Source organism: Leguminivora glycinivorella, chromosome 15, assembly GCF_023078275.1.
Source record: "Leguminivora glycinivorella isolate SPB_JAAS2020 chromosome 15, LegGlyc_1.1, whole genome shotgun sequence".
Classification (NCBI taxonomy): domain Eukaryota; kingdom Metazoa; phylum Arthropoda; class Insecta; order Lepidoptera; family Tortricidae; genus Leguminivora; species Leguminivora glycinivorella.
The window spans coordinates 15,578,726-15,694,236 of record NC_062985.1 but is presented as its reverse complement, the minus strand read 5'-3'; the positions used below and the strand labels follow the sequence as shown (position 1 = coordinate 15,694,236).

The 115,511-nt window shown below is 38.0% G+C and overlaps 5 protein-coding genes and 1 long non-coding RNA gene across 7 annotated transcripts; 3 read left to right on the top strand and 3 right to left on the bottom strand.

Moving 5' to 3' along the window:
• Positions 1–636: 636 nt before the first annotated feature.
• Positions 637–7,302, top strand: LOC125233841 (protein pygopus). The gene is made up of 3 exons (XM_048139979.1): positions 637–989; positions 1,245–2,721; positions 4,116–7,302. Exons 2-3 carry the CDS (start codon positions 1,379–1,381, stop codon positions 4,234–4,236), a joined length of 1,464 nt encoding a protein of 487 aa, XP_047995936.1. The 5' UTR covers positions 637–989; positions 1,245–1,378; the 3' UTR covers positions 4,237–7,302.
• A 4,320-nt stretch (positions 7,303–11,622) lies between these two features.
• Positions 11,623–13,891, bottom strand: LOC125233843. Its single transcript, XM_048139981.1, has 2 exons — positions 13,056–13,891; positions 11,623–12,421 (listed from the first exon to the last, which is right to left on the bottom strand). Exons 1-2 carry the CDS (start codon positions 13,581–13,583, stop codon positions 11,786–11,788), a joined length of 1,164 nt encoding a protein of 387 aa, XP_047995938.1. The 5' UTR covers positions 13,584–13,891; the 3' UTR covers positions 11,623–11,785.
• A 2,667-nt stretch (positions 13,892–16,558) lies between these two features.
• Positions 16,559–43,236, top strand: LOC125233847. The gene is made up of 5 exons (XM_048139984.1): positions 16,559–16,674; positions 18,219–18,393; positions 19,722–19,840; positions 41,413–41,590; positions 42,294–43,236. The coding sequence occupies exons 1-5, from the start codon at positions 16,570–16,572 to the stop codon at positions 42,431–42,433; spliced, it is 717 nt and encodes a 238-aa protein (XP_047995941.1). The 5' UTR covers positions 16,559–16,569; the 3' UTR covers positions 42,434–43,236.
• A 1,266-nt stretch (positions 43,237–44,502) lies between these two features.
• LOC125233836 (titin-like) lies at positions 44,503–64,079 on the top strand. The gene is made up of 5 exons (XM_048139970.1): positions 44,503–45,023; positions 45,710–45,786; positions 48,567–48,740; positions 56,625–56,695; positions 58,050–64,079. The coding sequence occupies exons 1-5, from the start codon at positions 44,851–44,853 to the stop codon at positions 63,405–63,407; spliced, it is 5,853 nt and encodes a 1,950-aa protein (XP_047995927.1). The 5' UTR covers positions 44,503–44,850; the 3' UTR covers positions 63,408–64,079.
• Positions 50,566–51,600, bottom strand: LOC125233848. Its single transcript, XR_007177898.1, has 2 exons — positions 51,216–51,600; positions 50,566–50,804 (listed from the first exon to the last, which is right to left on the bottom strand). It is a non-coding gene; the product is annotated as an uncharacterized LOC125233848 (long non-coding RNA).
• Positions 64,080–65,055: 976 nt separating the features above from the next.
• On the bottom strand, positions 65,056–115,249 carry LOC125233839 (synaptic vesicle glycoprotein 2B). 2 transcript variants are annotated; one of them, XM_048139975.1, is made up of 12 exons: positions 115,121–115,249; positions 81,223–81,344; positions 79,720–79,779; positions 78,544–78,639; positions 75,837–75,970; positions 74,462–74,652; positions 69,219–69,367; positions 68,572–68,980; positions 68,368–68,461; positions 67,954–68,122; positions 67,348–67,507; positions 65,056–66,383 (listed from the first exon to the last, which is right to left on the bottom strand). In XM_048139975.1, the coding sequence occupies exons 2-12, from the start codon at positions 81,254–81,256 to the stop codon at positions 66,200–66,202; spliced, it is 1,680 nt and encodes a 559-aa protein (XP_047995932.1). In that variant the 5' UTR covers positions 81,257–81,344; positions 115,121–115,249; the 3' UTR covers positions 65,056–66,199. The 2 variants fall into 2 exon arrangements, with proteins under 2 accessions (XP_047995932.1, XP_047995933.1); XM_048139976.1 differs by lacking the exon at positions 115,121–115,249 and adding an exon at positions 102,928–103,189.
• Between the last annotated feature and the right edge of the window lie 262 nt (positions 115,250–115,511).

The window sequence follows — 115,511 nt, the reverse complement described above, 5'->3', positions numbered from 1 at the left end:
TACAGACTTACAGACTATCGCAAGCTTGTGCGGTACGATAGTCGGTTACAGCTATTAAAAACAAATAAACGCTGGAGACTTTGGCAAAGTAAGTGAGAGCAGAAATGAAATGTCTTGTTCTCTCTTTTGGGATGACCTAGGCACGGCCTGATAGTGTGTTAGGGTCTTAAAAAAAATTGTTGTAGCGCTTGCACACGACGCCCCAATTAAGGTAAGCGCAAGTTCGTTAAATTACTTGCACAATATGATTTAATTAAGTTTTGTCTGCCCTTTCGTCATCTTGATCATTATATGATTTATTCACTATGAACTGGTGTCTTACGCTTCGCGCACACGGATGCAACAGTTGCTCGGCGACATTTTTTATCTCTGTCGTGCGTCTAAGGAGTGACGACAGAGACAAAAAATGTCGCCGTGCAACTGTTGCATCCGTGTGCGCGGGCCCTTAAAAAAGGCATGTGGCGTGGCCCATATGCAAGCACCGTGGAGATTTCATCACGAAAAAGTAAATATTGATAACGAAACTCCAATTTCTAATTTTCATATCTAAAGATAATCTAGAGGCTAAATTTAAAATACTAAAAAGAAGAAATAATCAAAAAATATTTATTCTTTGAAATATTTTGTCGACCACCCCGCAGTAATGAACGCATTCACAAAAACTCTTTATTTCTGAACGCTACCGTTACGTAACTACGCCCTCTGGCGGCAATTTTCTGGTAAAAATACTTCGTGAATGTGGCGTGTGTTGTTTGGATTATTGAGAGTCGTAAATAAAAAAGCAATCAATGGTTTATTAATATTTGTTATAAGTATACTATAGGTGTCTTTAGACAACACTATTCCAAGGGACAATAAGTGGAAACGAATATCTTCATGGGAGACGTGGTCTAAATTTGGTATTTTGTCATATGTTGCACGCCTGCCTTGGGGTCTCTGAAGAGGACAAAAAAAATAATCAGTAAATCCGATGCTAAATTGATAATGCCGTAAGTTATTTGTTCTATTTTTAATTCATCATGACCTGTGATGACCGTATGCTTGTCATTCTTTCTATAATGTGCATTTTGCATGTGTAATTACGTAGGTTACAGATAGATGTAGCTCATGCTTCAATTCTTGCCCATCTGAGGTATTTGAGCTAATAAATGACGGTTTTAGCATCAGTTTTAGGTGTTTTCATTCAAAAATTGTCTCCATTTGACATTTTTATGGTTATTAACCATTGGTCTTTTTGATTACAGAAATAGACACATTCAGTCTCCTGGCACGTTACAGCGCTTTCTCGTGACAATGCGAAGTCTTTATGTGTGAACGTGTATTTCGCGTGAGCTATATTCATGATGGTTATTAGAGTGGACACTGAATAAGAGTCAGCATGAGTCACAACTTGGCTGGGATGCCCGGCGCCTATAGGCTGCCCGGGCCGGGCCTGGGCCCGCCGGACTTCAAGCCGCCCATGGAGACACCCACGCCTTCTGCGCCAGCACCAAGTAATCCTAAAAAGAGGAGAAAAACATCAAATGCTAATAATGCCCTTGCACCACAACCACCACCCACCGCACAAGACCTGCTGCCTCCACCATTAACGGGATATGGAGACACCATAGTTGCATCAAATCCCTTTGATGATTCTCCATCTACTATTTCTCACAATGGCCCTATGATGAGCCAGAATGGCCCAATGATGAGTCAAAATGGTCCCATGGGTATGATGGGACCGATGCACAGTATGGGCGGACCCCCAATGAGGCACATGAGCCCTTTACCCCATAGTATGAGTCCAATGAATCAGCAAATGCCTCCTCGAGGTATCAGTCCTATGGGTAACATGAGTCCGATGGGTCATATGGGTGGAATGTCACCGATGGGAGGCCCAAATATGGGAATGAGCAATCACAGTATGGGTCCAGGCATGGGGCCTGCGTCAAGGTCAATGGGCAGTCCCATGAGCCCTATGAATTCTATGCCAATGGGATCACCAATGTCTTCCGGGCCGATGGGAAGCCCTATGAATATGGGGTCAATGGCAGGCAGCCACATGAGCAACAGTCCAATGGGGCCACCCATGCACAGTCCTTTAGGAGGAGGGTCCATGAATGGGCCAATGAATGGCCCTATGGGTGGTGGTGGACCTGGTATGAATGTGCCTCGAATGAATGGCCCTATGGGTCCCAGTTGTTCTAATGGTTCTATGGGCCCAAGCAGTTCTATAATGTCATCAAACTCAATGCAAAGTGGAGGAATGGGACCAGGTCACTGTGGTCCCATAAGACATGGTAGTCCAATGGGCTCTGGAATGGGAGGAGGGCCCATGGGAGGGAATGGTCCAATGTCATCAATGGGCCCGGGTCCACCATACTCGAGCAGCCACATGGGACACGGTGGTCCCATGGGGATGGGAGGCAGTGGTAATATGGGGATGGGTCCGGGCCCTGGTAATATGGGTAATTGTGGGCCTCTGGCAGGCATGAGTGGCATGGCAATGGGCGGTCCTGGAGGGCAAGGAGTGGGCCCGATGGGACAAGGAATGGGAATGTTTGGGCCAAAGCCAATGCCTGTTAGTGCTGGGAAAGTGTATCCTCCAGATCAACCAATGGTGTTTAACCCACAGAACCCAAATGCTCCTCCCATCTACCCTTGTGGAGTATGTCACAAAGAAGTACATGATAATGACCAAGCCATTCTCTGTGAATCTGGATGTAACTTCTGGTTCCACAGGTAAGACACATTTATTATTTTTTACCTACTTTCTCTCTAAACAAATTCATTTCCTTGTAATACCTACTACCTGAATGCCTTTATTTTAACTCAGTTTTCTACTAATCAATTTCCTCACTGTTTTATTAATGAATGTGTGTAATGTTAGCCTTATTTGTACCTATGTAGAAAATTCTTAATTTATTTTCTTTCCTCTTTTTATTTTTTCCACATTCCCAGACTTTGACATGTTGTGTCTAAGTCATGCTTCATAATCATAAATTTAATTTAATATCATAATCATTAATTTAATTTCATAATCATTAATTTAATTTTTACTAGATAAAATACATTAGATTTAAATTACAATTTTGGTTTTAGAAAAATCACATCAGACTATAATTTGTATAAGTTATTAAGGTTCGGTTGTATGTACGAGGGACGTTCAAAAAGTAATGAGAATGGATATGTTCCTGTATCTTGATTTAATTTTTCTTAACTTGTCCATGTAGCAGTACTCATTAAAGTGAAATTGCATAATTCAAATTTTTACTACTTTCATTTGTTTTTCTTTGATATGTAAATAATTGACACAAGGTGGGGGATGAAAATTTTCAGTAAAATAAGAGCATTTTTTCATGAATATTTGACATGTCGCGAGTTCATTTCTGACATGAATATCAAAAATAATCATACTTTAAATTAAAGCTGGGTTTATCCTTTGTTAGTAACAGCAATAAAAAAAGTTCGTATAGATACATTTTCAAACGGTATGGTATCCAAAAAAAATATAGGTGCTGTTTTTGGTCATGTTCACGATTTTTACAGATTATCACGAAAATTGAGAATATAGATTGGAAATAAAATTACGTTAGTATTAAAGAAGAACATACAATCATTTTATTATTAAAAAAATGATTAGTTACAATAAGAACATTTTAAACAAACAAATAATAATGTTTTTGGCCTTCAAAATAACAGTCGACAGGGCCGAACCCTCAAATTGCCGAGGGTGCTGCTCAAGTTAGTGTATTTAAAGCTACAAGTGACATACCTAATATTGAAGGCAATATAAGGATCATTAATATTTTATACCCGACCTTTAAATAAAATTGTAATATAATCGCTACTCTGAAGTATAATGAAGTGAAGTGCTTACTGACATGGTATTTAGACTATCGTTAAGATTTTAATTTTTAAAGGGGGCAAAAAAATAATAATTGAAAAAATTAAATATGTAAATGAATCACCAAAGAGTTACTTTTAATTATAAAAATATAAGGATACTTACATTCTTATGTTTTAATACTCATTATCATTACTTATTGAACGCCCCTCGTAATGTCAGGGAATTTGAATACTGAAGGTCAAACTCAACTATCCACCGATTTAACCAATCACAATCTCCATTCCAGAGGCTGCACAGGCCTAACGGAGCCGGCCTTCCAGCTCCTCACCGCAGAAGTGTATGCTGAGTGGGTGTGTGACAAGTGCTTGCACACTAAGAACATCCCATTGGTTAAATTCAAGCCCTAGCGCGAGGTGCGCGCCGCATCACAAGTATTTATTCCACTAAATGGACTCTGTGATTCACTCTCTTAATTTATTCACGCATGGAGGTTGTGACATGAAAGCTAGGGATATACCAACCTATTTGCGCTCCGATTGGAACTTATTTTGCTGCCTTGAGGACTGAAATGACATTGTAAAGTTCTCTGAGCCTATTTTACTCCAAGTTATGTATATTTTAAAGCTGCCCAAAGTTATATTTGATTTGAATTAACAACTGAGCTAAACCTATTATTTTAGGTTTAGCTTTTAATCTTAAACCATGCCTCTTGACAATATGACTAGATTTGAGTAGATGTCACACTAAGTTTCATAGAAACTCATGCAGCAATTATCAATCTGATAGGAGAGTTAATGTTACTTGTTGCTTTCATGTCGCACAAAAATGTCTGCCTCTTTGACTGTAGTCTGTATAAGATCGATCTCGGAATTTGGTGTAAGGAGGGTCAAATCATCTATTGTCGACATCCATTAATGCCACTTTTTTTACAGAAGTGCTAAAAATGTCAACCAATAGATGATTTACCTTCATTGAATGGAAGATGCGTTGTGTCGTAATGGAAGGTTACTTTTCGTGCTATATTATTGAGTGTGAATGACGAATGCAGACGATCCTACTATGTCTAGTCTGTTGTCATTAAGACTAGTTTTAATCTAATGCTAAGATGTGGAGACGAATGCAAGCTGCCGGAGTGATCGCATTAGGCATATCCAATAAAGCAATTGAATGTTTTTCGGAAACGCAGTTTTGGCAGCACAATTTAGGTAGAGGAATTTTTGTTTATTTCTTTCTATGCCGTGTTTGTGTTGCTTGAGTCTATGTGTATATTGTAAATATCGTTTATTAATAATGAATTAATCTAATTCTATTTCCGCCTTCAAAGTTTTGTGAGCTATAGGTGTACGGATTGTATGTTATATACGGTACACATGAACTGTAGCCACGGCGCGAGTAGGCCTCCACTTGCGATTAAATAGTCGAACGACTGCCGGCGACAGTCGCGATTGTCGCAAGCGCCCTCTGTACATTTCGCTATTATAGTAATAAGTAATAATGAATTAATGAAGCCGTTGTACTTACTATGTCGAGCCTATGATTTGCATGTAACTTAAGCGCATTACGTACGTGTAAATACGACATACGACGAATCCATACTTACGCTTTGATAAGGATAAGAGTGTTAAAATGTGTTTGTCAATTTTTAACTTTTTGGAGATTTTTTTAATAATAGCATTATTAGCGTTATTGTGTTTTTTATCGAATGTATATACATATATTGTATAGGTTGTAACGGACTGAGATTAAGAAATATTTCGGCCCCCGGTTGTGACCGCCGAGTGACTCCGCGCGGCTACAATATATTTATTTCATTTACACAAGTTACACCTATGTTGTTCCCAGCAAGAGGTACCGTGTCAGTTGATAATAAGACTATTAATAATTAATGTATAATTAGAAATGGTCCTTATTAACAATTAAATGGGTTGGTACCTTTTGTCTGAGAATGTATGTCAGCATAGTTATTTTCTGACTACATTTATTGTAACTCCATAAGTGTAAGTAGAGTTTTGTCTTCTAGTAGATTACCCAGTGACGATGTTAATCTTGCCTGGACGGGGCCCGGCCGTCTTCTTTAGTGCCTGTTAGCCGTAAGATCGTAGGTAAATTCAGAGCAAATGTATCTATTTGTCACTTTCTCAAAAGGTAGCATTTGGTCGTTTAACAAGAAGGATCCTTATTGCACATTTTAGGTTGGTGCCGACTTACTGTGGTGCGGCTAAATGATACCTTTGCCCTATGAATAACTTAATTAAAACACCTTTAATGTTTTTCAAGCAATCGAAACATTTGAATTTAAGTTTTTAAAAGAAAACATGAATTAAAATAGAACCTATTTATTTCCATGTGACTCTTTAAGAAATTTCGTTGGATCACACATTTCTTACACAACTAAGAACGTGAGTCGCTTAATTTCAATTTCTTATAAATCCCTCAATCAGACTGCGTTTTTAGTATTAAGAAAAGATCATGGATACTTCCTAAGGCCCACTTGCACCAACCACTTAACAGGGTAAGAGGGCTGTCATTTGTCAAATTCCATATAAAATGGTGGGTTAACCTCAGGATTAACCCACCATTTTCGTTGGTGCAAGTGGCCCTAAAAGGGTCAAACGCCTGGACGGGCCAATTTGTCAGAGTTTGAAGTTAAACGACAATTGTACGCGCTTGTTGTTCCAGAGCTTTAATTTATCAAAGTATGTATTCCTATGTAATCCAGTCTTTGATCTAACATTTCTTGACAACAGACCTTATTCGAATTATAAATCTAAAATACCTATATTATGAACATTTTTTTTATGTATGTTTTTTTTATTTTTAAGGTCCAAAGTAAAGCACAATTACGTCATTGGGAAAATCAATGATAATAAGATTAATAGGACTACCGAAACACAGGTACTTTTATTTACATCATGTACTTATACTCCGAAAACCATTTTATGTGGCAAAGGTTTAGGTAAATAATAACTATTTAATATTATTTATGCACTTTGTTTTACGAAAATAAAATCATAACACAATGCCGTTTAATTTATGTAGTTTATCCATCAATTCAAGACTAGTGTATAATAAATATTGTTAAAATGGCGTAAGTAGGTACTAAAAGGTGACATGACAACCTCGGATATTTAAAAAATGTGAATGGTTGTGAAGCGACACGACTGAGGTACTTTTATGAAGTAAATATTTTCGAAATCAACCATTATATAATTTCTCGGTAAGGTCAATACGGTTAAGTGTGTGAAACGGGGAAGTGTACCTGGCCTTCACATTTGGTCTGTTTACTCTGTTTAAACGACGATCAGTGTTTATTGAGAGTTCATACCTTTACCAGTAGTACTGAGTAGCAAGTAAAAGTATGAAAAGTATTCGTAAAAGCACCTGTGACAATGAGTAAAAAAAACCGGCCAAGAGCGTGTCGGGCCACGCTCAGTGTAGGGTTCCGTAGTTTTCCGTATTTTTCTCAAAAACTACTGAACCTATCAAGTTCAAAACAATTTTCCTAGAAAGTGTTTATAAAGTTCTACTTTTGTGATTTTTTTCATATTTTTTAAACATATGGTTCAAAAGTTAGAGGGGGGGGGACGCACTTTTTTTCCTTTAGGAGCGATTATTTCCAAAAATATTAATATTAAAACCGAAATAAATTACACATATGACCTGGGTGGCCGAGCGGATTAAGAGGCATTTCCCGCGATTGGAAAGTACGCTGGTTCGATTCCAGCCTCAGGCACCAGAGGACTTGGTCACTTTTTCTTTCATATGTGTAATTTATTTCGGTTTTAATTTATATACATAGTAGTGTGACTACTTTAAGACAGCACAAGTTGAAATATTTTCAATAGATTATAATTTAACTTGTGTTCATTAGAATATTAATATTATCAAAAAACCATCTTAGTAAACCCTTAATCATTTTTAAATACCTATCCAACAATATATCACACGTTGGGGTTGGAATGAAAAAAAATATCAGCCCTCACTTTACATGTAGGGGGGGTACCCTAATAAAACATTTTTTTCCATTTTTTATTTTTGCACTTTGTTGGCGTGATTGATATACATATTTGTACCAAATTTCAGCTTTCTAGTGCTAACGGTTACTGAGATTATCCGCGGACGGACGGACGGACGGACAGACAGACATGGCGCAACTATAAGGGTTCCTAGTTGACTACGGAACCCTAAAAAGGCCGCATACTTATCCCCGTATGGCACACTTACCCTTATTTACCTTATCTAAACTTTATCATGTGCTAGCAACACAATGTTGTTTGCAAAAAGGCAATGCAAGGGCATAACACTGATGTTCTGTTTAAACAAGGAGATTCAACTTGTATTTATCTATTAACGATAGAATTAATTGATAATTTCGAAACAACATAGTTAATCTGAAAACAATTAGAAATATTATGAAATGATCTGTAAATATATTGCGTTTCAATAATATTGTTTTCTGAATAAGAAATGTACAGTTACTTATAACTAGCGGTAGCATAAGGTTTCGGTCATGATTATTGTGCTAATTATTTATCGCCGTGAACATCACAACCATAATACAAGTGAATAATAAAGACTAGTAAACTTCACAGTTTATTATATGCAATGTCAAAGCCGTCACAACACTGATTGGCCATTTTGATTGTCTCACGCCATCTTGTGAGCCCACTGAAAGACTAAAACATATTACTTGTCTTTACTATTTAGTTGTCTCGGACATAACAGACTCGCGGTGACTGCCACCACCTTTGTATATTATTTTCATGTAAAATACGTGTTACTTGCAAAAGCTGTTAAAATAATATTTTGAAAAGTCTATAGAACGACATCAATGGTCAACTTGTGCATAGTTTATTTTGTATTATGTGAATAATAATAACAAGCAATAATAAAATTGTTATTGAGAAATTGGATTTTTAATTGAGCCGATAATCTTATACTTTTAAACGAGCAATTCTTGTATATTTATTTATATATATATATATATATATATTTACACTGACGATCTCGGAAAACTTATCCTTAGGTCCCGGAAAACGCGAATTTTCGAGTTTTCATGCGTTTTTCTTCGCGCGCCATCTCGTGTGCAGTAGTTGTACTGTTAAGACAGAATTCTTTCAGTCGATGTAAGTACTATTTATTGCAAACACTAGATGGCGACACAGGTCAAGGCTTAAACGAATAGAAAATACACTATTTGAGTTTTTGTCACGTTTTTGTGGCGAAATGCGCGCCATCTCGTGTGGAGTAGTTGTGTTGTTAAGGCTGAGAATTCTTTCGCTCGATGTAGGTACTATTCATTTTTGAACTAGATGGCGACACATGTCAAGGATACGAAACAGAACCGAGCGAAGCTCGGTTGCCCAGATATTAATATAAGAAAATGACAAACTCATAGATCGAAATATTGATTTAAACTAACACGATCTTCACTCATATTATTAAATTAAAACGGGACTTAATCGCGTAAAACTTACGTTTTATATTATATTTAACCCGACGTTTCGGACATGACATTACGTCCGTGGTCTAGCGTAAAAGTGACTGATGACAATCAAGTGCGGGTAGTTCGAAAAACTCGTACAGCTAGAAGATGTTGATACAACTCAACAAAATTCTAGTTTCAAAACTTATGAATGGGTAATTAAAAAAAAGTAAGTCTCATAAAAATTCTTGAGTATCATTTATTGACTTCACTGTCAGTATGGCATACATTTTTTACTAAAACTATATTACAGAAGTGTTTATACATTAACTTCTTTCATAAATGGTTGTAGGCATACTCACTAGAAAAAATAAAATATATCAATTAAAATATTATGTAAGATAACTTGCATAAAAAGCACAAACTCTAGCTGTAAGTTCCGACAGAACCTTGTACCAGTACACTCGGCAACAAAAAAAGACAATCATAATAATTTCCAAATTATCCAGTAATCAGATACACTACCAGTCAAATGAATTGATATGATTTAATACATTTGTAACCTTTGTACTTTGATATTAACAGTTAATAACTATTCACAATTGAAAAATGCAACAGTAGTCTTTTAAACGTGTACTTAGATGAACTTACTGAGAAACTTATTTCTAGCTCTATCAAATCTATCATTAACACTTAGTACAGCATTACAACTGCGTTAACATAATATTATTTTCCCCTCACTAGCTCGGAAACACGTGTTTTGTCCTTTAATACCAGCGGGTAAAAACGCATTTTATCCACTAGTGGGTAAAGTAATTTGACCTTGAATAAAGTCAAATTAACTGCTTTAAAATTGATAAAAGTAGGTGAATCTAGTAATAAAGATGATTTACCACCTGTGGAACTACTGGAAGCAGTGATAAACGCATTTTTTGCGTTGTAGTTTCCTCGCGCTGTAGTGGGGGGAAAAGTTTTGTGTTACACTCGGGTGCGAATGTATTTTACTTCTCGTGTGTTAAAAAACTCGCAAGTTCAGGATTCTATTCTCGAACCACTCGCTTCGCTCGTGGTTCAACTATAGAATCCTTTCACTTGCTCGTTTTTCAATTCCACACTCAGCGTTAAAATACAACTTTGCCCCCTTGTATAACAAATAACTATTTTAAATTTTACAGAAATAGAAAGCAACATTTTTCTCTCCCACGAAGGTGAGGCAATAATATGTAATACAATGCAATGGGTGTTAACTGTTAAGTCACCATCCACAAATTAATTTTGATTTCTTGTCCATTAGACCTGCGATCAGGCCTGTAGCTTGCACTACTGCCGCCGCTACAGCGGCGTACAAAATGATTGGCATGCAAATATTTTGTATGTGGCTGGCATTACAGGCATAAATGTATCACTGGTTTTAATGTAGGTATATCATCCATAGTGACGCGCAGATTTGTCAAATCTAACCTTTATTACAATGAGATTACGAGTCAAGGCGCGCGTCTGCGGTACGAAGGTACGATCTAATAGAATATGATCATTTGATTATGTTTCATTAAAGCGCAGTATTTTTGGTTTTACTATTACAAAAAGAGAAATGGATTAAGTTGATAAAATGTGTATTTATGAACTTGGCTGTACAACTGTATGATAGACTCGTCAGTCTAGCAATTAAAAGGCCGTATGATACAATGAAAAAGGCAACAAAAATAATGAGCCCCAGTTATTTAATACTGCTATTTAGAAATAGAAAAAGTAATATGACAGAAGCAAATATTTATTGATCCAGAACCAGATATATTTGTAGAAATATATGATTGAGAAGGTATGAAGTCATGTCAGTAATTTTAACTTGTACACTGCCAACACTTTAGGGCCACTCTCATAGCTAATCCTGGGAAGGATTTGAACAGAGAATGCCTACTCAATGTGTTGTAATTAATAGTTATTTGTTATACAAGGGGGCAAAGTTGTATTTTAACGTCGAGTGTGGAATTGAAAAACGAGCAAGTGAAAGGATTCCATAGTTGAACCACGAGCGAAGCGAGTGGTTCGAGAATAGAATCCTGAACTTGCGAGTTTTTTAACACACGAGAAGTAAAATACATTTGCACCCGAGTGTAACACAAAACTTTTCCCCTCACTATAGCGAGGAAACTAGAACGCAAAAAATGCGTTTATTACTGCTTCCAGTAGTTCCACACGTGGTAAATCATCTTTATTACTAGATTCACCTACTTTTATCAATTTTAAAGCAGTTAATTTGACTTTATTCAAGGTCAAATTACTTTACCCACTAGTGGATAAAATGCGTTTTTACCCGCTGGTATTAAAGGACAAAACACGTGTTTCCGAGCCAGTGAGGGGAAAAAATAATTACGTCTTTACAATAATGTGGTAATCTCATAAATATCGCTACTGTCATTTTACTCTTCTAAGTTGGAGACGATTTCTTCAATTTAAAGTGATTATTTATATACAATATTTTTGTCATTTATGATGCTTGCATGTGACATTTTGAATCAAACAAGTTTTGTTTAACCATAATCAGATCCAAAAGAAGTCAGTCCTTTGTTTTGTATCGCAAAAGAAACTGCAGCATCTAGGAAGTCATAGTGACTTGTCATGATATCAGCACCACTAGAGTTCATATTTTCACTCCCGTCATAGTCGATACTGGATGGCTGAAGCTGCTCCGACTCAGTGAAGTATTGATATGATGAAGTGGAAGACTCAGGGAAGAATGAAAATTGTGTTTCACTATTTACATTTCTTTTGTCATCACTGTACCAAGACAGATCTAGTTCATTTGAGGCACCATCATCACTCTGTTTTAGTTTTATGGGTTCACTTCTAATTCCATCGTCTGAGCGTATAGGACTGCTGGGAGGTGAAGGGAATGCGTCATCTTTGACACTCATGTAACTGCAGGCTTGCTCGTCATTCTGACTGTCCTCGTTGCTACTCGAGCTAGAAGTATTCTGTAAGCCGTGTGCTGATATGGCCATGAGGATGCCTTCGTTTTCAATGCTGTTGTCACTAGGCATGTTGTTGATGAACTCTGCAACATCCAGGGCCAGGAACCGATTGTTGTCCATGTCCGTGGGCAGGGGGGCTACCATCCATGAATCCAACACGCGGTTTATTGTGTTGTCCACAAATCCTTTGGCCATCTGAAAAGAATTTAATATACATATAATTTATAATTAAGAAATCAAATCATGAGTGAACAGGCATCTTTTCGGCGAGCTCACTCCATCATAGCCCAGGGGCTCATTCAAGCTATAAGTTACAATTTACAAGTGGTAGTCAATGTCTAATATGACAAATTGAAAAGGGACTTCCGCTTGTAACTTGTAATTTTTAGCTTTGAGAAATGGGCCTCAGGTCTTTGCCTTTGGCTAGTCTGTGTACGTGGCCAATGGTAATCCCATTTATAATTAAAAAAAAATTGTTTAGTAGTCTTCTTTCATATTTAGGTGTCACAACTTTACACTGCCATATAATTCGACTTGTATTACAAAAACAATATTGCTATGTATGTTGTTTGGAAATGAGTGTGGAAAATTTATTGAATAGGAGCAGCTGTTTAGTGATGGGGGTGTGTGACTGTTATCAGATTAACTGTCAAGGATCTACTTGTGAGGTTCACTTTTAAAAAAAAAACTTGGAACCGAAAGAGTTAAGAGCTAAACAGCTACTAACTTTTAATAAATGTTCAAGATACTTTAATAAAATTGGTAATACTACAGAGTAAAATATGACAAATTCTAATAAGTACAGAAAAGCATAAAATCATCTACATACCTGTCTGGCCTGCCACCGCGCTATACACTGGTCCTCACTGTAGGATGCAGACACGACCATGGACATGGGAATAGATCTGTTCTCATGACTGTTTGCACTAGAGGACATACTATTGTTAGAGCTACTGTTGTCAAATGAGCTCACGTATCTAGGATAAGGCAGTTTCTCGGATGATAAACTTGTGCTGGGCTTCAATAGAGAGTTCTCAGAGTCAGTGATAACTGAGTCAAGAGTATTAAAATCCTGCTTCAGTAAGTAATCGCCTAATCTTTCCAAATTTTGTTCCGTGTTGCCAACTGCGTCAATACATTCGTTTTCGTTATCCGAAGACGAGCTAGCCCTGTCTAACTCGTTCGAAATAACATTTGAGGGTTTTCCAGGGTCGGAAGCACCATTTTTCAAGTGATATTTTCCTTTAACTTGCCACGCGAAACGAGCCTTTTTAAGTGGGCGATCAGAACCTGCTGATGCGTCGCCATTTTCTTGTCGTTTACACGATGACTCTCCAGTCGATTCCGGAATATTCATAACGAAATCTTGAAAAATAACAAGATTTTCACAGAAACTGTCATTAGTAAACAAACACTGACATCACTAATTACTAACATATGATTGTCTGACAAGTAGTTTTAATTAGATTTTTTATTCAAGTTTACAACGCGATTACGACACATTTTATGTAATAAAGTAAATATAGCGCTTTGATAGTCTTATTAAGTTCACATTACAAATGATTATTAGTAAAACAAGAGCAATACGACGAGCAATAAATCAATTTTTTGATAGTCTCCGCCATTCAAGTATTAAAAAATAAAAGCAGGGCAACAACAACTTGAAACATTTTTTGCCAAAAAGTTAAACAATCGCAATCAAAACTAGACCTTGTTAAAAAGCACTAAGAAATATATTCCGACTTATTGGTATACTCTATGCTGGCATTACTCATAGATATTAATATTTCAAATGGCAACATTATTCAAAAAGTTTATTGATGTGTAGGAATTTCAATTACTTACTGGAGCGATTTTACCATGATCTCAAACAGTGCCATTTTATAATTTTTCTTCGCGGGCTTTTTGAATTTATGCCTTCAACTCTGTTGTAGTGAAAATCTTAGTTTCAAAGTTTAAAAACATAAGTTACGGAGTGAAAATAAAGGCAAGTTAAGAGGTGAATAAAGGAGGCATAATTACTAATGAGACTAACACAAAAAGATGTCCGATATTCGAAAATCGGTTTTCAGAGTTACTGCGTTTTCACATTATCCGATCCGATATCGGAAGGATTTCAAATGCAAAAATCAAAGATGGCGGCTTCAATTATGGGATATCGGTCCTACATCCGATATCGGATCGGATAATGTGAAAAAGCACTTACGCCACAGAATATATAATAGTACAAGCTTACGCTTACCTATCACGACAGTTATTAACCATGAAATAAAACTATTCAATATTAATAATATTATGTATTACCAGAAAGATTCCATTTATTTATAAAACACTTGTCAAAGCATTCCTATGGTGACGAAGAGGTTCTTTTTCACTGATATATGATAGTATTTAATGCTCTGAGGACTTTTTTCCTTGAAAGCGACACTTATGTTATGTACATATAGTCTAGTCAGCCAGCCAGCAGTTCTTAGGGCCCGCGCAGACGGAGGCAACAGTTGCTCGGCGACTTTTTTGTCTCTGTCGTCACTCCTTGCGACAATTTCCAAGGTGCGCACACGGGGACGACAGCGACGCAACCACAGACTACTAAGAAGATATTACTATAAAGAAGATATTATTATAAACGATAAAATATCAATGTCGTCTTCAACAATCTGCATTTAAAATTATATTTTTTTCGACTAATAACATACGTTCGCCCAGGCCAGGCCAGTGATAACTGTCAAAATGACAACCGACCGGCGACTGTTTTGTCGCCGTGTGCGCACATGCATTGAAACCAATAGGGAAGGAGACATCTCGAATCTAGAACAGAGCCCAACTGGGGTAGTACCTCCGCCTTACAGAAGACCGCAGCCAAATAGCACTAGACCCTACTCATAGTGTTGTGTTCCTGTCGGTGAGTAAGGCTGCCAGAGCTCAACGAGGGTGCGGTGTGCTGATGACGGGAGGACTTACGGAACTAAATTGTTCCGTTTATTGTCCTTTGAGTCGTCGGCAACCCGAACCCTCCTTAGAACTTGTACACTCCTTTTTACTGTGTACTTAACACAGCAAAAGGGAATGTACAAGTTTCTAATGGGGTGGCAACGCGCATGTGACACTGTTTGAGTTGCAGGCGTCCATAGGTTACGGTGACCGCTTTACATCAGGCGGGCCGTATACTTGTTTGCCACCGAAGTAGTATAAAAAAAAAAAAAAAGACAGTTGCGTCGCAGGCTTGTCGCCGAACCCTGCGACAAAAAAGTTGCGTCGCAACGTGTGCGCACTTTCATACTAGCCCATAGACCGAACGACGGAGACAAAAAAGTTGCGTCGCCCGTCTGCGCGGGCCCTTAGCTACCTGTCTGTCCCACCGCGCACATAGTCTGGAGCGGGCTTAACACAAACGTGTACAATGTATAATTATTTTAATATAGATTTTAACCACAACTTTTTTTAGTACTTTTGTAAGTTAAAGAAATTAGTAGTCACTTTAGTAAGTAGATACCAAAAAATATTGCGTGCAAAAGCTAGTTTATTTATGTTATAATATAAGATTGTAAGTGAGAAGCAGATCAATCGAGTTGTTATCCAATCGAAGGTTAAATGGCATTGGCATATAACCTCAGGTCGCGTGTTTGTACATAATTATACCAATTAAATATATCCCATATAATTTATATTCTTATTCTTATAATAGTTATAATGCTCTAATACAATGTCATGTTAATAATATAATAATTTTAAAATGGGGCATTTGAACCACCAAAAAGCAAATTTTTCTGTCACTTGGTAGCATTTCGGCTAAGGAAGTTTCTGATCACTACACGCAAAAAGTTAATCATTAATATATAACCCTCAAAATGAGAATCTTATATGCTGCTTCCAAAAAATCTAAGCATCTTGGGCATTTGACAACAAAGTACAGCAACAGTAGGTCGGTATACTCGGTATTAATGACTTCGAGTACAGTCGAGTTCATTAATATGTGGACATTTTTTCACTTTATTGCAACGAGTTCAGGTGAAGAAATGTACACATATGTATTTATGAACTCAACTGTACCTACGGTCCTTTCACAGAAAAATGTATCACCAAACAATCCGCCTCCAATTCGAAGAAAGCTTTACCGTTTCCAACTATGATTCCCAAAACCCGTTCCCCAAACTCATTACCGACTCCCGCGCATTCAAAATGCCCAGATTATCAGATTAAGTTTCTGGGAAAAGTAAAAATTCATTACGCATATCCCCTTTCTTTCAAGCGACTTTAAACATTAAATCTTAGATGATTCGGTTTGAATAGATGTGTCTCGAAATTCATAGCTCCTTATCATTAAGCAGCCCTCGACCTAATCTATGGACATAGAGGGGAGGACGGCTAATACAATGATTGTGGGTGCTCAGTCGGTCGTTTACCGTCGTCTAAACCGGGAACCTGCCAGTTCGGGACTTACGATGCAGGTTAGTGATTGTATCATTATTTTATTAGGCGTTTTATTTGAATCCGGCCGTGGGATACACGTGGGTCACTAGTGTAGGTGTGCTGTGATTGGTGTAGGTATGGACTAGAGTCCTCGTTGATTGGAGTACTTCAACGAGTTTTCGTTAAAACTATGGATATTACCTGCGTTACGATATTAGGTTAGAACATTTAGAATTGAACCAAATGTTCTAATATTTTTAGCTATTAAGAGAAAATTCCTTATTTTTAAAGTACATTTTGAATATGTTTGTGATGTCTTTTATAGTTTGAAGTCCTTCGAAAAATAGCAATTCAATTTTTTTATATTTAATTTTTTTAAGGCCCCGTCAGCCCCGTGGCTTCAAGTTCGTCGCAACGTGAGTAGACAATTACGAAATACACATTGAAAGTGCGGTTTTCTGAAAATTAATTATGCAGTTAATTTAAACAACTATGATTTGCGCTGACAAACAATTGCTAATGGATCATATTATTATCAGTTTTAATAAATAAAATAAAACACACTGTCTACTGGATCCTATTTGATATTAGGTTGGTTTAAATTGAGCTGGCAAATAACTTGAAATAAGGTATTTTTATTGTGGGTTTGCCTTGTACTGTGTTAGGCCTTGTATTTATAGGACTAATTAGATAGGTTTAATACCTACCGTCCTAGAAATACAAGATACATTCGGTGAGTGGTCAAACCCGATAAGATGGATAAGTTGAGCAAACTTTTTGAAATCTGAATGTCCTCACCTTCCGTATCGTGTATCTATCTTTGCCTCATTTATTTTCAAATACATCCTAAACCCCGCCTGTTGGCCTAGTGTAGTGTAAACTGTAAGGTAAACCTAACTTCGCCTAGTTTTGTTAAAGCTTAATTTAGCCCCTAGTTCTTAGTGCAGGACTTGGCTATTTTTAAGATTTTGTAAAATTGAGTAAATTTGGTATTATTAGTTTTTAAAAATCTAGGCGAAGTTAGGTATACCTACCGCTTTGACGTTGTTTCAACTTACCTCTGTTTAAAGTGTTCCAACTCGCGTTTCTATAAACTCTACTTGTATTGATAAAGATTTTAAAGATAAATACATATATTAGGTACTTATGTCCTGTGTCATTGGCATAATATGAACAATGAAATCATTGTTTTTATTAGCCTGTGATAACGTTGTAGGTCATTCTTCCTTTAGGGGGCATTAATGTCATTAAGTTATCATCAAAATTGATATGTTAATTAACTGTAGGTTTTAATTTTGCATGTCTTACTTTCTATGCTTCTTCTATTCACTGAAGTTGTTAAGACTATTAGTCTCTATTTTGGCGAGGAGAAAAAAAAAGGCTGCTAGCAGAGGTACTTAATAGGCCTGATACGGCCAACTTAACGGTAAGCAGTCACCATAGCCTATGGACGCCTCTAACTGCCGATACTGTTACATGTGTGTTGCTTACCTCACCCTCGCTTCGTTGAGCTCTGGCAACCTTACCACGAATGAAACGATACTCTGTTTATGGTCTAGTAACCCTTATCCCTGTTCCTCAGGTCACGCTAGTCCTCCTGAGTATATTCGCGTGCGCGTACGTCACCGCGTACCCTGCGCCGGAGTTGACGGACGCGCAACTGGATCAGATCCTGTACAATCCGACCACAGTCAAAATGTACATCAAGTGCGCTACGGGCGAGGGCATTTGCGATGGCGTTGGGAAGCGGATGAGAAGTAAGTGTTTAGTTATATTAGTTTACCAGGTATGATGACATATTAGATTACCAGACAGGGTAGTTTACCAGGGAGGATGGCGCTAAATTATTTCACGCAGTTAACGCTGTTAAGATTTTTCTACAATTCCTTACAGCAGATTTCCCAAGGAGAAAAAAAAATGTCCCAAGATTTCCATACATTTTGCAAACCTTCGTCCATTCCGTTACCGCCATACAAAATGTATGAAAAAATGGTAAAGGAATGGAAAAGGAACAATTATTTTTTTCTCCTATTAGGATTGAAAGAGTTCGCGATTTTGAGTGCAAATGGAAACCACATAAAAAAAAATCCAAAAAAAGTGGCGTGGACAACTGTGAAAGAAATGGCCCTAATAATACAGTCATAAACAAATGGCAATTTTTAGAAAAAGTACAATCTAGTATCGTTCCTTTCAAATCAATCTATGTAAGAAAAACGGAGGACACTACGATATTGGTATTTATAAGTAATTTCTACTCCAATTTGCCAGGCTTTACGATAAGACGTTAGCAACATCCGCGTGTACCGATTATGGCACAATTTACACACCCATTCACAAAAACGTACACGCAATGTAGACGATATTCGCGCAAAACTTTTATGTAACACAATATTTTGTTAAGACATTTTCCTTGTATGTTTGCAATGTTGTTACTTCGTCGCTAAGGTAAACATTCGAGAATCAATTACGAGAACTAAGTTTAGGGTGTACCTACCAACAACGAAATTGTCTTTCCTTGTTATTGAAAAGCTCTACCTACTCACATACATATCTGACAGGCTTATAATATACTATATTATGCTATTTATGTTGTAGAAAACTTACTAATTCTAGCAATGTTGCTAGATTGATTGTATTTGTACTTTTACTATAAAGAACAGAATAAATATAATACATACAATACAATCAATCTTCAGTCCAAGTTTTCAGCTAGACATGGAAAACTTCGAGAGAATAAAAGCACAACACTTAAAGTGTCGAATCAAATTACACATATAGTAAACGTCAATGTGACTTCTATGGCAAATTAAGCACTGTAAATAAGACAGGGTTTTTGAGTGGCCTAGGATCCAATTTGGTCTTTGACCGACCTTAATTAAGAGAGACGCCGCTCAGGCCATACAAGCGTCTTTTGAGTGTCGGTATCGATTCAGCTAATGGAAAAACAGATTGCCCCAACGTTGCATCGAGTAGCAGCAGAGCTCTGCGGTTGGGAAGACTGTAGGGGACACTTCTTTTTTTATGAGTTAAGTTAGGAGGCAAACGAGCAGACAGGTCGTTTTTTAGCCTTTCTGTATTGTTACAGCGCTCGCTCCGTTGGTGCTCCGCGGCGCATGCCCACAGTGCTCAGCTCGGGAGACCCGCCAGATCCGCCGCACGCTTGCCTTCATCCAGAGAAACTATCCGTGGGAGTGGGCAAAGATCGTACGCCGCGTCGGTTGAATTTGACCATCAACATCTGTACTTTATACCTACCTAGAGTCATCACGTAAAAGTTTCAGAGCGACCCCAGCCCCACACTACCGTCTTTTGAGAGTTGGCGTCAAAGTTGAGCCAACATCCCGTCGAGTAGACGCCGATGCTCGGAAGACCCTAGTGTGGGGACTCTCTTAAATCAATTCAGCGATTTTGACGCACTTTTTGCTTAGACAGTTCGGCTAAAATAAAATGTATAGCCATTTTTAAACTTTAAAAGCGACTGCGGTAGGCCGCGTACCTATAAAAGTCTCAATCTGCAAATTGTGGCTATAGTGTGTCCTGTAATTTTATCACCATTACCAGCTATGAACATCATTCCACAGAGCCTTATTTTGTACTTGATTTTTCTGACGTTTTTGTAGATTTTTTCTAATGTTTATATGTTGAAACTAACCCCGCTGGAATAATTATAAAACTCACGTTCTACGTGTTATGGTATGAATGGCTATGATGTGGATGTTATGTTTTATTTCTGTTATAGGTACTATTATTTATATTTTATATATTGCTTAGAAATTAAATAATATTAGTATTAGTATCATTTAAGTAATTTAATGAAAACCGCTTTTTAATTTGTGCAAGTCTATACACTATTTCTTTCGTTAGCAATTAACAATAGACACATCTACAATTATAACATGTGAAGTATCATTAAAGATTTAAAAGTTATCCTTGAATTTTAAAAAAAGCTCTATCTGCCTTCTAGAATGTTTATAATTTATTATTATTTTCTTTACGTTAGATAGGGCGATACGATACGATAGATAATTCAATATCACTAATTTTATTGGGTCACAACACCGTACATATATTATATTTTATGACTGATAACAAATTATACGATTAAAATTTGTTAAACATGACCCAAAATTGTTAAAGAAAAACCGAATCACGGCCCTAAAAAACGAAATTTTGTACATCATTTTGTAAATAAAGTAAACCCTTAAAAACTATGTTTCATTTAGCGTGCACTAGCAGTTAAGCAAGCCAGAGGGGGGATCAGTTAAGTAAGACGTTACGGCACCACAGGCCGAAGCATTCTCCTACCAGTCGCTGTAGCTACCGCTTGTGACCCGGTTACCAGTTAAAAGTAAAAGTGGTTCCAGCAATATGCAGGTAAGTTGCATATATTGCATTTTCTCTCCGATTTCCCGCGACCCGTTTTGAAACGGGGAAAATCGTAAGGACAGTTCGCGCAAGCTCGAGACAGTGTTTATGTGAGATTTTCGTACTAAGGTTTTGCTGTACGGCCTTAGAAAAACTTGACATGCTTTTCGCAGTGAACGCGATGTGAAAAATTTGTCGAATTAATTTTAAACTCTGTCTAGGTACTGATACTGATTGTATTATTATACTCACCTCACCTATCACATACGGAACTAATAGCATAGCATTTTGTACTTTAATGATAGCTACTAAAGTTTCATTATTTAAAAATTATAATTTATGACGTGTTTAACGTATGTAATTAACTAATTAAGGTGTATATTCGGGTTGAATGGACGAATAAATCATTGCTACTTAATTCGCTTGCAGTAATAATTTTAAATAGGGATGTGCAACACTAATGGCTAATGAACAATCTTCGTTCGCAAATTTTATTCGAGACGTGTTGTGATAATTACGTATTATCAGGTATTAATTAATATCACTATTCGTTATATGAATTTTTAACTCGAGATTATGCAAGACGGAAGCTTGATATTAAATAGGTTTTTGAGGACCTGTCTGGCCTAGCGCGTAGTGACCCGCCTGCCTGCTAAGCCGCGGTCCCGCTCCCGGGCTCGAATCCCGATAAGAGCATTTATTTGTGTGATGAGCACAGATTTTGTTCCTGAGGCATGGATGTTTTCTATGTGTATAAGTATTTGTATATTATATTATATATATCGTTGTCTGAGTACCCTCTTCACAAGCCACCTTGAGCTTACTGTGGGACTTAGTCAATCTGTGTAACAATGTCCTATAATATTTATTTATTTATAGGTAATAAAAACCTAAGGACAAAAAGTTATACAAAATAAGTAGGTAGATTTACTATGTGATATGACGTACCTAATTATCACTGCTTTATTATTATCTAATATTATTCGATCTTCGATTAATTGTGGAATTCTGAATCTAAAAGGTTAAAATACTTTAAATAAATACATCCACATCAGTATAACCACCCAACCCAACTTCCATGTTGAACAAGCTGGCCAAAAAGGTCCTGAAACCAACTACAACTTGTATGAGAACTGCAAGCCGACTGCATGCCACCTGCGACCTGCAACGTATGCGATTTTAGTTACATTGCGGGCTGTTGTGTGGCGGTTACATACTTTCAGCGCACGCACCAATACAGCAATGTATGAAACTTGCTTGCGAATTCTTGTTCTTGCCCTGAGTTAATGGACTATAAGATAAAGGCAAAACTAATCTACATACAATTGTTCATTTTCTAAACCATGTTAAGTAAATGGTACATTTAGCACGATACCCAACGCTCTACTTTGAGTAGTGACCCGGTTTGAAGCAGTTAAGTGTTATTTAATATTTGGGATTGTTTCCGAGCGTTGACGCAACCGCGCCGGCAATAGAGCGCCCGTAACGCACCGATCATGATAACCTCGTTCACGTAATCCCATACAAATCCCGTACTTTATTAGTAGAAGCTTTTAAGCTATAACGAAGTAAGGAGAAAATCAAATTTATTACTTATAAAAAAAAAAAAAAATTATTACTCAGTCAATCTGTGTAAGAAATTAAGAATGTCCTATAATATTTATTTCTCTTTATTTATTTTCTTTCTTAGGCTAGGCTGTTTATAATATGAATATGAAAGTAAAATACAAAAACACATACGAAACAATATAAAACACATATAAACACATTATAAAAAACCTAACCTAGGGTGCCGCCAGCAGCGGGGCAGGGCCCAAGCTGCCGGTGGTTAGGGCTGCAGAGAGAGGAACCGTCGAACTATCCGTGATGTGTCCAAGATCACCGCCTTCTGCATCTGGCCCTTGATCCAGCCACCTAGCGAGAGTCTCTTAAGATGTTGGTCGAGACTCTTCGCTATGAGACCGTTCGCTGAAACGACTATCGGAACAATGATCGTTGATTCAACATCCCACATGGCGGTTATCTCGTGAGCCAAGTCTAGGTACTTACTGGACTTGTCCTTCTCGGCTTTCACGAGATTCTCATCATGGGGGATGGTGATGTCAACGAGCACTGCCCGGCGTTGCAGTCGATCTATTATCACAATGTCAGGTTTATTGGCTACAATAGTCCTGTCAGTGATAATAGATCGATCCCAATAGAGCGTGGCACGACCATTTTCGAGAACTGGCGCAGGTAAGTACTTGTAGTACGGTACTTCGCGGTCCACAAGGCCGTATTGAAGAGCAAGTTGCTGGTGAATAATCCTGGCTACGAGATTATGTCTGTGCAAGTACTCGCCGTTAGCAAGATGAGAACAACCGGAAATAATATGCCTGAGTGACTCTCCGGGACGGCGGCATGCCCGACAAATGTCGACCGTACCGTCCTTCAGGATATATTTCCGGTAGTTGTTCGTCATCATAACTTCGTCCGCAATTGCACAGGCAAAACCCTCGGTTTCTCCGAAGAGGTCCCCGAATCGTAACCAGTTCACCGATGCGAGCAGATCTACATCGGGTCCCGTGAGGGCCTTGTAGAACCGCCCGTGTAGCTGCTTGCTCTCCCATACCGCCTTGCGGTCCGCAGTACTTAGTACCACAGGTTTGCGCCAGTTCTGTTTCGCCAAGGAGAGCGGCGTGAGGTTTCCGTCCACTGCCACCACATCACGATGCATCCCGCACTCGTTGTTAAGGAAGTAATTCCTGAGATTGTACACCTCACGGTTGTGGAGATGTTTGGCGTTTAGGAAGCCTCGACCTCCGCACTTCCGTGGGATGTACAATCTCATAACAGACGAGCGCGGGTGTAACATACGGTGTGTGGTAAGTAGTGAGCGGACCCTCCGATCCAGGGCGTCCAGCTCAGTCTGGGTCCACCGTAGTATGCCAAAGGAGTATATGAGTAGAGGCATTACCCAGGCGTTAAAGGCGCGCACTTTGTTGCCTCCTGACAAGACTGTTAAGGACTTTTGTCAGCCGACTGAAAAAGCGCTCCTTCACCGACCGTCTAATGCCAACATCCTCAATACCCAACGACTGTGACATACCAAGGTACTTATAGGTTTCTGATTCAGAGATAGATCTGAATATTTATTTATTATTATATTTATAAACTGAAACAAAGCACTCAAAAAAGTGACCGAGTAAACCGGTGACCGAGCCAAGAAAATCCGCCCACCAGATATTCAACTTATTCAGTTTATGTATTAAAACAAACTTTTTCATACTTACAGTAAAACATCTTTGCTAAGTATATATATTAGCTTTACGCAGATTTACATAATTAAACTAAATCTAATTCGTATTTTATTTGGAATCGGCAGTTGGACACTAGAAATTTGACGGTAATTTAAGATTTTTGTCCTCACTAGCTCGGAAACACGTGTTTTGTCCTTTAATACCAGCGGGTAAAAACGAATTTTATCCACTAGTGGATAAAGTAATTTGACCTTGAATAGAGGCAAATTTTCTGCTTTAAAATTGATAAAAGTGGGTTAATCTAGTGATGAAGGTGTTTTACCACCTGTGGAACTACTGGAAGCAGTGATAAACGTGTTTTTTGCGTTATACTTTCCTCGCTATAGTGAGGGGAAAAGTTTTGTGTTACACACGAGTGCAAATGTATTTTACTTCTCGTGTATTGAAAAACTCGCAAGCTCGTTTTTCAATTCCACACTCGGCGTTAAAATACAACTCTGCACTCTTGTATTATAACAAATAACTATTACGCCAGGCGAAATTAGGTGCACTAGGTGAAGTAGCGGTAAGGTCAGTGCGAGCAAGACCGGCATACTTTATTCGAAATATTCTGGAGTAATCCGCATGGTCACATGGGCTAGCAAATATTATATTTTACAAAACTTTTATAATACTTCGGTGAATTAAAGTAAACTTATGCGATAAAAATCACAAGGCTCGGCGGGTTGAACGTCCCCACGCGCTGCAATATAGGCCCAATTTCAAAGTTACATATTTCAGAACATAAAGCAATAAAATGAATTCGTTTTAATAGCATTAATAGTACTAGACAGGAAGAACGATTATTAAATTACTACGTTACATACATAATGCACATATATTCCGACTGCTTCTATTTTTAACCCCCGACGCAAAAACGACGGGGTGTTATAAGTTTGACGTGTCTGTCTGTCTGTCCATCTGTCTGTCTGTTTGTCTGTCTGTGTGTGTGTCTGTCTGTGGCATCGTAGCTCCTGAACGGATGAACCGATTTCGATTTAGTTTTTTTTATTTGAAAGCTGTGTCTTAGCCATGTTTCATGAAAATCGGTCCACTAAGTTTAATTTTTCGGTTTAATTTTTTGGGTAAGTAGGTAACCATGTTGAACTCGATGTTCGAGTTTGAAACACGAATCAAGTTTATTGTTAACTAGTGTTCGTCCTAGGGATATCTATTGAAGACCAATGGATTAAGGATGAAAAACTGGTATACCTTCGGAGGTGTAGGTAAGAAGTGGTAGATATAAATACAATAGTTATATTCAGTAGACGGTCTTTTCGGATAGACAGTCTTCCCGACACTTACCTTAATGATTTTTTATGTTACTGAATGATTTTAAAACCCACTGGCTTCAAGTACCTATGCCTAGACAGAGACACACACTCTGGCGATCAAATAGATGAAAGAGGCGCTTTCCTAGCACACAGCTCGTGTAAATTAACGGGTACTATGCTTGTATGAGTGAAATATGACAGATCGACTGTTCGCGTTTTTGACAGGCGGTAACTGTGAGGTAGTCGAGAGGGGATGGGGGGCACTTTCAACGGGGAGCGGGAGTCGTCATACTGTACGATAGTACTCTTTATTATACTGTGGCCTAGCCCGGATGCTAATCGTCTCACTCGAAACAGTATAAGCTTTCACGCTCACCTTCAATACTCTACCATATTACTTCAACGGATATTATTATTGGAGAATCACGTAAAAGATTGGCATCTTGGCATATTATAATTGGCATTACTATCCGGTGGTAGGTATTTTGAACTTAAAGAGGGCCAGTTAGAGATGGGTAGGGGTGAGTAAATACTGAGTATTTACCCGTAATTTACTCAAAGCACCGAGTAAATACTCGTATTTACTCATTTGGGTGAGTAGAAACTGTTACCTAAAAATATTTTAAAAAATGAGATTTATGTACTTAGTCGTATTTATTTTAACTGTGTGGACATGTTTAAATGCTATTTATATTATCAGAAGCTTATGGGACTCTTAGTTTGTTGAAAAAGAGGTAATCATTGTGAGAAAAAAATAGTGATAATGTTTAGTTAGCAGTTCTGTTTTAAAAAAGCAGGTATTTACAGTAAAAGTATGAGACTTAAATTAAATCGATGTTCTAGATAACGGCATGACGTTTGGAAGTGATTGTTAATGTGGCACTTACGACCTTTTATTAAGGGTTTTCTAAAGAAATCTCAAAAATGGCTCAGCTGATGACGTTCAAAGTACTAGTTTTGTGTTTTGTATTCTATGGGCAATAATTTGACGTTTTCTGGATATTTTTCCAATAACGAATTCGAAAGGTATAAAGGTATAAACATTATTTCGGCCTTAATTATCGTTTTATTCCAAAACTATTCATATTATTAAAAAACTTTTTTAGAAACATTCAATTAATTTTTAAAGACCTATCAGATGATGTATAACATACTGGTAATTTTTGAATTTTATTTTTGAGAAAAATAGTTAAATGTATGGAGAGCACGTCTTTAAAATAAAATTAATATAAATTTGATTACTTAAATTAGAAGATGATAACAAAATACACCAATATTTCTAATTTGTATTTCCATTTCAGCACGCTAAATAGTTTATACCCACCAATTTGAGTAAAAACGAGTAAATACGGGTATTTTGAGTAAATACTGAGTATTTACTCGATATTTACTCATGAGTATTTACTCACTACCCATCTCTAGGGCCAGTTTTTGTTAACAATAACAAAAAAATATACGTAATCACAGATAACAGAGAATACCTACTTTAAGTTAAGCAAGCACTTCTTTTCGTTCTCTATCTCTATAATCTTGAACTGACCATAAGTTAAGGTAGGATAATCTATTTGAGACTAATTTTCATTTAAAGTAATTAAGTAAATACTTTAAAATGCGTTAATGCTTCTTATATTTCTTATCGGACGAACAATCAACAAGCGAAGCAAAACAAAGTTGTTACTATGTTTATAAGTCAGTAAGTAAGTAAAAGATTAATTAATTTTACTTAAAAACAAACTAATAAACATTACTTAATTAATAAACTCTAATTCAAAAGAAAATAGTTAAAAATGAGATTGACATGTCTTTCCCATTACGGAAACCATAGGTATTCCGGATATTTGTGAGGCGTGCGCGAAGCCTAAGCCAACACAAGGAAGGGGTAAACCGCTCTAATGCTACCGTTGCCCGTCATGGGACGCACACGCAGAGCACCAGAAATTCTTAAATTTTAGGTTGGGTACATTGGGGTAATTTCAAAAGTCGTCTAATGTCGAAACTCACATAAAATCACTATTATTTCCATCATATCAATATTCGCCTTTCGAAATTACCCGAGCATATCTGTGATTCGAAATTACCCGAGCATATCTGTGATTCGAAATTACCCCAGCAAGGTGCGTTGGGGAAGTATAGAGATAAACTTAGAAAAAGAATACATATTTTAGTTCTAGCATGCCGGATGATTGAGGCCGACATACAGTCTTAAAATTCATAATCTTACAAAAATCAGATCGAGTGCGCGAAGTTCCATACAATTTCGCGACTGCGTCTTGTTTTTTGAGATTAGGAATTTTCAGATTAATCTGACAGATTGCATACAAGTTATGAATGTTAAGACTGTCTGTTGCCGGCCTAAGTTACATTATTCCAGAATATAATTTGCGATAATTATCAAACTTAATTGCCGTATCTGTGACACGTTCGTGCTTATAATAAGTTATAAAAATAGAGACGACATTATTAGGCAGGCGATGGATTACGTAGATACCGACTAAAACTGCTAAAACCACGAATCTAACTTAATACAAAGAGGCTGTCAACATCCAATGACCTTGAATTGATGTATAAAGCAGTTTTTTAGGAAAAGCTAGGGTGCATAGTGGTAATTTCGAAAATCGTCTAATTCCGATAATCAGTTTTAAAACATTTTTTTTTTATACTACGTCGGTGGCAAACAAGCATACGGCCCGCTTGATGTTAAAGTACGCACCGTAACCTATGGACGCATGCAACTCAAACAGTGTCACATGCGCGTTGCCACCCCATTAGAAACTTTGTACATTCCCTTTTGCTGTGTACTTAACACAGTGTACAAGTTCTAAGGAGGGTTCGGGTTGCCGACGGACGACGGACAATAGACGGAACAAGTTAGTTCCGTAAGTCCTCCCGTCATCAGCACACCGCACCCTCGTTGAGCTCTGGCAGCCTTACTCACCGGCAGGAACACAACACTATGAGTAGGGTCTAGTGCTATTTCGTGACCATTTATACCTCATCGCTAAAGAAGCATATTCAACCAATTCCAATAACATCATTAAACTATTTTTTTTCAATATTTTTCTTATTGATTTCTTTACCCAGGCCCAGCAACGGTGATAGTTCATAGTACCTACTATCTCATTAATTTATCCTTTTACTCAGAATAAATACTTATACGGTGTATGTTTTTTAGGTGTCAGCCTCTTAAATAAGTTATTCATGTCATCGTTTAGCATTATTTACGTTGCTCGGCCATAATTTTATGCATGACAAAAAGGATGCAGTTTAAACTCAAGGCTGCCCGGTGGCCGCTCGAACCGAAGGTAACTTGGAAGGTAAAACGGTGAAGAAAATTTGCCGAGCTGACTCAAGCGCGGATCCAGCTTCGTGCCCAGGGAGGGGGGGGAGCACGTGGTAAAGGCCCAGGCCCCGTAGCCGAATGGCATTTCTCCGACGCCAAACGAAAGCGATACGCCGCTGGCTCTGTCGCGCCAATACGCAAGCGCGATAGAGATAGATATCTACTAGCGCTTCGTTTCGTGAGCGATTGTGCCATTCGGCTAGCCACCCAGGCCTCAGGGCGGGGTCACGTGGTCTATTTGTATGGCCCCCATGACCGGGGGGGTCATGGGGGCCATACAATCAGCCTGGATCCGCGCATGAGTTGACTGGCTTTCCATACAATACCTAGCCAACGTCACAATCGCTTAGGTACGTTTCGTAAGCATATATTATGCTTAATCGCTCTTTGCACGACAGAGACAGACTACGTTTCGATCGCCACGTGTATAGACGGACGTAGTATCTTCTTAGTAGTTTGTGATGGACTGTAAACCAAATGTTGGCAGTAAAAAGGCGGCAAATTTGAAAAATGTCTTTATAAAAACACGTGCCTTCCTAAACCTTGACGTTTGGCGGAATTATCGACGAGCCATAACACTTAAAAATTGTTTGAAAATGTAGGGGCGAAGGTATGATCTACATAGAAAATTTGTATTTCGCGCAATTTTTTAGTGCCGAAATTTGATTGACCGCCTTTAGCGCTGCCTATCGTTCTTCTATAGTGCCAGACAGAGCCAGACTGCGTTTCGATTTCGATAGCCACGTCGCGACGTGGCGTCAACGATTGCCACTTTGGCACCGGCAGCTTCGGCTAGCCCTTCAGGGTACGTACGTAGCCGAATGGCACAAACGCTCACGAAACGAAACGCTCGTAGTATCTACTAATTATAAAAACTATCTACCTATCTCTATCGCTCTTGCATATTGGCGCGACAGAGCCAGACGGCGTGTCGTTTTCGTTTCGCGTCGTAGAAATGTCATTCGGCTACGGGGCCTGGTCCTTTTGTTTCAAGTTCAACAAGGTCCTTTTCCAACAGAAATTCTGATAAAAAGTTTCTCATTCCACATGTATCATAAGGGCTCCTCTTTGCTGGAAAACCACAATTTTCTTTGCGTTTCAAGTCTAACGGAGATACGCGCGAATCCGGTACCAATCAAGTGAGGCGGTTTTGGGTCAAGGGGGACTGGTTGGTTAAGATTTTGTTATACACTTTTTCCGTGGTCAGGTTGGGTGGGACCAATTTTGAAAATGTATACGACTTTACGTAATAGTAGGCAAAATTTGCAAGGACAGGTCATTTTCTATAAAAAAGTTAAAGTTGACTAGAGTGAAATAGATAAAACATCTCTGCCTGGCAAAAAGAGTAGAAATTAAAATAGTACATTACGATACAAGTGCGTAAAAATGGAAGTTCGAAACGAGTGGCGATAAATTAAAACACGACCGAAGGGAGTGTTTTAAATCGACACGAGTTATGAATTTATTTTTGCACGTGTATCGTACGACGTTTTTCAGTACAGATGGGCCTCCGAAGTTTCGACCTAGCATATAATTATGAATTGACGATGGTTGTACTCACGTTATTATATCGCTACTGCTGCGACATGTTTCGAGCCTATTTTGAAGGCCCCTCCTCAGGCATCGTGAGCACATCCATCATCGATTCATTAAATATCTATACGTATTTATCACGAAAGATTAACGTCTACAAATCAAAAAGTAGCAACATCGTAGTTCGTAGTGTCTTCAACTCTTTTTAGTCAGGCTGTAAGGCCGGCAACAGACAAGTCTTAAAATTCATAATCTGAAAAATCATAATGCATGGAGTTTCATACAATTTTGCAACTGTCCACACACACTCTTATTATGAATTTTTAGATTGATCTGACAGATTATATACAAATCTTCTTTGTCAGATTATAAATTTTAAGACTGTCTGTTGCCGGCCTACACATACACACACATTTTAAGTTTCATTTACTTTGCGTGTAGCATAGCAAGTATAATGGCCCCTTCCGTTTCTCTTTTCACATGCAAATCTTTCAGCAGACCGGGAGTCCGGGGCTTCAGGTACATAGGTACTAGCCACCTACTTATGACCCGGTTTGAAACAATTGACATTATTGAATAATAATACAGTTCTCCGAGCAATTCGTTTCGGTATATGGTGTCAGTGTAATTCTAATATTTTCCCAAATCCGGGCCATTCAAAGATTTCAAAGGCTAATGAACCAGTTGGTATACTTGGTGATATGCCTACAAATTCTCTTAAGAATAAGTTTATTATCAAGTAAGTACACTACTTACACAATAAGTGAGGGATGTTGTAGTTACACATCTTAAATTCTATTGGTGGTTTTAAAATCTATTGAGATTTTTAATGATATTGCTCCAAGATATCGGAAGACGATAAAAGTTAGTTTTCACAGGCAGCGTTCTGAATTCATTTGTTTCTAGGTGTCTGGTGCTAAAAACCTGCATTTTAATGGTATTCTACATCTCGAATCGAGGCTGTTCTACAGTCCTGGTATGAACAACACATTGAACAATGTCTAATAATTTAATCCCAAAAAATCTTGAGGCGTGAAGCTTTTTGTGTCAGCCCGAGAACACTCTTTTCAGACAGAGCTTTATCTCCGTTGTGGTCTGTGGATGTTTGAGTTTTGTATGTTGTCTTTACATGTTAAATACATTATTATTTACATGAAAGGCAACAGTAAAAACCTATAAAACCACAAAAGGTGCGATATTCCATGCGATTATCGATGACGTTCGTAGCGGCCATTATATCTCTGATTGCGCACAACTCTTGGTATCTCTAATTTTAAAGTCACGTTACCTTGGTTACTTCGAAATTTCTAGCACTCGTGATTACAATTGCCAAATAGGTAGGTAGGTACTGCCACAGCAGTTCACCGCACATAATGACAGTAACCGCCTTTGAAAATCTGTTTGGGTTTGGAATTCCGGAATGAGGAAGGGGGACTCCCGTTTCTCCATAAAAACGTTATCCCCATTTCCTTAAAAAAAAATGAGGATCCGGATAGGACGATTTTATCCGCATGATAAAATAAGTGTCAGTTTTTCACACCACACTATTGCTTGGCAAAAAAGAGTAAAAATTGAACTAAGTACAGTTCTTTATTTTTAACCGCCTTCCAAATCTCAAGGGAAAGGGTTCTCAATTCGTCTGTATTTTTATTATTATGTCTTTTCCATATCTCGGGACCATGGGGTCCCGGACCTTTGGGAGGCATGCGTGGGGCCGAAGCCAACAACACAGAGGCCCTTTTAGACATTTTAATCTAAAGGCCAGGGATTTTTTTTTTAATGTTTGTTCCTCGATATCTCCGTCGTTACTGGACCGATTTTGAAAATATTTTTTTTTATTGAATGTATATGCATACAGATTGATCCCATATTTCTCAAAACCCAGTTCTGATGATGGGATCCTGGAGAAATCGAGGGAACTCCTCAAATCTGAAAGGCATACATATGGTGATTTTTGTGTTTTTAAAGGAACAGCATGCAAATTTACGTACGGAACAGTGACATTTGGTGCAGTGGAACTCCTGATGATGGTCAGAATGGAACTCCTCAAATCTGAACGGCACACTTAAGCCCCATTTAGATGGTACGAGTTTCTCGCCCGTCTTGGTCGAGAAACTCGTATGACATTATCGTATGCGATAATCGCCTGGCGAGTATCGTACGAAAACGTTTACATTCGTGCCAGAAATAAAAACTCGCATACGAGTATCGTATGCGAGACTCGCCAGGCGATTATCGCCAGGCGAAATAGTTTAGACGGAGTGTAGAATTTTCGAGAGATATTTCCATAACATTTCTCGACTCGTCTAAACCGATTCTCGTATGACATTTCTTCTCGAACGTGCGATTATCGCACGAATCGGAGCGAACCGATTTTCATGCGAGTTTTGCCTGTCAACTTGCGTGCTTAGTTGTTAATTAATTAATTATGAACATATATATTATATGCTTTTTTATAATATTGGGTATAATTTACCTTGGATTTATTTGAATTTATGTTGAATAGTACCCAATAATACTAAAAACACTATAAATGATTTATGAAGGTCTCAATAATATACAATAGGGAAAATAATGAATTCGACCGTAGCGTTACCTAGCTAATAAAATCTTGGTTGCGATACTTGCGATTAGGTTTAGGATATTATTAAACATAGAATATAAATAACATTTTTTTTAAATCATAGTAGGCATTTTGCCCCATAGATATATGGGGTAAAATGTCAGTAGGTAAACATTAACTGTATAATATTAATAAGCCGAATTTATTTTTGGTTTTAGCAGTTACTGAGAGGCAGCTATAAATATAAAAACACCATGTTTTACATGATTTCTACTGAATTCATTTCGACTGAGTAGCGTATAAACTCGTATACGATTCTCGCATACGTGTTTTGTTTACACGGAGACATACAAACATCAAAGGCGAGGCGATTATCGCCCCCTCTCGTGCGATATCGTACGCATAGTTTACATGATACGATATTTTTTCTCGTACTTCGATAATCGTACGTTCGAGGCGAGAAACTCGTACCATCTAAATGGGGCTTAATAGTGACTTTGGTATTTTTATAAGAACAGCATGCACTTACGTCCAGAACAGTGACATTTGGTGCAGTGGAACTGCTGATGATGGTCAGAACGGAACTCCTCAAATCTGAACGGCACACTTATAGTGACTTTGGTATTTTTATAAGAACAGCATGCACTTACGTCCAGAACAGTGACATTTGGTGCAGTGGAACTGCTGATGAAGAGTGAGCCGCCCCTGGTTAGAGTTCCGTTCTGATAATCATTCTCATCTGTAAGTACTTCAGAATCATCCAAATTTCAAAATTGGTTCAGAAATGACGGAGATATCGAATAACAAACATTAAAAAATATACAGACGAATTGATAACATAATCCAACATTTGAAAGTATTTATCACCAGAACCCCAAAGGAAGGCGGTTTTTTTTTCTTAAAAATTATATTTATCATATAGCAACACTTAGGTATTGTTCTCATAGAAAAGTGATTCAATATTCAATTAGTTGCCACATTTAAACGGTAGACATAGACAGTGGCGCGCCTCTCAATTTCTTACTCTTTTTTGCCACGATGTACCACTATCATGTCAAATGAAACGTCAGAATACTTGTTTACATGGCAAGAGATGCGAATGTTCAGTGGCGAAGACAAGTGACCCTTATATCTTCGCGATATGCAACCGGTTTGACTCGTTCATGAATCACTATGTCTACAAAAATATAATCCCGTCCTTTGTTCGCGCAAAAACCAATGACTTTGTAGACATTGGGCATTGGCTATGGCTATACAGGATGTGAATGCAATAAAAGCAATTTTGAATCTTTTCAACAATTTCAACATCCGCGGTGTTGAAATTTTATTGTCGAAGGACCTTCGACATCGTCGTCGTCACTTGTCAATCATGATTCATGAGCATTGGTGAATCATGGGAAGTTTTTTGAGTTTATTTTTGATCCAAACGTTTCAAAATGAGTGTTTATGAGTAATTCACTTTGATGGGAGATTAATAATTTACTATTTAATTTTTTTTTTTTTAATTTATTATTTTGTCTCGTGTCTGAATGGGATGCTTCTTTTCGCATTTCTCCACCTTTACCTCTCATTAGTTACCTGTATGTGTTATATGACCCACATGCGCGATGGTTATAGTGTAAGTATTTCTTCACTAGGGCTTGACCTACATCCTCACGCGATTCATTCGTGCATGTGCCTGTAGGTACTCGCCTTTTTTGCAAAACCTCCTGTATATTTGGCGACACTTCGATTACACCACCGATTAAGAATTCTATGCGTGTCCCATGTGTGGTACAATGCCGATCGTAGATCGGTTGCTCAGTTTAGTCACTCACAATCACGGTACGACAATCATTGTAACATTCATAATAAAATAAATGAAATAAATGTGCAATATTAAATTTGTGTTGCTTTGATCGGGGGCTACTGCATGGTGAGACGAATTGAAAAGTGAGTAATTTTTATATTAAAGGAAAAAATGGAAAAATTGAGACTCCAGTGCCGTTACAAGATGTAATAGTCTGTCGGTAGATGGCGCTAGACGTCACCCCAAGACGTGTGTACAAAAGGAAAGGCATGGAAAGATTTGCGAAGTCCGGCGTGGCTTCCGTAGCTCAATTGGTAAGAGCATTGCACGGATTGCAAAAATGGTGCGGGTTCAAGTCCCGCCGGAAGCGTAAATTTTTCCATTTTTTCCTTTAATATAAAAATGTTTAGAATCGTTAGCAGACGTTTCTGCTTAATAAAAATTAATTTAAGTGAGTAATTTACGGTCGCAATCGAATTAATTATGTATAGCTATTGATGTAGGCCATATTTGTAGGCGATAAACAATCTCAATCACGAAGATGCGCAGATTTAACAAATCAAATCTAACCTTAAATTGCATGACAACATTGACAACATATCAGGCCGTCCCGTGTGGCGACGGGTTAAGAATTTCAGCACCCCCTTTCCGCGGGTGTTGTAGAATAGAAGTTGCCTGTGGGATAAGTCCGTTTTTACATTATCCGAACCGATATCGGATGTCGGAAGGATTTCAATGGAAAAAGATGGCGCCTGTAATGGATGGGATATCGGTCCTACATCCGATATCGGATCGGATAATGTGAAAACGCACTAAGGGTTAAATTGTGACGTGGTCAATGGTGCTAAGAGTGGCATTGACATTTGAGGAGTTTAAAGTGTTTTGTCTACCCCTTTTGGGAATACAGGCGTGAATTTATGTAGGTATTGTATGTAATTGGAGCCAAATCACGTGTCTTCGTGAATGAAAATGTAATGAATAAAAATTCAGACGAATTGAGAACCTCCTCCTTTTTTGAAGTCGGTTAACAAGAGAGCTTATCGTGAATGACAAATATATTAGGTATCGTAAGTATAGTAATATTGCATAATAGTTTTCGTGCTAGGCTAGTCCGGACAATTTTACTATTTCTTGTACTGAGAGTACCTACTGAGACTGACTGAAATAAGGTGTGTGTGTGTGGATTGAGTGAGCACCTTCCGAAAATAAAAAAAAATATGCTGATCATTTAGTAAAAGTTCTAAAACAATTGTAAAACGAATCTCTGAATTTGTAAAAAGATAAATCAAAAGATACAGCCATTAACATGTGCTCACTCAGTTCTCACAAACTACCAACGAAAACAGTGAATATATTCATTTAACATATAATATTTATATACTAACATTTAGTAAAAAATAGGCCAACCTACCTCTATAAATATTAGATCACCTAGTGACGTATTAAATTTTTTACAAATAGTTTCTTATGCTCACTCAATCCACACACTTTTGAAAAGCCGAATTTTGATAAAAAACATAAGATTTAGACGGCTATTATATGTGTATAGTTTAGTAAAAGTGAAATGGGAATTTGTAAAATACAAAACGAACCACTAACGTGTCAGGTTTTTTTATAATAAATTTTTGTAAGTGCTCACTCAGTCCACACGTTTTGAGAAAGTTAAAAATGTAAATATCTTACGATTTGTAGCACCTAAGACACTCGAAAGTACTTCAACATTTAGTAAAAATTTTTACTAAATATCCACCATCTAATATTTTATATTCGTTGTCTGGTTTTAAAGATATTCAGACATAACTTTTCTCATACAAATGTATCAAGCAGGGTGACCACACTATGTCGGCTCCTGATTTTCCCCACCTTCCCATTGTCATATTGAGATTGGGGAGTTTCGTTCAATTTTGATAATAGTTTACCGGATTTGTAAGTGGGAGCGAGAAAAGAATAACTATTTCTCGCTCCCACTTACAAATCCGGTACGCTCATCTGTTAGCGCGATTAGATTACCAGGTTCTGGTTTCTTACTAGTGAAGTATTATATTCTTTGTTTCTTACCAATTATCATTCATGTCCTTTTTAATGCATGCATGTCGATATGGTTATTATCCTGACGTCGATAAAAATTACACAATACACATCATCACTAGGCCAAGAACATAACCTAAAAACAGTTTGCAGATGGATAATTAATATGGTATTAGTTTAATATTATCAAAATTAAACGAACGAAACTCCCCAATCTCAATATGACAATGGGAAGGTGGGGAAAATCAGGAGCCGACATAGTGTGGTCACCCTACTTGATACATTTGTATGAGAAAAGTTATGTCTGAATATCTTTAAAACTAGACAACGAATATAAAATATTAGATGGTGGATATTTAGTAAAAATTTTTACTAAATGTTGAAGTACTTTCGAGTGTCTTAGGTGCTACAAATCGTAAGATATTTACATTTTTAACTTTCTCAAAACGTGTGGACTGAGTGAGCACTTACAAAAATTTATTATAAAAAAACCTGACACGTTAGTGGTTCGTTTTGTATTTTACAAATTCCCATTTCACTTTTACTAAACTATACACATATAATAGCGGTCTAAATCTTATGTTTTTCATCAAAATTCAGCTTTTCAAAAGTGTGTGGATTGAGTGAGCATAAGAAACTATTTGTAAAAAATTTAATACGTCACTAGGTGATCTAATATTTATAGAGGTAGGTTGGCCTATTTTTTACTAAATGTTAGTATATAAATATTATATGTTAAATGAATATATTCACTGTTTTCGTTGGTAGTTTGTGAGAACTGAGTGAGCACATGTTAATGGCTGTATCTTTTGATTTATCTTTTTACAAATTCAGAGATTCGTTTTACAATTGTTTTAGAACTTTTACTAAATGATCAGCATATTTTTTTTTATTTTCGGAAGGTGCTCACTCAATCCACACACACACAAATAAGGTGTCACGTTCCTGTGTTTCCGTGTAAATACGAGGGAAAATATTCCGAACTATATCTGTAAGCGATAGATAGAGGATAGAGACACTAAGGGCCAGTTGCATCAACCACATTTGACAGTCTCATCATCGTCACGCAGCAGATGTCTATGGAACTTCCCATACAATAAAATTTAACGAACGCTTTAACGGTGACAGACGGTTTGATGCAACCGGACCTAAAGTGACATGTGATGTGATGACGAACGGATTTTCCTTTCATGTGGTTAAGAAGCTGACAGGAAGTGTATACGGTAGTCAGGTTGTGTGTGAAGTGAAAGCGCGGGAATCGGTGAAGTGCTAACCTATTATTGAAGGGTAATGAAACGACATGGTATTGCTAGGTTGGCGTAACGAACGGTGTGTATAAGGTAAGGTAACTTTGTGTCACATTGTCGCGAAGGTATCTAGTTATTCTTCGCCCCCATTAACTTAGAGACATGAAAATCAAAGTGTAGGTACTTATGTAGGGTATTCCCTAGGTGATTGAAATAAAATGGAGAATAAAGTCTTGCCTGATCCTGATTATGGATGAAGGGGAAAATTATTGAAACGGAACCTCTTAGGAACTAAGATGTTTATTTATGCACAGAAATATAATCTAAGTACGAGTAGAATATGTTTTTCTCGAATTTTAAGGGTCATAGTGACGAAAGTCGAGTGTATTGAACTGTTTACTATTTGTATTTAGTGGGGTGATGGACTGTTGCTGGACCGGTATCCTAATAGTTTAACCTATACTCTGAACATTTTATCTATACAGGGGTTACCCTGTATAGATATAGATACCCTGTATAGGAGAGTATAGCAGTTATGCTATAGTTATTGGACACTGCATAGGTATAGTTGAACACTACTAGACGAGTCTGGCTAATGAAAGTTGATGATTTTTATTAATTTCTAATTTATTTGCCGCACTTATTTTACTACTTTTTATGGTTTCATTCATTATTATTTATAGATTAGATAGGTTAAAGTGACAGTCACACTGACAGATTACAATCGATGATATGACATCCAGACTTGCAGTTTAAAAACATACTGGGATCAACTTTCATTACCCAGACTCTACCACTAGGTACACGACCACAAACAACTACAGCAGTTACCCTAACTGCCCTTGCCTGTGGAATTGTATAGAGCTTCTTTTCCGGTCAGTTTTAGCGCCTAGCGAAAATGTCCTTGGTCTAAGCAGTGGATCAAAGGCTGAGGACAGCCGATTGCGGTTTACATTGTTAGGCATTATTGTAGCGGTCACAGTTTTCTAAATTACGCAAGGTTTGTTCACAAGGTTATTTTAGATAAGATTTTATCGCGATTTGCACGGGAAGCATGGTCGCGCGATAGACGATAAAATATCAGGCCGTCCCTATCGCACTTACAAATAGTGCGATAGGGACGGCCTGCTATTTTATCGTCTATCGCGCGACCATGCTTCCCGTGCAGGTCTGTTACTAGAAAAATACTCTGCTCACACATTCCAAGGTGTGAAGTGATAAAAGCTGTTATCCATAGATGTCATATATACCATAGATCAAGCAAATGTATCTACTTAGCGTGTCAAATGAACTCAGTGAAATCCACTGAGTTGTCCGTCTTTGATCGCAGCTTGCAGCTTTCGGGCGTAAATTTTTGTAAGTTGAAGTCAATACCTGTCTGCATTCAAACCACCGCCTCGACCCCCGCCATCAACAAAAACCAGCTCGGTCCGCCCCTCCATGGAAATCCCAGCCCAAATCATCACGGAACCTCCACCGTAGGCGACTGTTTCAGCGAAGCAACACTGGGCGAATCTCTCTCCATGTCTTCGGTACACCCGTCCTCTTCTGTCGCTGCCATGGAGACACATTCTGCACTCATCGCTGAAGAGTACGCGGCTCCATTGGTCGTAGGTCCAATTTTCGTAGGTCGCCACGAATTCCTTCCGAGCGTCCCGATGTCTCTGAGTCAGTTTGGGCCCAGTAGCAGGTCTTCTTGGGGTAAGGTTGGCTTCCTTGAGTCTTCGACGAACTGTTGGGGTGCTAACAGGCACAACCCGGTTCCGCATCAGGTCTCGCTGGATGGCAACAGCGGTACGGTGGCGATTACGAAGACTGGAGGTGACGATAAAGCGGTCTTCTCTCTCCGTTGTGCACCGCTGACGGCCAGATCCTGGTTTCCCTTTCAAGGTTCCAAACCGACGAAACCGACGGTAAACTCTGGAGACAGCCGACTGGCTTAAATTCAGCTGCTCAGCAACAGAACGCTGCGAAAATCCTCGATTCACCAAGGCGACGACTTCAGCTTCGGTGGTATCCATTGTTCCAAGGTGATTTCAGTGAAAGATTGCGTGGAGATGTTTACTGGTCAACTTCTGATAAGCGACTGATAAGAAATAACCGGTTACATCGGTTTTTATTGGTCTCAAGGGTGCACAACTTGTGCGTATCTCAACGATGCAAAATGCCATTTTGTACAAAAACTGTAAAAACCTAAAAACTACGCAAGCGAAATCCTTGTCTTTTACTGTTTTTTGTAGCTGAATAAATTTGTAATAAAATTGCATTCAAAGTTTTATTAAAACATTTCCCGCTTTCCGGGAAAATTACCAAAAGTAAAAAATGTTGCTTGAGTCGATTTTTTTGATCGCGAGTGTATAAACATTAAAAATGCCTCGTTACGTGATATTTAATTGATACAACACAAAAATTATGAACACTCAAGGGCCTGAGACATATTTAAAATTATATTGCTGTAAAATTATATTACTTTAAAATTATATTACTCTATATTGCTGTGCCCTTACAGGGTGTCACATGTATACCTATATGTGCCAATGCCTGTAATGTGATATGCAATAAATAATTCTAATTCTAATTCTAATTCTAATTCTAAAATCACAGGCAAGTAACAACTTCAGTACAAAATCTGACACGCTCGGCCGCCATACAAATAGATGAACTTGTTTCTTCTACGTAAATCTAATTCTGTGCTGTTATCAAATGACTGAGTCTTCTTTTACATGCGCGGATCCAGGGTTGGGGGGGGGCATAGGGGTAATGACCCCCCCCCCCCCCCCCCCCCCCCTGGAGCCTACGATTCAATACTGGACTGACAAAGCCCATACAAAAAAGCGTACCCCTGATTTGTATGGGCCTTTTAGACTTAAAACTATATGGTGCTGTTCGCAGCCTTGAAGTGGCCAAAATTATATTTTCCCCAAATATTTTTGCGTGTTTTTATTTTTTATAAGACCAAATGACATATTTCTTTATTTTAAAATCATGATATCACGTTAATACATATTTTTAAGAAAAAAAAGATTTGTAGGCATCATCAGTGTAGTTAATAGGTGGCGCTAAAAAATCGAGGTACGATTCTTAGTATGAAGTATGTAAATCCTATTTAAATAATCCTGTTACAAATCATTTATTTGAATCGGCCTCCATAGATTACGATTACTCTATAAGGCCCACTTGCACCAACCACTTAACTCGAAGTTAGATGGGCTGTCAACTGTCAAATTCCATATAAAATTGTCAAATTCCATATTAAATGGTGGGTTAACCATTTTCGTTGGTACAAGTGGCCCTAATAGGTGTTATCTTTCATTCACATCAAGCAAACCGGGATTAAAATGTAATTTCAATTGTTTCAGATGAAACTATCACTCCTTGTTGTCGCGAGCGTGCTTGCGTGCGTATACGCGCAAGCACGGCCGCCAGTGTCCGACACGGCACTTGAAGACGCGCTGAATGACAAGCGCTTTATTCAGCGACAGCTCAAGTGCGCGCTGGGCGAAGCGCCCTGTGACCCCATCGGGAAGAGACTCAAAAGTAAGTATCGTAACTCATAGCTCTACTGAGCGTGCTAGCCAGTAAGGTCACTAGTGTCCGATACGGCACTTGTAGACGCGCTGAATGACAAGCCCTTTATTCAGCGACAGCTCAAGTGCGCGTTGGGTGAAGCGCTCTGTGACCCCATCGGGAAGAGACTCAAAAGTAAGTATCGTAACTCATAGCTCTACTGAGTGCCCGTATGCTGGCCAGTAAGGCACTACAGTCCGACACGGCACTTGAAGACACCCTGAATGACAATTCAGCGACAGCTCAAGTGCACGCTGGGGGAGGCGCCTTGCGACCCCATTGGGCAGAGACTTTAAAGTAAGTAACTCATTGCTGTGCAACGTAAGATAGTAAGACTAGCGGTGCCCTGCACGGCACTTGAAGACGCGTTGAATGATAATAAGCGCTTTATTAAGCGGCAGTTGAAGTGCGCGCTAGGTATTTATTTATACACACACTATTATACCAATGTATGTATTATTATATTGATGAGTTTGCCAATTATTAAATGTTAACTATTAATGTTGAGTCAAACTAAGATAACTGCAAAATGTGTGGCATTTGCAATATGATCAATTGATCGTTCAATAAATATGACATTTATAATGATACTCCAAGTGTTTTCAGTCAGTGCGAACAACTTAACTTACCAGGATTATATTCTCTTTTCTAACTTCTTGCTTTATACTTCTAGCCCTCGCCCCACTGGTGTTGCGCGGAGCTTGTCCACAATGCACGCCACAGGAGACCAAGCAGATCCAACGCACGCTCTCCTACGTGCAACGCAACTTCCCCGCAGAATGGGCTAAGATCGTCCGCCAGTATGCCGGTTAAACGCCTGCAGATTTCGTAGTCTGTTAAGCCCTCGTCGCTAGAAAAAACGCGGCAATTTAAAAAGAGTTTAGGTGTGAATGTTTATCGGCCCATAGACAATTTTAATTTGGCGCCTTTTTCTAGTGACAAACTTGTTTGACTGTCTATAGTTAGGACGTAGTAGGCGTAGGCTTTGGCTAACATCACCCGTTTTCTTAGATTAGGAATTACATACATCTGAAAAGGAGATTGTCGCCAAAATCGAAACATTGAAAATAGTTTCCTGACAAGACCCTATTAAACACCAATAGAATAAGTTACCAAGCCCCTATACTAGTATCAAATATGTCACAAAACTGATGTTGCCAAAGCCGACACATTACAACCTTTTACAAACACTCATCAGATATCATGTATCTGTATGTTTTTATACAATGTGCTCATGCTCCGTGGTTGTACTGATTGTTGTTGATCAATTTGGAGTCCTAGTTTAATTGGTTTTCTAATGCTAGTTCTATGGAATAACCAATTTAACTAGAACCCTTAGTGGCTTAATAATCAATTACGTGGCCGTTTGTGTTTAATTCTCCTTGACTTGTACATTGGCTTTGTTATTGTTTTATCTAACTATTTACTTTGAAATAAAAACTAACCGATTTCAAAAATATTGCATATAAATTTTACGAAAACACATGAAAATTACCAAAGCAGCTAAAACTATTGATTACAAACTCAAGTAGGTTATTAAGTCATTATTAAATTATTTGAATAGTATACGTAGATTATCTTCACTATTGAATTAAATATACTATAAGTAGTTTTTATCAATTTCTTTCATTTTGTCCTTATTTCCTACTCCATCGCTTCCTTAGTTGTAACTTGTAGGTTTATTCTGGCTGTATAGGTATTTATAAAAAATAAATATAATTGTTATATGTAATTATTATATAGCTATATCATGGATTAAAACTTAAAACGCCTAGACTTAGGGATTAACCCAGAATGCCGGCGCAAAACCAAATGTTTGGGTTGTTGGTGTTTCCGTTGTCGACATCTAGCGGCGAGTAGCACAATTCAAATTTTCTACGGGAATTATACAATCGCCTCTACTTTTTAATCAATTTTTAAGTGTTAACAGGTGTTAATAAATGTAAATAGCTCGTCGATGATTCCGACAACGTTAAGGAAGGGCACGCGTTATATGAAGAGAATTGGCCGCTGAGTCCTACGTTTTTCAAACTTGCCGCCTTTTTTTAGTGCCAGAATTTGGTTGACCGTCTATAATAGGTATGGGAGTTCAATAAAAAAATTGCTTTTATCAGCGACGTCTATTGAAATCTATAAAAATAGTTCCAGAAGTTAAATGCAGATAGCGCTATTGAACAGACTTTTATGATAATATATACGTTACTTACGTAAGACGATTCATCATTATTCAAAATATTTTTCGCTGAACTATGAATTTTATTATTATTCCTATTAATAGATTTTCGACAGCACAAGAACAGTTGAACACAACGGATTTGACATGAATTTGACATACAAATTGTGGTGTTAAGGCCGTGCTACATATTACATGTAAAGCGCTCTCCACACTTTGAGGGCGCTTATGAGAGGTTGAAAAGGTGTCTACAGATAGCCGCACCGGACCAGTGTAGATTGGTGTAGATCACGTGTGATCATGTGTACGCACAGACTACTAACTATAGGTGAAAGCGAGAAAAAGCTTAGTGCGATGATCTGATACGGTTTTTATATATTTGGTTTAGCTCTCTCTGCCTATCATATCTGATTCTATAACTTATAATTGACTATTCGGAGAGCTAATTTATTAGAAGCACAAGAAAAACCAAAATTAGATTTTTTTCAAGCTAAACAATAATAGTGACGTGTACGTGAATGGTATCCTTTATATTTTTTATACATTTTCATGTCTGGCAATTTTATTTGAGAGCCTGTATGTTGGCATCTGCTGACGCTGTACTTAGTAATAATTTCCGTCGTGACTTTTATTACTTTTAATTTTCGTGCTCATAAAAATCTCTAAATAATCAAATATAAAACAAGTATAATTTTCAATTTCATAATTTGATAATTTTGTTAAAGTAAATCGAATAATATGAAACATTCAATATGAATGAGCAGTGCTTGACTAAGTCGAGGCTGCTTGTCAACTCAATGCTGCCATCTTGACATACCGAATAAAATTATTTCGTAGCAGTCGGCGAATAGTATTTACAACTAATATTTTGCTACTGTTTTGACAATTACATACATAAATCGTATTCGGGATTTCTTATTTGTTGATGACAGTGTTCTAAGAGCTGTTACAGCTCAACCATGAGACGATGATGTGGTAACCGTTTTAGTCGACATATCATAGTGGCTACAGTGCAACAAAATATGGTCGTGCGTTTCGCCTGAACAGATAAGTGAAGATGTGTGAGCAGACTGAAGTAAATTACTTGGACGGAGAGGTGGTGTGGGTGAAGCTAGGGTCTTGCTGGTGGCCCGGAGCAGTGGTCGGAGCAGACAAGCTCCCCCCAGATGTGCTGCCATCGTTCAAGAAGCCTCCCATAGCAGTCGTCAAGTTCTTTCAGGAAAGCACCTAGTAAGTTTATTACACGTGTAACCTGAAAAATCTCTGTTGATTCTTAATAATATAACCATGCATAATACAACACTCCTGCCTTTGTTCTACTTTTACTCTATGGTGTATTATATTTACATAATTAAGTTGTAGATTCATGAATAGGATCAGTTAGCTATAAAAGTTATTTTTTATACCTGTTTACAAATTTGTGGACCTGGAGCATCAAAAAGAACCAAACCATTGTTCTGCAGTTTACATATACCTTTTATTAATGCAGTAATTAGCAGTGGATATATCTGTGTGGTATTTATTTACACATATTTGTATAACATCAAAATCTCAATCAGTAAGCAATAAAATAAATACATTTTAACAGACATTGATTAGCTCCAATAAGGCCACCAAATGTACTGTCCAAAATAATTAAAAAGTAACTTTCTTAATACATCGCCAAGCACACCATATTCTCATGGAATTGCGGGTTTTTGGCTGTTAAATATTTAGTATTTTATTATGTTGTTCCCAAACCAAACTAGTTATTTAGTTAGTCTTTCAGTTTGGCCTTTAGCCATTAAAATAAACTGGCCATTAAAGGTTAAACTGAAAGACAATATCTGGCAGTTTTTATGATGAACAGAGTGGTCACTGGGAAGCTTGGATCAATAAGTGTGCAATACTAACATATTTTTTTCTATTTCTTTCAGCGAATATGTGAAGAACATCAATTCAATTTACAAATACAACTGCAGCCGCAAACATGACTTTATTAAGAAAGGAATGTGTAAGTATAATTTATATACATAGTTCAACTTCATTGCATTGAATATTTTACTACCAAATTTCAGTCTAACACACATTGTGATTTATTGTGTGTAAAGTCTATATAAAATACACCAAAGAATTTATTCAAACCTAGACTAAGCTTTTGAGGGTCATCATACTTTCAGTGGTTCTAATAGAAGTTAGGATTCTAATTTTAGGTTTTATTGCATAGTACAGGTAAGAAACATTTATTTTTTTGCTTGGGCTAGTAAAAAAATAATTAAAGTTGATGTTCATTCCACTGTACTAGTTCCAGTAAGTAACTTAGGGACTTGACATAAAATATTAAGGTTACACCAATTAAGAGGGCTTTCATGTGAAAAATAGTGAAATCGCAACCGAGTGCTTAATCATACCGTGTTTAATTTAACGAGTTTCTTTTCTAAAATCCAGTATCAAGATAATAAGATGCTCTAATTAAAATTTGAATTAAATATATCTATTAGATAACGGAAAGTGTAGTATTTCACCGTGTTATATATTGACATGTGGGTAGATCATGATGATCTGCGGGTACCCCCAGTTCGGTTCTAGCCAGCAAGCCAGCACGCGTACGTAACATTCTGGCGACGGGATTTAATTCGAAAATAGGCTAAAAGTGCTTTAAACATAGTGTTTGAATGTTTAAAAGTGTTGATTTAGTGTTGTGAATAAAATGGCGGTAAAATTTAGTGAATTTCATATGGACAAAGATAATTGGAAAAACTACGTGAATAGGTTCGACTATTGTTTGCTCGCGAATAGTATTGAAAGGGATGAACTAAAAAAAGCGAATTTCTTTTCGGTATGTGGTCGTGATTTATATGATTTGGTAGAATCTTTAATTTCGCCAAAAAAGATAACGGACATAACCTATACAAGTGTGAAGGCCGTGTTAGACGATCATTTTAATCCTAAACAAAATGAAATAGTGCAATCGTATAAGTTACATATGAGGTGTCAATCGGGCACTGAAAATATAAAAGAGTACGTGGCTAGTTTGCGGAAATTGGCTATAGAGTGCAATTTCACCGATCTGGAACTATCAATTTTACATTATTTTGAGGTTTTTCTTGAAAGCAGCCTTGACGGGCATTTTCAGAATTTGGGACCCCCCAATTAGCATAAGTTGTTAACAAAAATGAACTCACTGTCAGTTTTGTGACGATAATTAGATACATATTCAGACTTACTATTATACTTTATTAGACACATATTCAGAATGTGAAAAAAGTAAATTTTTAGACAGATTTTATGCTCAAAATTGCCGTCACAAAACTGACAGTGAGTTATTTTTTGTTAACAACTTACGCTAATTGGGGGGACCCAAATTCTGAAAATACCCTTACAAGGAAATTACTGATAGATCAGATAGGTTTGATCAAATCTGTTAACTGAAATTGTATTGTATGAAGTTGAAAAACTATTGTTCCTAGCTTTAATATGTTTGGATACTCTAGATATTAAAGCTCCTGGTGGGTGTGATATTGGCTCAATGTCAAAGAATTTAAGAATAAGTTAGATGGCAAAGTCCTAATTCTACATAACACCAGGGGCGGCTCACTCCGCGATCCTATCGCCGCGCTACAAGTACATGCTGGCGGCCGCGAGTTCGCGGCCTAATCAGGGGTGGCGCGCGTTCTCATAGAACGCACGTTCGCACTTTCTATTGTTACTTTACGTCGCGAGTTTTTTTAAAGTTTTATATGCGATGTCCACGTGTGAATGGCTAAAAATACTTAGTTAAATAGACATCATGAATAAAATAGGACAATCTTACACAGATTTACTATTGATTAAGTCCCACGGAAAAGTTCAATAAGGCTTGTGATGTTGGGACTTACACAAAAATATATAAATACTGTATATATACCCAGAAAGTACCCAAGACTGGAATATAATAGTATAACATTTTATCTGAGTAATAATTGGTTTTAATAGGCAACCCTATCGTCCGACGCTGCGCACGTGCGGCTCGTTTCTTTGTTAGGATTTTGTAGGCATTTAAAAGGCGGCATTTCGTGAAAATCAAAGCAGTGGGTCTTCTGTACTTGTACTATTATATATTCTGTGATAACACTGAAGTATCTGCTGAGTGCTGGCTTCGGGCATTATCAGTTATGACAACTGCATGCCTGCTTTACAAATAATGATATTCAACCCAACTCCAAATTTCCTACTACTAGGTTTGTGGCCAATATCTATGTAAGAATATTCTTCTATTCTTCATTCACATTTCTCACACTATTAATATTTTTTCCTTAACATAAAACCAGGTGGCATTGAAAAGGCTACTTGCCTCCTAGTCAAATCATCTTCTTTTTAAGAACTATCAAAACGAATTTGAACGACTTGCTAATATGGAATTTATATGAAATCGAATTGAGTGACGAGATGCTTTATTTCCTGCATAAAATATTTTATTTTAAGTACAGTCAAGTTCCCTAATGCAGACTTTGAAAATTTAGTTTTAATGTCATACTGTAAGTTAACTCGAGATTTTCTATAGTAGATTGACAGGAATATTTATTGATCTAACTAGTTACACAAACAGTTTCGTAAATAATAAATGATTTTACCATCCCTTATTTGCCAAGAGTGGCACTGAAAGTTGAGTAGTTTCATGTGCTCTGCCTTCCCCTTCGTGGGATGCAGGCGTGATTGTATGTATGTATGTAAATGATTTTAATTTTAAGGCCGTTCAAATATCATCAAAGTAACCCCAAGTTTGTATAAAGCCTCTTTTTTCTTTTTTGACAGTAATGCATAAATCCAAACATGCTCATATGGAAAAGTTCCCCGAAGATGTGGTCCAGGCGGAGACTGAGACAGGAGGTGACCCGAACATCTTGACCAGTGAAGAGTTTCAGGAAACTAAGAAGGAGAGCTATGCTGGCATTTTTGGCAGCGCATCCAAGAAAGCAGGGACTCCTGGTAATTTTTGATTGTAAAATATGTAAATGAAAAAAAACGTATCACAGCTTGTTAATTTTTGATACATGTAGTAGAGTCAGTGATAATTTTTTTCTTTTGTTGTCTCTCAAATACCAATAGAGACCATTCCAAGAAATCTAAATTTATACTATGGTGGTCGCAAAAAGGCACCTTGTCTGCCTCATGGTAAACAGTCAGTTTGGTTCAATGGAGACAATGACTACAAAAAAATACAAAGATACAGAGCATCAAAGTTCCGGAGCTTGGGGCTTGTGGCGTCACTTTTAAGTAAAAATTGTACCTAGGCGTGACGTCATGCGAAACTTCAACGCACTGTGCCGTCGAAATTTTTTGTTTACGAGAAAAAAGAAAAATATGCGTCCAGAATTTTTAGATAATTTAACTGACGGACTAAATAGTATTTTTTAGTCGTCTTGCCTATTGTGCTGTAGGCGATGGGCTGGCAACCAAGTCACTGCAATGTCACAATTTTTTCTTTCAACCCAATAAATTGCTAAATGTGCCACTAAAACTCTAGTAGTTTAACGAGCTCGGTCTACCCGTTTTTGGGTATTGGCTTCGTGCGAAGTGCATGGAGGGGGTAAGCAAAGCAATCGCAGTGCTTGCGGTGGTCAAAATCGACACTGATTGTGGTTGTCATCTATCAAAACTCATAAAATATAATACAATGTGGTGTAATGTTTGATATGGGGTATCAATGTTGTTTCGTTGTTAATTGTAAAAGTAATGGCATAAATAGTCGTTGCACGTTCTATGCGTTTCTTAGAGCACACTGGAAATTGGATCAAAGAACTAAATGGATAGCTACGGTGAAAAGAAAACGTAAGTGACATGTCAAAACAAAACATGATAATAAATTATATTTAAGCTTTCTTTACCTAATATCGTTCAATAAGCTGTTAGTATTTTTCCTACCGTAAAAGATTATGCTTAAAGATTCAGGCCTATAGCCAGGGAATAGGCCCGTGTCGGATATTTCTGCGGCCGCGGACATGACTACCTACTGTTAGAGTAAAAACACCAGGATACCACTATTAATTATACAGTTTATTAAACGGAATCTCAAAATACAAGTTCAATGACAAGCTATCTTCAAGTGACGCCCTGAGTCCGTCTGCCGCCATTTTTTGACAGCGATGCTAGTGAAGGGGACGTTCGACTAGTGATGTCCTTATACTCGACCATTCTGACCTTGACCTTTCGTCCCGAAAGTCTCTGCTATCCATGCTGCTACTGATGACTGCCGCAGTCAACGCAGCCGAAGCAGGCTGCGCCTCCAACTGGTGGCGGTAGACTTCATCTGTTCATTTGTTCTTTTCTTTTCTGCGGAGTGAACAAGAACTTTGTATACTCCAGCTATACACTCAGGCCCTGGTCCTTTGAAGTGATTAACTCGAGTACCGTTGGAAACGGCCGGTGTAGTTTAAGACTAACTTACACCAAGATATGTAATTGGTCTCATTTTATAGTCGAATCATAGTAATGACATAACTAAACTCAAGATTGCATGACCAGACTAGCCTAGTACAAGTAAGTCAGGTCATTATTTAACAACTCCACAACCAGTAAGGCTTTAAAACTATTAAGGTGCGATGGTACGAAAAGTACATGTTTTACCGCCATGATCGATACTATATATTAGTCAAATTAATTATGTAAAATAGATGACATCTAGCGGCGGGCAGGTAATTACTGGTGTACAAAACACCATCTAATATTTGCTTGTAAATAACTTCACCCATCAATACATTTCATTTATTTTCAGGTAAGTATTATGCCATTTATGCCTTAAGTTAAGACTTACGTGAGCGGTGCATTCCAAACTAACCAACCGCTCAATATAATAATGATGATTGGCGTCGTTTAAATAGCAAATACATGGAACAAACTCACAGTTGGCTCCGTCACTGTAGGCTGTGAAGCTCCCCGCACGCGCAACAACGCGTACATCAAACTCGTGAGAGGTGAACATGACACACTCCATGCGTGAGCATAGCCGCCTTCTAACACAGCAAGCAGCAAGAAAGCTCTTATTAAAAAGCTCTGTAACATACATGGGAAATACTAAGTTCCTTAATGTAACGAGAACGTGATAATTTTTCCTTGGAACTAAGCCAGTAGGTGATAGAATCAGTACAACACAACTGTCGTTCAAGTAACATGATAAGGTTACGAGAAATTAATGTACAATTGGCATAGTCGATGCTCTCAATTACAGATCCGGCTTACATAGCCGTAAAATAATTTAGTAATAAACAATGACAATGAAGATATTAGAAAATATTGTCATGTAATCTTTTTTTTATGAAAATATATTAAGCAGAATACATGGCTGCTCCTTGGCAGGACCTTTAACAACTGCTAATTATTTATCTATCAACATGATAAAATTAATAAAAGGTAATAATCAATGTGTACTAGCCACCAATTTTGCTATAAGATAACAAACATTACCATATCAAAGCTTCATACGCAAGCCACGGTGATACGGCTGCTTTCGAGGCTGGCGGCGCAACGACCGCAGACGTTGGCCCTTCATGACAAGGTTGTCGCGCAGCCTGTAGCATGCACTCTATTGGAAACCGTAATTCCACCAGCAACCTCTGGAAAGCATTAGTGCAAGCAACCCTTTCAAGGTAACCTTGAGATCACTACTCTTTAAGGTCATAAAACATGCTTTTGACAAACAAGGTCTCAAGCTAACCTCTTAAAGATAGACTATATAACACATGATGGTCCGTCTCCAAAGACCTGCATCACAAATACCAGAAACAGAACTAACCTCGCAAGGATAGTCTATATAACACATGATGGCCCGTCTCCAAAGACCTGCACCACAAATACCAGAACAGAACTAACCTCGCAAGGATAGTCTATATAACACATGATGGTCCGTCTCCAAAGACCTGCACCACAAATACCAGAACAGAACTAACCTCGCAAGGATAGTCTATATAACACATGATGGTCCGTCTCCAAAGACCTGCATCACAAATACCAGAAACAGAACTAACCTCGCAAGGATAGTCTATATAACACATGATGGCCCGTCTCCAAAGACCTGCACCACAAATACCAGAACAGAACTAACCTCGCAAGGATAGTCTATATAACACATGATGGTCCGTCTCCAAAGACCTGCATCACAAATACCAGAAACAGAACTAACCTCGCAAGGATAGTCTATATAACACATGATGGCCCGTCTCCAAAGACCTGCACCACAAATACCAGAACAGAACTAACCTCGCAAGGATAGTCTATATAACACATGATGGTCCGTCTCCAAAGACCTGCACCACAAATACCAGAACAGAACTAACCTCGCAAGGATAGTCTATATAACACATGATGGTCCGTCTCCAAAGACCTGCACCACAAATACCAGAACAGAACTAACCTCGCAAGGATAGTCTATATAACACATGATGGCGTCTGTAAAGACCTACATCACAAATAACAAAAACAGACCAATCCTCTTAAGGATAGTCTATATAACACATGATGGCGTCTGTAAAGACCTACATCACAAATAACAAAAACAGACCAATCCTCTTAAGGATAGTCTATATAACACATGATGGCGTCTCTGAAGACCTACATCACAAATAACAGAAACAGACCAATCCTCTTAAGGATAGTCTATATAACACACGATGTTCCACTTCTTAAAGTCTACATCGCAATTAGAAGTCTTATGCATATGGTCCGCCTCCTAAGGCCAACATTGCATAAACAGAACTACTTAAGAAACAATAATCAAAGTAACAAATGTATAGCAGACATTAAAGTAATCATTATAATTATGATTCACACTTTAAGTGATGGAAATCACTTAATTTTTACTTGTGGATATCACATTAGTTACATTACCATGGATACCACAAGATTCAGGTACAATGTGCTTATCAGGAAACCCTGTGAACAGAATATATTATTAACATCATGTATAGGCAACACAACTCGGTTCTTAATCCGGCGTGTATATATATGCAATGGCAACTCGGTTCTTAATTTGAGAATAATAGGACAAGCACAACTCGGTTCTCAATCCGGCGTGCATATATGTAATGACAACTCAGTTCTTAATCTGAGACTAATAAGGCAAAACACAACTCGGTTCTTAATCCGGCGTGCATATATGTAATGACAACTCATGTCTTAATCTGAGATTAATAAGGCAAAACATAACTCGGTTCTTAATCCGGTGTGCATATATGTAATGACAACTCAGTTCTTAAATCTGAGAGTAATAAGACAAAACACAACTCGGTTCTCAATCCGGCGTGCAACTTGTTTTATTTTTCCCGTGCCCCTAAATAAGGTAACACGCTTACTATAGATAGCATTATTGAGATACATTTCAGCCAGCCAAAAATAATTTTATGAAACTTGGCTTATTTTTACCGTGCCCCTAAATAAGGTAACATGCTTACTATAGATAGCATTATTGAAATACATTTCAGCCAACCAAAATAATTTTATGAAACTTGGCTTATTTTTCCCGTTCCCCTAAATAAGGTAACACGCTCACTATAAATACCAGTATTGAAATACATTTCAGCCAACCAAAAATAATTTTATGAAACTTGGCTTATTTTTCCCGTGCTCCTAAATAAGGTAACACGCTTACTATAAATACCAGTATTGAAATACATTTCAGCCAACCAAAAATAATTTTATGAAACTTGGCTTATTTTTCCCGTGCTCCTAAATAAGGTAACACGCTTACTATAAATACCAGTATTGAAATACATTTCAGCCAACCAAAAATAATTTTATGAAACTTGGCTTATTTTTCCCGTGCTCCTAAATAAGGTAACACGCCTACTATACCAGTATTGAAATACATTCCAGTCAAGCAAGAATAATCATATGGCACTTGGCTTGACTTATCGAGGTTTCACTACATTCAAATAATGTAATATTTTATCTATCATTGTTCACCCACCAAATGGCTCTTGACAAAGGTATTTATATATCATCATCAGGCATGGTGCTTATTGATTAAACCATCAAGCTTGCCAGACAATGCTTCAAAAGACACACTAGAGAGATGCTATAGCTGTAGGTATATGTGCAATTTAAAGCACAACATTATCCATATAGCTGCCACCTGCACAACTACATAATTTTGTTAGTTGTGTTAATACTATGCATATGCAAGAATACTTAGTACAAGTTAATGAGTTTTTATAACAAAATATCATTATTTTTGATTCTTGCAAAAGTCACAAACATGTAAAATATATATATTCTTGTGAAATCAAGAAGCAATAGAAGTGTACAGTTATTTTTATATTTCAAGGAACAGAACATATTAAAAGTAGACAATACTTGTCAACTTCAAACGGTAACCTGTTTGTCATGCTTCGGTTCGGAAACATTCCTTCGCAGTGAAGTGGTTAAAATTATTAGAAGCTCCAATTAAGTTATTTACCTCAGATTATTGCACATCTTTTAAAAACTTAACTGATTGGCATGTTTCAAGCCCAATTCCAAATCAAACTGATTTGTTGTAACAGACAAGTATAGCATGTAGACCGTTAAAGTCCATCGGGTCTATAAATATCAAAATCTCTTACCATTAGCTATGACAAATTTTACCAGTGTCATAAATAGTTCAATAGATATCCAGTTTGGTGTTTCCAGCTTTTAGCAAGATTTAACCTCAGGAACTTCTGGAATCATGCCTTATCAATGCAAGTATTTTCAACTTATGGTCAATAGTCTCCGGATTACCGGCAGGCAACTACTGTAATCAATAAATTAATCTGGAAAGGAATGTAATTTAAAGAACAAATTATATCACTGTCAATGCATTAAATGGACACTGGACTATGTCATGATAATAAATGTTCCAAGTGTCTGTCTAGGTAATATATTTGTCTTTGGTTCAATTTAGAACATGATTGCATTGAATACATTTTTTTTGTCAAAAATGTTTGCAATGCTAAACCAGCATTATTATAAACAAAACAGCATCAACAATACACTATACTTCAGTGCTATGCCCTTAATTTTAACACACATTATGGTTTTACAAAGATGCATAATTAACCTCATCAAAATATTATTATGTTAATATTATTATTATTTTATCAACATTTTTGATGAATTTGTGCCATGTAATATAGCAACATGTTTCCTCATTTAGAAAAATGCAAGATCATACAGAGTTTATATGCATAAGAATGTCACTAAGACAGATTTCAAAATACAGTCCCGGTAAAGTGACAAAACTTATAGTAACAAAAGAGTTGTCAAAGTTTTCTTATGCTTATTTACTCATCCATTATACTAACCTGTAGTGAATTTAAAATGTATTTACTGTGAGCATACTTACATAAGCCAGATGCAATGGCACAATATTATTGAGTAGGATAAATACCTTATTCCATGTCATTCCGGACAAACTTATTTTTAATATGACAAATAGGGCAAGATAATGATCATCTCTCTTTGTAGATCATAAAACTCATAAAGTCACCTGTTATAAGGAATCATTTAGGTGCCATTTAGATTGAAACTTATCTTATATTTTGTTTCACTGTGACACCGTGACAATTGTCAATATATCACAAGTAGGTACAATATGTATTATGTATTCTGAAACATATCTGGAAGCACAAAAACACAACACACAAGGTGAGCTAATGATTATTCACTACAGCAGCCTCTCTATACATATTATACTAATAATACTCTTTGACAACTTGGATGTGGTTCATCTTTCACAGTCCATGGGTTACTGTGATACACTTTGTGAGCAAGTATTTACTTCTTCAACATGTACATAATTTGATCTGAAAGAAAGAAACAACACACTATTGGACAATAGTGGATGTTGATCACTTCAGCCCCAGAACACTGTGTTTGGACCACCTTTACTTCCTGTTACGCACTCATTATGATCAAATACTACTCCAAAGTTTGAATATATCTTAAACTGCAATGGATACTTTTAACTGTAGTATATGGTGCTAGTGTCTTTACTCGTTGAATCAGATCGACTGGTGTTAATTAAATACTGTTGGATGACAATGAATGGTTACGAGCGCGGCGCGAGAATGATGACATTGTCAATTTCGGACAAATTTCATAGTACGGGCGTATATGGGTAACTTAATATCGCGCTTCTGAAACTGTTAGAGTAAAAACACCAGGATACCACTATTAATTATACAGTTTATTAAACGGAATCTCAAAATACAAGTTCAATGACAAGCTATCTTCAAGTGACGCCCTGAGTCCGTCTGCCGCCATTTTTTGACAGCGATGCTAGTGAAGGGGACGTTCGACTAGTGATGTCCTTATACTACTTACGTTTAGATTTGTTTTATATGGCATTAACGGGACGGAGGTTTAGCGAATACCATATCACTAGATCGAAGAACTTGTACCATTACTCCTACATATGTTCTTCAAGATTCCTTATGTGCCCTGCCAGCACCAATTTATTGACTCTTTCTGTAGTCTGGGGTTGGAAGTTTATACCGTGAGTAATGCTTTGGAAACTGATTTTTGGTATTATATCCTTGTCATTTATAATCTATCTACCTAAATTACACTTGAAATAGTAGCTCTTGTTATTCGATTTATTTAAAATTAACGAAAAATCGTTAAAATATAGTGTCTGTTTAGGTACATGTCATTTTTTGACATTTTCCACTTCATATTCACATGGTAGTGGGCGTAATTGTCGTGCACGTAGCCAATAAAGGCGCGAGTTTATGTATGCAAACTGATGTGCTCAAAGCCCGCATATATTACACTCATAAATGTTATGTGGTGTATTTCTTATTTTGCTCTTTATTTCCTTTTTTAACATATGAATTAAAAATGTTTATTTCTGGACTTTAGGCAGGGGGAGAGGAAGGCCCAGCACCAACACCCCCAAGAGCACTTCTACGCCAACTACTCCAATAAGAAGGGTGAGTACACAAATGGAATACCTCCTAGTTTCGAACCCCTTTCTAGGCATAGGACACATACATGTACCGGTGTACATTACCATGGACCTTTAGAGACCACATGTAATATTATAACTTCAAGCATTTCAACTTAGGACTTTGGATCCATTAGGGTCGATTAAATAAATATCTGAAAATTCGACTTGTCTTCAATTGAATTCTTAAAGCTGGATGAATTGAAAAAGAAAAAAAAGCGACTTTTGGAACCTGGAAACTGAAATAACGTATAGTTATATTTTACAATCATATAACCATTAATTTGCATCAAGACACTAATACAATTTCGTAATGCGTCTTATGCGTCTAATAAAGTTTCAAAATAAAAAGTGTCAAAATCTTCCAGTACTCAGACTATTATATAATCTGGCCCAGTGTGGGAATCAAAGCGGCGTCTTCTGCAGCAGTGGTTATTTTATTTTTCACCACACCAACTGTTAAAGATCAATATTGCTATTCAAAAATGGATAGCAAAATTGCATTTTATAAAAATCCACAAGAGTGCAAGTAATTTCATACAAATTTTAACTTGATGCCTTGAGCTGGCTGTTAGAATTTAACTACAAATAATTATTTTGAATCATAAATATTTAATAGATTGCAATATTGGCAAGTGCGGTTAAACTACTTTGCCCCCTTGTAAAACAATAGTACATTACATTAGAGGCCGGGAAAATGAGGATTTCCGGCCTAGTGGGTATATACCGGATAGGGATACGAGGCCGGGAATCCGTTTTCACGCCGAGGCATGTATAGTGCTTTTCTCAAACATACAATGAAATAAAATAAAAATGCTCTAAAGGACAATATTTTATAAAAAAAAGTTACTTTGCAGGCCTAGGCCTAAAAAATAATATGAAATCCCTTTACAGTCCTCTCGAGTTGTTGCGCCCAAAAAGCGATACTTCCCAGCCCATTTTAAGGAACGTAAAGACAATATTTCATTGCATGTTTGAGAAAATAACTATTATTATATCCACCCTGAATATTTTCATTGTTTTCTATTAGTTCAGTGGGAAGCTTCACCAGTCATTGATATGTTTTATGTTGGGCCACACTTTGTTTTCCCAGACTTGGCCACAATTCAAAAAGTTTCGGCTTGGTTACGAAAATGTTCACACTGCTTAAATTTGAATTTCACATTTTAGCAAAATTCAGAACTTCACTGAATATAATTTTATCCTTCTTAATTAAATAAATCTTTTTATTTATATATTCTGGTATACCTTGTTTAATTTAATTCGTGGGCAAGAAAAACTACTTGTAATAATTAAAATTATGTTACAAAATAGCATTAAATTCTCATCATCTATTGCAGGTAAATCGAGATAAGAGTGATTACAAGGTACATATCTTAGTCCAGGGGTCAAAGACTCCCAGCCAGGCCACCGACGCCTCCTCTACGCCGTCGACGAGCCGCGCCGGGTCGGAATCAGAAAATGCCGAAGAAAAAACTCCCAAAGCAGATAAGCCCAATTCCACATTCACTACTCCGACCAGCGCCGCCGCCGGCGTCTATCCCTGCCACGTCTGCCCCTTCACTACCACGCGGCTCAACGTCCTCATCCTACACAATAAAACACACAGTGCCACATACACACCTTACACACCTTCGCCCGTACGAAAGAAACCGGCCGCCAAACTATCCCCCAAGGCGACACCGAACAAAACGCCGAAAGCGCGAAAACCGCGCAAAGAAAAATCAGAAAAGCCAGAAAAATCTGAAAAACCAGAGAAGGAAAAAACTGTCAAGAAATCTCAAGCACAAAAACGTCCCACCGACGAGCCCCCGGAACCCGTAGAAGTGAAAAAACCTAAGACTGACGAGGAAATCAAGAGTAGCCTTTTAGCAGATTGGGACGACATGGACGAAGACGACGACAAGTGCCCCGACCTCGCCTCCTCGCCCACCGCGGCCGCCGCGTCGCCCGCCGAGCCCACGCCCGCCGAGCTGCCCGCCGCAGAGCTCCTCGCCCGGCGCCAGGCGGACCACGCTCCTGCCGACAAACCGGAGTCCGAGAGCGACTCCAAATACGAATTCTGTGAAGACGAAGACTGGTCTCTGGAGGCGGACGCCGGCCGGAAAATACCGCGGGTCAAGAATCCCGCGAAGAGAAAAGAACGAAAGAGCATCAGCATCGACGAGGATGACGTGGCGAGGGAGGTCGCGGACCTGCTGACTAGAACCACCGTCCCGGAACTACCTGCGGTGCCGGAACCTTTGACCGTCGAGCAAAATTTTCCTGAGCCTTCCATCGTAAAGTCCCCCGACAAAAAAACGCAACCGGTACCGGAAAGTAATAAAGCGACCGAGAAAGTCGCTCCCGAGCCGGCCCCCACGAAAGCAATTTTTAAGACGAAAACATTTTTTCGTAGTCGACACTCTAGGAGCCAGGATGCAATAGGGAAGTACGTCGCCGAACAGCTCAACGCCGAAAGATTGGACGTGGAAACTGAACTAAATGGATCGGAAGTGGCATCCTCTCCCGAAGCCAGAGAGTCCCCACCCATAGAACCGGTTAAAGTAGCTCGCCTGGCGCCCAAAATACAACTCAAGAAAATGAAAGCTGAAGCGGCGCAGTTAAGAGAGAAGGAAAAAATAAACATGGAATTGGCCGCCGAGGCCAAGCTTGCTGCGAATGGTGCTAATAGTAAGCCAGATAATATAGTGTGCCATAATCTGGCGTCCCTTGATGAAAAAGTAGTAGAATCTAAGTCAGTTACACAGAAATATAATCAAGATGTCTTATATCCTACACAAGAAATAAAACCAATTAATAAGAATACAAATAATACACAGGATTTACTTACAAATGAAATACAACCAATTCATAAAAATGACCTTGTCAGGAAAAGGGAAATTGAAGAACTGAATAGTCAAATTCACAAACCCCTAGAAAAAGAAATTGAAACAAAAAATAAATCTATTGACGAAATTTATGACATTGTTACGAAAGAAATAATCAAGAATATTGACACTGAAAGGGTTGATGATAAATTAAGTAACGATAGTGAGAAGGAAATAAGCGAGAATAAATATAAAGAACATACTGGTCTGCCCAAAACGCCAGAAGTTAAACAAATGCCTCGTGAACAGTTAGCTGAACCTTTCATGAATGAATCTACAGCGTCAGCTGTAGATGCCTTATTAAGCGTTTCTAGAGAAGCTGACAGGGTTACTAAAGTTATAAGCGACGATCCTCCCGAAGATTTGTTTGAAGATGACAATAAAGATAACGGAGCAAGTAACAATGTTAACGGTTTTGAAGAAAGCAATAACGACAATAATGTTGTAGAAAGTAAACAAATGCCTGTTGAAGAAATGGAACAGGTTACGGAAGAAACCGTCATGTCTGAAGTTTCACCAATGGAAGCTAATTTGCATGGCAGTGATATCGTTGCTGAACATGTTGACTCAAATGAAACCGTTACCGAAACTACATGCCATGATAAAATTATTGAAGTTCCACAAATATCTGAAGAAACAACTGAGTTAGTTTCAGAAACAGTTGTTGACTGCGTACCTTCTGAATCTGACCTGCAAATAGCAGAGGCGTTGATTAATCTTCCTTCAACGGCCATACAAAATAATGCATCTAGTCAACTTCAACAAAACATGAATTTGTCAACACATTTTGCGAGCGGTGAATCTTATCAGGAAGAAGTGGTCGAAAGCATAAATGACACCAAGGATAATGACGATACAATGGAAGAAGCCAGATCTGACGAAAACTCCGTAGTTGACAACTCTGTAGAACATAGAACAGAATCTTTACTACCATTAAATAGCGACAGTTTGAATTCAAGGTATGAAACTGAAGAAGAGAAGAGTCAGAATTTAAACGCGGCGCAATCTTTAGTCGAAATGTCCGAATTTATAGATCATAAAATTAAAGTTTCTGAACCACAAATACCTGAAATTGACAATGTACATGCCGTAGATATTTTAAATCCCATACGTACCACTGTAGTAGAAACAAACATTACTGTGGAACCAAAACTTTCAATTTCAGAAAACAGTAACGATCCAATCAGCAACACACCTAAGTTTGAAACGTCATCTTCCAAATTACTTAAGATTTTAGAAGAGCCTTGTGTGCCCAAAATAATCAGTAAAACTCCAACGAAACAAGTAGTGGTAACCGGAAAAGAGAAAATACTTAACTTTGACGTCAACAAAGGTACCATTAAGGCCAAACCGCAATCGCCCAAACAGAAGATTATTATTCGTCGAAACACGCCTAGCAAGAATATAATAAATAGTATAAACGAGTTAAGTTCTCCTGAGAACATAATTCTCTCTCGCACCGGCAAGCCGGCGCAGGACGGCTCGACCATGCAGACCTATACCATCCAGGCCACGCCCGAGGCTCCCAGCGACGCCAACACCATCATCATCCAACAGAAAATACGGAAAATCACAAAACCTGCTCCTAAACTACAGAAGCTGAAGCAGCAGCTCTCCTTAGTGGCTCCGGTCACCGAATCGAAGCCGGTCACCGAACAACCCGCACAAGATGACACCTTTTATGATATCAATTCCATGCCCATAGTGCTCTCTGACGACATCCTCACTCCGGAAAATATTGAGAAAATGCCTATCGTCATGTCCGACGGCAAAATCATCACGAACCCTACGAATCCTCCTAAACTCGTAAAATCGAAACAGATCGAAAACGAAAAAGTCAGCATGATCGGCCCGATTAAACCTGAACTTAAAACTTTGCTAATGAATCCCGCGCCCGAGGTCAGCAAAGCGACCACGCCTAACATTTTATCCAAGTCGTCCAAGCTCAGGGCGTCGAAACCGATGTTAGTAATAGATAAAGCGACCGGGAAGCAGAAAATTATTATGACTAAAGCGGACCCCGCCATCAAAGAAATAAAACAGTCTCCCGCCAAGTCAGAGCCGGTGGCCCCCAGCGCGGCCAAGCAGGGCAAGTTCATCATCCTGCCCACCGGCGCGTCGCCGCGGCCCAGCCGCACGCAGAAGATCGTCATCGACCCCGGCACCGGCAAGGCGCACGTGCTCGTGGCCAAGCCCGAGCCCGCACCCGACAACAAGCCCGTGTCCGCCAAGCTCGTGCCGCAGCCCGCCGACGGGCCCGGCAGCACCGTCATGATCATCACCAACGCGCAGGGCGCGCAGTCCCGCATCGTGCTCACGCCCGAGCACGAGAAGATACTCTTCCCCAACAAGCAGCAGCCCAAAGTGTCGCAGCTCAAGACCGTCACGCACCGGATAACGACCAACTCCCCCCAGAAGACCGTCGTCACCTCGGTGGCGGCCGCGAAGACTCCGCCTCAGAAAATAGTCCCGAAGACGCAAAAGAGCGCCATCATCACGTCCAAAGGGCAGCTGATCGTCGGCGGACGCGTCGCGACCACCGCGCAGAACATAGCGCCGATGCCCGAGATCCGGCCCAAGCAGCGGATCGTCGCCGCCGAGCCGAAGAAGCTCGCGCATACGATCCAGAAGACCTCCTCGGAGCCGCTGATCTTTCTGCAGCAGAAGTCTGGCGCGATGATGCAGCTCACGGCGGCGCAGTTCGAGCACCTGCAGCGGACCGGCCAGATCGTGCAAAAGGCCCCCGTCCCCGAGAACAAGGTCGTCGTGCAGAAGCAGATCACGATCCCGTCCAACGAGACGATCGTCCCCGCGGCGCACAAGAAGGCGAGGCGGCCGGCCGCGATGTCGCCGACGCCCGCGAAGAAGCTCAAGCAGGAGATAGCGATAGCGCCCGCTCCCGCGCCCGTGCCCGCGCTCACGCCGCTGTCGCACTCCGCGCCGGCGCACTCCGCCTACTCCGAGCTCGACAACTTCGAGGAGCTGCTGCCCTCCACCGCCATCGCGCGCGCGCCCTCGCCCGCGCCCACGAGCAGCGCGCCCGCGCCCGCGCCCGCAGCGGCCGAAGCGCCGCCGGCGCCGCTCGCCGACGGCCAGCTGCTGGCCGTGCCCGGCGAGCACTTCGGCGGCCCGCCCGGCTCCTTCTACCTGTGCGTCGAGGACAACGGCTCGCTGACGCCCATCGACAACCGGCCGCTCGTGCTGGAGAACAACCAGCTGGTGCCGATGACGGAGCAGGCGCCGGCGCCGGAGCGGCGCGACATCCTCGAGGCGGCGCTCGCCAACAGCGACGTGTTCCACGAGCCGCCGCGCGAGGACGCGCCCTTCCGCGACCTGAACGCGAACGTGTCGGTGCACTGCCGCGTGTCGGAGACGAGCACGACGCTGCACCAGCCGATCATGACGCCGGTGGAGGTGCCGTCGCACGCGGACGCGGAGCCGGCGGTGCCGGGCTCGCTGGAGGACGGGCTGGCGGTGATCGGCGTGACGCCGCACACGGTGCCGACGTCGCTGGAGCTGCCCATCACGGTGACGGACCCGCGCATCGCGCCGCGCGTGTCGGACCCGCTGGCGCTGTTGAGCGTGAGCGAGCCGGCGCCGACGCCGCAGCCCATGTCGATGCCGCTGCTGCTGGAGGAGGAGCCGGTGGGCAAGTCGCTGCCGATCCTGACGGACGAGCCGGCGGGCTCGGGCTCGTCGGGCTCGCCGGAGGAGCTGTGGTCGCGGCGGCTGCTGACGCCGTGCTCGGACACGTCGGAGGCGTCCGCCGAGATCCCGCTGCAGCCCAACATGCGCCTCTCCGTTGAGGACTTGGCGAGGGCCAGCTAGACCTAGCCGAGTTTTTATATTCGTTTCGTGTTGAGAATGTTTATTTATAATGTAATTCGTGTTTTTACATGTGCAATCAATTATGTTTGTCGTCTTTCGATATATCCGTATGATAGGGACCGGCCGGTCGACGCGGGCGGGCCGCTCGGCTCTCGTTATAGTTGGGCCGCCATCGTGCGGGCGATGTAAAAAGAACGCGAGTGTAAATATATCGTTAGAGTGGTGCGAGTGACTTCTGGGTTCGGTCTAGCCGAACATTAAACGTTAACATGCCGGGCGCCGACGGCGTCAATATATATTTTAGTCTAAGAATTTACATTTGTAAATTTTAATGCATAAATGATATTGTTGGATCATAAGAGAGTTACGAGATCGTATTTGTAATATATAAAAGTTTAGGTAATCATATTTTTTATATTGTCTAACAAAGAATGTAATAATTGCGGAAGCGATTGAGGTGCGAACAGGAATGCCGGGCGGGCGCAGCGCGACCCGCGTCTACTTGACGTAGAGTTAATGTTAAGTACAATTTTGTTGATGTAACATTTTAAACATATTCAAAGCACATTATTGGTTTGTTCGAGTGATCTATGTCGGAAACTAGATCGGACTAAGAAGATGAAGTCTTAGTGTAACTTCTATGTAGTTTTAAATAAATAAATTCTAATCGAATCCAATCTTTTATTTGGGATATCTTGGGATTGGGATTCATAAGGGGATTCTTTAAAAAAAATAGGGATGGCAATGGCATTAAGTCTGTTCTTATTTTCCGTTCGTTCTAAAGAACGATTTTATAAGGAAAAAAAAGGTGGTTGAAGAACAAATTAGAAAGGAATTTGATCGTTGGAGGTTGGAGGGTTGCAAGTTTTAGGTTTAAAATCTGAATAAAATGGTATCTCAAAACCAGCATTATAAAAATTTGTAGTGTGGAGTATATCCCCTCTCATTGCTTGCTATATAAGTTACCGCACGCTGTATAATACGAGACACAATAAACCTATATCTCACACAAGTGACTTGTCATTTGGTCCCCACGTCACATGGCGATCCTGCCAGTTGATTGTGGTAAGCGCGAGTGTAGTTAAAGACTAGAATCATGTGATTGGTGAAAAACGGTGAACTTTATAAAATGTGTCAAATAGACAACGCAAAATTGAAACGTGACCACATCATTAAGTAATCTCGACAGTTTCTTTTCTTTCCAAATTCTACCTAGAATTAAAAGTTGGAAATGGGTTCAAGTACTTCGAAAGATGAAGTAGTCATCGCCCAAACCGCTAGCGGCGGCAGCAACACAGCCGAAGTGGAGCAAGTGACGTCGCACCTGTCCACGACCAATATACTCTTGGGTGTGATTATTGTATTCCTGATAGTTGCGAGCTGTGAAGACCAAGGGTGTTGCAGTAAGCCATCAAGCGTCAAATAATTCATAGTTATATCGTATGTGTTCCTTGAAGCAAGTGACATTTTGCTTGCATTGCAACAATTTATAGTTGGTCCGAGATAATGGGTTACGGCAAGCCTTATTTATTACAAAGGTTCACGATTCAAAGCGGGACAGTGAGCCTGTTAATTAGGAATTTAACATACTATTTGCATGCAAAAGTTCAGGGATATTGCTTGGTGCGCCGAAAATTAAAACAATTGGTCATTTCCTCAATATGATTTATTCGTTTCCATGTAAAATTATCTTTATTTGCTTAAATTAATCGAACAAAGTATCGTCATTGACAAAGTATTGCGTTTACATAAGTTAGAACAGGTTTAAATAACTTTTGCCAGACAAGGCCACCATTGGCCAGTTTATTCGATTATATCAAAATCGCATGATCTCTCATTTAGACTACAAACTACGTACTACAGACTACGGTAACAATCGCTACATAAATTCGTAATATGAAAATATTTGCATTGCCTAACTATACAACAGAGATGTAAATGAAAATTCTTACAGCTATAATACTTTTATATTAGGGAAGATTGGGTTTTTGAAGGTAACAGCGTGGAAAATAGGAAAAGATCAAGAAACAACTTTTTTTTGTATTTTATAAAACTTGAATAGATACTATGATTTTTTTACAATATCAAAAGTTCAGTTCGTTATTAATTACTATCAGAGTCTACAGAAGTACAACTTCAGCATAACGACAGGCATATTTACACTATTACTATCGTAGAAAATATTGCTCGTTATTTCGTTTAATATCATAAATTAAAAACTTGTAAAAAATATTGTACAAATATGAGCGAACTAGTTACAACAATGTTTAAATGAATGAATACTTAAAGTTATCACATGGCTTCGACCGCCACTAAATTCTATAAGAACATCAATGATTCCCCTTTTAAACAAAAACATTACATCGGCATTTTGACTCTGCTTTGGAAAAACTTGCCAAAAACGGATTTTTATGCACTATATCCAAGCTAGACAAGAAGACAATCCAGCTCTATGTCCAACCCTTGTTAGGTAAGGCGCATAAAAATACGTCAATGGCAATAACAAAATAGCGCAAACAGTTCTTAGAGACGCAGCCCCTTTGCTATTCATCTGAGCAAGTTACGCGCGCGCGTTAGAAGCTATGGCTCTTATGGACAATGTCCAACTAGTTTGCGTGTACCTACAATGTTAAGAACACTTATAAAATTCCCGTTTTAGATGTTTTCGTAAAAATCTCAGCACATAAACGTGCAACTGGGTAATTACCCAGTTAATGGGTAGGAAATTCCGAACCCCAAAAGTTCGCAGTGTTCTTAACAGTCTAGGAGACGCTCTCCAAACGAGCCATAGGTTACTTCAGCGCCTGTCTCGTGGTGTTGGGCAAGAACAGGCACATGAGACCGCCGCCGGCCAGCAGAACGGCCACGATGAAGGTGGGCGCTGGGCAGTACTGGTCCAACAGTGCCGCTATCACCACGTTGCCTATGATGCCGCCCAGACGGGCTGCTACCATGGACACGGCTACACCCGTCGCTCTGTAAAGGAAATTATATTTAATGATGGGATAATCCTTCGATAATGCGATCGACGGATGCCCCTTAAACTTAAGGGGAAAATCTATAAGACGATTGTGAGGCCTGTTGTATTGTATGGATCTGAATGCTGGGCGACAAAGGTGGAGGATGAAAGGAGATTGCACGTAGCGGAAATGAGAATGTTGAGATGGATGTGTGGAGTGACCAGAATGGATCGGATCAGGAATGAGTATATTAGGGGAAGTTTGAAAGTTGCGCCTATAACGGAAAAGATGAGGAGTGGCAGGTTGGCGTGGTACGGTCATGTAATGAGGAGGGATGAGTGTCATATAGGCAAAAGAATGTTGGAGATGAATGTTGATGGATGGAGAGGGAGGGGTAAACCCAAACAACGATGGATGGATTGTGTGAAAGAGGACATGAGAAAGAAAGATGTGAGTGTTGAGATGACGAAAGATAGGGGAGAATGGAAGAGAAAGACATGTTGTACCGACCCCACATAACGTGGGATAAGGGTAGGAGGAAGAGAGAGATGGGATAATCCTTCCTTCATGTCTGAAGATTGTGAGCATTGAGTGTATTTTTGGCGGCAGGTATATAATTTTTACTTGTGCCGTGGAATGTTCTGGAAGTCGGAAGGACTTTTGGATATTGCTACTGGAGACCTGACCAAGACGGTAGGCACAATCATAGTGGCTAGTATGATTTGAGGATTGTATTTTCTCGAGAAAGAAGGGTGGGCAAACTGTAAGAATGACAGATATGTTGGAGAAACATTTCACCATATTCGTAAGGTAAGTTTCGATTGGTGTTAATACTAACTATTGTTAGGCTTCTCATGTCATTGTCATCATCATATCATCCCTTTATCGCTTACTCGATAAAGGTTCAAAAGCTTCTTTTGAAAGACCCTAACTCGATTAGTTGTAAATAAATTGAACATAAGGTCACATCAGAAACTCACCTTAAGTTGGTGGGGAAGACCTCGGTGATGAGGCAGTCGAGTGAGGCGTTACCGCACGAAATGACAGAGCTGAAGATGGCACTGACGATCAGGTTGTTCGTCTTGTTGTACACGAAGTACATCGCCGCGGAGCACAGACCAGCCGAGAAGGTCGCGAACACTGCAGAAAAGAGGTTATCACTTATGACACATTTGAAGGATGCGTGTTAAGGAAGGTAAGGCTAAGAGTCGTTTGCGACTTTGCGACAAACCGTTTTGTCACAGTTAAAACATCACTGAATTTTATTGGGAAATTCTATAGTTCTCTGTTGAGTAATGATGATCAGTATGTTAATTATGATTAGTGTAACTGGCTCTAAATACGATGCCGATGTCACAGTTCACAGTTTTTCATCTAGCTTTCTACGGCATACTCCGTAACAGCATGAGATATATGGCACCCTCCGTAACTCTGCATCCTTGACAAGAAGGCACACTCTAGTCTAATGGACTGTCAGAGAAGAGTTAATTCTGTACGATCGTCATATGTTTTCTCTTGGGTAAACCAAAAGGCTGTATAATGATGGGTACGAATAAGTTTCCAAGATTAGCAGCTTCTTTACTTACCCAAGAAGAACTTGCGTCCGAGCCGATCCATGCCAAGCACAGCGAAGATGTTGGAGGGGATGGCGGCGGCCACGGTGATGAGCGACTCCATGAACACATCAGAGCGGATGTTGGAGTCGCATGTTGCCTCGGCGGAGTGCGTGCCGTACTGCGTCACGTAACGTGTCACCTGGAACCAGAGAATGAGTATTTATATGAGAGCAAAACACAAGAACAAAAGCGATATGGATGGATCCGGAATCACTGGATAATTTCTCCAATAATGCTGTCCAAAATTGCTGAGCAGCGAAACAAGAAGTGTATTTTTGCTCGGGCGCACAAATAGGGGACAATATTTTCATAAAAGGAGATCATTCAAAATGTCAAATTTTATGCCCGTAGGTAAAATGTGTGTACCGGTAACTTTGAAATTACCTGGCAAATGTCAGCAGGCGCGTTGTCGTTCATCCTCGACCACTCGTCGAAACGGTTGAACATTTCAGGGAACCACATCATGAGTCCGTAGTACCTGCAACGATGTAATAAATTTGGTAACGTGTTTTGGTCTCCATGATAAGTATGATAACAAAAACAACGGCTTATAGAAAAGCATTTGGCTGCATATAAAAGTAAACTTACCCGATATGGAAAGTGAAGTTGATGGTGATAGAAATCGTCGTGAACCTTAGAATGGGCGGTACGAATAACTGCTTGCTATGCTGAACGATATCGCTGAGCATCCTCCTTAGCTTCGACTTAGGCGGCTGGGGTTCCTTTGTCTCAATCTGTTTCTCCGGCTTCGTGTGCATCGGTTCTTCTACTAAGATTTGTTTGACGGGGTACTGGTCCTTGCTCTTGCCAGTGTTCATGAGGTAGATTCCGCGGAAGACTTCCAGCGCGTCTTCGTGGCGGCCGGTGGAGATGAGGAACTTGGGAGACTCAGGCAAGAGGAACAGGAGGGCGGCGACCAGGAATGATGGCAGTGACATCACGAGTAAGAAGATACGCCATGAGTTGTACACGAAACCGTTAGTCTCTCCTCCGATTCCTGGAAAGAGAATAAAAATGGTATAAATGCTGAAACGTAATTAATAGAAATGATTCTAGATTTCAAGAAACTCTCTCTGAAACGGTCTCTAAACGAAGAAAACACAAGTAGGTAACCCCTCAAAAGAAACACAAGTACACAACGTACAACGGTTGTGTATGAAGGGACAGTCAGAAAATCAACAATGTTTATGGAGGATACATTTAAATGTGAATTAATCAACTAGGTATAAACTTACCGCTGGGGATGATGACCCAGGCAAGACCGGCCACAAACAGGTTGCCAAGCGTCCAGAACGCCGCCATGAAGCTCAACATAGCCCCGCGCTTGTTTTTCGGCTGGAACTCTGCGAAGTATGACCAGATGACGGGACCTGAGCCTCCGAGTCTGTGAAGAGAAAAGGTTTTCATTAATCTCAGCATAAGATTGCCTTTAGAAATTATGGTACAAATGCTATATGTATTTGCTTCCATGCAGTGTTTGAAATATCTTTTCGGTTGCGTTTTTTTAGTGTATATTCGCCGTGTTAATTTTGGTCGCTTTAAGAGGCCTTATTCCTAAAGACGAGCGTTTTTTGCAAAATAGAACCTTTTTCATTCAAAATTATAAAGAAACTATAAATGATTATTAAAAAAATGATAATGTTCCTAAAAGTAGGGTGAGGTTGCCAACAATGAGCCACCAAAAATTTAAATCTTAATAAGTCAGTCATAATAGGTCCAAATTCAATTTTTTTTATTTAGTGCATTTGTTATTTATCTAGCTCTAAATTTTCATCATTATTTTTTAATAAAACTGAATAGAAGTCGAGATATTTTAGTTTTTTTAAAAGATGAACAATGGCTCATTGTGTACAATCTCTGGTACAGACTGAACCGGTACTATGTATTCAATGAACCGGCCTAGTACACAATGAACCTACCATTATATAATTGCATAGTTTTTGATAAATAATTGCAAAATATACAAACTGATTTAGGTAAATATGGGGCAATTTAATAAATACAACATTTACAATGTCAAAAATGCTTATTTATTTAAACTAAGAGTAGTTTACTAATGTAATCGTCACAATATTCTTCGTTATATGAAAAATAAAGTCTTGCACTTCAAAAAACTTAAATAATATATGTATTATCATATATTTTTGTACTATATAGTAACGTTATATTAGATATATTTATATTAACTCTTAAACATGGCAAAAGTTGTACAAAATAGACCTTCCAAAGGCTAACTAGAGAATTACCTAGAGAACCTCCTGGTTCATTGAGTACTCTAGCCTTGTGGTTCAATGTGTGCTAGATATACATTTTCACTTTTTAAATTCGGTAAAAAATAAACGGCACAAGAAAACCGCATCAGTGAATGTCAAAAAGATAGAGAAATAGTCACTCCGCACAACTGATTAATTAGATAAATCAAACATAACTACATTCTGAGAAAATAAAAAAACTAAATACTTATTTTTTTTCTGTTTTCTTGTCCAAAATCACAAAATACTTCACTAAACGTGCAATTTCAACGCGGACCGGCCGCCGACTGGGGAGCGAGCGGGGGAACCTTAGCGGCGCGTGCCTATGTTCGCAGTGCAGTTTGGCAACGTCGCATTTTCGAATAAAACCGTTGGTTCCTTGTGTACCACTGGTTCTCTGTTGCCCACCTTACCCTACATATCTTAAGCTAGAAAGTCAATTGGTACTACTTTAAAATATGTCTTTTTATACTTCCGAAAAATCAGTTTTTTCGGAAGACGTTTTCAAATTTCGTAGTGGAAGAGCTCGTTTAGAATCGTGATTGTGCTGTTAAAAATGTTATTTGGGGTAATAAATGATCACAATCCTATTTGTTATATCCTGTACGAGTTAGCTAATACTTTGACATTTTAAGATTTACTTGAAATGGTGGATAAATAACCTTCCGTATCCTCCCCATTTTTTCGATAAAAAGAGGTTTACATTATGTATTTTTCCTGCGATTCCTGCATTTTTTGTAACTCTTAAATAATATTATCCTAAACTAGAACTTCTTATTGACCTATAAAAAAAAAATCATACATATAAGACATACCTTTCTGTCGATAGATATGTTTTTAAAACACCTAAAATTCGAATAAAAGACACTGTGATAACGCGAGCCCGCTCAGTCTGCGCCGAGCGCTCGAAGACAACGGACCTGCGTTTGATCGTCCGGCGCACCTAGCTTTCGTAAGCAGCTCGATAGTTCCGAGAAGTGCCGTAAAGTGCCGTAAACTGCGACTAAACAAATCTTGATCCTTTTTACACCTTATGCAATTTTAGCATTCGACATGCTTTTCATATGATTTTGGATTTTAAGTTATACGTGAAGTTTGTTGAGAGTTTGAATTATTATTATATTTTGGGACCAGGATGAGGTTCTGGTTCTCATGATGATGGAGTCAGGCAGGAGATGTTCAACAGAACTGCTATTCTACTTATCATAACTCCACCATGTTTGGGCTCATTAGATTTGGGCTGATGAGCACCATCGATCTAGATGAGGTCCAAGGTCTCATGATGGAGTCAGGAGGTGGTCAACAGAACTGCTATTCTCCTCATCATAACCCCATCATGTTTGGGCTCATTAGATTTGGGCTGACGAGCATCATCGAACTAGATGAGGTCCAAGGTCTCATGACGGGGTCAGGAGGTGGCCAACAGAACTGCTATTCTCCTCATCATAACCCCATCATGTTCGGGCTCATTAGATTTGGGCTGACGAGCACCATCGAACTAGATGAGGTCCAAGGTCTCATGATGGAGTCAGGAGGTGGTCAACAGAACTGCTATTCTCCTCATCATAACCCCATCATGTTTGGGCTCATTAGATTTGGGCTGACGAGCACCATCGAACTAGATGAGGTCCAGGGTCTCATGATGGAGTCAGGAGGTGGTCAACAGAACTGCTATTCTCCTCATCATAACCCCATCATGTTTAGGCTCATTAGATTTGGGCTGACGAGCACCATCGAACTAGATGAGGTCCAAGGTCTCATGACGGGGTCAGGAGGTGGCCAACAGAACTGCTATTCTCCTCATCATAACCCCATCATGTTCGGGCTCATTAGATTTGGGCTGACGAGCACCATCGAACTAGATGAGGTCCAAGGTCTCATGATGGAGTCAGGAGGTGGTCAACAGAACTGCTATTCTCCTCATCATAACCCCATCATGTTCGGGCTCATTAGATTTGGGCTGACGAGCACCATCGAACTAGACGAGGTCCAAGTTCTCATGATGGAGTCAGGAGGTGGTCAACAGAACTGCTATTCTCCTCATTATAACCCCATCATGTTTGGGCTCATTATAAATATGTGGAAGGTCGTTAATAATAATAAATGTTTTATTAGGGTACCCCTACATGTAAAGAGGGGACAGATATTTTTTTTTCATCTACTACTTTTTTTTTATCTGTATTCATATACATTCAATAATTTTTTTTAATCGGTCCAGTAACAACGGAGATATCGAGGAACAAAGATAAAAAAATTAAAAAAATAAATAAACATACAGACGAATTGAGAACCTCACGGTTAAAAAGTGACACATCATGAGCAGTTCCAATGCACCAAATGTCACTGTTCTGGACGTAAGTGCATGCTGTTCTTATAAAAATATGAAAGTCACTGTAACTGTGATAATTTCCGAAAATATTAATATTATCAAAAAACGATCTTAGTAAACCCTTAGACTTATATTGACCGGGATATAGACCGTGATTACCTTTTTGATTTTTGTCGAGCTCCCGATATTTCGACGCAGTTGCATGCATCATGATCACGGAAAACTGACGAAGGCGGGTGGATGTTAAAGTTGTATAGACAGCGCGCGATCTACCCTCCTTCGCGCGCGTTTGCTGCGTTCACTTTCAGCGTTACCACTGGTCGCGTTCACACTCGATGGTCTGTCCAAACACACTACACACAGTGTCACTACGTTTGTTCAATTCTGACTTCACCAGCCAAAGAAGCCATTCAGAGAAGCCATTGAGATTCACAAATATAAAAATTTCAATCGTGAGGATGGCTTCAAACTATCTAATGTATGGAATCCAGTGATTTGTTTGTGTAAAAAACCGGTGAAGTCAGAATTGAACAAACGTAGTGACACTGTGAGTGTAGTGTGTTTGGACAGACCATCGAGTGTGAACGCGACCAGTGGTAACGCTGAAAGTGAACGCAGCCGACGCGCGCGAAGGAGGGTAGATCGCGCGCTGTCTATACAACTTTAACATCCACCCGCCTTCGTCAGTTTTCCGTGATCATGATGCATGCAACTGCGTCGAAATATCGGGAGCTCGACAAAAATCAAAAAGGTAATCACGGTCTATATCCCGGTCAATATAAGTCTAATGAAAATAACCGTGAATCATTCAAAACTCTTAGTAAACCCTTATTTATTTTTAAATACCTATCCAAAAATATATCACACGTTGGGGTTGGAATGAAAAAAAAAATCAGCCCCCACTTTACATGTAGGGGGGGGGTACCCTAATAAAACAATTTTTTCCATTTTTTATTTTTGCACTTTGTTGACGTGATTAATATACATATTGTTACTAAATTTCAGCTTTCTAGTGCTTACGGCTACTGAGATTATCCGCGGACGGACGGACGGATGGACAGACAGACATGGCGAAACTATAAGAGTTCCTAGTTGACTACGGAACCCTAAAAAACAGAAAACACTATTAAACTATTCTCTAATTTCAAGTTCCTAACTAAAATTTTCCTAATAAAAAAAAAACAAATTGATCCCGCTACAAACTTTCACCCCCTTTTTCCCTCTACTAGGGGTGTAAATTTTCATAATCGATTCTTATCTCTTCGAAATTTTGTTAATGCAATCTATACAAATTTCGACTTTCTAGCTTTCGTAGTTTCGGCTCAGCGGTGTTGGTTGTTGAATCAATCAATTAGGAAACCTGAATTTATATATGTACATGTAGACTAATACTATACTTTTACTACATTCATATACCTTATTTACTACTACCATACCATGAATATGAAATTAAATAAAGAGTCCCCATATAAAATTGAAAATTATGTTATTAGCAATTTAATTCAAAACTATCAAGATTATTCGTGTCTGCGTTGAAACGCGCGTTGAGTTGCCGGTGCTCGCGTACCGAGCGCCAACGCCATCTATCGATGGCCGTTTCGTGAAATTGATGAGCGCTCTAAGGAATAAGGGGTCTTAAGAACTGATACAATTCACGGACGCGGACACGGCACACGCCATGCATTATATCTACCTTCGAGTAATTTATCTACAAAACTTCACTTATAAACGACCTTTATAATTATGGAGAAAGATTCTAAATCCGTATTTGTTTTCATTCAAGAAATCGACAATATTCACTAGTAGGTACCTATGTAATTTTCAAAAAGAAACTTTGGCAACTACTAAACTAATTTAGCTAATGGAGAAACCTAAATACAAGCTAATAGCAACTTACGCGGCTCCGTTGATGAAGCGGAACAACATGAAGAGCTCGTAGTTCTGGCTGAAGGAGGAAGCCACGATGGCCAGCGCGTTGATGACGGAGATGGCAATAAGCACGCGCTTGCGGCCCAGCGAGTCTGCCACCGAGCCCCATGCGTACGCGCCGGCCATCATGCCGATGAAGATTATGCTGTTCAGCCATCCCTGAAACGGTCAAATAAATCATTGGGGACACCTTAAAACTCATCAATTTAGTTCTTCTTCTTCAACCTAGCGTTTTCCCGGCCTAGCACCAGGGTCCGCTTTCCTGCTCAGCCTTCTCCACTTTGCCCGGTCTTCGGCATCCTGAGGTGAAAGATTGTTCTCTTCCATGTCCGCTGTCACGACGTCCAGCCAGCGCTTCTTAGGCCTACCGCGGCCGCGTGACCTAGGGCCTTGGACGATGAGGTTGAGGCATCTGTTTCCGACGTACATCAATTTAGTTCTGTATTAAGAAAATCTGGTTATAGGCGGCTAATATGCGGCTAAGACTTCCACTGGACGTGATCTTCCGAGGAGATTCTCGGAGGTGCTGACGAGCCCACATACCGCCACCGCCAACAGCAGCAGGTACCTACTGGAAACTACCATATATTATACCTTGTGAACCCCAAACTCATACGAATGAGAAAGTGATAAGATATACCTTAGATTACCTCCATCTAGAGATGCTAACGACTTTAACTACTCCGTCGCTGCGATCAGTGGAAATTTCAAAATACTGAGATTGAGATAGAAGACAGAAGAAGTGCGTCGTCTGCGTGGTCAGGTCTAATTAAGTCGCACTGCGCCGACGGCAGAATAAACGTCGCGGAGATTAGGTACCTCCAGCTCGGAAGTACTAACGACTATAACTCCTCCACAGACCGTCGCTGTGGGCAGTGGAAAATGCTAGTTCCTCTGTCAACCTCAAAATCATACGCCTGAGATAGAAGTGCTATAATGAGGTGTACCTTAGTCTGCGTGGCGAGGTCTAAGTTGCACTGCGCCGACGGCAGAATAAACGTCGCGGAGATTAGATACTTCCATCTCAGAGGTGCTGACGAGTCTTTCTACTTCGCAGACCGTCGCTGTGGGCAGTGGAAACTGCTAGTTCCTATGTCAACCTCAAAATCATACGCCTGAGATAGAAGTGCTATAATGAGGTGTATCTTAGTCTGCGTGGCGAGATTTAAGTTGCACTGCGCCGTCGGCAGAATAAACGTCGCGGAGATTAGATACTTCCAACTCAGAGGTGCTGACGAGTCTTTTTACTTCGCAGACCGTCGCTGTGGGCAGTGGAAACTGCTAGTTCCTATGTCAACCTCAAAATCATACGACTGAGATAGAAGTGCTATAATGAGGTGTACCTTAGTCTGCGTGGTGAGATCTAAGTCGCACTGCGCCGACGGCAGGATGAAGGACATGGAGATGACGTCCATCTCCTCGGAGGTGCTGACGAGTCCGCAGACCGCCAGCAGTAGGTAGTGGAAGCGGCCATATCCTGAGAAAATACATAAACGACTCATTAAAGGGCGTGCCAGGATAAGCTAAGTGATTCTGCCCCCGACAAATTTGGGCTTTTAATTTTTATGGTTGGTGTGGCTCTACACCAGTAATTAATAATTACCTCATCATCATCCTCCTTGTATTATCTCGGCATTTGCCATGGCTCATGGGAGCCTGGGGTCCGCTGTCACAACTAATACCAAGATTTGGCGTAGGCACTAGTTTTACGAAAGCGACTGCCATCTGACCTTCCAACCCGAAGGATAACTAGGTCTTATTGGAATTAGTCTGGTTTCCTCTCGATGTTTTCCTTCACCAAAAAGCGACTGGCAAATATCAAATGATATTTCGCACATAAGCTCCGAAAGCTCATTGGTGCGAGCCGGGGGTCGAAAGTCTCACGCTCCTACCGCTAGGCCACCAGCGCTTCATTAAATAACTAAAATAATTAGGTACTTAAACATAATATGTATTACAATCGCCAAAATCCCTTCCTACATTGGACGTGCCTTATGTTTCATTTGGACAGTAAAGATGAGGAAAAATTTAACAGAAGAATTTATCCACGGATATTAACAACTGCATGCACAATAAGTGTATAGCGTGAGAATAAAAGATGCAGGCAGGTAGTTTTGATTAATTTATAGCGTTTAGCTACAATGTCACTACGCAATTAAATCACCTGACAAAAAACGTTACGAGATAGCGCGTGAGATTTTAACTCCTCATTCATCACACGTCACTACCGGCCAGAGTAAACAACAGTCACGCCACTCTTCGCGGAACCCGCCTGCACAAAATAACGAGTGATAATTCCATCGAACTTTAGTCCTAATTTGAACTCTAATCCGTACAAGTACCTATGCATCATCGGGTGACAAATTGACTGGCCAAAGCGGTGGGAAGTTTCGTGAGTAGCAAAACTGTTTACGAGAAAAATACTCTGGAATGTCATGCAAAGTCATTCATAAGCTGCACTACTGACATTACACCTTTATTTGCGAGCGTCCGGTTCCGACGAAAGTGTTTTGTTACAAATGTTAAGGAACGTTCGTGTGTTTTGTAAACATTGTTATGTAACTGCTTATAGGGCATTATCAGGTAGCTTCATTGCTTAATTATGTGAGTTGTGATTGTCAAGCAGTTTTTGTTTAGTTGTTAATTAGGACCCACTTCCTACTGGTGGTGTAAACAAAGTATTAGCTTGCTAAACTGTTAGGTTACCATATTAAGATAGTAAACACTGAAGAATGACATAGTATAAAGTATTATTATTGTCAATAGTTTCAGCGATCCGGCACTGACAGTTTATAGTGTGGTTCTACTGTATTGATTGAGTAGTTGGTGTCGATTTAGCTTTTTTTTGTTCTTATTAAAGGTGTTTATAGCTCTGACATGAAAACTATTTATAGAAATAAGGAGGCTGTTCCATCATTGTCTCCAGTACAAAACAAGGTCCCACGCAAAAAGAAAATTAACGTCGACGATTTCGATAAAGGCAAAAGGTTCATTGATTATAGGCTGTGCGGAAACAAGTACCCAGTACTAAAACCTTGTTATTAAATTTTGATTTTCTAAATGCAAGTTTTAATTTTCTACAAATATTAACGCGAAACCAGTGCACGCTGTCCCCATTATAAATGACGTCCGCACATTATTGCCATATGAAAGCGGTTCGTAACGACATTCTTTCAGGGTCAAATAAAAAGTTGCCCGGCTTCGAAAATACGGTTCGCTTCGGGCACTGTTGTTGTTGTTAAAATATATAGATACAACGTTCATGTTGCTTTTAGTTTCCAAACTTTTGGAAGTTTTCTTACAGAGTTCTTTAAACATTTTACCATGTTCGCATCTATTCTATACTTGGCGATAGAAAGCAAATAACATTCGAGTTATTATTGTATTGCATTTGTACTCCAATAAAACTTAGTATCTACGTCAAATGCAGGGATTATGTAGTTGCCAAAGCGGACTCCATGTCGGAAAAATAATGTTGCGAGTACTATTAGTACTAGAAAGATGACGGGCTTCAACAATTCCAACTGGAATTACATATTTAATAGTTTGTGACATTGGACAAGTACCCTCCCAATAAGCTGCTTAATCATTATCGCCAATCCATAGCGGGACAAATATAGATATACCTACTTACCTAATAAAAATAAATGGAAACAAGAGCGGTCACGACTAGTACATGGGACGGGACTTTTACGATTCGATGTTGTCCGGTCAGCCATTGTATCAGCCGATAGAGGCCCGTGTCTGGGCTTCAATAGGAGGGTCCACCAATTGAAATGATTACTTGCGAACATCCTACTTTACTTTTATATATAACAATGCCTACGTATCTAAATGTGATTCAATTTAGTTTAACTCTGTAATTTACCATTGTTTCTTTAAGCTTCAAGTGCAGGTGACTATTTTTTTACCAGTGGCCAAAACGCTGTCTCATTGGCATGCTTGTTTTCCTCAAATGTGTCATATCGGACATCCAATTTAGTCCCGGATTTTGCAAAGTAAGATTTGTTGAAATGTTTAAAAATGTAGTGTAAGAAACAAATTAATTACCGGCTAATTCGATAGCTTTCTCGAAGTCAGCTTTCTCAGAGACTGGGCCTTTTTCCGGATCGCCTTTGACTGGTGTCTTCAGCGATGGGACGACTCCTGAAAAAGAATTTGATGACATTATTATGCATTGCTATAAATATGGGTCTCATCACACCTCTTCTATGATCAATATTTTCGATCATCAAGGCACATAGTTAGATTATTTAAGGTGAGCAATTCCCGAAAAGTTTGTACATTTGAATTACGTCTCCGATTTTGATAAAAATTGGTAGGCTGATAGAGTCCATGATGCTGAGCAAGATTCACTGGGTTTCCCAAAATGTCCCAGGTAGTTTGTATGAAAATTTCCTTTTTTGTTACCAGATTTCTATACATTGTCGGTGACAAAAAAGGACATTTCATACAAAATACCTGGGACATTTTGGGAAACCTAGTGGACCTTGCTCAGCATCATGGACTCTATCAGCCTACCAATTTTTATCAAAATCGGAGTCGTGGTCCAAATGTATAAACTTTTCGGGAATTGCAGAGGTATCCTGGATGCGCGACGGAGAGCAATAACGCTGTTTTCTTTACGCACATAGGTACCTATTATATTAAAAATATTTTCGAAGAGAAATAGATCAATATACCTATGTACCTACTTATACTTATTGTACCTAAATAACCAACATAATAGAAACGAAACTCTAAAATTGAATAGTACACTTTATGCAGTGGAGAATACAAGTTATTAGAACAGTCAAAAAAATGTTAAACTAAAGTGAAATATTAATAATGTGATTTGGGTAACTTTTGCGTTAGTACATAGCGCATCCGACAATTTCATAAATAAATTTAATAACACACGCGATCACGTCAATGCTCCGTTTGGGGGTCAGTCCACTTTTCTTAGTACCTATTCGTCCTGTTCTGTCCTGTTCGTCCTGTTTCGTTATTTTTATAAAATGTGCCTTCCATACTAGCTAGCCTTGGACCACTTGTACTGAAGTAGGTTTTAATAAGACTAGACTCTGATAAGTGCCGTTTGCTCCACTAATTATTTTAGATAAAATTCGTTAATTTACTTCTGTCAGGTACCTGATATTTGTGTCATGATTATGAACGTAAGCGTATGACACTGGTTCCACATTTAAATAGTTATTTCATTTTTATAAAATGCAAAAGATAACTTACCAAGTTCTGCAGTCTTGGAACCTGGTCCGTTTAGTTGGTGGTTCCTTTTTACATCACAATCTGCAATAAAAATATCTAGATATAAATACCTGTTTGTAAAATATTAATACCTAATTATATTCTTGTAGTAGGTACATTGAATACCTAGTCTACCTAGATAATAGAGACTAATAAACTTTATTGCCTTATTCTACAATAAAGGTCACGTGCATTCTGCCTTAGCTACTATAAAGTGATTATTAATAAGGTTTACTTATTAATATACGCTCTACAAAAATATAAATAATATATATCCTTGCAAGCCTCTAGCAGTGCAACGCAATACAAATCGGTATAAAATCATTCGTTCACATCGCCTGTTTCGTTGTTATTCCAAAGAGACTAAGCTGACTAAGTAAGCGAGCATTGGCCTCGAGCAGAAAAAAGTAGTTAGTTTCAAATCGATAGCATAAGTAGTACTCGAGATATTAAGTAATGTGACAGACGGACAGAGTCGCACCATAAGGGTTCCTTTTGTACCATTTTTGGTACGGAACCCTAAAAACACGAATGTGCCTTCCAAATAAACATATGTACTTATTAAAAATATTATGCTGGTCTGAATGCGTTTGTTAACTACAAGTATAGCTAGCACAAGTATTCCTTGTGAATCCAGTTCTACACCATGTGTAAATTGACGACCTGAAAGGTCCATTGAAGATCTGTAGAAGTATGCCAGCGCTGGATCTAGAGTTTTTACGAGTGCAATAACTAAAAAAATAGGAATTTGGCGCTCCTTGGATTTGACGAAATTCGAATTTGGCGGCCCGACCTAGACTTGACGCCAAGGGCATGGGCCCTGGCTCGCTCCTATCCCCTTCCTAGATCCGTCTGTGGAGTACGCATTAACAACGATGGTTACATTCGTTACCCTAGCTCGTTTAGCCATCGAATTAACCTGCTGTTGACTGTACAAGTAGTCCGTCAGACGGCCACAATTGAATTAGGAAGCGTTTACGCTTATCCGACTGCATCTTCGGCTGATCCGACGTAAGTGTGATGAGTGATGAGTGTAACGGAGCCGCCACGTCACCGCTCCGAGCCGATTACCGCCGGTGCCCGACGGTTCGCAGGCTGCTCAATCACTTCTGTCACAATCGTGAGGGTCACGCCAAGGAAGGTATAGGTACATCCTACGTCGTGGCGCACTAAAATTTTCCTTTGCTCGCTTTTAAAGCCTCCGATTATTTATCTGCCGTGACTATTCAGGAAGCTGTCTGTAAAATTCTGGTGAAAATCCAAACATATCTAACGCTTAACGATCTTTAAGCTTCATTTACTTTTACTGTGTTGTTTCGGGGACTAGGCTTCTTAGTGACTCTGAAGAGCCGCTTGAAAGAAAGAGCTGCATGTGTGAGCCGTAGTTTGCTAACCCATGATCATCATTTTCTTTGCGTTATCCCGGCATTTTCCACGGCTTATGGGAGCCACAACCCCACCCCATGATATAAGTGCATATCTCACCGTGAGGTTTGGGCCCCGGGTCAGTTTCTACCATCCTATGCGGGCAGACGTCGATGTATCTCGGCGGGCGCGCGGACTGTTCTCACTGGCTCCCGGCTCGCTTCCAACGCCTCTCGACTCGGCTGAAACAAACAAACACCTATTAAATATTGTCAACTTTACCGTCTGGGACGGGGCTGAAGAATTGGCACCTCAATATTGGGCCATTTTTAAATCTCGTGTTTTTAGTTTCCTTCAGTGCCTCTAATCTGTAGTCGGTACATACTAATTCTACTAATAGTGGTGAATATAACTCGATTACCAATGTTCCAAAAATCGTGTTCCAAAAATAGCATTTGCTGTTTTACGAGTGACGATTCCAAGCGGTCAAAATGTTCAAAAAATTCAGCCCCCGGGGACTTTCCTGACTTTGAGAGTAGGTACCAAAATTTAAAAATTCGACTGAAACAGAAATCAAATTTGACATCTAAGTATACGAAATCTGCTTGCGGAAATGTCAACATTTTTTGTTCGTTTGGAACAACGCTTAGACGTGGTGGAAATAGTAAGTACTTCAAATTAAATATAAAACTTAGAATTGGTATCAATTTGTTTATTATATAAATGATATGATTGGTAGGTATCTATTTCGTACATACCTACCGACATTGAATATTAAGTACAATAAACAAGAATCAATCATATTTTGTAGTCATAGAATAGTAGTAGTTTTGTAGTCTTAAGGAACACAAAATAATTTGGTTTTATGATAAGTAATATTAAGTATCATAACAACTGATCAAGCACGCAAGTATCGTGCAACATGCAAGTATAAATTATATTGTAACATGATTACAGAATTGTATTTATCATGAATTGTATTCGCTGTGCCCTTACGGGATTCATAGTCAGACGGACCTAATGTGTAAACTACAGGGTTGGGCCGATTAACTATCCTAGTTTAAAAGTGGTATAAAATTTTAAACACACGATAATGTGACAAGTAGTGCTATGATTTATATTCATAACATTCTATATTTTAATGTCCTATGTGATATATTATATTTGCTTTTCTTTAACTTGAATAATTTTAGGCATTTTGTTGTAGAAGAAGTTTGACCTGGCACGCTCGACCTCATCTGCTATGTCATGCCATTAATGACTACCTGACCCCAGAATATACCACGTTTTTAGCCTTTTGCCATCTCAATAAAACTCTGCATTTATTTGTATACGAATATATTAATAGTTATCGGTTGCGTGAAGATGCGTAGCGTACTTTTCAAGGTAAAACATCAGCCTAAAAATTTCGACGAAAATGGCACTTTTCCTCATGAAGATATGCTCTGACCGAGTTTCTCTTTTGAATACGTTTGTGGCTAAAACATTTTCGTTTCTATTCCTTAATATAACTGCACCATACTCAACATCAGTCTGACATTTGTTGAACTCCTGAAATTGAAATGCATTTTCTTAGGAAAATGGCCATCGTGCCGCGTAAATAGCCCTTACATTTTGTAAAGAAACAGCATACATATATAAATTATCCTTTCTATTTAGGTCCTTTAGTTCATGGTTATTTTTCAATATGTAAAACGTTGTCCCCTCTTTATTTAAATTATGTTATTGAATGTTTTATGTTTTTCGGCATAATTTTGTATGAATCGCCCATGATTATTTGTAGTTACTTACACGAACCATCCAATTCCTATAAAATGGTTACTTGATTTCAGAAGTGAAAGACTCGATTTTTGGTATGCAGTATCAAAGCAGTACTGGATATTTACTTTTTTCAGTTAGTTGAATATCTCGCCCAATCCGCAATGTTCGCTGTTAAATTTTCTGTTAAACTTCGCTGTTAAACTGCAATACTTTTTAAAAATGTTATAAAAATATAATAAAACAAACTATAACGGATATGTCTTTTAGAATCCGTGAAGGGGATTAAATTGACGATTTAAAATGATAGACATGGAATAAAAATCAGTTATATTTAAATTACAATAGGACACTTATTGTGCCCAACCCTGTATAAATCTTGCTATTTTCTGAACACTCTCCAATGATAGCTAGCTATAGGATATCCGGCCTAGGACATACATAAATCACCATATTTTATACCAGTCGCCTTCAAGTTTTGTTTCCTTCACTAGTATTTATTGAGAAATAGATAGAATCCATCAATCTATTGCACAAGTTATTTATTAAACTTATTTTTTAAGCAATACCTATTTTTGTCCGATATTATGAATTCTCTACTAAGGTCAGTGTGGGGAAGACCGTCTACCCGGAAAGACCGTCTATTGACAATAACTTTTGTGTTAATATATCTACGCCTCTCACACCTCCGAAGGTATACCAGTTTTTCATCCTTAAGCCATTGGTCTTGACCACTTGACCCTAGGACGAACACTAGTAAACAATAAACTTGATTCGTGTTTCGAACTCGAGCATCGAGTTCAACATGGTTCCGCAAAAAATTAAAATAAAATAGAAGCAGTCGGAATATTTGTATATCATGTGTGTAACGTAGTCATTTAATAACCGTTCTTTCTGATTAGTACTATTAATCTACTCAAAACGCGTTCAATTTCTTGTTTTATGTTCTGAAATATGTAACTTAGAAATTGTGCCTAGTCAGAAAGTCCGGCATAAAAGAGAAAGGCAAGACCGGCATACGATAAACAAGGAGTTGCCAACCTTTTTTAGGCTTTATTGGAAATAAGTCGAGTGTAAACAATATCAATATATAAGTACGTTTTTGGCTTATGATAGTTGTACCGTTTTTGATTTTAACTTCGAAATACAGTTTTGGTAATGATTCGTATGGTGTTATTAATATCATTCAAAAGTATTCAATAAAAATGACATAGTTGTGAAGAATTATAAGTGGTGAACAGAACTAAGCCTACTTACACTGCATTACTCATCATCATATTTAAGTTGGTAGTGTTTGTATATTATGCAACCACCGGCGAAAAATATTTCAAAAGAGAGTTATGAGCGCTTTCAAAAAATCTGCTTGCTCGCATTTCGACGCCGGCGGCGCTGGCGTGCGCCTGTGTGCAGACGCACACTATAACCAGAAGCATAACGATTGTAGCCTGCGGTACAGACATAGCGTGCGATCCTCTTCGAACCAACCTTACGTGCGGCTAGAGCGAAAGGGATAGCATTCGTGGTCGGTATCGCCACGCCGTCAGTAGCGTTGCGGACTAACCATTATTGATACTTGCGTAAAAACACCACCATATATATTACATATTTGCATACATGATTTCGTGCATAAATACTTGACCTTTTAGTTTAATTATTAAAATTATCACAGATTTTTATTAAAACGTGTGTAGCCTTGGAAGAAATAAATTAAAAAACTTGTATAATATAATAAATTGTGTATATAATATTGTCTTCTGTCACCGCGATAGTTACTCATGAAATAAATTTATGGAATCAGATTATATCGCGTATAATGAATATAATCCGTTTTCTTAGTTTTATTTCATTTTTTATATGATATGTTTTCTAGGTTCTTTTCGGTGAAGGAAAACATCGTGAGGAAACCGGACTTATTCCAATAAGGTCTAGTTTACCCTTTGGATTGAAAGGTCAGATGGCAGTCGCTTTCGTAAAAACTAGTGCCTACGCCAAATCTTGGGATTAGTTGTCAAAGTGGACCGCAGGCTCCCATGAGCCGTGGCAAATGCCGGGATAACGCAAGGAAGATGATGATGTTTTCTAGGTACATATATATAATGGAACTAAGATCGGTTTTCATTAATTTTAAGTAGTTTTTTTTATATTTAAAATGTGTTTTTAGGGTTTCGTAGTCAACTAGGAACCCTTATAGTTTCGCCATGTCTGTCTGTCTGTCCCTCCGTCCGTCCGTCCGTCCGCGGATAATCTCAGTGACCGTTAGAACTAGAGAGCTGAAATTTGGTACCAATATGTATATCAGTCACGCCGACAAAGTGCAAAAATAAAAAGTGGAAAAAATGTTTTATTAGGGTACCCCCCCTACACGTAAAGTAGGGAGTGATTTTTTTCATTTCAACCCTAACGTATGATTTATTGTTGGATAGGTATTTAAAAATGAATTACTGAAATCGTTTTTTGATAATATTAATATTTTCGGGAATAATCGCTCCTAAAGGAAAAAAAAGTGTGTCCCCCCTCTAACTTTTTAACCATATATTTAAAAAATATTTAAAAATCACAAAAGTAGAACTTTATAAACTTTCTAGGAAAACTGTTTTGAACTTGATAGGTTCTGTAGTTTTTGAAAAATATGGAAAACTACGGAAGAGCCGAGCGGCTATTTACCAACGCGGCTTTAAAAACCGGCCGAGAGCGTGTCGGGCCACGCTCAGTGTAGGCACTGAGCGTGACCCGACACGCTCTCGGCCGGTTTTTAAATATTATGTTGTTTTAATTGCATGGAGCACAGGAAGGTCCACATCTATGTATTAGTTTTTTGTAAGGAAATACAACTACGCTACGCCTACCTGCTTTAGTTGACTGTTGACACACTGAGACAGTGGATGCGCCAGAGTATAAAATAGTGATTACCATCTCTTGTCAAAGATCTTGTTGAGACGAATCAAACGAACCCAAACACGAAGTGGTTTCAAGACCTGGTCGTGGAATACTCTTGACTACCTTCCAGCTTCATCATCAGATCCTGGGTACCATCTCTTGTCAAAGATCTTATTGAGACGAATCAAACGAGCCCAAACACAGAAGAGTTTCAAGACCTGGTTGTTGAATACTCTTGACTACCTTCCGGCTTCACCATGATCCTGGGTACCATCTCTTGTCAAAGATCTTGTTGAGACGAACCAAACGAGCCCAAACACGGAGTGGTTTCAAGACCTGGTTGATGAATTCTCTTGACTACCTTCCAGCTTCATCATCAGATCCTATGTACCATCTCTTGTCAAAGATCTTGTTGAGACGAACCAAACGAGCCCAAACACGAAATGGTTTCAAGACTTGGTTGATGAGAACTCATGACTACCTTCCGGCTTCATCATCAGATCCTGGGTACCATCACCTCTTGTCAAAGATCTTGTTGAGGCAAATCAAACGAGCCCAAACACGAAATGGTTTCAAGACCTGGTTGATGAGAACTTATGACTACCTTCCGGCTTCATCATCAGATCCTGGGTACCATCACCTCTTGTCAAAGATCTTGTTGAGGCGAATCAAACGAGCCCAAACACGAAATGGTTTCAAGACCTGGTTGATGAGAACTCATGACTACCATCTGACTTCATCATCAGATCCTGAGTACCATCTATTGTCAAAGATTTTGTTGAGACGAGTCAGTAACCTAAAATGATATTCAATAATAAATAATACTTACTAAAAATATTAGTCAAGTTAATTAGTTAGTTACCAAAGTCGTCAACCCAAGGATCAAAGTTTTCGGTCGCAGTATACATGCAACAGTACAGCCAAACACGCACACAAGTGCGGTTTTGGACACGGCGGGTGCCGCACACAATGACAAAATAACTTCGCGATCGTCGAGCCGCGTGCGGAGCGGACTAACATACGTCCTGCCTCTACAAGCTCCGCCGCGGTACTGACATCGCAAGCGCGCGTAACCGGTAATAAGGAGGCATTTTTAAAAAATCGTCAAAAATATTAAATTGCAATTAATAGAAAACTTTTGCATAAAATCTGTTTTAGTAAGCGTTGCAGATTATTTTTATATTAAAACTACTTCAAAAACACGTAAGTTTTCGAAGAAATTGACACTTATTCTGAGGTGATTTCTGAAACAAATTGGATTCATCATATCCTCATTTACTCTATTCTAAAGCCTTATAACAAAGAAGTAGTCTCAAATGATTGTAGTACAGGATATACATAATACAAATTTACCACTTGAAGTATTCAAAACTATCCAAATTTTACAAATTAGACGGACTAAGTCAGCACTTTTCGCGGGTTTTCCTAAACATGCACCAGAAAAAAAATCATAATTAATTAAGTGAGTTAGTTTTTAAAAATCCAGTCTCACAACATGTAAGTTAAGAAGATGTCCTAATCGAATCCTGAACTTAATAAGTCTTTTAGATGACGGAAAGTGTAGCATTTTGCCGACTAAAACTATCGATTTTACATTATTACGACGTTTTCGTTGAATGCCCTCTTAAGTACCTATTTTAGAAATAAAAGTAAGCATTTTGAATCCAATTATTTATTTAAACAGAAAACATAATATTTGCGCACCCTTGACAAAACATATTTGATAAAGGTTGTTCGTCAGATGGCAGAAACTGAACCCTGGAGACACAGAGGGTCATATCGAAACTATGACTAGTGGCACAAACTGTGCACTTCTCAAGCAAAATCATTTCGTCTTCCTCGTCGATATATACGCTGGTGTTAGGAAGTGCATCAAAAAAAGGTTCTATCAATACATTCTTCGGAAGATGTATAGACATGACTTGTATATGAAACAAATATTTATGTATTAAGTATACAAATATTTATGTAAATATTTATGTATTAATGACATCTGAATCTCTACTATGAGTTTTTGAAGTCGTAATCGAGCAAAATGGGGCAAAGGGTGTTTATTGAATCCTGAACGAAGTAAACGAATCTCTAATCTCGCTACGCTCGGGATTCAAAATTAGAATCCTGAGCGTAGTGAGGGATTCAAGTATTAACGCTCAAGGTGGAAATAATTTTGCTACCATGTGACATAATACAATTTTTCACGTCACCTATGAGGAAATTACCAAAATGTTAATAATGAATATACCTATTGCAAATCAGTAGTACGAACTTAATCTACAACAATTTTTAAACGATCATGAAATATAATATCAAAACTCTTTTCATTTAATTAATATGTTATACTGGCAACATAAAATCCTTGAACAGAAAAGAACCACTCAGCTCCTCCAAGACTCGAGTTTGTAATATTCATACTCCCCGAGTTACACACAATGTTTTTCATCACACTTGCAACATAAAAATATGTAAAAAGATAAAAAAAAATTGAATACGGTACTAGAAAATTCATAACTCCCTTGGGAGAACGATTTTTCTATAACTCACGCTCCGCCTGCGTGTAAAATCACGTTTAGTGTGCGAGTGTGATGTAAAAAATTTCGCATTCATTCATACTCTGTAGTGACTATAGCAAAACCAAGCATTGCTAAGAAATGTTACCAAACTAATTCACGTATCTTAATATCCTATTACGTTTTCTTAATTAACATAGTTTCAAAAACAGATAAGTAGTTGCATTTATATGAGCCTGTAATATCGTGACTAAATTGTATTCGCAGGTTTTCGTTGGAAAAACAGTATTATGCAATATCTGGACCTGAAAAGAAAAGGTTATGAACCCCATCTACGGGACATATGCCGGTCTTGCCTTATAAATAGAAAAATGCTTATATGTTCAAAATTTCAACGTTATTTTAATAGTTATCTAGCACATTCTGCCCCGTTATTACGTAAAATAACAATGATCATGATTTTGGAACCTAGTCTCATATGAAATTACGCGACAACAAGCACTAGACGGTCTTTCCGTGCTCATCGCGGGAGGACGGTCAACCCGCCGAGCCTTAAAAAAAGTGATTTTTATCACTTAAAAGTACCTTACTTCACCAAAATACTGTAAAAGCTTTGTAAAATATAATATTTGCTATCCCATAGGACCATGCGCATTACGCCAGACTGCATTAATTATAGAGTTTTATCCACTCAAACTTTATTTCAAATAAACTATGCCGGTCTTGCCCGCACTGACCTTAATTCAAAATAACTAAGTAAGTAGGTACATAGTTTTAAGACGCTACAGGAGCGAAAATGCTAACATGGATAGGAGCCTCCCTTTTAATTTGGGAATTTTAGTTAAATACTCGTATACTAAGTAGTGTTATTAACTAGATTTATCGAAAAAAACGGTCCATTCAAAACAACTTAGTTAAAAGATATTGCGAAAAAATCTTTTTATCGAGGTTCCGCTCTTGACTGTTTCCTCCATCAAAACCTAACGAATCGTAACATGGGAATCTGAATAACAATGAAATAATCTGTGTTTAGTTTTTGACCGTTTAGTTTAACCACTGTGTTTAGTTATGCCACACCTTTTTTGCGCCATAATCAATATGGCCGTTTTGGGAAATTTTTGGTGGGCTCTAGCGTCTTTAAAAATAAGAATATAAAAAAAAATGGTCCGACACAGATAAAAATAATAATAATCTGTGTTGAAACAGTCATTGCTCTATCTTCAAAAACCAGGGAGGAAATAGTCGAGAGCGTTTGTATGGAGAATTACCCCTCCTGTATCGTCTTAAACGTAGTTTATCTCTGGATTATTCAAAATATTTCAAGCGCTTTCCAGTTCAAGAAGCTTATAGATTTTTTGTAACCGTCCATTTACAATCCATTTTATGACCCCAGACACTACTAAAAGTTTTAGTTTTAACCACACACATAACACATCCAGAAGTCATATTACAAGTGGATTAATAAAATCGCCATAAATATTGAAACGTACCTTTACAAATAATATCATTGAGTCAATGTTATGCTGATTTTATGTGTTTTGCGCGTGAGTTCATGTTTGCGCACTGTTTCAATGACCAAAGTTTGCGTAGTGTCTTTCTTATCTGGTGATGGCGTTAAAAAGGTATTAATAACCTTTATTTATTTTGTTGGTACCTTGAGAGACAAGGATCGTTATTAACACATAATTCTTAGGTAGGAAATGAATTAATTTAATTGACCGGAACGACGGCGCGCGGCGTAGGTCTACGGTTTAACTCGATTTTTTTAGGGTTTCGTACCAAAAAAGGTACAAAAGGAACCCTTATGGTGCGACTCTGTCCGTCTGTCTGTCTGTCACATAACTAAATATCTCGAGAACTACTTATACGGATTGTCGCAATAAAATTCTGAATTGATTTTCGTGATATTTTGTGATCAGATTAAACATAAACAACTTTTGTGTCACAAAAGATAATCCTTTACGTAATCGAGTACATCAATAACAATCCGATGATCATGACACATCGCGAATCCATTGTTATCGACGTTGTCTCGCAGCTTTCCAAACACACGTGAGTAAACGTTCATTGATAACTGTTATCGCGCAATTTATGCGTAAGTCAATTGTCTTCGTTACTATGTAAGTGTTACGATTACTCGAACCATTACAGTGAATCGGAAGTAACCGTTTTCTAGCGTTGACGTTGGCATCGCACTTTTGGCACACCTCGGACACTGGCGATTAAATATATGAAAGAGGCGCATTCCTAGCACACAGTCTAAGCTCGTGTAGGTGAACGCGTACTATGCTTGTATGAGTGACATATGACAGGTCGACTGTTCGCGTTTTTGACAGACGGTAACTGTGAGGTAACCGAGAGGGGGAGGGTGGAACTTTCAGCGGGGAGCGGGAGTGGCCATACTGTATGATAATACTCTTTATTATACTGTGCTTTTGGCATGGCACAGTGTCTGACATTGACAGTACAAAAAAACTCTTAATTTTTTTTTTCATGATTTAAGAAAAAAAATATTGTTATTCCTGAATCGTACATATTTATTTTATAATCATATTCACAAAGGGGTAGGCAGAGCACATAAAGTTTCTTTCTTCTTAGTTCAATTCTCAATTAAGGGGCTGAAAGTTGTCTGAAAGAAATCGTAATTTTGATATTGCAGTGACAGGTTGCTAGCCCAACAGTCCACGTCTCAATAGAACCGAAATCTCACAGTCGACTTCTACGACACCCACGGGCAGAAAGGTAAAATGTTTAGCCCGCCGTCATCATACGATATATTTATTTATTTATTTATTACAATAATTAGCACTAACAGTTAAACCTTATGTACTAATTTATAATAATTTATATGGTAATAAAATAATCAATTGATATAATAGGTGATACAATGACAATTTATTATTAAGTTACATTCATTTGTAATAGCTCTTCTAACTCAACTTAGGCCATGACTTGTGGCAGCGGTCTGTGGTTTTTGCGCTGGCCCAACGAGGTTTAGGACGCGGTTTTACTAATGAGTTAATGACACAACCACACGAATACCTACTTTAAACTTAATTTAATTACTGATAATAACCACCATTTCAAACACTACTACTAATATTATCTAACTAACTTATTATATACGGCACTTAATAAGTTAATAAACCTGGCTGCTAGTTAATTATGAGTGTCGTCACTGAAACTAGCTAGATTCCATGTATCTCAACAATTCTCAGCATTCTCACTACAAAAGATTTGTTTAGCGAAGTGCGTGACCTATTGGATTGGCATAGGATGGGCTGTAACCACGCAGGTACCTACGAGAGATAATTACTACAAGCCAATTCAAACGTACAGCGATATCAGAACAGTATCCGAAAGATATTCAGTCATCGTGCGTCTCACCCGCGACTATACAGCTAAGGTGCACCGGGGCAATTTCAACTAATCTAATTACTAATTAACTAAAGTGCCATACGTACTTACTGAACAAGTATGTCACATTTGACCAGTGGACTCAAATGGCACTCTAGTTAATAGTTTAAAATGTGGGAAATATTACGATTAGTTGAAATTGCACCTTACGGGCAATATGCACGATATCCAAATGACATCCTTCAGAAATGTAATATATTTGAATCGGCTTAAATTGTCTTATATAAACGTTGCAACACGTACGCAGTGTTACAGGATATCATTACGTCTTCCATGGTCCTTGGCATTGCCGTGTGCAATTACGTTTTGCATAAGGTTTACAGCGTCCCGCAATGTTAGATCTTTGTTTATCTTATTGTTTATATATTCTGTTTACAGGAAGATCCTTAGTTTATTTTCTCCGCTGGCTAGCCGGCTAAGTTGGCGCCCAACGTGGGTCTTTAAGGACTTGGATTGGGTTATGTACCTACCTCTACATACTTGTACAGAGGTAGTCTAAACAGTTTTCCTCCGTAAAGTATTATAATAACTAGCCAGCATTATTGAACCTGTATCAATAAGAAAACTTTTTGTTGTAACCTCTTCAATATTGTTCGTAGATGTGTAGGTACCTAAACATTATTCAAAAAATCACCATGTTGCTCCAACCCAATTCATTTGAAAAAAAAATATTAGTACGGAAAGAGATGTCACATTAGTGTAAAAAAAATTGTAGGTGTCGCTAAGTCACAAATGTCAAAAAAACAATTTTAAAATATTTGACATTAAAAAACACAAAGTTAATGTTGACCTGGAGCCTTCTGGTTTTTGGCGTAATTATTCCTCTTTAAGTTATTAACAACATATGTGAATCACAAAAAATCGGATCAGTAGTTTTTGAAATATTTTGAAAATTAAAAAAAACTTTAAAGTGACATTTCAAGGAAACTGTCAATAATTATGACATAAAATTTGGCAGAATAATAACTAGCATTGTGACCAATACGTAGGATAGATTCATTAACTAAAAACGTCATCGATTGGGGCTAATCAGAAGTTTTTTGTTCCCTTACACGGTTGTCAAATAAAGGACCAAGAAGTAATAATTACAAGCACACCATCAACAATTTGAAGTCTAAAAAAATGACAATGGTGTGACAAAAAGGATGGACTCAGCATTTTTTGTAAGGCGGAGAGGAAGTCAATTCGAACTTAATTAAACATATGTTATAAGTAAATACTATACTCAATAGGTACTCATCTCTTATCTTATCCGTAGCTATCGCGTCGCGTAATTAATTTGCGCATCTTCTTCTTTCTTTGATTATTCTTCCGGTTCACAACCATGTACCTATTCTGTTGGTTTATTGCAAAATCATTGTATTTTTTAAAACTGAATGAATAGTTAGATACCATACAATCCATACATTAAAACTGTATATACCTACAGATATGAACGCTGAAAACAATACTCTCTTTTGTTTAGGCGTCGTCGTTAAATAATCGATCAAGTCTACCGGTGCCTAAGTTGGGAATCAAACCTAAGTAAAAGCACAGTATAATAAAGAGTATTATCATACAGTATGGCCACTCCCGCTCCCCGCTGAAAGTGCCGCCCACCCCCTCTCGGTTACCTCAAAGTTACCGCCTGTCAAAAACGCGAACACTCGACCTGTCATATGTCACTCATACAAGCATAGTACGCGTTCACCTACACGAGCTTAGACTGTGTGCTAGGAACGCGCCTCGTTCATATATTTAATCGCCAGTGTCCGAGGTGTGGTAAAAGCTTACGCGGCTTACGTCATTCACCGTCAAATGAAAGCCGTATGTAAACTTGTCACTCACCGCAAAAACACCTACATTATGTGTATCACAATTTATGATGATGACGATGACAAGTTACCTGATCGCTTTAAATAAACAAATGGATATTAAATTATTTAAATGAAACGTAAAAATGTGGCTTATTGAAAACTATTTTTACTCAGTCAATGATTATTTATGTTACTGATAATAATATTTATATTTAAGTTTTGCTGAAAATGTACATAAGCCTGAAAAGGTAAAGTCTCAGTGTAATTGTATATATTCGACCTGCAATTTAACCTGCTTCTTATACATATTATACAATAAAAACTTTGAGAAAAAAGTTTTATCAAATTATTTGATTTTATCCTGAATTTGGATTGTATTTTTATTAGGCCCAATGGTTGACTAGTTCATAATTGTGCAAAAGAACTAAGGGCAGTTACAGACACATCAAATTCACGCAGCAGCAGAAGCACACCTCGGACAATGGCGATTAAATATGAAAGAGGCGCGTTCCTAGCACATTAAGCTCGTGTAGGTGAACGCGTACTATGCTTGTATGAGTGAAATATGACAGGTCGACTGTTCGCGTTTTTGACAGGCGGTAACTGTGAGGTAACCGAGAGGGGTTGGGCGGCACTTTCAGCGGGGAGCAGGAGTGGCCATACTGTACGATAGAACTCTTTATTATGTATACTTACTTTGTCAGAAGTCTAAGGAAATTCTTATACAAAAAATTTTGCGAACGCTAAATTCGGTAACGGATGGTTTAGTGCAACCGACCCTAAATAAATTATAATAAACGTTTGCCATTCGTCTGTAATTAAACAGCTGGACCATTTTGGTAGACTTCCATACGTGATGCTTTTAGTTTACAGTTGAATATTCATACGTCATGATATTTGTGAACAAAATTTAAATACTTAGAATCTAATATTATAAATGGGACAGTGTGTGTGTCTGTTTGTTTGACCGTCTTTCACGGCAAAACGGAGCGACGAACTATCGTGATTTTTAAAGTGGAGATGGTTGAAGGGATGAAGAGTGACATGGGCTACTTTTTGTCTCTTTCTAACCCGAGCGAAGCCGCGGGCAAAAGCTAGTATCCTATATAATACAAGATGAGGTTTACAGACTTTTGAATAACAATACCCGCCTATTATTAACTGTTATTTGCTTTGTTTTCATAGACAAAGATGAGCGGACACACTCGGGGGAATAGTTATTTGTTATACAAGGGGGCAAAGTTGTATTTTAACGCCGGGTGTGGAATTGAAAAACGAGCAAGTAAAAGGATTCTATAGTTGAACCACGAGCGTAGCGAGTGGTTCGAGAATAGAATCCTGAACTTGCGAGTTTTTTAACACACGAGAAGTAAAATACATGTGCACCCGAGTGTAACACAAAACTTTTCCCCTCACTATAGCGAGGAAACTACAACGCAAAAAATGCGTTTATCACTGCTTCAAGTATTTCCACAGGTGGTAAATCATCTTTATTACTATTAGATTCACCTACTTTTATCAATTTTAAAGCAGTCAATTTGACTTTATTCTAGGTCAAATTACTTTACTCACTAGTGGATAAAATGCGTTTTTACCCGCCGGTATTAAAGGACAAAACACGTGTTTCCGAGCTAGTGAGGGGAAAAATTGTTTTTCTTTTAAAAGTAATTAAGCGTAAAAACAATCATTCATAATGTATTATAGTGCAAATTACTTCAAATTTTGAATAAGATAACTTGTTCGAACAGCTGTTCTGTTTATATTTAGATTAAAGATATTATAATATAATTTAAAAATTACGTCTATTTCTTAGCCTCGGACATAAAATCTGCTAGTAAATCAAAACCTATGAACTCATTGATTGAACATGTATTCAAAAGAGCTACCATGACCCGATTTCGTACCATAGAACGTAATGATACCAGTGACAACGAATCAAAGCATTCTAACAGATACCTACATTATGTACCTACTTTAATAGTTAAGGTACTGCAAGTTAGATTACAAAAAAATGCTCAGAAGCAGATGGGCCTGGGCTCAAATCCCGTTTAAGGGCATTTCGTCACTACTTTTAAAAAATCTCGTATCTCACGCTGTTCCAACTTAAAACGCAGTAAGTCTACATGCATTCCATATATACTTACTACAATTTTCTTTTCATTGACAGACGAAGATACAAGTTTTTTTTAAAGTAGTGACGATTTGTTGAATTGGTGGTGTGGGAAATTAGTAAGTTAATATATTATTGAATACTATACTAATACCTACCATTGTCTGAGTACGTGAGTACCCATAACGCTAGCCTAATTTAGTTTACCGTAATTCTTATCACTTTGGTAATAATTTCCTATAATAAAAATAATTGTTTACGTACGGGCTTTCCATTTTCACACAATTACCTGAATTACCTACTCATTGTTGAGAAACTCATAAAAAAAATACCGGTCAAGTGGGAGTCGGACTCGCTCACCGAGGGTTCCGTACAAACTTTCAATAGTTGAATCATCTAAATGTTATTCATAGAACTCTACAGACTACTAAATCCCTCAAGACTCAATTTCCCACATAACAAGTAATATTTTAATATACCATTTTATTATTACACAACATCCAAATAAAATCAAGACTATTCGACTTCAATAGTTTACGACTTACGACATGTCGCAAGGACGCTCCTGAACTAACCTCATTAGTCATTATATCAGGAAAAAGGCGATGTAGGAAATGAGCGTTCAACGTACAGCGACATCTATCGGCAAATTGAGTAAACTTAATGCGCGCGAGCTAGTATGGAAGATTATTTTTATGGGATAATTGTTTATTGCGTGAACCGATTTTAACCATTTTGCCTCTATTTGAAAGCAGGTAATTTCATTGTAATTTTGTTAAAAAATATAGGTACAATAAACACCCGCAAGGGTGTTGAAATTGAAAATGTAAATCTGAAAGGTTTTTTAGAAATTAAAAAAAAGGTTTCAAGATACGTGTACAAATTTATTTTTCCTGTAATATTCATTATAATAGCCATATTTGGTGAAAATTTGATAAATATATGTTGGTATACTTCAGAGATACTTTTTTTTTTAATTGAATTGATAATGGGACGTTAAAAACATTTTTTTCCACGACCAAAAAATTATGAAAAATAGTTCTGATATGTACAGTTTGAGCTCTTTCTAACGATACCCCACTTGACCTAGTTACTTGAAATTTACAGTTTGCCCCCCTTTCATTTTGGCCATTTTCGTAATTAATATTAATAAATTTAAAAAAATAATACTTTCAATTTGTAGAGGTTAACGATGTTCATAAGTATACCAAATTTCGAAGCGATAGCATCAGTAGTTTTCGAGATATTTAATAATGTGACAGACAGACAGACAGACAGACAGACAGAGCGGCGCCATAAGGGTTCCTTTTGTACCTTTTTGGTACGGAACCCTAAAACTTAGGTTCCGATTGCGTTCAATCCTTACGTAGCCATAATGTATTTTAGTTATACGCCTACATTTATTTTGCAATATTCTAAAGAATAAATGCTTATATGAAAATAAAAAAATTGCTATAAATACTTAATATGGTAATTATCTAATTATAGTCTCAAGTAGAATTTCTTCTCGTTTCGCACGACACTGACTGATGGCTTGATCCGAAGCGAATAACGAGTGCCATACATAGGTATAATATAAGTAGGTAAAGTCAGTAAGAGGTCGCTTTTTAATGCAATTCTCTTCGCGAATTAGTTCGAATCAAGTCTAAAGTAGGTAACGCACACGTCAAATTGATAGGCACTTTACATAAAAACCGGCCAAGACCGTGTCGGGCCACGCTCAGTGTAGGGTTCCGTAGTTTTCCGTATTTTTCTCAAAAAATACTAATTTTCCTAGAGTTTTTATAAAGTTCTACTTTTGTGATTTTTTTCATATTTTTTTTCCTTTAGGAGCGATTATTTCCGAAAATATCAATATTTTATCATTTTTAAATACCTATCCAACAATATATCACACGTTGGGGATGGAGTGAAAAAAAAAATCAGTCCCCACTTTACATGTGTCGGGGGGTACCCTAACAAAACATTTTTTTCCACTTTTTATTTTACCACTGTCGGCGTGATTGATATACATATTGGTACCAAATTTCAGCTTTCTAGTGCTAAACGGTCACTGAGATTATCCGCGGACGGACGGACGGAGAGACAGACATGGCGAAACTATAAGGGTTCCTAGTTGACTACGAAACCCTAAAAATTGCACATTATTATTTTAAAAAACAAAGTTTTCAATTAATCTTTGAAAACTTGTTTAAGTGCATGTCTATCAAGTAATTGATATAAATATAGGGGGGGGGGGGGGGTCGTCAAAATACTACGCTTGGTCACAAAGGGGGGGGGGTCTAATTACTTGTCACGTAACCATTGAAATATTGGCCTAGCCATGGCCAGCAGTGGAACGCATGCTGGTGATGGTGATGAAGGTGATGGGATGAAAATCATTGTTTAAAGGCCGGAAAAAGATGAAAAAAGAAACGCGTCATTAAAATCAAATATGAAATTTGATATAGACACGAATATTTTATTAACAACTTTCTGCAAAAAACTGCACAAATATGGTCACGTATATAGTTTGGGTATGTTCCCTTAACGCTATTTCACGTTACATATATGTACATAATAGGTTGCTAAATAATTATTACTTATTAAATACATTTTAATGACATGTAGGCGCGCTTGTGCCTGCACATATACGAGTAAGGAGGTAGGTACTACCTAGTACCTAGGTACATATTATAATGTGTACATAGTTTAAACTGATTTCTCAAACAATTTATATAGCGAATATAATAGGTAATATCGCTAAACGATGCTGCGTGACACTCTGTTAATGGCAATATCAATCAATTTAGTGACTAAGAAGAGATTCATCATAACATTACATACATAAACTCACACATAGTATATCAAACGAGAAGGACAGATAATACTTTTTGGCAATCAAGGGGTTGAAAGAAAACGAAATTGTGATATTACCATATCTATTAGGGTCTGTTCGGAAAAAGAAGAGTCATGGAATGTATTGGACCCCATACATTTCATGACTTTTCTCTTTCCGAACAGACGGGCCGATTTTTGAGTCTCACGCGTTCGAATTCAGAAAATTGTCACTGAAAATAATAGACAAGTCACCGTTTTCAACCGGTATTTTAGTGACAAAATCACGTATGCGAGATCCAAAAATCGCCCTCAGACTCTAACTCTACCTACATGTCCTATGTATGTCTTGTTGTTCTACATGTCATGTTTCAGATAATTAATTTTAATTTCTTTTCAATAAATAGTAGGTAATGAAATTCGAGAATCAGTACAATTCCAATGTAACGCGATCATTACGAGATTGCACCTACTTAATAAGGCGCGCGGAGGCTGTTGATGTGCGGAAGGAAGTAACCGGCTGTCATGTGCCTCGCAACGCAAATATTGCTCTAACCCCGTTGAGAACGAGCGCACGTCTTTTGTTTATAAAACAAAGAAAGCTGCTAATCTTGAGCAAAGTCGACTTTAGCAAAAAACAGGGGAAAATGTAAATAAACGAGTAAATGACATCCTTTGATATCCTTTCTTTTAACGCGGACATTAGTTAGGTATATAGCACGGTGCATGTACAGTCAACCAATTGGAACCCTAGGCCACCTTACAACCATGTCATAATGACAAGCAGTAAGAGATTTCTTACAATCTGCGGGCCGATTTTTGAGTCTCACGCGTTCGAATTCAGAAAATTGTCACTGAAAATAATAAGCAAGTCACCGTTTTCAACCGGTATTTTAGTGACAAAATCCCGTATGCGAGATTCAAAAATCGCCCCCCCTGATTCATAAATTCACTATGACATAGTTCTACAGTGGCCTAGGGTTCCAATTGGTTGACTGTACCAACACTACCAACCTAAATATTACTAGGCCTACCATTTATGTATACTCGTATATTATTGTAGATGATATCTTATACTGATATTTTACATATATAGCATTTATTTCTACATAGTCTAGGGACACCTTTTGAGTTGTTTACGTAAATAATATACCTATGTATTTAAAATAGCTATCATCGCGAAAATCTGACCACATTTCATTTAGGTTAAAACACACCTGTCCAATCAATAAGTGGCGTTAGGTATTTCATATTACATAATTGTAATAGGAGTCGAATTAGACCACTATAATATGTACGCCGCAACATTCAATAAAAATCATTTTATAATAGTTCTTTTATAGGTGAATAAATTCGTTACGTTGCAATTAAATAGCTACGTAATTAGATCTATTAGTAGGTATTACAGTAGTTATTAAGCAGGAGCTCATTTCGTGCAAACTTTTTTAACCCTTAAATGCATATTGTTGCCATTTTTATATTAAAGGAAGGATCGTTAGCAGACGTTTCTGCTTGTTAAAAATAAATTTCATATTGTTGCCACTTGGCTACAATGTATGTATATTTTGTATGTATGTATGTATATTTTGGCTAGTTTATAGCCAAAATATAAGCTGGACTTTTTTATTTATTTTTCTTAGATCCTACATCTCAATTACTAAATAAAAACATTATTTTCAACCATTTAAGAAAAAATGGCGGAAAAGTGTGAAAAAACTGGATGATGGTGATTTTTAGTACATGATTCAGGCAGATTTTTTCAGAGTTAGTAACTATTTTATGTTTAATCATTTTATCATAGGGGTTTCTCAAATAGTGTACCTTTTTAATAGTAGTAAAAGTTTTCTTTTAAATTTTACTAGTAATTATATATTTATATAAGTAAGATTTAGCCTATTTTACTTCTAACACTGATTTAGTATTAAAATCGATGTTAAATATTTTTTTTATTATTTTTCCTAGAGTCAGAAAACCATTGTCTATCACATTATTAATTTCTAGTTAAAAGAAAAATATGCATTTAAGGGTTAAATATTAACTACATATGTAGGTTGGGTTGCACATACATCTCTGGCTCTATACCATGAGCGATATACATTTTGACGTGTTAAGACGTTACAGGAGCGAAAATGCTAAAATGAAAAGGAGCGCTCTTTTAATTTGATAATTTTAATTTAATATACTCGTGATATAACTAGATTTATCGAAAAAAATTGTCCATTAAGAACAACTCAATTAAAAGATATTGCAAAAAAAATCTTTAAAATCGGGGATCCGCTCTCGACTGTTTCCTCCTTCAAAACTTAAGCAATAGGAACGAAATTTGCGAATCTGAATAACAATGAAATAAACGGTCCGCGTTTAGTTTTTTTGGCTAATTGTTACCAATTTTGAACCTTTTTTGGGCCAAATTTCCAAAAGCGGCTTTTTTCATTAGAAAAAAGCCGCTTTTGAAAATTTCGCGTCTTTAAAAATCTAAATATCAAAGAAATCAAAACGGTCCGACACAGATAAAAATAACAATTGTGTTGAAAAAAATTTTCAAAAACCAGGGAGGAAATAGTCGAGAGGGTTTGTATGGAGAATTGACCCCTCCTGTATCGTCTTAAAATACCACCCGGTATTGTCAATGTCCCGTGACAACTGACAATAGCAATATGAATGTAATTTTCAACTCTAGTAAATAACCATTTGGGGACGTTGTTGACTTTCCCGTACAATTGATGTCATTTTTTCGCTACGGAGTGACATATCGTCACTACTTTGAAAAAATCTCGTATCTCACGCTACTTCTCAAAGTTAAAGCGCAGTAAGTCTATATGCATTCCATATACATACTTACTACAATTTTCTATTCACTGACAGGCGAAGATACAAGTTTTTTTTAAATTAGTGACGATATTCTAAAACGCCAAAAGCTGATGATAAAGGGTCTCGTAGAATCAACAAATTATTAGATTTGTTAGACCTGTACCCCAAAAGCATAAAATTGTTGTAGTAATTCACCGAATCGCATTTCACCTTGAATGAAAAATATATCACTAGATTTTTTTACTTGACGCACTTTTTCGTGTAGCTTTTAACATTAGTAGAATTAAATTGTAGTTACATTTTTTGTATAGTATGTTACCGTAGACGCATTTCGCCGTGATCGACTTTTTCGCGTAGCTTTTGACATTAGTATAATTAAATTGTAGAATTAAATTTTTTGTGTAGTATGTTACTGTAGACGCATTTCGCCGCGATCGATGTTTGTTTGGGACTCTAATTAAATTGATACGTTAATTTACGTTTAATACGTTTTCTGTTGTGTTTTAGTTTAAGTAGTAACAAAGCAGATTTGTATTAGTTTAAGAAGATAATTAGGTTTCTTTTAAGGAGTAATAAAGCAGCTTTGTGTCTTAGATCATTTGTTTTGCTTTCTTTAACGCCAAGTATCCGAAATTAAGAATTACACCCAAGTCTACAGAATCATCAATCTACTCAATCTTCATACTGTTGCGTTGAATCACGTCGCCAATACAATACACGATCGAGGTGAAATGCGACTAAAGTAATTAACGATTGAGTCATAACGCGAAAGTTAAATGCACGGTCGAGGTGAAATGCGACTAAAACTAATAACGACTAAAATAATAATCGATTGAGTCACAACGCGATATTTAAATGCACGATCGAGGTGAAATGCGACTAAAACTTACAGCCACTTGAAAAAAAAAACTATTAAGACACAATGCGAAAATTAAATATGAGATCGAGGTGAAATGCGATTCGGTGAATTACTACAACAATTTTATGCTTTTGGGGTACAGGTCTAACAAATCAATTATTAACAGATAAAAAAAGCAACATTTATTGGCTGCCAAATTAAGAGCTTAAATTTTAAAATCACTATATTTAGATTTATTTTTAAAAATTAAGTTATCAATTGTCCCTCGCGTCAGGCGTGAGTTAAAGTTGTTTAAAGGAATTAGCAGGTCTACATTAAACTGTCGGACATAACAGTATCCTTTTGTGGCCGGTCGTCACCTTGTCAGTAATTGAGTCATAAGCGAGTGCGAAACGAAAGGTGGAAAATTTCAGGTGGCCACTATTGTCATCATATAATAGTTGCTAAGTCTGAAAAGGCTTTAATATATCCAAAATTACTCCAATTTAAATACAGTCACCGATCTAACTCGTAATTTTCAAAATATTTCAGGAAAACAAACACGTTCATTGCAGCATCAGGTATATTCGGCCTGATATGTGTATGGTTAATTGAGATGTTTAGTAAACATTGTTTCCAAAAAAATCAAATCAGTACCTACCTTTAGACTATTAATACTCCACCGTTATAACTCCACCTATAAGATATTAAACTCTTAAATGCATGATGATGATGATTAGACTATTATGATTATGATCAATTGTGAAAAAGGGTACAAGTTTCAAGCAGCTTATGTGAAAAAGGGCAAAAGTTATGTACGAGATCGAGTCTTTTAATACCCCTACTGCCCGAGATTTGTGCCATTTATCACTAGTGCACAGGATTATTCCTTACCTTTGCGACAACTTTGCAGTAAGGTACTAAATCCTGTATGCTCGGGGATGCGCGCAATAAACTTTTAACACAAAGTTCTTTTATATTGCATGTTCACTCGTTCAGCTGAAGTTGAAAACGTTCGTTTACAAACAAAAACCGCGTCAACTAACACTATGCGAAAGCATTTCTTTGCACTTAGTCCTTAACACTTGCATGAGGGTTTTCCGAATATGACTCGCGAGTATCAAACACTTTAAAAAAAATCGTATTCTAAAAACTTTTAAACAACTTTAAAAGAACTAGTAACGTACGTGCTCGGCTCAAGTCGGCGCGCGAGTGAATATCGTAAGCGCGCGCGTTTAGTTTTACCTAACTTTTGCAAACGCTAACGCCCCACCTTGAACACTATTGTTTTTTTAATTACATATCTCATTTTGAGACTATTTGGTTTTAGTTCCGCTCTTTTGCTATTATTGGTAACAAAGTAGGAATACGGACGTGTTGTTCTACAGCCCTTATTATCGGAGTCCCATTATGTGGAATTATGTACATACAAATTAGCGTTATTCAGATTTTGCAACGCTCAATTACAAGTTTATTAGATATCTATATAACACAAACTATAAATATCTACCAGCATTTTCTGGAACAAAGAAGAAAATGTAATATTATTTAGGTCTTTATTCTTTACCTAATGTTTTAAGCAGTCACAAAATAACGTGAAGCAGTTAATTGGGTACGTACGGTTATTTGTCAATTCGAATAGGGCACTTTAGCGACAGGGTAAATGACACATAGGTACGATCTCAGAATTTTGGGAAATAATTGTAATGTAAGTGCTAAGTATTAAGATTTTTTTAGCGACGTCTGATTCATTTTTATCACGATCCGTCAATGTCAACCCAAATAGGACCAAAAACGTTAAAATCCTGAGAATTTCGGTGTTTACCTAGTCAAAGAGGATCGAGTATTATAGAGAGTTACTGTCAAAGTAAAATGTGTAATCACAGTGCATAGACTGCCATCTCTCGACACAAGCTTAAAACTTTTGAATCTCAGTTTTGACAATTTGGCCCATATTCTTAGCTTGATATATGTGTTAAAATGTCAAATATTATTATTAGCGCCAGCTAGGCGAGCTTCCCCCAAAGGTGTATCGCCATCTAGGTCACCGTACCTTTTTCTGTATGGTTTTGAGGTACGTTTTTTTCTTAGACTTTATCTGTCTATACGGAGTTACATATGTCTTTGCCTACAGTACAAGTACAAAAAAGTCACATATAATATGTATTGTGCCCTGTCCATTCAGGTGGCTTTTTTGTTAGTTGCTTTCATGAAAATATACACTGTGTAAGTATATTATACACTGTGTTTTTATTGAATTCCGTTAAATTCGGCATATAGTTAGGAGATTATAGGAAACAGAATAGCATAACTAGTCAGTTTTTTTAATTCGTAACTTTTTTCTGAAAAACACCATACACTTGCGATAGATGTTACATCAATTGCTGTTAAGAAATGGGCTTTGTGTGTTCGATATGCGATTGACATGTCATATAGTTTTGACTTTGACACTTACTTAGTGTGAGTTAATGAATATCTCCAAAGTCGCCAAAGTTTAGGTATGATCTACATACAACAGGTCTTTAAGCTTTTTGCTTGGAACTTTCGTCCGCCTCATGTCAACAAAGACATTATTCAAAGGAAGCGCGCGTGTACTTGACTTTATCTGTGGCACGTTTAGTAAAATGAAAACAAGTATGGAAATAGGACGGAGATTTACATTAATCAAGAACATGATCAGTTAAACCGATGAATAAATTAAATTAAATAGCTGTCAGGGATATTCGAATGTAAATATTGTTTATATTTTTTGTTGCAATTGTTTAGCTTCCTTGCGTCATTTACATTTTATTTGTTTAGATGTAAACAAACAGAACTGCTCAATTTTATTAGCTCTCTAATTACTAGGTTCAATCATTTTCGTTTCATGTACAGTCAACCAATTGGTAACCTAGGCCACTCTACAACCATGTCAAAATGACAAGCAGTAAGAGATTTCTTACAATCTGATTTATAACTAAATCTTACAATCTAATTTATAAAACAGATTGTAAGAAATCTTTTTACTGCTTGTCATTTTGAAATGGTTGTAGGTAGAGTGGCCTAATTGACTGTACCTACCCGCCTACCAGTTTTAGGAAGGAATACAGATGGATCTAGGTATTATTGATAATCTAGCAAATCTTGCCGCAAAAAAGGCGCGAAATTAAAATTTTCTATGAGACGATAAGCGTTTGCCTCACATTTTTCAAATTTGCCGCCTTTTTTGGAGACAAGATTTGCTTGACCGTCTAATTTATGTATTTTCGCAGGTACATTAAAATTTATTGTCGCCCTATTACGTTTTATGCCCCTACTTTGTACATAATGACTAGTAAACATAAATGCAATGAATAAGTGATTATTATTGAGAGCTATGCCCCAATAGAGGCCACCCGTTGAACTTAATTATTGAAGGTAAAACCAGCCAGTTTTATTACGCTGATTATGTCATGAACTCACACAGGACAGAACTTATCCCACCTACGTAGCCAAAAGCGTTTTGTAAAGTGTGGAAAAAAGTATGAGAAAACGAGTCAACACTAAAATGTTGCCACTTTTTAATTTCTACTCTTTTTAGGGTTCCGTACCAAAAAGGTACAAATGGAATAGCTCTCTCTATGTTGAGTCCCAGAGCCAAGATGGATCAAGAGCTCATGCTCAACGCCCACCACTCAAAAGATGGGAGGACGAAATTATAACCACTGTAGGGCCTTTCTGGACTAGACTGGCCAGGCAGAGGAAATACCAGCTGGAAAGAGCTGGAGGAGCCCTTTGCCAACAGCCACACTGAACTAGGCGACTTTATCTAAAGTATCTAAACAGACAATCAAAATAAATATCAGACCGTATTCAGAAGAAGAGGCTATATAGATAGATAGCTAATAGCTCTCCCTATAATAACCCTCTAGGCAGACTGCGTTTCGATGGCCACGCAACGTCAACGATTTTCACTTTGGCTCGGTTTGGCTAGGCCGTCAGAAATGTCAAGTTCCGGTGACACTTCACCTCGCTCAGGTGTCCACAAATTTACGCCTTAATGGAACTTGCTTCCGTTTTATCGGTCAATCAATTAATTTGTAAGTTGAGTTACCTGACTGCCTTGTACTTTGATGAAACATTTAAATATACTCGTGGACACTGCTTTATTTGGGATCTTAATCTTCATGTAATCAAAAGGTCAAAGTTCCTAGTCAGCATTCTTTTTCTTGTTTACATAATTTTATAATTTCTTTTGAAGCGTATAGTACGTATTTTTAACCCCCGACGCAAAAACGACGGGGTGTTATAAGTTTGACGTGTCTGTCTGTCTGTCTGTCTGTTTGTCTGTCTGTCTGTGGCATCGTAGCTCCCGAACGGATGAACCGATTTGGATTTAGTTTTTTTTGTCTGAAAGCTGAGTAAGTCGGGAGTGTTCTTAGCCATGTTTCATGAAAATCGGTCTACTATGTCGCGGTCGGGGTTTTTTTTCGAAATTTTAATTTTCTTTGGTACCGATATAAGACATTTCTATTAATAAACACTGCAGTTTTTCTCAATCTAAGGGGTATTTCCAATTACCAATATTACTTGGAAGCTTGGAGCGTGCGGTTATCGCACGGGCCCTCTAATTTGCCTCGGTCCCTTGGCCGCTTCATCCGTTGTCAACATCAATATCAACAGCACGTTGCCAAAACACGCGATGTATCGTCACTGTTTGATTCTAGCAAATATCGGTACGGGTTTTCCCGTTGCGAATTCTTGCACAATGTATGGAGTAAATACCATTATAATTATTGTGATCTAAGGGGAAACCTCCTATTTCAGTGGTTATTTGTTTCAAAGTTTCAATTTCGTACCTTTAATTAATTAAATCTTGACGTAATTTCGCGAGACACCTCGCCAATAAGTATTTTTAACCCCCGTCTGTCTTTCTACTTGTCTGTTTGTCTGTGTGTGTGTGTCTGTCTGTGGCATCGTAGCTCCCGAACGGATGAACCGATTTAGACTTAGTTTTTTTGGTCTGAAAGCTGAGTTAGTCGGGAGTGTTCTTAGCCATGTTTCATGAAAATCGGTCTACTACGTCGCGGCCAGGGGCTTTTTCAAAATTTTAATTTTGTGAGTAAATAGGTTATTATTTTTCTACTCCTGGTCACCGATAAAAAATCATCGTGTATATGTCGCAGGGAAATGGCCAAAACAGAGATTTCATCAAATCACTAAGGGATATGATCAAATCACGCAGGATGTCAAAATGGTGAATCCATTTTATCATTTCTCTAGAAAATTTCAGTCATTTGACTAAATCCCTGACTCTGTTTAGTGAAATCACAAAATCGACCAATAGACACGCCACGTTTTGTCATTTCACTAGATTTGTTTAGGGATTTGATAAAATCCTTGAACCACGTCATTAAGTTGACGAAACGAGCTTATAAAGTCAACTAGTTTTATCATTTCGCTAAACAAGTTCAGTGAAAAGACAAAATGTTTTAATAAATATGAAAATAATTTAAAATGAAACATTTTTAGCTTTGTTTCTTCACTTATTCTATTTTTTTTCCTATTTATAGAAAACTAAAAACTCTTAAAAACGGACTCAATTTTACCATTTCACTAATCCAGTTAAGGATTCAGTCAAATCAAGTGACAAAGGCAAAACTCTAATAAATCTAATTGGATATTAGATTCTTGGCTTTGTCATTTCACGAAACCAGTTCCGACATTTGATCAAATCACCAGTTGCGACTTTATCATTTCCCTAAATTTGTTTAGGGAAATGTTAAAACTAGTTGACTTTTTGAGTTTGTTTCGTCAACTCACTGTCGTGGTTCAGGGATTTTATCAAATCCCTAAACAAATCTAGTGAAATGACAAAACGTGGCGTGTCTATTGGCCGATTTTGTGATCTCACTAGACAGAGTCAGGGATTTAGTCAAAGGACTGAAATTTTCTAGAGAAATGATGAAATGGATTCGCCATTTTGACATCCTGCGTGATTTGATCAAATCCCTTAGAGATTTGATGAAATTTCTGTTTTGGCCATTTCCCTGCGACATATATACACATTAATGTAATATATATTACATTATAAACGTAATTTGGAAGCAGGTGTATCCCGGTCGGGCAACCGGTCGTCAAGGTGAAGGCTGCGCCGGCGCCACGAATCAAAACAGATTAAAATAAATAAAGGGACAATGACTCGCATTGCGCTATCACAATCGCTTCTTATGCCAATTTTAGACTATGCAGACACTTGTTATCCAGATCTTAATGAGGACCAGCTTAATAAACTCGAACGCCTTCAAAACCTTTGTATTAGATTCATATTTGGACTGCGCAAATTTGACCACATTTCCAACTTTCGCGCCCAGCTCAAGTGGCTCCCTATTCGTCTCCGCCGTAATTCTCATATTTTAGCTCTTCTCTATAATATTCTTTTCAACCCCTCTACTCCTTCCTATCTTAAAGAGCGTTTTAATTATCTGTCCTCCGTCAGACCTTCACGGAAATATCAACTTGCTCCTCCTCCTTCCTCTACAAAGTTTTACAATGACTCCTTCACGTTTCGAGCGGTTCGGCTGTGGAACGGCCTGCCGTTAGAGATTAGGTGTGCTAAATCACTTGAAAGCTTCAAAACTCTACTAAAGAATCATTACCTATCTCTGCCTTAATTTGCTGCTGTGTATGTTATGTTATGTATGTATGTATGTGTGTATGCATTTGTGTATGTATTAATACTTATATGTGTATGTTTGTGTACATGATATTTTATTTTTATTTAATTATTTTTATATTTTATTTTTAATATTGGTGTATATAATTATTTAACTTAGTGTATGTGTAATTTTCCTATTCCTTTAATTATTTCTTGCACTACCATTTTCAAAATGTCTATTCTTTATTTCCTGCTACCCTAAGGTTGTCTGGTAGAGATCGCTTACAGCGATAAGACCGCCTGTTGCTACCTATGTTTAATGTCTGCTATTTGTAATCTGTTATCCTTGTGGTGCAATAAAGAATATTTACTTACTTACTTACTTACTCGCCACTGACAAGATCAATGGAATGATTAAGGTTTTGAAGGTATGTGTAGGTCACATAATTATGTATACTCTATCAGATTTTCTTATAAATACCAAAGACATGTATGTATAACTTGTAGACAGATAAAGTCTAAGAAATACATACGAGTAAACGTATCTCGGAACCATCTAGAGAAATGTACCTCTTCTAGATGGCGCTACATCTTTGGTTAATTTTCGGCTAGATGGCGCTGTATTTAATAATTTTAACACATCTCAAAGTTATGAATATGGGCCAAATTGTCAAAACTGAGGTTCAGAAGTTTTAAGCCTGTGTCGAGAGATGGCAGTCAGTGCACTGTGAATACAATGTTTACTTTGACAGTAATTCTCTATTATACTCGATCCTTTTTGTAGTAGGTACTACTGGAAATAGAAATACGTAAATACATATCGGTTTTAGTATCAAAACCATTATTATTTCATAGTCGACACCTATTCGTAGCATAATTATAAACATACTATTAAATAACTAAGTATTTAATAGCAGTATTTTAAAACTTTATATAAACTTTATTTAACTTTTATTTATTATTATTTTTTAAATTAGTATCAATTTGTAATTGTAATTCACATCACATAATTTGTAATTGTAATTATATAAAATTCATACTTGACGATCATAATATAAATTCGTATAGATTAAGGTAGAATTAATTTATAATGTAATTTTATATTATGAAATAAATAAATCTAAATCTAATCTAAATCTAAGTGGTTATAAAGATGTTAGGTACCTATTTATTTTATGCAATACCGTTACCTGTAAATTGTTGTCGACCATGTTGCATCCAATTTATTTAATATACCAATTACAATAATTACATAATAAAACCATTGGTATTATATTTCACGAAGTGAAAAGGATCCGTGTTCTAAAATTGCCACTGAAGATAATAAAATTCCGTAGGGTTCCGTAGTCAACTAGGAACCCTTATAGTTTCGCCAGCGATCGTCAGCGGATAATCTCAGTGACCGTTAGCACTAGAAAGCTGAAATTTGGCACCAATATGTATATCAATCACGCCGACAAAGTGGTAAAATAAAAAATTAAAAAAAAAGTTTTGTTAGTTTACCCCCGCTACATGTAAAGTGAGGACTGATTTTTTTTTCATTCCAACTCCAACGTGTGATATGTTGTTGGATAGGTATTTAAAAATGAATAAGGGTTTACTAAAATCGATTGTTAATAATATTAATATTTTCGGAAATTATCGCTCCTAAAGGAAAAAAAAGCCCCCTCTAACTTTTGAACCATATATTTAAAAAATATGAAAAAATCACAAAAGTAGAACTTTATAAAGACTCTAGGAAAATTGTTTTGAACTTGATAGGTTCAGTCGTTTTTGAGAAAATACAGTAAACTACGGAACCCTACACTGAGCGTGGCCCGACACGCTCTTGGCCGGTTTTATTAGTGTTGCATCGGCCATTCATCAATGTCACGCGTTCGTCACTTGTTTTGAGTTTCCAGGACCTACGCAATGCTAACGTGCTGACTTGATGAGATTTAGAAAGCTGACGGTCGCTTTCTCTGCGAAAAATCTCGCATCGCAGGATCTCTCTGCCGTCAAAAATATTTGGGTTTCAAGGTTGAAGTACATAGGTACTATAGGTAGGTACTTGTATGTAATCACTTTATTTAACATACAAGTTAAGACGTAACAATACAGTAGGTATATGTTTTCTTTAGTGTATGGTATCTATTTCAGTTTATAATTTATATATAGTACTTAGTGTTACTTCTTAAGAAACAAATAAAAAATATTAAATAAAATAATTTGATTTGTTCCCTACATTTGATATGATTTGTTATGCCGTACATACATGATTTTAACATTATCGGTACCTAAGTAGTAAGATCGGTGGTATTAGATCTTGCTCAGCATCTATAATCAAAGATTTGTCTATAGTATACATGTATCTTTAGGTATTTCAATAAATATAAACAAAATCTACCCTCAAAGGGCTCTTTATGCCAATTGAGGGTAAAAATGAAAGCTTTACACGACCAAACGAGAAGATTAACCAAGACTCTACGGTCAGTGACAAATTCGCTTGGTTTTTGTATTTGATGGTTAACCGACAACTACCCGGAAATGTAAAAAAAATAATTGTTTACGTTCATTTAAATACCCTTTTAATAGTTATTTGTTTTACAAGGGGGCAAAGTAGTTGTTTAACCGCACGTGCCAATATTGATACCCGAGCAAGCGAAAGATTCCAATATTGAACCGCGAGCGTAGCTAGTGGTTCAAAAAGTGGAATCTTGAGCGTTGCGACGAGGGTTTCAAGGCACGAAGGTTAAACAAACTTTGCCACCGAGTGAAACACAAAATTTTTCACCACACCAACACGAACAAAATACTGACTATAAAACATCAAATTAAATCAACTCTATCAATTTATTCAATATTTATGATTGAAAATCATCATTCATAGGTAAATTCTACCAGCCAGCTTAAGACATCAAGTTAAAATTTGTATGAAATTACTTTGCACTCTTGTGGATAAAATGCAATTTTGCTACCTGTTTTCGAATAGAAAAGTGAACCTTTAACAGTTGGTGTGGTGAAATAGTACATTGTGCAACAAGGGGAGGAAGTTGAATATTACTAACGAGAGTAAGTTTAATCGCGACGGCTTGCCGGAGCGATTTAAAGACTCGAGTTAATAATATTCATACTCCCCGAGTTACACATAATGTTTTTCATCACACTCGCAATGTAAAAAATGTGTAAATAGATATAAAAAGTTAAGTACGGTACAAAAAATTTCATTATTCCCTTGGGAGAACGATTTTTCTATAACTCACGCTCCGCCAGCGTGCAACAGCACATTTAAAGTGCGGGTGTGATGAAATAGTTATTTGTTATACAAGGGGGCAAAGTTGTATTTTAACGCCGAGTGTGGAATTGAACACACGAGAAGTAAAATACATTTGCACCCGAGTGTAACACAAAACTTTTCCCCTCACTATAGCGAGGAAACTACAATGCTAAAAATGCGTTTATCACTGCTTCCAGTAGTTCCACAGGTGGTAAATCATCTTTATTACTAGATTCACCTACTTTTATCAATTTTAAAGCAGTTAATTTGACTTTATTCAAGGTCAAATTACTTTACCCACTAGTGGATAAAATGCGTTTTTACCCGCTGGTATTAAAGGACAAAACACGTGTTTCCGAGCTAGTGAGGGGAAAATATTTTTATAGTGTAGATGCGTCATTCAATCTCGATTGTGACAAGTGATTTCAATATTAGCCTAGTACACATCGCTAATGGGTTGTATTTGCTGACTGATAGCGAGATGTGACATGTCAAGCAATGTGTTACTGAGTACTGACATGTCAACTTTACATGACAGTCAAGTCAACAATAGGTATTGTAATTGATAACAAACTTAACTGTGAAGTTTGATTACAATTAAAATTCAACATATTTTCTTTTCTTATGTTGTTAATTTTGAGTCCCATTTTTTTTACATATCTTCTTTATAATGTGATCAAATTCAAAATGATGCTCGTGCATTCCCGTCCAACGTGTAGGTTACATACATTTTATAAGTTCAAATTTAATGTCTACACACATTTTACGTGGTAACAGCCACTCCATATAGAAACTGTCATAGAGTCAGAGATGTATAAGATGTGTAAAAACTTCTAAGGTGACGGACCCAATCATGGACAGTTTAAGAACAAAATTCGCCTGTTTTTGATATTTCACTGATAAATGTAAAAATTCTACCGCCAAGCGTGTTAAATCTTGAATGTCCTATCCTTCTTCTACATTTCAAGCGTATTGCAGAATAGATACTCCTATTGGTTTCTTCATAGTCAACAAATTAAAACTAGGTGTTTTTTCTCCAATTATGGACGGCAGTTCTCCAGTAATGGATCCCCCATTATGGACAGTGAAATAAGTTTAAAATTTTACTTTTAAAGCCAACTGATACGCAATGAGTCAATTTTATACACCATAAATACAATTAGTTTGGGTTATTTTAACATAGGATTGTTTCTTGTAAATTTTGGTTTTGTAAATTGTTCCTTGTCCATAATAGGAGGTAGGCAGTTTTTCGGGTCCCGTAATGGACACTCGCAAAATAACGTCATTTCTTTATATCTTTGGAGCAACAAACTAGTATGTTTTATACCTTATCTCATGCTTAATGCAGTAAGTAAAACGCATTCAAGATTACACCGTGCGTTATTTTTTTATTATTTTATACATGAACTCATCTCTCTTAGCAACATTACTAAGAATTCGTCTTGATATTTTTTTCAGTAAACTGGTGAATTTTATCTTGTCTCCAAATCCTTCAGAAATAACCGAATTAATTGAAACTTCAAAATTAAACAGCTCTACAACTCTAGTTTATGGTACATAGCCGTCAGTTTTTAGGATCTTATTTTAGATACTTATTTTTAAGGATTTGTGTTTTTTTTGTCCATAATGGCATCACCGTCCATTATGGGGTATTTTACCTTAATAAGTAATAACTTTCAAAGAGATGCATCCCGAGTAAGGCTTAAAAATCGACATTAACCTATGATTTCCAAGAATTTTTTGTCATTTGTTTTTATATGATAATTGATAAGTACCGCATCTCTACGTCATTTTCACATAGTTTATGCTAAGTAGCTGCGCTATGATTATGGACGTCGAGCTCTTAAGTCCTAGCTAAATAATGACAAATCTACAAACATGGAGTGATATGATAACAAGCATAATAAAACTTGTTTATACTCAGCCTCCAGTCCCGAGCGTTCAGTAAATTTGACGTAGATAGGCATGTGCAATAGCAATACATAATTAAATAATATTCGCGTTCTCAAGTTTTATACGTTATTTTCGCCAAGGCCTCGCTAGGGGCATGACTGGTGCCGCCCCGACTTCGAAGAATTTTCTATTTAAATCTTATGGAGTCTAATGAGTTTCAATAGCCGCCGCGAGCATTACTATTTGACATGCAATAATATTGCATGTATTAAATATATTATTCTCCAAGTGGTCCCATACCATAGGTCCCATCATCGTCACCATCTTTGGTACCCTATATTAGTATGCTTCTAACATATAGCCGGTACGCCGCAGGTATTCATGAATTCCCTTTATTACCTAATTAATCTGAATGGATATCGCTTCAAAAATATGTGTAGCTAATTTCACATTACTTGTATCATTTATCGACTCTTATCGACTTTGATGATCAATTCAAAGCCTACCCTGCGTGGCACTTTTACCAAAATACAATATTATATTACCATCATCAGTCTCCTAATGTTTGTCTTGTCCCTACTGTGACGGGGTCCGCTTTCCTTCTTCTCTCCTTCCACTTTGCTCACCAATAACAAAACAGCAAAATACAATATTACGATATCCAATAATGTCATTCAAGTCACCAGTATGACTCACGTGTTAATGGAAGCCGAAGCCGATGTAGGCTGCGCGTGCGACGGCTATTAGCGCGAGTCACTTGTCAAGAAACCGTATCCTTGATGGCCATTCTCGAATTTCGCAAATGTTTGTTTTGTGAAACAAATACCACCTGACTTTTCTTGGCCTTGCACTTCGAATCCAGTGAATTTTCCTCGGATGAACAGCCGGATTATTTACTTTTAATTAATACGTTATAGGTAAGCAAGCGTTCAGATAGAGATACTGACTGTCATCTGCCAAGTAAATAATAGTCACACTAAGAATTTTATGGTAAAAGTTAAAGGACTATGAACATTTTAACTTCTAACTACAAGTGTAAATTTGTATATTAGACCGTTCTCGTAAGTATGTCGTAATAGGTAAGTATAAGGTACTGCCGGTTTTTGAGACAGACATGGTGACAAAACTCTACACCTGTGAAGACTGCTAAAATAATGACAACTGAATGGATGAATGGAATATTTTTTACCTAACAAGACTGCCTCAAAAGTCCAATCTTCTCTCTATTGCAATCTTCTGCTGGAAGGTGTTGCTCGATCTTAGGACCAGCTTTACTGATTACTTTCTTAGAACCCTTTATAAAAGTTAGACTAGGTACTCACTGATGTAAAGGGGGTGAAAGTGTCTTCGGTCGGGTTGGTTGCTCCTGCCACCGGAGTGGCTATGAACAGTGTTGATCACAACACGGGTCTTGAAACTGGAGTTTCACAAAAGAACACTCTCGAGAGAGTGCGGACGGAGGCTCTCTGCGGCACCCTATTTATATCGCACAGCGGCAGTCAACACCTAGATCCCTATGCAAATACTACGTAAAAACATGTAAATACTGTTTGAACTGGGATCGACGAAGAGTGAAGGTAAGACGTTATAACCGGGCGTTTAAGCCTATAAGTCCAATTTCGTCACAAGACTGATCTCAGGATGTAATGAAAGATAGCTACCTACACTCATTGTTGTGTGTGTTGTGCTAGTCTCGAAGAGTCCGATTGGTAG

Bases quoted from the DNA above. Each gene is read 5' to 3' on its own strand.
- LOC125233841 (XM_048139979.1), top strand. From the start codon at position 1,379: ATGAGTCACAACTTGGCTGGGATGCCCGGCGCCTATAGGCTGCCCGGG. The intron at 2,722-4,115 runs GTAAGACACATT...TCTCCATTCCAG, and splicing joins TGTAACTTCTGGTTCCACAG to AGGCTGCACAGGCCTAACGG.
- LOC125233843 (XM_048139981.1), bottom strand. From the start codon at position 13,583: ATGAATATTCCGGAATCGACTGGAGAGTCATCGTGTAAACGACAAGAA. The intron at 12,422-13,055 runs GTATGTAGATGA...AATTCTTTTCAG, and splicing joins CGCGGTGGCAGGCCAGACAG to ATGGCCAAAGGATTTGTGGA.
- LOC125233847 (XM_048139984.1), top strand. From the start codon at position 16,570: ATGGACATAGAGGGGAGGACGGCTAATACAATGATTGTGGGTGCTCAG. The intron at 19,841-41,412 runs GTACGCCGCGTC...CAATTGTTTCAG, and splicing joins CGTGGGAGTGGGCAAAGATC to ATGAAACTATCACTCCTTGT. The intron at 41,591-42,293 runs GTAAGTATCGTA...TTATACTTCTAG, and splicing joins CATCGGGAAGAGACTCAAAA to CCCTCGCCCCACTGGTGTTG.
- LOC125233836 (XM_048139970.1), top strand. From the start codon at position 44,851: ATGTGTGAGCAGACTGAAGTAAATTACTTGGACGGAGAGGTGGTGTGG. The intron at 45,787-48,566 runs GTAAGTATAATT...CTTTTTTGACAG, and splicing joins CTTTATTAAGAAAGGAATGT to TAATGCATAAATCCAAACAT. The intron at 56,696-58,049 runs GTGAGTACACAA...CATCTATTGCAG, and splicing joins CAACTACTCCAATAAGAAGG to GTAAATCGAGATAAGAGTGA.
- LOC125233839 (XM_048139975.1), bottom strand. From the start codon at position 81,256: ATGGTAGAAACTGACCCGGGGCCCAAACCTCACG. The intron at 79,780-81,222 runs GTGAGATATGCA...TTTTTATTGCAG, and splicing joins CCCGGGGCCCAAACCTCACG to ATTGTGATGTAAAAAGGAAC. The intron at 68,123-68,367 runs GTAATTTCAAAG...CTCTGGTTCCAG, and splicing joins CGCCTGCTGACATTTGCCAG to GTGACACGTTACGTGACGCA.